Below are 109,269 nucleotides of genomic sequence, written 5' to 3' on the forward strand. Positions count from 1 at the left end.
TATGTTAACAATGTTGTCCTTGACTCTTTGTGATGATGGAATTTATCATTTTGCACAAAAGACCTCATTTTAGAAAATAAACTGCTTGGAGGAAAGCTACATAACGAGATATTTATCATAATTGGCGACCGCACGAATTCACCTTGATTACTTTATCTAATGCTGGTGAGCATCTCTTGCTTAATGGAGTGTTACTAAAAGAGTCCATATCCAATTAGTCAGAGGAAAGTAACTTTAATCTTTCATCTTTTGAAAGAAATATTTCTAAAACTGATTGTCAGTTGGCTGGGAGACTTGATTAGCAAGTAACCAATTCTATGACTCAACGCACATCACCACATTAACACGTAACATCATGCAATGATTAGGTATTATTGGAAAATACATAGTTTTAAACTGATTTTTTGGAAACTGGGGTACACTATTGGCACACACTTGTTTTGTGACAACATTAAAATCCCCAGTGATGCAATGTGCACCACGAAGTGGTTCTATTTGAGTTGTTTGGTGTGGGATACATTTAATATTTAACAATATGTGGAGGTGAAATAAGAACTTGGAATGAATGCATTTCAAATAGCATTTATTGTATCATGTTACTCCAAACTAGGGCAACTATTTATAGCTCTACCACTTATGCATAAAAGATCAGAGATAAAAAAAAAATATATATATATATATATAATAAAAAAGAATTTATCAAATTCTACTACTTGTGGGGATGCCAGAAATATTTGTCACACTGACAGTTAAGATTCTGTAAGCCTAAAAGATTTATATTTTGGAAACAGCACTCCTTTTTGTGGTGGTACAATGTAGGCTGCAGGCTACGTATATTACATTTTAGCTCTTTTTTCGGAGTTAAAATAGGCTATAATTTAATCTGCACTAGCTATGTGTTAGTTTTTAAATGAGGGGGAGTATATTGCTTTCCCGTCTACTGTAACAGATAGATTAAATATTAATTAACTAAAAGTATAGGCTAATATAAACCAACGGCTAAATGAATCGAAAAGTAGAGTAAAATCCCAGCGTTTACTATGGAAGGTGCAAGCCCTACATCGCTTGAAACCCGCACAAATACCGGCGTGGGAAACACACATTTCTCCGAGGCACTTATATTACTTTCGTTGTGTGTGTGAAATTGTGATAATTATCGACAGGGTATTAAATAAAGTCATTTCAGGCGTGTATCCGCGGTGTCGCGTTAAGGTCACTCTTTGGCTGCCTGAATTCCCCTCTTTGTGTTTACACATCCGGGTTTCCCTGTTTGCAGCCCATTCCCCATTTAGAAGCCATTTTGGACACAGATCAGTAACATGCATGTAAACCCCGACCGACCTCCCGACGCAGCGGTGCTACTGTTCAAGTGAATAACCTTAAAAAAAAGAGCGTTGAGCTTTCAACTTGGATGTTTTAACGGCTTCGCATTCGGTTTTTGGATCCACTTCCGATGCTAAATGCTGCACCTTTGATCGGACTAACAGCCTGGCAGTCAATTAATCGCTCGTATCTTTTCGTGCAACATTGTTGCAGCGTCGCGGCTATTGACACGCGTTGTGGTGGAGGAGGCGGAGGTGGTGGTGGTGGTGGTTAGGCTGCTGGAGGGACCGGAGGCCTGTGGTCGTTTTGATCCCGGACTGATGTTTTGGCCAACCTGAGTTTTAATGTTCGCGAGGGAACGAGGGGGGAATCTCTGTCCTGTATTCAAAACGGAACATGTCTTTTTCATGGCTGACTTGTTCACTTCTTCTGGGAACTTTATGTGCAGGTAAGCAGCTTGTGCTCTTTCCGAATTCGCAACAGTTTTGTCGACACATTTGTATTTCGTGAATGTGTGTGTGTGATTGATATTAGACCCGTGCACGAGCTCACGTTTGCTAGTAGTTTAAACTTTGCTGGCAGTCGATACCGTCGTTCAGCCGGGATTTAAATCTCCCAGCCATAATCCCCTTTTTGCCCCCTGTTCGGTAGCCACAGTCACTAATTTCTCTCTTGACAATTAGTTGGCCGTTTTCTACACCTTTTCCTCCCATTTCAATGTAGCCTAACAGTGAAGTGTTATCCGTGGGTGTGTTAAAATGTGTATCCAAATTTAAAACTGTTGCTCTCCTCGCCTTCCCTCAACAGTGGCAGGAATAGAAGGCAGCAGCTGCATCAACATCCTGAAACCTTATAGGCTACACCTCAGCTCTGCACTCTCGTTCGTGGTCGCAAAAGCCTGGTAAAATAACCGTAGAGAAAACCTGACTTCGTCGGGGAGGATTTTCCTAAATCCACGGCGTTAGATTAGAAGAGACAGCAGCTGAAAAGTGAGGTTCCTCGTTTCGAATTGAGGTTACTGTTACAAGCGGCTCGGTTTCCAAAATCTTGGCACCACGTGAAATTCAGCAGGAGGGTTGTTTTTCTTTTGTTTGGCGAGTTTTTTGTGGCCGTTTGAAAGTCAAATGAGAAGTATAATGCTTCCACAGACCCCGATACACTTCTTCCCCCAACCCGAACATTCTCTCATAAGCCTGGGCGAACATTTTCAAAACAATATCCACGTTAGTTTGTCGTCGAAATGTAATGAAATTTTCATCACGGCACAGCTGTCTCTTGTGTGTCAAATAGCGCTGCAGCTAATGCCTTTATGGTTTATAGATTAGGGCATGGAGGGCTCAGTAAGCTTCTTCACCAGAATTCATGTTGTTGTGGTGTAAAGGCTCAGGGGGTTGGGGGGGAATGGTCTTGTAGTAAAAGTCCTCGCGGATCATGTGACCACAAATATCAGAAATGCCATCTCGGCTCAATGGAGCATTGAACACCCCTGCTGTAGGAGTGTGTGTCGGTGTGTGTTTAATCCATACTACGCTTCTGTCGTCCATCCTTTCTAATGACCATGATGTTTGGTCATTTCATGCATCCCTGTATGACATAATGAAGTCCATTGTGTGTTGCTGGACAGCTAAATGTGTGAACGTGTGAGTGTTTGTGTAGCTTAGTGTGTGTGTATGTGTAATGGGTTAGTGGGGGTAATGCTGGGGGGATGGGCAGGTTCCTATAGGCAGGGATTTAAAGAGGCAGGCACTATTTTTTCTCCGAACAAAGATGAAGCATATATAAGCCCAAGATATGTTTCGAACGACATGTACAACATGTTATCTGCTTTTGTCTTCTCTGTGTGTGTAGTGTATGTCCAAAGCCAATGAGGGCAAAAAAAAAAAAACCTTAGACTGACGGCTATTGTTACATTTCAGCTTTGTTGGAGGAAGTATTTCCTTTAAAGACCCCTTGAAGAAAACAGCCTTATCTGTTTTTACAGATGTGAGTGAAGAAGGAACCCATATCAATATAAATAGCAGCCAGTATGTGTGTATGTCGTGCTTCTATGCCACAGCAGGCAGATCATTGTTTTGTAAGTAATTAAATTCTGTCATTTCTCCTTTCCATTTTGCTTTTTTTCTCTGTGAAAAGGCCTTTCAGTCAATGGGATTATGCTGAGACAGTATTCAGCAACAATTTCTTAGCCCAGAGGAACTCCCATTTCACTACAGAGAGCTCCCAAAGCTGGCTACGTGCCAGAGTGATGAGAGTCTCTGCTTCAAAATGTTTTTTTCATGGCACAGAGCAGCTCCTGTGCCATATGTCTGTGCTTCCGCTGTTGGGTTTCAATTCATTACAATTTGAGCTGACCGAGACCTTCTGTCCATATCAGGGTACAGTCTTGGCGAAGCCGAGACCCGGGAGTGTGTGTACTACAATGATAACTGGCGTACGGAGAGGACCAACCAGAGTGGCTTTGAGCGCTGCGAGGGGGAGAAGGACAAGCGACTGCACTGTTATGCCTCCTGGCTCAACTCCTCAGGGACCATCAAGCTGGTGAAGAAAGGCTGCTGGCTGGACGACTTCAACTGCTATGACAGGTCGGGTCACAGTGCATTTAGATTTATATTTAAGGTACCTGGCTCTCACTCAGAGAGACTGGTAGCAAGGGCAGCATACATGTCTTCATCAGAACACTCATGTGGTGTAACACATCTTATTTTTCCTCTCGTGATGTCATGATATAGATGAAAGATTTGATGGTGAAACATCGATCAGTGTTTGCTTGTTACCTCTATAATGTGAGAATGGGCCTTTATTCTCTTTCTTCAGCTCTGGAAATTGGCTGTCTTTACGGTTTGGTGTATTGATTAATCAACACAAACAAGTTAAAGATGTCACCTCATACTTCTGGAATCTTTAAGGGGCAAATCTGTTCCAAAACTGTCACATAACACAGGCGTGTCTAATGTACTGTATGGCTGTACATATTGTTTTTGATTACGGTATTGTAAGATTTTTAACCTCAACATGAGCCTCAGCACTCGTTAGATAATTGGCAAGCCTTCCATACACATTTCTGCTGAGACTCATTAGACTTGCTTGTGTTTAGGCCTTTTCACATATACCTTCCAAGCTGGGACTGATGCGACTTTGTTCCGCATTGATGTCATGTGTGAAAGTACGGAGGTGTCGTGGGTGGTCAAAGTTGATCTTTTGCTGATAAGCTTCTGAGCTGGCGAGGGCGATAGTCGCAGAGAGGAACGTGTGAAAGGGCAAGCCGGTCCCGTGGAACAGGTCACTCTAACCAACGATGTTGTTGATTCCCAGCTGATTTTGTTATGCTGGCTTGATATGTGTAAGCACGCGCTGATGAGGGGCTGATCTGATTAAGTCTGGTATGTGTAAATTACCAAAAAGAAAAGGTGGTGGGTTAACGAGGACATCTTTTTTTTCACCTATAAGGCACAACCAAAGCAAACTTCCAAAGCCAAGAATATATTCAGGCATGCGTATTTGGATTACTTATGTTGTCTGATCAGTGGTTAAAAACTTAAAGGTATTTGATTGAATAGGAGTAAGGGAGTAACAGATAATATCCAGTAGATATAAGGATGGTTGGCAAATGTTTAGTCTTTTCCAAAAGATGCTAGATTTGTAGCGCCTTATTTATTGTTCTTGCAAACGGCCTGCATCAACAGTGCAGAGAGCAACTCGGCGCCCACAGTCTGATGGTGGCACCTGGCCACTTGGGATTCTGTAAGTTGGGATAAGAATTTTAAAATATCGCCTATGTGCAACTGTAAGGAAGGAATAAGGAGTAATAAGATCAAATCTATTCTGTTTGTATGGTTCCACTCTTTCCACCCTTATATTCTTCTGTTGTGTTTTGTATTTCTTGTATGATTGTATGACATAATGATGCCAGTAAAAAGAAGAGTTTGTTTGCCCGTACATTGACACCCCTACCTGTAACCAAAGCCAAGTGACACATCAGTTAAATAGCTTAGACAATAAATTGAGCTCGTATTACTTTGTCCTCAGAGAGTTCAAGCAAAGGTGATATAGTACAGCAAAAGCCAGGCACACATCTACTTGGGTTTTCAAGTTCGATTCCAGATCATTAAATGCAAAAAAAAAAAAAGTGTTTATTTTTAAAGCTCTTCTTTGGTCTGGTGTTTTCATTTTGTCATTGGAAAATTACACAAGTATGTCATTTGCTGTTTTAGGCAAGAGTGCGTCTCCATGGAGGAAAACCCTCAGGTGTTCTTCTGCTGCTGCGAGGGTAACTACTGCAATGAGCGGTTCACCCACCTTCCTGACATGATTGGCAATGGCAACCGAGGTGGGTGGAAAATGCACCCTGCATACAGTGCAAGAAGGATGTAGATTTATTTATTTATTTTTGTCCCTCCTCTGATTTGAATGGAAGTCCCGAACATCATTTTTGGGCCTTAGAATCTTTGGTGAGAAATATCCCCAAAAGCCTCTCAGTTGGTGAGGCTATACTTTGTTAGAATGCATGCAGTGTTTGCATGTTGGCTGAGCTGTTTCAGTCGTTCAGGTCATTTGAAAAAACTCCCCTTAGTTTTATCATATTTTGACTTTTTTTTGCAAATTTTGAAGTGACTCCATACGACTGTATCGGGATGCTTGTTTTTTTTTTTTTTTTTTTTTTTCTAACTCTGGTAGTTAGTTGTAACTTTTCTAAGCATCATATGATCCCTCTGCTCAGTCCCCGTGTCAGTGCTGGTAACTTTAGAAGAGCGCTGTGACTCACCTATAGATTGAATGTCCTTGTCTAAGAATAACAAATGATAATTAATGTTTATGCATAATGAATTAGGTTGATTATTATTTTAAAGTTTAAAAAACAAATCATTCAAATACGATTAGAGGACTTGGAGCATATGAGTCAGCCCAGTTTATTAGTGATTGTGGATCTGGGTTGTTTAAGTGTAGATAAAAATCCTGATTATAATACTGTTGTGATCCCTTATGCATAGCCTATTCTTTGCTTCTTTTTTTTTTTTCTTTCTTGTTAGGCCTGATCTGTACAAAAGGCTTCTTTTCTTCTTTTTTAAAGGTCCTCCACATGGACCATGTTGTCCTAGCATTGTTGTCCTGCAAACGAACAAACTGTTGTATTTACATTGTGTGCATATTTGAATAAGTGCTATTGAATTTGGTAGATTTTGCAATTAGCTGTTTGCTTTATGTAAAAGTGCACTGACGATATTTGACTCATGGGAAATGTTGCATCACAGAGTATCACTTTGTGCATAGTCCAGCACTGATTATCAGTGAACCAGGACGTGACAAAAACCCAATGTTTTTAAAGCTTACTTACTGTGTGTTTTCAGCCTCACTGCGATGACTCATATGTCTTCTACGGATCAAGGCTGGAGAATCTCAATAAAATACCGTCTTATTTAAATTCAGAACTCGCAGTGTGTGAGGGACACTTGCAATGCTGCTTGTAGCCCGCCAAGTCATAAAGCTGACACACTGCAATTATTCTGTTCCTCCTCGACAGTGAAAATCCGGCCTCCACCCCGAGTGCCATCCCTGCTTAATGTGCTGGTGTACTCGCTGCTGCCACTCTGCGTGCTGTCCCTGGCCCTTGTTCTGGCCTTGTGGATGTACCGCCACCGGAAGCCTCCCTACGGCCACGTGGACCTGAGCGAGGTGAGGCAGGCCATTGTCAACTCTTACTTTCATCTAATCTGATTATACTGAGGAGAGTGTGTTGTCTGATTTACTAAAGTGCTTTTCACCTTTTTTACTTTTAAACAGCGGCTAATAAGAACGTAATCTGTTTGATGGATTTAGCAGTGGACTGAGAAGTTTTCTTTTTTTGTTTGTGCTTATTTAGGATCCAGGACCAGTTCCTCCATCCCCTTTGGTGGGTCTGAAACCTCTGCAGCTGCTGGAAGTCAAAGCTAGGGGGCGATTCGGTTGTGTATGGAAGGCCCAACTAATGAGCGAATACGTCGCTGTAAAGATTTTCCCTGTTCAGGTATGTCAGTAATATATATTCCTAGGACTTTGTCTTGTTGTTGGCTGTTTTGATTAACTAATGTCCAAATTTTCATAAGCTGAAAAAAATCCATCACGGTTTAAAGAACCTATAATGTTGCTAATTAACACTTCTGGGGATTTACCTCACTCTTACCGTGACATGTAAGGAATGACCCCATTTATATCACCAAGGCTTGAACATAAATCTTTGGTTTGTGTTCACAGGATAAGCAGTCGTGGCAAAATGAGCGGGATATATTCATGACCCCGGGGATGAGACATGAAAACATCTTGCGTTACATTGCTGCAGAGAAGCATGGAACCAACCTGGAATCAGAGCTGTGGCTTATCACAGAGTTTCACGAGAGGGTGAGGGCGCATCTACCCATTTACTGTATACATGCACTCTCACCATTTACCGTCAAAACAAGACTCACCGCTTTTAGATAAAGGATAATGTGTCTTGGACTCATACAGCTGTGTTTAATTTTCCAAGCATATCTTGTAAAAATGATTCTGTATGTATTTGATGTTGAATACTACAAGTGAATATTGTGTTTCCTATGTACGATGCTGTTTATTACTCGGGGGATTTACCGATACTTGTTACAGCTAATATGGCATTATGGTCCTTTCATGACCTGAAGGCTTTTTCTGTTTATTGTTGCCGGTAACACGAATGTTTTTAGTTACAGTTGTTTCCTTGCTGTCAGTGATTTCAATTTTTTATTGAATTTAAGAAATTCTGTTTGTTCGGTATGTTGTCGTATGAATTTAGCAAATCTTCCTGGTTACACTATATAACTTGCACATTGTAGTATAACCCATTTCTGTTCCTTTGTGGATCCAGTGACTGTTCGGATGTGAGGTTGAGGCTGCGGTTGGCAGATTTTTCTTGGATGCTGAAAAGCAGCAGAGCTTATTAGAAATGGATTAAAAATTCTTGCGCAGTTGTTAATCCTCGTTCTTTAACCTTTTGTGTGTTTGTGTGTGAGCAGGGCTCATTGACAGACCACCTGAAGGGTAACACTGTGACCTGGACTGAGCTGTGTCACATAGCAGAGACCATGTCCCGTGGTTTGGCCTACCTCCATGAAGACATTCCCAGCTACAAGGGAGAGGGCTCTAAACCCACCATTGCACACAGGTAAGAAAAGCAAAAAGTGTCCCAGGAATGTCCAAACTTTCCAAACTGCTGATACCACTCAAAAGATATGAACCAATACCTGTTTCTGTTTCAAAAACATATCTACTGATACCTAGCGGTACCCCACTTTCTTTGGTATTTTAGTGTCCATGTAATAACAAAACTACTATAAGAGTCAGGATGTAGTGAAAGATGTATTTCTACGAAGTACAACCATCAAAAACTGCAGTTTGAGCTTTTCAAAGCGATGTAGACGCACAACCAGTTTTTGTTTTTTAAATGGAGTTGTGACAACTGTGTTGCCTCGGTAGAGTTTGTGTGGTGAGGTTGCATGACAATAACTCAGAGGAGGGTGTTTGTGTGCAGCGTGGCGGTGTGGTGCACAGTGCAGTAGGGGGAACAGTGTGTGCTAGATGTGAGGCTGAGGTGCCCATCTCCAAAAATAGAAAGTCACTTTGATGTTGGCTAAGAGTATTGTGTGTGTGGGGGGTGGGGTCTGCAAAGATATGCTCCACACATGCTCTAAAGTTTTTGATCTTGTAAAATCAGTATGCCTGAATTTCCAATATAGCTGCCCTCATTCACTCTATTTGTCAGAATTTTCTGTTGGAAATCAGCCAACTTCGTCACCTCGCTGCCACTTAAAGCATTTTCAGGCTGCCGCGCTGCTTCAATAAAACCTTGATGTTATAACCACTGCATCATGTGACTAAAACGCCATCCAGTTAACTTAAAGGCAACATCTGCAGTGAATTCAGCTGCACTTCCAGGTATGATGATCTCTCACAGACAAAGTTAGAAGCAGCAGATTGTCTTGAAGGTTTTCTCACACATATTTTCCCTGTTGGACATACTTTAGTCAATAACTTCATTCCTCTCCCTTTGCATGTATACTGGGACAGGGATCCTGTCAAATGGCCAAATCGGGCTATAACTTTCCCTGTAACCTTGCTGTTTATCTAATGCACTGTACTTTCTATTCAAATGCATTCTCAAGCACCAATAATTTGCGCAGATTGATTTAGCTTGGATCAGCAGTCTGCGGTACTGTCGGTACTTAACCCCGTTATGAAAATCCTCTTTGTTTTTTTGAGCCTTTAGATCAGGCATTGCCCTCCTCTGGTTTTGTGAGACTGATGTGGCTCAACTCCTCCATTATAAAAGGGATTTTAATGACTACTGTGGAATTAATTTCCCAGGGACTTCAAGAGTAAGAATGTGATGATACGAGATGATTTGACTGCAATCATCGGAGACTTTGGACTCGCTGTACGATTTGAACCTGGAAAGCCTCCCGGAGATACTCATGGCCAGGTAGGAAGAACCTCCCATTAGGTGCTGCTGCTCTAAACGTATGGATATTTGTTGAAAGTAAGGTAACAAGCTTGTTTCAGAAAGACAAAACCACAGAATAGTTGCTGACGATGGGCTCTAGTTTCGACTTATTTTCATGCAGGTTTGACGGTAGTTTCACCAACTGAAGTCTTCTGTAATCTTGAATCCATTGTAGGTTGGTACGAGGCGTTATATGGCTCCAGAGGTGCTGGAGGGAGCCATTAACTTTCAGCGAGACTCCTTCCTGAGGATAGACATGTATGCTGTGGGCTTGGTGCTGTGGGAGCTGGTGTCCCGCTGCTCAGAGACAGACGGTAAGTCAAACAGTGCAAGAATGCCGCTTCACCCGCAGGTGAAAGGTCACTGCTTCAGGCCGGCCTAATAAACAAAGGTTTAGTTTTGTCCTTAGTTTTTTTTTTTCTGCAAAGTAATCTAATTCGAAGCAAAGTTGAAATGCGGATACAATTAGTTGTTTTATCTCGTACAGTTTTTATGTTTTTTCGCCAAACTCTTAAAATCAGCACTCATCTGTTGTGTTTTTTTTCCGCCTAACACTTTCCACTCTGTCGGCTTGCCTCTGGTACAGTTGGCGAGTACATGCTGCCGTTCGAGGATGAAATAGGTCAGCATCCTTCCCTGGAGGATCTGCAGGATGTGGTTGTGCACAAGAAGATGCGTCCAGTCATCAAGGACTGCTGGCTCAAACATCCTGTGAGTAATCGTGGAAGAATGGCTACTGCAATTTCAATGGCAATACCAGGATGTTCTGCATCCTTTTTTCCCAGCAAATACGTGTTGATTATTTCAGGTTACAGTTCTCTGAATATGTGAAGGTTGTGTTGAGTTTTGCCAGTAATGTCCAGAATTTGGAGTAAATGATGAAAGAAAAATCAGTGCCCTCCTATAACTTGTCTATGACTGTAGGGTCTGAGCCAGATGAGCGAGACCATCGAGGAATGCTGGGACCACGACGCAGAGGCACGACTGTCGGCCGGCTGCGTCGAGGAGCGCATCTGTCAGATCGCCCGAACGATAGGCAGCACTACCTCAGACAGCCCCGTCTCCATTGTGACGTCTCTCATCAACGAGGACCTACCTCCCAAAGAGTCCAGCACCTGAACGGGTGGCGCCATCCTTCCCCAGAGCTCCTGACTTTTTGTTTTTCAAACCCAAACTCAGCGGATCTCCGTGAATATTTAACAACATGAAAAAAAACAAAACAAACAAACTAGCAACTTAAATGCAGCTGCTATTTTATCCCGATACTGGTATTTTTTCTGTTTTTAATGTTTTTCTGTGTCCGAAGTCAGATCTTACTAACACCATCCATCTGCTGTAGTGGAAGTAGTAATAAGCTATGCGGTGGGCACATCTGGTAACACCCGTGCATCAAATCTTAAACGTTGTCACCTCATGCATTTATTTCACCTTTAGTCTCTTTTTATTACCTCATGAGTTCTCGTCTTTGTCGTGTTTTCCCATTGTGGTCATGAACGTCTGCGGCCAAACGAAATGAACCTTTTTGCTCCAAACCTCAGACGACGTGCTGCACACCTCGGAGGACCCCTTTTGAGACTGTTAGACAAAATATACTCATCTTCCTCAGGGGTTGAAGCTTCTCAATTTTTAGACTCGGAGTATGCTCCCTTATTTTAAACCTGTGAATTCCTCAGAATGAGTAAAAGGAGTTTTGAAGCACAGCTGTTTTATTGTAAGGGAGGGAGCTAGATGAGAGCTGAGCAGTTGTATCGAACGTTTTGGACTCTTTGAAGATTTGGGACAAGTGTCTTGTCCTCAGAACTACCTCTCAGGTATCCAGCAGGCTTCTTTGGAACATTTCTCTAAGTTAAGAGCCAAGCTATCCAGCTAGCTATCATGGACATATTCCTGGACTTTTTTTTTTTTCTTTCTTTTTTCTTTTTTTTTTTTTTTTTAATTCTTGAAATTCAGAGTTACTCCTTCGCCGGTGCCAGGGGCATTGGCGGATGCTGTCTGGTGTTGCAATGTTACACATTCTTAATTTCAGCTGTGCGTATGCGTGTGTGTGAGTGCAAGTGTGAAAGTTTGAAGATTAAATGGTGTGAGACGGATAGAGAGCGTATTTCTAAAGTAAGAACCTTGGACTGGTAATTTGGGGGTTTATCCTTGTATGGGCCATACTTGAGCAAGCAACATGTCTGTTTGTTTTTGTTTTTTTTTCTATTTCCAGTCTGGTTAGTAGACTCAGTCAGACACCGGTCCCCAGATACCTCAGTCACTGTATGTCATGCAAGGAGAGCTCAAATGGTTGCCTTTGTCTCAAATGCAATGCCATAGTTGTACCCTAACATGAATACCATACATTGAATGTCCGTAATGCTGCTGTGACTATTCCAGGATACTCAAGGATTTGTAGATGTACATGTATTCTTTGTTAATATAACACTAACATGTGATAACTATCCATGATATTATGTGAGGCTAATGTCTGTTTTTGTGTTTCCTTTCTTTTTGACTGGGTAAGCCCTCAGCTGCTTACTCCTCCAGACTGACCTCAGATATTCTGACAAGTACCTCAGGCTTTTTTCTACATGTATATCAAGTTGTGTTATAAATTTTATTGTGTTTTAGTAGTTGGAAAATTTTTATTACTGGTTGGGGCGTCTGTGGAATTTTTTTTCTTTTTTTTTTTTTCGTTATTTTTCTTTTTAATGGAGCCCGACCAGTTTTACAGTGTTGATGCTCTAAAAACCTAAAAGAAGACAGGCAGATTCTTGTAAATATGCGTGTACACACATAAGCCGAACACTGATTTGTTTTTTGTTTTTTTTAGTTTTTTCTTCTTCTTTCAACACAAAATCAGGGCATTGCTGTTCTTATTTCACAGTTAATGAAAGAGATTTCTCAGCTTCCCACCTACATATTTAAGTTATTTTGATAACTAGCCCTGAGATTTCTTTTTCTTTTTCCATTTATTTTTGAAGAAGTGTTACTGATGTTATTGAATAATGGTATTGACTCCTCTGGATTAGAAACTGTGAGGGTGGTGCTGACGATAGAAAATTTCTGTGCGTGTTTCGCTGAGAACAAACGAGAAAAACCCATTTGTTACGTTTGGTGCAGGCAGCTTCTGTGGTTGGCCACTTGTTTGAACAGTATTGCCTCAATATTAACCTGCTGATGTGATGTTCTGACCTGTTTAGTGATAGTTTAGCCACATTGGACTACACACGGGCTCATCTGTTGTGCTTTGATTAGTGGTGTGGAAAGATAGTGATTTTAACAGTGATCTGTAGCTCTTACTGACGTGCAGTTTTGGTAAAGGAAAAATAATCGCATCGATGCCGAAAAATGTTTTTAATGTTTGGAAACCATCATTGTGTTTGGATCCACATGACTGACTGATGCCACACCACCGCCAGGATTCATGTAAACAGCGGCATGTCCAACGATCCAGCAATATTTACTATACAGCAATAGTCATTTGAATATCATAGTTTTATGTCAATAAACTCAGCTGTGATTAAGAAGTTATCTTCTGCAGATCAACATGGTACATCTCATCACACCTGGAATCCTGCTCTGATGGTCTAAGTCTCTTGATGGGAGGGGGTGGGGAGGGATGCAGATGCAGATGCAGTGGGTTGAACTTTTGTGCGCACTCTGAACGTGGCCCAGGTGCTTTCACGAATTGTGCCAGAGAAGCAACGGTCACGTTTGCAAATCTGCCGTGATCAGTGTTTTCCTCCAAATGCTGTCTTACACCCAGCTCTTCTGAACCGAAAAAAACCTGTTACCTCATGCCGTACCTTGTTCAGTAACTCTAACGGAGTCAGTCTCATCTTCAACAAAAAAAAGAAAAAAAAAAAAAAAAAGACAAAATGATCAATTATTGTATATATATTTACTTGATAAATGTAAAGGGTTTCTTCCTTTTCATGTGTGAATCCTGTGAAAGCAAATTCTTTTTATTTTCTTCTTTTTTTTTTTTGACTTGCAGTCGGCATAATGTTTATTTCTCATAGTGTGAACAGATGTTTGACTTGAGTGACCTTCCCTGTTATGTGAACTGTGTGTGTGTGTGTGTGCTTGGTTGGTTTCACTAAATAAGTATGAATGGTAACTTTATCTGTGCATTGAAATGCTTAGAAATATAAACTAGATGAGAAAACATTCATCTTTTTGTATATGAAAATAAAGACAAATCCTGATTAACCATGTTTATTGAATTCTTTGGGTTTCTTTCCATCGTGCTTCCATAATCATAGAAAACGTAGAACACTATGATTCAAAGTGGGGAAAAATAGAAAACAAAGAGCAAGTAAAAACTGTATCAAATACAATGCCTTTACCTACACATAATATCCATTCTCTTGGCTGTAGGCTCTTTGGCTGCATATGAACACTAGATGGCAGCAGGAGTGTCAGTGGTTTTGTTTGGTCCATTTTTAGGCTTTTTGGCTCCACAGCTGAAGTGTACAGTACTTTATTGCGTGGTCGGAGAAATTAGATGATTGTATCGACTACGGGTGATAGTATCAGGATAACAGAAAACTAGTCTTGTGATCTAGAATGTTAAATATAAAGCTTTCATGTGTGTATATTATAACACAAACGTACAGTATAATCTTAGTTGTTAAAAAAATGTTGGAAAACCCGTATCGCAAATCTGGCGCATTCAGAGTGTATTCGTCCAATTCGTCTTCTGCCGACATGGTATTCAAACGCAATAGCTGTCCGTCTATATATTCAGTGTTTTAGCAAGTTAAAACTACTTTCCAATTTGTTGTCACTATCCGGTAACGATACTTTATGTTGTCTCAGAAAATTGACACTTGGGCTGTTACCATTTCTATTTGCGGGGTTTAATTACAAAACGTCCGTCTGTACTAGAAGGCATCATTGTGCTTTTTTCTACAATTGTATTCATCCAATGAAAATGCGGCAGATCCACCACGTGATAAACCGACTAGTAAATTACGATTGACTTGAGTGTTGCCGATAGTCAGCTACTTCTGGATGTACAGTGAGTCAATGCGAACAACTTTCTGGCTTTGTTGGAGTTGTGGACCTGGCGGCAATGTTTTTGTCTTTTTATTGCCTCTGATAAGAAACGTATTGTTGGGATACTTTTACCATTATGTCAGTAAACTGCCAAGCAGGTAAAGAAAGAAGCGTATATTTTGATTGTGCCAGCAAAGCATTTTATGACCTGGGTTGGCTTTTTTTTTTTTTACATCATTAACGGTCCGGAAAAAAAAAGAAAAGTTGAAAGAAATGTGGCGGAGTTTGCTTTGGAGCTAGAGTTGGATGAATATGTTAGTATATATGGTAGTTTACTTCGTCTTGTTTTTTTTGTGTTTATTGTGATTTAATGTATATACAGTGAACGTTATTTTATGAATGTAACGTTAGCTATGTTAGCTAACAACAAAACGTCAGATATTACCAAGTGAAAACTAAATGAAAGCTATTACGGCAAGATGGGCATTATTTACAGATTTCTATATTTGCATAATAGACCAACTTGACATTTCATTATGATAACTGTGTGTGTGCAATGTAAACCTTGTGGTAAGGCATAATTTCCATAGAAATACATGTGATGATAGACTCTGCTTTGCCGTATAACGGCTCTTTTAAACTGTGTTTACAGAGTATAATAATGAGTTTGGAGAGTAAAATCTTAACTTAAACACATGTATAGTCGCTCACACACATCGTGCCCTTTTCACTCATCATTCTCTGTCTTTCAGCCGTTCAGGGAGGGCAGCGTGGTGAGATCAGGGGCTAGCTGTCCTGCTTATACCACCTTTGAAAGGTGACAGCTGAATTGGCTGCTGGGATGCTCCGGAAGAGCAGCAGCAGCAGCAGCAGTGGTGGCAGTGGGACAAAGCACACTCAGGATCTGCCACGGCACCCCTCCAAACCCCATTCAGAATCTCTATCAGCCGGATCCACCAATACCTGGACTATGGGCCGCAGCACCAAGAACTCCAACCCTCTCAGTAGCATAGGACTTTCAGCCCGCTTGATGGGGGCCCCAGGAGTGGACCCAGACTATGTAATGCAGCTGGTGAATGATGTGCGGTGGTTTGCTGATGTGTTACTCAACCTCAAGGATGCTTTCCAGCCTAAAGGTAAGTTCAGGTGGAGGTGGAATGTGGAGGTTTTGTGCATGGGCCATGAAGGTCAGACAACCGTGAAATGACGGATGAAGAAAGACTGTAGCCTCAGCGAGTCTTTTCTACACACTTTGTCATTAATATTGAATGTTAAGTACGTACTTTGAGCGATTTTTGTGATAAAAGTGCCGTGTGTAAGTGGTTCTCTCTTTCAGCTTCTCCCTCTAAGTGCTTTCCTAGAAAAATATTCATCTTAACTGCTAGAGGATGATGTGAAATGTGTTGCATTCAAGTGATGGTGCAGAGGGTTGAAGTTTCCGTTTTAAACTGAGTGGGTCCTGTAGTTAAAATCAAGCAGCAGCTGCATTTTTCTTTTTTCGAAATATATAGCCTATCTTTTGTGGCGAACATAAAGTTTTTCTTCCCTAAGAGTTAAATAGTGCTTGCGCTGAATATTTGTGTCAAAGATAAAAACCTTGATTTCTTTTTTTTTTTCTCTTATCTGAGAGACTAAAATAAGATGTCTAACACTGATGTTATAGTTTGCTGAAATTCTCTTTTAGCAAAGTGAGACGACACGCCTGCGGCTTTCTAGAAATGAAGGAAATCAGGGTGTCTCTGCTTTGCCTTAATGCTTCCTGTTTAAAAAACAAACAAACATGGCGCTTTAAAGGCCTTTGAACAAAAAGCCAAGGAAGGCTTGTTTTCGTTCTTTTTTAAATTTTTTATTATACTGCCATTAAAAACTTGACAGCGAGCCAGGATCACTTGTAGCGTGCCAGTTTGTAGTTTGATAACGTCCAACATCAGCTGCACTCATCTGACACTGTTTCATATAGAGCACGAGTGGAACAGGCTCTAGATCAGAGACAGGTAACTTTGTGTTTTCACTCAGTTGGTTTGCTGGCGCAGCTTTTGTTTGCAGACTCAGACAAACATTCCACCCACACAAATGCACGTCTCTACACAGAAGTAAAAACACTTACTGGTAGTGAGTTGCTCTGTGCCACTGTATCGGTGCATTTTTACTACAATAAGCATTTTACATTCTCTGTGAATTTCCGCAACAGTGACTCTTTAAAATATGTGAGAATAACTTCCTCAATTCAAAAGTGACATGATGAAATGAAATCTCTTGTTTACCCAACACTCAGAAACTCAAAGGTTCTCAGTATATCTGTTTGGGGGGGGGGGGGGGGGGGCTTTAAGCACTGGTATTATGTGTTGCTGCTATGTACTTTGACTTTGTCTCTTGTGACTTCATTTAGCTTTTTGAACGTAATTTCCTCTTGTAAAATCGATACAGAATGTGCTGCCATTACATCTTTTGCTGCTATTACTAAAAGACTCTCAAAGACACGCATGCAGTTTCCAACTGTACGTTCTGCGGTGGGAGTGAGGTGTTTAGCCATTCCTCTGGCTGGAGGAGGGAGGCCTCCGTGAGAGAGCCTCGGCTTGTTTCGTGCTGAGTGTTGCTCTGAGCCATCACAAAAACATTTGGGGTATTTGCCTCCCCATTGACAAGGAACCCTATTCAGCATGTGGGATGAAATCATACCATATGACCCCATAATGTCATTTGGATTAGTATTTTATTTGTGTGGTTCTTTTCTGAGACACTGGTGCGGTTTCCTGTCCACTCAGAGTAAGCAGTTTTATTACTTATTGATACAGAATGTGAAAGATGGTCGCATAAAACCCAACGTCTTGGTAAATAGTTGTGGCTTTGAATATAAGTTATGTTTTTAGACTCATAGTTCATCAAATAAATACCCCTTTTTGTTTTAAACCACAAGCAGAAAAGTAACACTGACCAAAAATCTGTAATTTAAAGATTTGATCAGTCATTCCTAACTTTACTGTTATTGTTAGTATTGGTTCTTGCTTCTAATCGCTGCCAATAAAGCATTTCTGGCAGTCCTCTTCATCTCTTTAAGACAGGCATGTGATCACCTTTGAATGTTTTTTTTCTTCTGTAGTAGGGTGTCCGGATTCATGTGATCTTCCTGTTCAAACTCAAAGGTTGCAACACATGACATCACAAACCTGTGGAAAATCTACCAATAACCTTCGTGTTTATGTCATTGAGGCTTTGCTTAACTCATAGTAAACATGTTTTCAGTCTAAGGTGTCTAATGATGGGATTTGCTAATCTGAATTTGTCCACAGGATGTCAACATCTTGTGCATCTTCATGTGTTTTTGTCCGTGTGTTTTCATTCCAAACTGATTGGAGGACATGTGGTTTTTGTCCGACGGCGTCAGGGAGGGTTTACAGTCTGGACAAAGTAACAGTCAAAATTTGTTTTAAATTGATTTAAAGCCGGTCATGACTATATCTTGTAAGAGCACATTAGATGAACAAGAGAAAAGGTGAATAAGACTCGGACTTTGGTGTCTTTTACCATCTGTTGTATGTATTTTTCTAGATACATACATAGAAGACACATTTCTAATAATTTGATCGAATAGGCTACAGTAGGTCTTCACTCAGATGACCAATGACTCAACTGTTGTAAAGTTTGGCAAAGGTTGCATAGTGATGATGATGATTTTAATTTTCTCCAGTTGACTTGAACCATTGTTATTTTGCCCATGAAATTCATAAAAGTATTAATGCGAAAGTGCACTGCTGTTAGCATTTTGGCTTGGCTAAACTTAGTTACCGTATGGAATTACACCCCACTCTATCGCTGCCTACAGTGCTTTTGTTGTGTGATTAGCAGCACATCTTTTCTGTGTCTGTGTTTTGCTGGAAGAGACAAACAGCCTCACAGCAGCAGCCCCCTCTTTGCGGTTGAAGAACGCTGCAGGTAGTGAGCGAGGTGGAGAGAAGGTTACTGAAGCACATTTTAGCTCCTCTGTTATTATTTTCATACTTGGGAAGGTCTGTCGCTGCAGTCCTGTGTGAAACTGATGCAGTGTTTTGAGATCTCGGGAGTATTTTATTCCCGCTGCAGAGGGAGAGGTTTGAGTCGGTGTGCCTCTCACAGCTCTTTATACATTAGCTTGCGAGATGCTTATTTTACCAGTCAGAGCTCCTGCTTGTTTTAGCAGGAGGCAGCTGACGAACACAGCACGTTTGGTTGCTGGAAACCCACAGGGGAACTCTGTCAGTGATGGTAAGCCCGGGTTAACTAGACCCACCTCATTTACACCCACAGCTTTACGCCATTGGATGCTCTGTGATCAGATTGTGGTGTAGGTTTACACTTTCTCTTATGACTCTGCCCTTACTCACAGTGCTCTCAAGAGCCGTGGTTTAAAGCAGCCAAATGATTCAATCTAAGAAAAGTTTATAAGGCTGTTTTGACTGAGTAGGCAACTGCTAAACTTGGGCTCGTACTTTCCCAAATTCAACTATATTCACTTGAAGGGCATAACAGGCACATGCTGTTGATGAATGAACCGTACCCTCTTGTCTCTGTGCATCCAACGCCAAAAAACGATGACGGGAGTGAGATTGTCGAGCCATGATGTTTGAATTCGATTGGTTCAAATGATAAATAATTATTTGTTACTGTTGGGGAACATGTAGTTCAGCACAAACTCGTAAAGTGGAGACGCTACCACATCATGAGTGGAGTACACAGCTTGTATAACTTCTGGGGCAGACACAATCTTGATGAAGTTAAACGTAAAATCAAACAACACAGACACACAGAGCTTTAAATTCCCCTGAGGTTCAACTGTTAAATTGTAATAGTAAAAGAGTGGGACTTGCATAGTGCTGCAGGCCTAGTATTAAGAATGACATGCTGTAAAAGTTTCTTCACTCAGGAGTTGTATTTGAATCTGTATTCATTTGCGGGAGCCCTATTTGTTGATGGTTTTAATCGGCATTAAAAGAGGAGTCCTCTGCACAGAGCTGAAATGCTGTCCCCCTCCCATCCCCCCACTCTCCTGCATACTCTGCATTCCTTTAGAACAAATGTTCACTTGTAGCTATAGTGCCTTCAATGGACTAATGGTAGGTATGAGGCACATTGACTATAGAAACTCTTAAAAATAAATCCACTTGCTATTTGTGGTCATATCAGCAACTCACAAGACGCTGTGATGTCAAGGCTGTCTCGCATTTAGATACTTTGGGTTGTGAAAAGTGTAAAAAGATGTCCCTGTTTTTAAGGAGGCCAGAAACAGTGGAGAGGAACGACTGCAGTGCTTACAAGGGGCAGATGGGGTTTTATATTGTGATAAGTGTACAGGACTAAAGTGTTTCTTGGCAGAATCTTAATAAAATGAAACTGTTTCCACTGGCTCATGTGTTGAGCAGTAACTCCCATGAACATCTCACTTCTTTGTTTTGCTTTTATTTTGTAATCTTTAAGAACAAAAGTCCTGCACATGTTAGCCAAAATAACCCCTCCCCTCTCTCTCTTAAATGTGTAGAAATGTGGCGGTTTGCCTTGCGTTTTGCCAAAACATTTTAGGAATGTGTTTTTGAGAAATGTGCGGTATAAGTTCTTGGGCGCTCTTTAGGCCAAAAGATAGACCTGAACAGGGAGAAGTTCTAACTTCAAATTGCTCTTTTCATGCAAACAGATTTGAAGTAAATTTTGTTTAAAGGTCAAGAAAGTCCACCTTAGTTGGTTTATTATTTTTTTAGCCTCAAGTGTGTCACACCACTACTGACACAACTCCACTTGAGGGCTGAACAAAAATCTCACAGCATAGTTCCAAGTCATGAGGTTAAAGGCTTACAGTATTTACTCTGTGTATGGTGTTCATTGTACATTTAGTTTGACCACAGATCAACTCTGGAACGTCTCTTAAAAAAAGTTAAAGAATGCTCTTCACATAATTCCGCGCTGTGTAAGAGCATGCGTTTGAATGAGAAAAGATCATTTCGAGCTGACTCACAGGTCCTTGTTCTGTCCTGAAAAGTGTGACTCTTGTCAACTGTTTGTGCCATTACTCAGATAAGATCTGGCTGTGCTGCAGTTGAACTGTTGTGTGTCTCACAGTACCAGCCTGTAACTGCGTCGGTGTCTGACACAGCGGCAGATGAAGACAGTAATTAAAAAGTGTTTGCTTGTTCCCTGTGAGGACTTCGTTGTGGCTGTAAAAGTGTTGTTTATCTTTCTGCAAACTTGTTTTTCTGACTGCTTTTTAACCTCGTATTGTACAATGCAGTTACACTACAAAAGAAAAGACTTAATCTATTATGCCTATTAGAGCAAATGCTAGCATTTATATCCCTTCTATTATTCTACAATATAATTAAATTGATTTAGGACCTAATATACTGTAAAATAAATATACTGAGTTATAGTTTCCACACACGTCTCCTCCTCTCCACTAAGTGTCTCTGTGCCAAGTGGCCACTCGCAGGTGGCGCCTTCATTCGAGAAATTAAGCACATAATGGTTTATTGGTCCGCTGCTCTTAAGAGAAAGAAAGGAGAGATTTGTTGGGCAGTAACTTTTCACTGTGATGTTGAAGGATGTTTTTGTGCGAGCTTGTGGTTGGGTGTGTTTCCTGGGGTGGGATTTATGGTTATGGGCTCTGGATGTTTGTGTAGGACATTGGTCATGGTGAGCATTGGAGCCTCTGCTAGCATAGGATGTTACTGCTGCTGATTTGGTTGAACTGCTGTGATTTACGGCAGGTTTGTGGTAGTAAAAGGACGTGTGTCTCGATGTATAGTGAACTAGTTTTTATTTATTTTTTGTTCTTGTTTGTTTGTTGAATTCATTCAGATCCACAGAGCTTCATTCACTAAAACTTTTACTACAAACTTCTTGAGGTGAAGTCATCCTCCTGTGAGCATGCTCGGGCACTCCTGCCTTTCTTTATGCCTGGTAACATTACAACATCACCGTGTGAGACGAAACTACTTGATTGACAAGTCTGAATACTTTCATAAGCAAAAATGCCTTCTTTATTTGGCCTCAGCATTTAAAACATGGGTTGCTTTGAGCTTGACAGAATGAATTCTCTCATGATTATGAGTCGAGCTGTCTCATGAGGTAACCAAATTTCAGATTTTGGAGCAAAATCTGTGTGCAGTGTAAAGGCGCTAGCATGGTTGACGCGTCTCTCACGGCGGTGGCGGACTGTGACGTCAAAATGATGTATCAGGCCTGGCGCTTCCCTTGAAAAGACGGCGCAGCGCGGTGTCGTGCACCAGTCGATTTTTATAACTTGGCGGCGCCACCAACGAAAAACCGGATGGACCGTTGTGTGACCAGGCTCAGTCAGGAGGTGCGTTTGTACAGGCAGCTGTACGAAACTGCAGTGAAACAGCACAGGGAGCACGTAAACTCCCCAAACTGGTGAACAGAGATTGGCAGAACTTTGGGGAAAGAGGGAGAGTTCTGTAAGAATGTGTGGAAGAAGCTACGGGACAGATACGTGGAGGCAAAGAAGAGGGCAGAGACTCAAAGTGGTGATGCCGGGGGCTTCAGACCTTCACCTCTTTTAACTGAATTAAAAAATTAAAATGATCCGAATACTGCAGCAGTATCATTAATGACAGTGTTCCTGCTCTTCATTGTTTTCTTCTCCACTTTTGTGGTTGTAGAGTAGCGCTAACCTTCACGTAGCAGCGCCACCTCTGTGACGGAGAAAATTGCAACTACTGGCGCATCGATTTGCGCCACTATATATGGCGGGCACGAACCCGTGACGTCATCAACACCGCTCGCGCGAGCAGACGCAGGAACCATGCTAGAGCCTTCACTCTCAGTGACGGTGACGTACAAGGTCTTCATCCAAGGATCTCACGTAATGAAGTGTCAAACACTAAGCCTGTCTGTGAAGCCCAGACCTCACAGCGTGAGCCTCACTAATAGTCCAAAAACAGGTAGCTGTTAAGAGCCTGCTGTTTTTTGTCCGTGTGATTGACTACGGCTCACTCTGTCCCCAAATAAGGTGTGGGGTGGATGGAGAGGCACCCGGCAATACAGCGTTTGTTTGGACAGAGGGGGAAATTAGTGTTGGGAGATGGAATCCTGACCAAACAGTTCCACCTGTAGCATATCAGGTGTCAGCCCAGAAATGCCAGCTTTAATCTTGTAAGGTGATGTTTTCTAGCCTTGTGGATGGTGAGTGAACTAATCTGTAGATAATCTGAGTTTAGTTGATTCAGTTTATCCATTTGGAGGGAGCTTTTAGGGTAATGGATTTAGCTTCAACAGAGAGCGCTGGAATGTGGTAGACAGATACACTTTTTTTTTTTTTTAAAGAGGAAAAAACAACAAACTGAAATCATCCACTTACTCGGGTGTAAATGTGTCACCCTTCCTCCCTCTGGGAAAGAACAAGAGAAGGAGGAGGGATGCTGACAGGGAACTGTGGCCTCCTTGGTCTTTTAAGCAAAGCCCTGCGGCTGTTTCCCAAGCAGCGCCGTGTCACCAGAGCTGCCGAGGCTTGTTTTATGTTGAGCAGATCGCGTGTCCAGACGGGCCAGTTGATTGCCTGTTGTTATCTGTGACGGGAGCAGAGGCTATAAACCCCTGTCAGGCCACCTGAAGATTTGGATTAGATTGGTCTTTCTCTGCACCGGGCTCCAAACAAGCTTTGTCAGACACAGTGGGACCCCTGCACGCACACAGTCACAAGAAGCAACTTTTCTTCAAAAGGCAAATGTTTGAGATAATGCGTTGCGTTAGAGTCGGGTCACCGTCAAACTTACAACATGTGCAGATTTTGAGTGTTTGCAACATACTGCGCTTGTAGATTGGCAGCAGAGGAGATGATAAGTCTGAGTCAGTGGTTCAAGAAGTTTTATCAAAACTGTTATTTAGTGGACTGAATGTAACTAACACTTTGTGAAGCATCCACATTGAACATTTCTTTGACATTTGGTTTTAATCTTTATACATTCTGGCCTGCATTAAAAAGTGATTTAACACAGACGGGACGCGCTGTAAGGTGCCAGATTCCAATACTCGTTGATGGATGTATAATCATCGAACATCTTAAAACCATGAAAAAAGATTTACAAAGCCATGTTTGAACTATTGTTTTTCCAGTGATGCATTTCTATTTTCCTTTATAATCCGGGGACCAAATTTCACAGCTCTCTGACGTTTGCTGTGAAGTTTTTCTTTTGTAATGCCCGAGGCTCGGCTCTAATTAGTTTGGACACGGTCTTTGTTTGCCGAGGGTCGACAGCGATATGTTTGTCATTAATTGAAAATACCGGCTGCTATTTATTTGTTTGTGCCGCAGCGCTGCAGCGGTTAATTCAGCGAAGTGCTGTCTTTGTGACGAGTGGAAGTGGGTGACCGTAAACAAAGGGAAAAAAAAAAAAAAAAAAACCTTGGCTCAGGTCATTTGTCTTTGTTACCACAACATCGCAGCCATTGTTATTTGATTGCAAATTGTACCTCTTCTGCTCCTTTGAGGGATAGATTGGTCTAATTAAATTCTTTTCTTTTCTTGGGAAAAGGAAGTGGGTGATCCAAACTGACTTGACTGCTGTGATTCCATAGCAGCACTTATAGTCATGCTCCTCTTTGTGTCATGCTAAGTGATAATTCTCAGGTGTGCATCTAATTAGGACCGGCTCTTATATGCTAATAACCGACCCACACATAGCTTTGATGAGGGAATCTTCAAAAGCCAGGGAGCTAAGCACTAAAGCCCTGTTGACCACATCTGAGAGGGAGGATTTAAAGCAAGGGGAGGGCACTTAATGAAGATCCATTATCAGTGTCGATAGGTAGGCGGACTTCAAAGGGCATGTTAGAGTGTCAGAGACCTCTCATCTGGGAGCAAATGTACAAGTGAACCCACCTGCTGCAAAGGACGATTTTTCTTTGTGTGGAAGCTTGGGGCCGTTCCCCATCTGACTGGCAAGATGGACCGTGTGGGGTGGATAACAGTATGTTTTTAAATATTGTTGAACACATACTGTTCTTTTTTTTTTTTTTTTTGTAATCGTCAGTGTCACTTTCCACATTGTTTTTTTTTAGCTTTTTCTCTTAATGTCCATTTCTCCCGTTGTTCATGAACAGTAAGACACAGCTGGACATGGCACATGTCTCGGTGGCAGATTTAGTCCCTTTTTGAAGTTGTTACATCAGGCAGTCGAATTAGAGTTTACGTATGAATGAGAAAGAAGAACAAAGAGCAACAAAGACACACATCCATTTGGGCTCTCCTTTTAACTCCCTCTGCAACTCCTTTTAAAATCCCAATAAATTCTGGCTCTCGTCTCACGCTGCTGCTCGCAGGGTTAGTCTAGATGAAAAACAGATGACTTTTCTCTTTCCAGCCGGTGCCCCCGCTTATTCCGAAACAGTGAGTTAGACATGAAATCACCCATTGTCTGGTGCCAACTTGCAGGCTCTCTGCTGATTAGCCTGAATGGGAGCAGGAGATAAACCCTTCCTCTCCTCTTGGGTTTATGTTTATGGCGTCACATGTGTCGCTGTTTTTCATTCTGGCTTCAATTTTGCCCAGAGAGACTAGTTGTCTATCAATATAACTGGTGTTGTTGTTTTAAAATGAAAAACCATACAGAGAATAGCTCTGGTCCAGCAGGTAAGAGATGCCTTTCATAGCAGAGTGACTGACAGAGTAGGATATGGTTGAAAAAGGAGAAAGAGAAAAGTCATCTGAATGCATTTTCAACATTCTTTTCCTCCCGCTGTCTTCTTGTGTAACCTTCCTGGCGCTGAAGACATCTTCCGAGATCCTCATTTTGCTGCTCATACCGTCTTCTGGCTGTTGCAGGAAGCATATGCTTAGATAATTACTACCATCGGGTGCATCAGTTGATTTGAAAAATCTGCTGGCACCGAGAGACTTTTGATTTCTTGGTATTTTACTTGTTTTTTTAAAAAGTTTACAGCCTCATTTGCTCAAATGCGACTCCGTGTAGTCTATAAGAACTCCATATTTGTGGTTTGAAGAATTGCTTCATTTTTCTAACTGACGGAATTGACTCTTTTTCACTTGTGTCTACAAAAGCATGGCATCATTTCAGCATTCATGGCCTCCGTCAGTGTGTGAATGTAATGACCATGACTGTCACCTTTCCACCCGATTACTGTGCATACCTTTTCCGTTGTACATGTCACTCTGCCTGGAGGAAGCAGAGAACATGTTGCATAACTGTAGTTTTATGCAACCTGAGTTTGTCACCGTCTCTCAACCACAACCATCTCTGTCTGGAGGCACAATCTCTGACACAGAGAAAATACAATAGAACATCTATCATGTTATTTACCCTGAGAAGAGTTTGTGATTCCAAATGACAGAGATATTGTGAAATTGTATTGGCTATGACAAAAGGAATGCCAAGAACTAATTTGACGCTGGTGCACTGTGACTAATAGATAAAAATGTGTGATTGTATGGTAGTTGGGCTTAGGCTTTGATTATGTTTTGAAACTTGCATGACTCAGCCTGGCTTATGTGCTTTTGTTCAGAAAACCTGGAAGGTCTTCAGGAAGTGGTGCAGGAACGTCTGGCCGAGTTACTCCGTGTCCTCAAGGCCGTCATAGGCAAACACCAGACCTTAAACTCAGCAGACATCCTCGGAGCAGCTGGCACGGTCATTGCTAAAGTCAAAGGTGAGTCATTGCTCTCCTGCATGCACAGGTGCACACAGACGAGCTGGAGAACACACACACGGGTGCCCTAATGATTCTCAAATTACAAGGTATGAAATCTCACGGCTCCATCAGTAGTTCAAGATAAATAGATTGAGTGTACGTCAGTCTTCCAATTCGGTGTGAGAATTTCCCTGAAGGAACATTTCATTACTCTTGAGTGGTCTTGGAGGTTTTTTTTTTTTCCTCAGGCAGCGGATACACTCTGACATATCCTGAATGAACACAAACAAAGAAAATCTCAACTCACAAGCTTATCTTCTAGTAACATGAGCCACAGCAAGGGAATTTCTCACCTGACTTACATACAAGAACACTGCGACTGACGCATACCTGTGATTTGCATTCCATGTTTCAGCAGCAGCTTTGGAGGCCTCTCTTCAGTCAAGCACATCCATTTTTCTTTGTTGTAAGACGTCTGATAGTCTGCACAACTGTCCTGTCTCTGAGTTGTGACTTACTCCTTAAGAATACATATCTGCAAACGGCTGTCTGCTGAGTGGTGCCATGTTTAGAATGCAAAAAGAAAACTAAGTTAGTCAAAGGAACTATTGGCACGGTTGAGACTGAACTTTAAGACTTTAAGTATCTTGAGTCACAGGATAGAAGAATGACACTAAGCAAATAATTCACAATTTCTTACAATAAAGGTCTCATATAAACCTGGTGAAAGTCACATTATTAAACTTGAGGCATCTATAAATGTCATATTGTTTTGAAATGCCAAGGCTTACGAAGTTAAATTATATTATACACGAGATATTCAGTCTTGGTCGCTGGTTCGCCCTCACTTCACAAACCTGGAGATGCACACGCATCGCAGCAGCAACATTTTCAGGACATTTTCATTAATAAGTGTTAGAGCAAAGCTGACTATTTACAGTAAAGGCAGAAAGTATAACCTCTCAGATGGTCTGTGTGTTTCATGTTTCCCATTTCTTCAGAGGCTGAGAAAAAGAAGGCTTTAGTGGATATAAAGTTTTCCAGAAAATTCTCTGGTTTTAGAAGCCTTTTTTGAACGAACACAAACTTTGTAATGGGTTGAATAAAGAGAAAATACTCATGTCATATTCAGTCCCATTATTTAAGCTATTTTAGTTTGTGTATATTTGGAAAAACAGTCTGAGTTAAAGTGCTGTCAGTTGGTGCTGCAGTAGTTTGGCAACATCAAGTTTAGGGGTTTGCCTGACCACAAGGGGGTGCCTTTCATCAACCGACTCCCTGGATGGACTGTCCCTAATTGTGCCAGTAGGTAACACCATTCTGACTCGGACAGGGAACGGAGAGGCTACAAGAGATGAATCAGTGAGACATCAGAGAGGAAGACTCAAAGGTTTGGCTGATAACAGGCCTTGTGCGCCTCACTGTCTTCAGAGCGAGTCGTCGCCTCACTCGTGTTCCTCTTTGAAGCTCGGTCATGACACCTGGAGCATCTGTACAGCTGCCAAAATGACTGGCAGAAAGTCTCCTCCCTATCTAAACACATGGTTGCTTAACCAGTTTCAGATGACGTATTATTAAGCCGAGTTTTTCTCTAGTGTTTTTTCTTTTTACACTGTAAAACCTGAAGCTGAAAAAAAGCCCGTTGAAATCGACTTAACTGTGTAATGCACACGGTTTCATTCTGGAAAGAGGCAGCTGATGTTGCCATCTCCTCTGCTTTGGTTGTATGTCTTTCGGTCACTTTTCGAGGGAGCGTTCATTTTCTCCTCCCTCTACTGCAAAACTGCATGACATTGCAGTAAAAGTGTCAACTTCCTCAACTTATTGAAATGATTTCCTTGCTTTGTATTCCCCTCTGCTGAGTGAAAATGCCTACAGCTGACAGTGTGTTTGCTTTCTACAGTCTTGTTGATTTACATTCTATTGTTGATTACCATAGGTTGGATCCTATTTACTGACACGTTTAAGAGGATGTTGTTCAGTAACAATTAGGGTTATTTTCTGCATTTAGATAAAGCTGATTTTATAAAAAAAAAAAAAAAAAAGTTTCTCCTAAAAATAAAGCTGTGCTATTTAAAAAGCTGTTGAATTTTCTCACATCCCAGGGAGGTTGAGTGATATCCACACTTCAGTCATTTTTTCACATGCTAATTGTCCGTGATACACCTCAGCCATGAGAAAACAATGGGCCCTAACCCCGAGTGATGCAGTTTCCATATTTCAGTCATGACAAGGGGGGCAGAGCTCTGGAATCATTGTTAGAAGCCCACAGGATGTCCTGAGGAAGAAGTCAGTGCAGAGTTGTACGCTAGCATTCAGATCTAGGGAGGTGCACGGCAGGGAGGCTCGAACCGCGCCACCTCCTCTCTTTGGTGTCCTCAAGAGTCTCCCTGGAATGTGCTCGTCTCTCTAACCCAGAATGCCATGACCCTTCTGTGCTTCTTCATCGGTTGGGGATTTATAATTACCGACCCACCACTGACTTGGATTGAATTCACTCTCATAAAGAGAAAATGGAAGCACAAAAGCTACAAAGCGCTTTGGAAGCAAGAATAGTTTAGTCGCACCTATTCAGTGGCATTGTTGAAGTTTTCGGGAGCCATTTACAGCACAACAATGCCAGGTGGAGAACAGAATAGGTAAGTGTTGTCATGCTTGTCTTGGGTTTTACATGTCACAGAATTCAAGCTGTGTGAGTGTTTCCTGTTGCGGGACAGACAGGAAGCACTAAGTCAGATTTCACAGACTCTGTCTTTGGTTCCTCTGATTGCTTTCTGCAAATGTCCTCTTCCTGAGCAAAGGGTTCGCTGCAAAGAAAGCCTCTTGCACATGTTTTTTGCACAAGATTGTCAAGCTTGGATAGCTTTCTAAAATCAGCGGATGTTATGATGTAAAGTTTGTCTTCTCTGTGTACGATCAGTATGGATGAAGGCCCGAAGGATTATATCACTTTTGGGGAAAAAAGAAGGAAAACTTTGGGATTGTTTCTAAAAAGTCATTGAATACCCAATCATGAAGTTCTTTAAAGCGTTTCAAAAAGGATAATATCAGTTTGTAGGAAGATATAGCTTTGACTGCCTCTCCTCCAGTTCTGGCTTTTAAGCTGTCATCTCTGTTCATTTGTAACTGCGAAGGGGATTTGACTTTTTATGTTTCAAGACATTTTGCATTGAAACAAATGAGGCCCTTTAAGAGTAACTGACAACTTTCTACAAAGACCGACTGGTTCATATAAATGAGTCAAATTCATTTGTGTCATTTAATTTTTCGTTTGTTCATGTACGTGTTTTGAACTCTTTGTCTAACCACATACAGGCCTAATTGTTAAATGAGCGCACACAATGATTGGTTTGTGGTCTGTCTTTACTTTGGCTGAAGTACGTGTGCATTTTTATCACTCTCTACAGGCATTAACTTCAAGGAAGTGAACCAAGAAAACAAAACGGCTAAATTCAGCGAGATACACGCATCCGTTGACACTTTGGCATTCACATTTGGCAATGTGTGAGTACAATGCTTGTTTACCTTTCAACAGCACCATACTTTTTTTCTCAGCTACTTTTTTTGTGCTGAAGGAGTTGAGATGATTTTAGACCAGAAGACAAAAAAACTTGTTGGTCTCGTTAAACCTGTCATTACTTCTGTACCAAATCTGAACTTTGAAAAGTAATTTAGAGTCACTGTGTCAAAGAATAGATTGCATTCTTGACCATGTGCAACTCTTTCTGTCTCTCCCAAAACGGATTCTGTCACATATTTACATAAACCTATTTCTTACCCTCAGAGTTTCTGACTTCCTTATGGGAGATGTGGACAGCAGCTCAGGGTTGGGGATCCCCCAGACCAGGAGAAGCCGGGTGAGACGCCGTCTGTCTTTTCTCTGATTTTAGACCACATGTGCTATTCAAGGCTTTGTTTTGAAACATGGCATTCATCTTAAAGCCACACTTATTGCAGCAATTTTGCCACTTTAAAAAGGCTTTAAAAAACCTGCTTTCTGTACTTGATTGAGTGTTGAAAACCTAGCTGCTTCTGATGTGTGACTTTGATTGTATGTGTGCTTTTCCTTCCTTTTAATTTAAAATGTCCTCTTCGCAGTCTTATGACAACCTCTCTGTGGATCCTGAGCAATATGTTCCAGAAAAAAGTGATCCTGTGGGTAAGTGTGCCTCACAGCTTGTCATTTATCTCTGAGCTACATGTGGGTAATATGATACATTGATGGCTATTAATTGCTACTTCCCAAAGCATTTAATGGTTGCTTTGCAGCCCATAGCTGCCAGAAGTGTCAGCTTGGGAGTTAGCGAAGTGATTTAGGCTTCGGACTCTTGAATGTTTGAGGTGGACCCGCCTTAAACCTCTGCTTCAACCCCTGTTATTTCTGCTCCTTTTTTTCATGCTAGTTGCTTTTTTCCCTTCTCTGTCCACATATCTGACATTCCTTGCTTGTTGAAGAGTAGTTCTGTGCGAGATGGGGGACGCATGGGGTTTGTGTTGAATCAAATGGTGGGTGACTAGGAGAGGTTTCACAGTCTAACAGATAAAAGGAATATAACGCTTATAAACTATTTTAAAAGCTGCTTGGCAACTTCATATCCTCCCACACCGACTGCTTCACTGACCTCTTTCTATTTTTTTTTCTCCATTTTTTTTAATCTACCTCCCACACATGTCTGCTGAAATATTGGGACTAGATTTGTGAATCCAGCCTCAGGACATTGTGGTCATAGTACATATGTGATAAGCGTGCCTCTCCTGTCGACTTCACAGGCACAGAGGTCCCACTGTCTCGAGAGGAGGAAGTTGACTTGACCCTGCTGAAGAATGACAGTGGGGTGGAGTCTGCTCTGCTCTATGCTAAGGCCTGGTCCAAGTACATCAAAGACCTTTTGGCCTGGATGGAAAAACGTCTGGCCATTGGTGAGATATTCACAAATTCTGACCAAAGGTTACAGGATTTAAGCAAGAGTGATAGATATTTTAGAAAAAAATATATGATTTTTTATTTATTTATTTTTAACTGATGATATTATGATATGGACTTGAGGACTTATACAAAGAGTTGCCTGTACTATACAAGATTTTGCACAAAACCCCCCTGATTTTTGACTTTGATTAAGGTCTGAGTTCAGATGGGGAAGATGAGATCTTCAGTTCACTTCATTTAATTTGGGCATCATGTTTAAAAGAAGATGATTTAATACAACCAAAACATTTAACCAGTACATGGACCTAGGTCTGTTACTTTCCAGAATTTATTGATATCAGTTACAGAAACTTTGTCATTCATACCTTGCTGGGAAATTGCCACATCATTTATGGCCTTAAAGGTTAATCCTAGTTGAATTTATTATATATAGACAGCAAATGCATTTATTTTGGTCCTACGCATTCAGAAGGAGTTTTTATATATTTTGCTATAAATGATTTGCTTTTAGTTTTTTGTAATCTTCTGATATACTCTATAAACTACTTTTAAAGAAAATGGTTATCAAAGTTTTGATTGCAGACATAAATGATTCCTTATTGTTTTGCGCATTTGTTTCCTCCTGCAGATATTGAATATGCAAAAGGCTATGCTAAGATGGCTGAGTCTGCAAAGAACCTGGCCAGTCAACAGGTAATAAAATGACTCCACTTGTGATGTGTAACTCTTTTTGAATTGCTTTCCCATACAGTTGTGCGAAGAAAAAAATATGTGATCAGTTTCCTCTTGTTTGTTCAAAGGACTACATGCCATTCAGTGACATCTACATTTCCACATTCAAGAGCGACGTTGAATATAACCAGATGCTTATTCAAACTGCAGTTGCTCTACAAACCAATAAATTCATACAGGTAAGTGGTGACAAGAAGACGTAAACCGTTGTAGTCATGAGATTCTTTATTGTGCTCAAAACACAACCGTAAAGCATCTGATGCTCAGTGCATTTCACCAGTCTGTAAAAAACAGTTAGAGAAGACGTCTCTCTGAAAGCAGAAATGTTCTTTTTTAACTCCTTTGTCATTTCATAAAATCCAACGAGGTTCTGTTTGTTCCTTGAAAGCCTCCAGACACTGTCTGGTTGTTCATGTCCCTCTTTTATGTAAAGTTTTGAGTTTCTAAACTTTGTGTTAAAAGGTTGCTGTAATCGTTGACTTTCCATTTGTTCTCAGCCTCTTCTGACTCGCAAGAATGAACTGGACAAGCTGAGGAAAGAAATCAAGGAGCAGTGGCAAAGGGAGCTAAAGAAAATGGTGTGTAGAGTCTCTGTATATCCTCATTACATACTTATCATTAAACAAGTCAACCGTAACTTAATGAATGTGGCAGTTTCATCCATCAGCCAGGTAACTGTCAGATAAATAACAAATTAAGAATACAGTTGTCAGCATATTTGTAATAATGCCAAACAATCTTGCAAAAGCTCTAAACAAATTAATTTGTATGATCAAAGATACATTCTATAAGAAGCTACATGCCAGTTTTTAGTAGTGTTTGTGTTTAGTTCCAGACAAACTTCACTGTGCCACTTCACATGCAAGGTTGATCATTCAGAAAAGCATGTCTGATTGTACCCATGGTAACTGTTGCACACATTGTCACATTTAATTTTGTGCGCTATGTGGCCGATCTGTGTGGTTTTTGGCAGCAAGAGGCAGACACATCCTTGCGCAAGGCACGAGCATTGAAGGCCCAGAGGAGAGAAGAGTACCAGAAAGTGAATGCTGGCAGCAAGCAGTTGGAGAAGAAGAGGAGGATTCAGGAAGAGGCTCTGCAGAAGGTGGGCAGGAGACATAAAAGGAACTGGGGGGAAAAAGTGTATTACTGTTTGGTATGAACAACTTCCACATTCTTGCACTAAACTGTTCTCCGTTCATTGTTTTGGGCAGGCGGAGGAGGCCCAGGACCAGTATCAGAGCTGCATGGCTGACGCAGGTGTCAGAAAAACGGATCTTGACAATGCCAAGAGCACCATCCTTACACAGATCCGAGAGATGATCTTCCAGTGTGACCTCACTCTCAAAGCGGTGAGCAGCAGTATTTAATTTTTATTCGTCAGCTAAGAATCCAGTGCACTTGGAGTGGAAACTAGACTGCACAATAGCTTGTTTTCTAACCAATCCGAAAACATTTCAACCATCTGCCTAATGCTGTTTTCCCATTACATGGTACCTTACAGTTTGTCACAGCGTGGTACAGGTAGTAGACATTTTGTTCTCCACGACACCTCAATGTGTGTGTCGGTTACATGACTCAATGTAATGAATAAAATGCCATAATATTGTTTAGGTCCCCTTCGGACTTGTCAGGGCATGCACAAGAGACCTCTAGGGGCGCATTTATGGGGTCAGACACCAGGCAGCAGACCCTTTGAGTCCGCAGGGTTGCAGGTTGGGCGCCTCTTTGGAGTGATGCCTGAGATACCTGAGCGGGTTGAAGTAGTTTTAATCTTGTGGCTGATCTGATACACTTGTACCTGCTGCTGGTCTCAGTTTTCATTCATAGAACTTTTAACAGAATAGAACTACATTTGTGTTTTTAATATTCTTTGTGGTTTAACTGGTTCTACCTACCTCTTCGTGTATTTACAATCTCTATATGTCTTTATTTGCTTCTTCTTTCTTTCATTTACTCAGCCAGGCTGACCCTCTCCCTCATTTACTTTTTGTTTTAGGTGACAGTCAACTGGTTTCAGATGCAGCAGACACAAACCATGCCACTCCCTGTCCACTACCAAGCCCTGAGTGATAGTGCCAAGCTGTATGAACCGGGTGAATGCTATGCAGAGTTTGTGCGAAACCTGCCCAAAAATCTGCCAAAGGAGCACCTTCACTCAAACTCCCTCACTGACAGTTCCAGGTAACGAAGGACGTGGATTCCGGAAACGGTCACTGAATTTATTGCCAGCCTCAGGGAACTGAATGAAGGATTCGATTATGCTAAACAGGAAGTTCACATCTTTAAAGTTGTTGTTGTTATAGGGCAGGTTGTTGCGCAGGCTGCAGTGTGTCAACATAAAATGAGCACAGCTGATATGTGTCATTGTGTCTGAGCAGTGTTTTTGTCGTTTAAGATTATTTGGGATTTTTCTCGGTTGTAGAAGACGGTGTTTAGAAATGTGTTTAAGGCTATCCCACCCATTTTTAGCAAAGGTAACAGTCAGTCAGAATGGGAGGAAGAGAGGCAGAATCGAGGAGAGACAGAGCGCGTGTTGAATTTCTTGCCCTTCCTCAGGAAATATCTGTGGCGCAGGCTGAAAGCAGCAGGGAAGATTACGAGCGTGAGAGTTTTGCTCTGGTTTGAAGCTGCCCCTAACATTCAGATTGGTTTGTCAAAGCTGAGAATGGGCCTCCCACACACACTTGCTCCTTTTCACTATGTAAAGAAATAATAATTCATAACCTGCGTTTAATCGAACCGAGTTAATGGTAAGTTTAATGGCATTATTGCTTTTATAGCTCTGTTAGATACAGCTAGAAGTAAATTACCGGCGTTGACACTTCTTGAAAATGTCTTTCTTTTACTTGCATGTGCTTCCATTGTTGTGAGGACAGATTATTCAACTCTACGATAGAGCTTTACTTTACAAATGGAGCGTATTTCAGAGACTGTTTGTTCTCTGTTCTCCAAGTCTTTGTAGATACCATGGCACAGGTTATTGGGGAAAAAAAAAAGAATCCATGCTAATCACTCATAAGAAATCTCAAGATGGGTTTTGTGACTTTTATGCCATTTACCAACAGCTGAATTCTAAAAGCATCAGGAGGTCTCTAATGGACTGAAAGCACAATTGTTGCCCTCATCCAGTGCAATAATTGAGCAATTTCATTATTGCATATGCCATACTGCAGTGTCATAGAGAGGAAAAATGCCTGTTGTATAATGTGTATCCTAAAACTACCTGATATTTGTACAACAAGTTGGCAAAATGGATTCAGTAAAACTGTTACCGTTGAATTAATGGTTTACTCGCTACTGTTGAACAGTCTTGTTACATGCTCACCTGGATACACTGTGTAGTGTAATGATCATGTAGAACTTGAAGACTGCAATTTTACCTCTGAATTCATGACAAAAAGCCTTAAACTCTTTATTTCTCCAGGTTTGTGTTCAGCAAAAGGTCAGTGGGAAGCACTCATTCCTCCCATGGCAACCTGTCACAGGCATCGAACAACTCCTGTGACGTGTTGAGTGGAGATGAAGCTGAGAACCTCCTACATCGGCCTGTAAGGATCAGTGAGCGAAGGTCCAATAGCAGCACAGATATACCAGGTACTTATTCCAACATGTATTGGATGTGAGTTTCAGTTTGTCTTATTCTTGAAAGCATCCCAGGCTGATTGCTGCTGTTGCTGGAGTTTGGACGGCTCATGGTGATACGTAGGTTTGATCAGCCTCCAAAAATGCCTGTATCTTTATTAGGCCCCTCAGGGACTTGCCCTGTGTTTTGAGTCATTGGAATGTTTTTAGGACAAAACAGTTGTTGTGTGTTGCTGACTCATCAAAAGTCTGGAATATGTGTGTGACTGCTTGTTTCTGAAAATAACTTTGAATATCACTAAACAAAAGGATCATATAGCTGCATTTCTTTGTTTGTGACTGGTGGTCTGCATGTGTTTTTGCAGCACTAAAGAGCCTGGCCCCATTGAGAGCCTGGGCCTCCAGCAGTCAGGGAAGCCAGGGTGGGATGTGCAGTGACTCAGAGAGTGCGGGAGGCAGCAGTGAATCAAGGTCCATGGACTCCCCTACTGCCAGCCCAGGTATGAAGACTTTCCATTAAACATCGTAAATTCATCGGCGATTTTTACATATGAAATGATTTAAAATGAAGAATATTTGAGCTAAGGAAATGGAACATCGGTGCACAGGAGAGCAGTCATAAACATTCAAAAACATCTAATACAGCCAAAGAGATTATCGGAACAGAATTAGATTTATTTATTTTTTTGGTAACTTCCTGACTGTGTGATGGAAAGACACGCACATGTGAATTCCAAGTCCACTTCCCTCTTTAGCTGAAACTCCTTGCCACACTGCTACGTTATGATATATCCAAGATGAATTGTACACATGCTGAGCACACCATTTTTCCTTTCTGTTCCTCTCTAAGCGTCTCATGTGTTTTTATTCCCATCTATGATAACATCGTTCATTTTCATTTAGTCCCTGAACTTTATTAATTCAAGATTTATTTGTGCAGGTGACTTCAAGCGACGGCTGCCCAGAACTCCTTCCACTGGGACCATGTCTTCAGCCGATGATCTGGATGAGCGGGAGCCTTCCCCCTCAGACAACGGTGAGACACTTCTGCTTCTCTGTGTATGTTTTAATACTCAGGAAGATGTATGATTGTATGTTCAGGCTACTTTTTGCATCGTGTCGGCATTATTGAAGTCTTTAGTTTATTTTTTGTGACGGGTAAGCTGATGCGTGGAAGGAAAAATAAGGTTTTTGTTGTGTATAGCACGTAGCATTGTCGTATTGGGCCCAAATTGTTGGTAGATTTTCTGCGATCAAATGCTTTTAAACTCAATTAAGCAGTGCAGACTGGGTCTTGTTAGTTTTGGCGTATGGTTTCAGCTTACACTTCCTGTATCTGTGTTGATTTCTTTCATCTATTGTGTTTATTTTCTCAGTGAATTGAAATAGTTTAACATCCCTCTTTATCACCCTGTTTTTTTCTGTGAAATAACATTTAAAAAGGCTAGAATCCCTTCCATAAAAGGAAAAGAAAACTATTTCAAGCCATTTTTGTAGGGAAGTGAAATCAACAAAGTAACCTCGAGTAACTTCTCTAAAGGCCCACTTTAGTTTTTGCTGTTGTGAACATGTCATCTGTCCAGTTAGTTTCCTCATAAACTTTGCTGATTTTCAGGTCTTGCAGAAATGGTGACAGAGACGGCGAGTTCTCCCGGCCCGTTCCGAAATGCTCAGATGTCCAAAGCTTCTCAAACCCATAAGCTAAGAAAGCTACGAGCTCCATCTAAGTGCAGAGAATGTGACAGTCTGGTTGTTTTCCATGGAGCCGAGTGTGAAGAGGTACAGTATTAACTTCTATTCTATTCTAGCTGTAAAAATGTTGATGAAATTATAGTGCTACTGTGTATGCAGTAGAACACAAGTTCTAACAGTTCCGCCACGTTACATTTCTGTTTTCCTCTCAACGGCTGCTTTTGTTTGCCAGTGCTCTTTGGCCTGCCATAAGAAGTGTCTGGAAACGCTAGCTATCCAGTGTGGTCACAAGAAGCTGCAAGGCAGGCTTCAGCTGTTTGGTATCGACTTTGCCCAAGCATCAAAAAACAGCTCAGATGGTGTCCCCTTCATAATCAAAAAGTGCACTTCTGAGATTGAGAGTCGAGCCCTCAACATCAAGGTAAGTTTTTTTTTTTTTTTGGATGATGCATACTGTAGTGTTGTTTGTTATTACCATCTGATAGCTTGTTTGGAAATGATTGAACTGTGACTGTATTTTCTTTTTAATTTTGCTGGTTACAGGGCATTTATCGTGTAAATGGTGCCAAATCACGAGTTGAAAAGCTCTGTCAGGCATTTGAAAATGGGAAGGATTTGGTTGAGCTGTCCGAACTCTCACCTCACGACATCAGCAATGTCCTCAAACTCTACCTGAGACAGGTGCGCCTGGAATTCTTACTGACTGATCAGAAGATTGAGAATTATTGTGCAACTCATGCTGAAATATGTTTAGATCTTTTTCTATTTGGTCTTGCAGAAGTTATATAAGTACATGTTCAGTCTTTGATTTCTGTAATTACCTTTTTTTAAAATGAATCTTCTGCTGCTAAGAACACAAACACATAGTTGTTTTATTTCAACAGTTACCAGAGCCTCTGATCTTGTATCGCTTCTACAACGACTTCATTGGCTTGGCCAAAGAGTGCCAGAGGGTGATAGTGGAGGAAAAGGATAAACGTCATAGCACCCAGCCGGGAGAGAAAGGTGGGCCAAGCATCAAGCTGAACAGAGTCATTTTCAAGATAAGAGATCTACTTCGCCAGCTGCCAACAGCCAACTACAAGACTCTGCGCTACCTCATGGCACATCTAAACAGGTGAGGGCCCAGAGCTATCTCCTCATTCAAGGAGATATATTAAGCCCCTTTTTTACAAGCTGACGCAATCTCCCGAGCTCTTAATGAAATGTCTGTGACAGTACAGCAACTCCTATGGCTTCAAATCATTTCCACCTCTTTTCAAGCAGATAATTTTAAGGTGTTTAGCGCTCCACTCAACTCCACTCCACCCCTCTCTGTGGTACTTAATAACTCTTGGAGCACTTTATTGGGGTATGAGAGAGCATATAGTAAATGGCCTGGGAGCTTAGACCACACTCCAAACTGACATACTTAACATTCAAGTTTCGAATGTTATTCTCAAACACTGACATTTCCCTCATCTGCAGTTGGACCACGGACAGCTGGTGAGCTACTGAGCCCTCTCTTACTCCCCGTCTCCTCGGGAGTCATTTGTTGAATGGCCCAAGTTGTTAAAAACATGCACTGCAGAACACAACACTCGCCGACTGTGTTATAACACCACTGAGAACTCGTTATTCCCCCATCACATATCGGCTCCATAAACTCTGGACTTCTCTGTAGTTTTATTCCTCTGTGTTTTGTTCAGTTTTGAGTGCAAATGACAACAGAACATTTCCCAGCCAAACTGGAAATTCATCGGTCAAGCAGCTTGGATTGGAGCGGTCGAGGTTTAACAGAAGAGGTGGAGTGATATTGAGAAGTGGCATAAATTGAAAATGAAAATGAAATTGTTAAATGAGGAACTTTCAAAACAAAGGGGCTCTTTAAAAAAAAATCCAGGCTTGTGTTTCTGGGGAGTTTCTGACTTGCTGGTGAATTCAGATGCCCTAATATATGCTCCCAAGATGAGAAAAAAGTTATTTTTCCATAACATGTCCTCTTTAAACAAAGCACTGGTAGAGCATAATTAGCTCACTGATTTTAAAGTTAAGTGGATTGCATAAATAATGATGATATTTGATGTTAATAGCTAAAGAAATAGCAAGAGCACAAGAGTTTTAGCTTCCTACTTCAGAGGTGAAGGGAGGGAAACATGTTAAGTTGAATTTGGTCAGAGATGAGGGAAAACGGGCTGAATAACCTTGTAAAGTGTGTGTTTACCCTGTATATTTCTACAGCTCTTTGAATGAGGCAATATCAGCTTTAGAGGCCCATAACAAAATGGGTTGAGTTTATTCTGAGTTATTGAGTTGGTAGGGACAGCTAACATACTGTATTTGCCAGGATATTTACGTATTTTTAGACCATAACATGATTGAAAAATACCCTTGAATGTAGGTAGTAATTTTAGACTCTCTCCACAGAAAGTTGTTCAGTAAGTTTTGATGAGAAATCATGTCTCTGAAAAACACAACCTGAAAAGAAGGTCTTTTACTAAATAACTCATTGTCACTCTTTACCACCACAGAGTCACCGAACAAGCAGAGGAGAACAAAATGACCGCAAGTAACCTGGGCATCATCTTCGGCCCCACGTTGGTGAAGCCGCGGCAGATAGATGCAGAGGTGTCCCTGTCCTCCCTGGTGGACTATCCCTACCAGGCGCTGATGGTGGAGCTGCTGGTGAGACACTTCCAGACCGTCTTTGATGCACCCTCCCTGCCTGGTCCTGAAATCAACACCAGCCAGGCATCTCCCAGACTGACCCCGCAGGAGAAGATGCGGCAGCTGAGCAGACACTCCACCTCCCTAATGGACATCAAAGAGGTGCGAGGGGATTATACATGTGCATTTATATTCTGTGACCACTGGACTCGCGGGGAATTCAAAACCAGATGTTATCCTGTTCTCGCTCATCAAGCCTGCCCATTTTAAATGACATGTTAATATATTATAAGCTGATGCTGAGATTGTAATCCAAGTGTTCATTTTGTCCCATCAGAGTGCCAAAGTGTACAAAAGATACTCATCTCTAATCCCATCGTCACACATCCTGGATGAGGTGCAGGAGGTCCAGCCAGGAAAAGACAGAGCCGAGGCCTCAACCTCGGACAGACTCAACGGCATCCAGAGCTCCAGTGGGGGAGAGGTCCAGACCTCAGCCTTTGGCCATTCTACTTCCACCATCTCTTCAAATGTCCCCGTGGCACCAAAGGTCCAGCTACGCACCCAGCATATCAGACATGTGCCTCGGCCAATCAGCATGCCTCTGGAACGCCTTCCCACGCTGGCTCAGATCAGGGAGAGGAATAATCAAAACAATGCTGATAGCGTTGATGGAAGCTCTGAGCGGGACGCCATCGCTGAAACTATACAGGAGACGCCAGAGCCAGAGAAGGCTCGCCAAAGCAGCTCATCCAGAGTGAGCACCTATTACATCACTCCTTTTATAGACACGCAGACTATGCAGAGGAGGACATGGGACAGGAAGTACAAGCACTATGATGTTACTCCCAGGACTGCTATGATCGTTGCCAATCTACCACCTGCCAGTTCGGGATTGCAGCCCGTAAAGGCAACGGTGCCCATCCCTGTTGGACCGACTGCAACCACTGCCTCTGTGCTTCCTACGACAAGCACTGAGAGCACCGTATTCTCCAGCAGCTCCCACACCGTGTCAGTCAAGCCCGTCTGGACTTCTAAAAAAAGGGAAAAAGACACAGAAGGTTCAGTCAGTCAGCCTAGCAACTTCCCGCTAACACTCAGGGCACCAAGGACTCTTCAGCCACCTCCTGGAACATTCTACAACCCCCATGTTTCCTTTAACAGCAGAGCTAGGACGCTGCCAAACTGGACTACCACTGTAGCCACCATCACCACCACCACCACCGCTAGCACCTCGTCACTTGCCAACCCCGCCCAAGCACTCAACCCGTCCCCTGCCCTCGCAAGCCCCACACAGACACATCTCCAGGACTCAACAGACAGTGTCATTGACCCCGGGCTCTCGGCCTCCACAACCCTCTCTCCTCCCCAGTCTCCACCACCGAGCAGCCCCGACGACCTCAGCCCCAGCGAGACTAAACCCATCTACCAAAGACTGAGACCTCGGAGGGTGCCGGAGCTCGAACACAGAGAAGCTCATTTTGTCTGACACCAAAATAAAAGCATATTGTATCTGTATATAATAATCTTTCTGTGCATACAGTCTCATTGACAAGCAGAGGATGGGAGGAAAATGTGCGTGTGAAAATAAACCATGAAGTGTTAAAAAAATACTAATATATATTCTATTTTACATGTTACAGTCGGTGCCAACAGTGGTTGGTCGACGCATTCAAAACGAGAAAATACTTTAAAGTTTGAGTCCAGAATGAATGTTGGATGTCAGTTTTTTTTAAACAGTTTTATTGATAATTCGATTTTTATATGAAAGGAAATTTGCCAACAACAAAATTGATTTTTATCAGTTGAATTGTGAGGTTTTCTTGTTCGGTATCCGATTTGTTACAGAATGTTAAGCGATGCACTTAATGCATATTCAAATTCTAACGATCGCTTTCAAGTTAAAGTTGAGATGTTTGCTGTATTCCACCAGGGAAGATGGAGGTATTCTTAACACAACATTCTTGATCATAAAGAAGTGATCTTGTTAGTTTTTTTTTTTTTTTTTTTTTAACCGAAGTCTGTCCACTTTAGCCCGCGATTGGTACATTTTTCTCTGTATGTAAGCCTTACAGTATGTATCTGTTTACGTTTTTATATTTATTCGTACATACTCGATATTTGTCTCAATGTTTTTGGGCTCTTTGCAGAGTTGTGACGTTACAGAAGACAAATGACATGCCACAGTTCATGCTGCAAATTAAAAGTTCATGTAAACAGTTTTTTTTTTTTCTGTTCTGGTTTTTAAGAACTTGCTTTGTTTAACATGTTGAAATTTATGCAGCCTTATACCTGTAATTACCTTGAGTTGGAGGGTAAGCTGCCTGTGCTGCAGGCTCAGGTGGTTTTAATGTGCTACTATCAAGCCTTCAAATTCTCCTCACCTAATCACCCTCGTCACCTGTGCCACCTCGCTGAGCTGCTCAGAGGAGGGAGACTTTTCTGATAAACGCGACGCACAACCTGAAACGAACCCTCTTGTGTCTGAGTTCCTACATCTTCTAAGTTCAGGCTCAGAGTTCTTTTCTTTTTTGATTTTCCTTCGTCGGTGCTTAGCTGAGAGACTTTCCTCGCGGTGACTGTGCAGGTAAATCTCGCTCATGTATGTTTTGACAAGCACATTGACTGCTGCTGTGAAGCCCACCTCCAGTGCCCCTCTCCTCGAGGATTTCTCCTTTCTTCAGCGGCAGATATCCGCCTAATTCTGCCTCAAAATGGATGACTGTTGTCTTTTTTCTGCCTGCCCATGTTGAGCTGGGGAGATTAGAGCAATCAGATTAGGAGCGCTGCTGACCTGCAGACAAAGAGAGAGTGGTTAGCTGGAGTCATCTGAAGCTCTTCTTCACTGCTTAATGCTGTGAACCTGTTTCTCTAGATGCCGCTCGACTTTATTATCTTTAGATAAAAGGTAAGCAAGAGGATTAACTGCTATTCTTTTTATAACAACTTGACAGTAATGTGGTTGCTAATTGTCATATTTGGCACAGTGTCATGGCAGATCTTGCGAGGTGCATTTTAAAGGTTTTAACAGTTATTGCAATCTGTATAAGTTAGTTGTTTACCACAGCTTTCCCATGGTGTGACTTGTTCGCCACACAATTTCTACATTAGTTCGAAAAGGCTTGTGCAAGGAAATCATGTTCTGTGTAATTACTATTTGAGTAAGAAGGTGATTTCAGAGAAGTCAGACACATAATGATAGCCTTTACCCTGCTGTTTTAGTCCTACAGTTCCCCTTTTGTTTTTCTAGACAAGTGTTTGTGTGCCTGTATCCTCAGCCCGGCAGTGCGCAGTAATCTATTCGACATGTCTCCCTGAACAAATTACCCCCCCCCCTCATATCTCCAAAATGAATTTGTCTCTTGGAAGTAGGTTCAAATCGCTTTTGTCTGTCAGGTATACAGTGGCATGTGTGTACACATTTAAAAAGTCCGAATTGAATGTTCTTAATAAGTGTGTGAGGTAATACATTTAGTAGTTTTGATAATGTTCTAACACTATTTCTTATTGTTAGCAAACTGCGCTCATGCCCATAAAGTGGACCAGTAATAGTTCTGAGGTGTCTGCTCTACTAAGAGCTATTTAAAAGTCTTTCCAGCTCGGTCCAAAGTTGGAGTCAAGACGACTGAGAACAAACTCCAAGTTTACGATGAGACCTGATTAGGCCAAGTTTGAGGTCAGGTCAGGTTGAATCCAAAGGAAGCGCAATGTCAGTGCAAGACAATTAAACATTTCATTCTTATTCCCTTCTGCTGGGGAATTAATGGATTCAATGACTGTTTGCATAGACCAGATGAACTGCACTGACAGTTGTGTTGATATGTGGACTTTCTGTATGACTGTCCAAATACACAAGATGTTAACCCGGTATTTGGCTGGAGCATCATCTGTGGCAAATGTGTCAACTGATGCGACTTATTTAGATTTAGTGTTAAATGTAAAATCGCAGCCTGATTTATTTGGTAAAACACAAGCAGACAGTCAAATATAACACAGGATGTGGGTGAATTTCACTTAATCGGGATCTTCTTTAGGTTGCGCTAACCATCCTGTTTCCAATGCTTTCTATCAATCCAGCACTTAAACAGCACTGTTCCTGGTTCTCTTCGTTGTTATTTTTTTAAAAGGAAAAAAAAAAAGAAAGATGGAAAGAAGATTGTTTTGTTAAGCCTGAAAATCTGCACAGAGATTTACGGATTCTGTCACAACTGACGAGGGGGAGTCAACAGGTCGCTGTTCTGGTTGCTGTTATTACACCAAACTTTAAAGCGGCTTATTCTAATACAGATACAAAAACAATAACTTTGGTGTGGAGAGAAGGAAGATGAGGTTGAGAATGGTTGAAAGGACGGTGCCATCAAAATGATCACAATGAAGCAAGTTTTACTGTGACTACACTCTTAACACACGAATAAACCTCTGAACAATCCAATTCGTCACTCAGTCTGCGGTATTTCTATTTGTATGAGCTACCTGGTTGGTCCCGCTAAAACAAGTAAAGCACATTGTGTTTTGAGGATCTTGGTTATGATAGGATAGGTCCAGGATCAAACCTATTGTAGTCTATAATAAGGCGAGTCCAGATACCATTAGTGCTGGGTCTGTCTGATCAGCAGTCATGGACAGGTGAAGATCTCGGGTTAATGTCATGTGACCATGATTATGGTCACATATAAATTGAAGTGTAGCCTAAGATAAAACGCATTTAGTCCGATGTCATCCCTAATCGAGTTTTATACCTGCAGGTTTATTACAGTCTGATGACCCGTTCCAGGGGCCGTGCTGCGGAGCAATGAAGACAGGCTCTCAAATCTGCCTCTTACTGTGGAAGAACTGGACCCTTCGCAAAAGACAGAAGGTACAAAGTGTTTATGAGATGATACTATGCTACACCACAAACTACAGTTTCAGAAATCTACAGTTTAAACTGGATGCATTTATGTTTAAACCGAAAGCCTTCATTCTCTGGCAGATGTGATGCATTGTGCTCGTGTTGCTCTTCTTTTTCTTCACTGTATATGTCTGTTTCACATGGTTCTGTCTAGGTCCGCTTCCTGGTGGAGATCCTCTGGCCAGTATTGCTATTCATTGGTCTGGTGTGGCTGAGGAAGGCCAATCCACTATACCAACAACATGAGTGTAAGAAGAAATGCCTGACTGAGATCCCTCAGGTCATAAGCCCTCACTTGGACTCTAATACGACGTGTCTTTGTTCAGGTCACTTCCCCAACAAGGCTATGCCCTCAACAGGGATTCTCCCCTGGATCCAGGGCATCTTCTGTAACGCTAACAACCCCTGCTTCCGATACCAAACCCGGGGAGAGTCGCCAGGCGTCGTCTCCAACTATAACAACTCAGTGTAAGCATAATCACAGCACTCTCGAACCTGGGACACTTAGCTGTAGAATTCAAACCCTCCTTTTGAATATTTTTGTTTATTCCAGACTGGCACGGTTCTATGTGGATGCCCAGGAGCTTCTGATCAATGATCCAGAGGTCCAGCAGGTTGGCCGGCTTTGGCATGAACTGACGTCTTTCTCAAACTTTATGGATACTTTGCGTAGCAACCCTTTTGCAGTCTCAGGTAAAAGGCAACTGTGATAAATAGTTCAGTCTGTCATACCTGTCTTCTGAGTGAACTGGCTAATAGAAGCCATTTTTCATCGTTTTAATCTGGGCCGAAAAAAGATTGCTGAGACCAGGCCAGCTATGATCCGAGCTCTCAGGATGGATGTAAAACCAAAGGCGAAATTGATGCTTATCTGGTTTTCTGCTTGTTTATTTTGCCACTCATCCAAATAATGAAAAGCATATGACATAAACAGAGATAATCCAGGACAGTGTTGTATAAGCTTCCATTTCCTTGCTTTCGTGTTGTTTTCCTTCTGACTGCTGCACAGTGTTCGCATTGTTGTGGTCGTTGACATGCAAAGAATGTTTTAGGACCGAGCCTCAAGGCACATGTAAAAAAAACCAAAACGTTGTTCTGAGTATTCCTTCCAACAAAATTAACTTCAGCTTTTGGCAGGGATATTTGTGTAAACACTCAGTTCTTTCCTGCCAATCTGTTTCGCTGTGAATCATTTCCTCTGAGCACTCCAGTACCGGTCCGGTCCGGTCAATATTGTTCTGTGTGGCTCTGATCTTTCGCTATCGGTGTTTGTGATTTTCCGTCTAGGCCGCGGGCTGAAGATAGACGATATTCTGAAGGATGACGAGGTTCTCACGGCTTTCCTGTTAAGAGATGGCGGCTTTTCAGAGTCTATAGTTTATCAACTTGTCAATGCGCAAATACGACTGGAACAGGTGAAGTTGCAATCTAGCATGAGTCACCTTGGCTTCTGCACAGAGGTCAAGATGAGTTTTTGTGGTGTATCTGCCTCACAGAAGACTAAGAATCCTTTGTTTTTCTGATAATGGTATGAATCATACTCATATGAACACATTCTGGCCTGTCTTATCTTTTCATATTTTCTAGTTTGCATCTGGCATCCCAGACCTGCAGCTGAAGGACATAGCATGCAGCCAGGCCCTGCTGGAGCGCTTCATCATCTTCCCCAGTCGCATGGGACTCCACGGGGTCCGCAATGCCATGTGTGCTCTTAGCCAGCAAAGACTGCAGCGGATAGAGGATATCCTTTATGCTAATCTGGACTTTTTCAAGATCTTCAAACTGGTTAGTAGCTTTCTTTGGAAGTGCTTCACACACTTGCAAGCCCAGTCCTTACTGCCAGTTTAACATCCTCTTCCTGTTCTGCTCCCGTAAAAGCAAAAAAAGGGCAACCGGGGTGTTACAGCCCCTAATCTTACTGCACTTACTCTAGCACTAGTTATGCTCTTAGCTGTTTGGTTTTGGAAGGAAATGCACTTATAATTTCTTGTGACCTGAAGTTCTTTTGCCTACCGATGTGGAATACACTTATTGTAAGTCGCTTTGGATAAAAGCGTCTGCAAAATGACTGTAATGTAATCTACACAGTTCTTTTCTGGAAGTTCTCATAATAGGAACTGGATAACTGTTATGGTTTCTGTAATGATAACTGTATCAGCACCCCAGCGCGTAACGTGACTCAGGCTTGCAGGTGACTCATTTGTTCAGCTTGTTGCTGGCTTGTAGGTTTGGAATAAAGCACATTTACATTAAAAGCAAAGAACACAGAAAACAATTTTTTTTAAGTGACACCAGTGCTCAGCTATTGTCCTTTTAATGGCTTGGAAAAGCTTTTTTTGCTGATTTACTTGAAAATATCTCCAAATATATCCCTTGAAAGAAGAAAGATTTTCTAAGATTTTAAAGAAATACAAATACACTTTAGTCTTTAATCCCTTTTGGAAAACCTCAAGTTTCTATTCTATATGTATGTGATCAGGTTCAGGCTTGGTGAGTCAGCTGACTGGCTCAGGGAATTCATATGGCATTATCCGTCTTGGCCTGTTTCTCTAATGGGCTTAGCTGGGGTGTGCCGGCCGCCTGTGAGGTATTCTGGAAGAAAAGATACTGCGTCTCGCACAAACACTACACCAGCATGTGCTTAGGTCTGCATACTGCGGCTTCTGTAGGATTGAAAGATCGGGACCGTGATAGGGTTGCTATGCTCTTTTCAGAAGACAGAGAAATTTAAATAATACAGAAGAGGATATCTTAAATGAGGCCTACAAATAAAAGGCAGAATAAGATATATAGTCATAGAACTTTGAGAGGAAATATATATATAGACAAGAGCTTGCAGAATGAATTATTATTAGCTTGTTTTATTTATGTCCCCCTCTCATTTAGATGACTCATTTTGACAAACATCTCAACTACTACTAGAAGGATTATAATGTAATTTTGAACAGAATTTGTTATCAGAAGTCAAATCCTAATGATCGGAAATGTCTTAACAATTATGACATAGATGGCCATGATATATGATATACATTGTCATGTTGTCCTCCAGATTAATCACAATAAATCATCCATTCATTCTCTTTTCCTGCTTAATCCAATTCAGAGTTGTTTGGGTGCTTCTGACGTTTCAGGGAGGCTGGAATCTTCAGTCAGCTTGATTTAATCTTAACAAATCCTCCCAAAATGTATTTCTTTTTCATTCACTCTTATTAGAAGAGTGCAGTCTTCCAGTAAGAGTTTTTTCCAAGGACATCGTTTGTAGAGGCTGATGTTAAGCAGTGTCCTTTACACTATCTGAGCTGTCACAGAAACTCTGACTTCCACTGATAACCCCTGTACCGAGTCTGTCTGTTAGATGCAGAAGTAGCGCACATTTTGCTGCTCTGATCAGTGATACTGTAAACCGCAGCTTGTTCTGTTCTCCTTATTGACTGCTGCGTTTTGTGTTGTGTTTACTTGACTTATCACAGTTCATCACTGTGAGGAATCAGTTAAGCAATTCTCATTCCTGTGGCGCCATGGCAGCTACATCTAGATCATCATTGATCATAGATCCAAACTCAACATTTCTGGTTCTCACATGACATTTGATTATCTTATCCGTGCTCTCAGACAAGTCAGAAACAGTTTCTCTCAGTTTTGTTTAGACGACCACAGGGTGTCTTGTGTGTCGTGATCACAGCTGTAATCTCTTTTGCTGTGTGGAGTTTCTGTTTCGGGGGACTGTGTGACACAATATTGACTCTCTATTAGATTTTTTTAAACTGTTCATTAAAGAAAATGAAACTTTGAATCGATTGATAGACGTGATAAGATTTTTTGTCATTTGACATTGTCACAGGAAGGTACCACCTCTCTTTTATACAACGTATCATTTTTCATATAAACATGTGAGCATATGTTCTCATTGCAAAAACAGTCACATCTTAGTGGTGATCTCCATTTCAGCCATTTAAATCCAAGCCCATTACTACACTGACCTCTGCCACATCCAATTTTCTTCACCCATCAGCCTCTCGGTAGTCTCCCTTCCCATTCCCTTGCTTTCTCTCTTCCCCACTCATCATACTGCCTCCCTCCCTCCTTCATTCATTGAAATGCAGGCCCGAGGAATGCAAGAGGAAGCCCGTCACATGCCTGTGTTTGTCTTGGCACACAGGCTTTCCTTACCATCAGCACTTTGCCCTGACCAGGCATTTTCTAACACCTTCTGCTCCTGGTTTCCCAAAGAGATAAAGTCACAAAAGGACTTTTAGTGGAATAATGTTACTGTGTTTCATATCAAATATTTGATATGTGTCAAGTTCAAGAAAGAATCGTTTTTATAGCTACTTGTCGGATCCAAAGTGCATTTAAAAAAGGATTGGATATGTTTTTGTCCAGTTAGCTGCTGATTGTAATTCTTGTGAAGTCTGTGTTAGAACGTGGGCAAAAAAAAGGCTTCCTTCCTTCTTGTAACAAACTTCTTGGAAGTTTCCAGCTGTTAAAAGTTGTTTTTAACTGTGTTTTCTGTGCAAGCTAATCATGGGACACGACTTAAAAATAACACAGATGAGTTTGACACAGAGGAACAAAGGGCCATTTGTGTTTAAATCTCTCATTTTATCTAAATTCATCTAAATATATTCGAAATATTTTTCCCCAACGCATCATGTGACTTTGTTTCTCCAGATGCCCCAGGTTCTGGACAGGACATCCCAGGGGATTGACCTGCATGTCTGGGGTCGGGTTCTCAAGGCAACATCAGAGAGGATCCAAGTTGTAAGTGCTCCCAAAGCCATCAATCCCCTCCACTCCTGCTCCTACACTCGCCTCCTCGGTCCCGTAGGATCAGAAGCTGCAGTATTTTTAGTCCTCCAGGAAACTCGCCTTTTCCGCTGTTCACTTTTTTGGAGAATCGGTCACAGAGGAGGCTGAGCGATGGGCCCAACAATGTGGGGGTCACATACATGTGATACCACTCATCGTGTTGTCTGCAAGTGCTAATAAGTCAGGCTCAGGCAAGTGCTTGAGGACGTGCATTTGCGTGCATGTAAAGTATCTGCATATGTCTATGCGTGCATGTTTATCATTAAAGCATGCTGTGTACTACAAATACACAATTAGATAACATAACAATGGAATGCATCTGAAGACGATAGAGCAGATTTTGTGGAAAAAGATAAATGGCCATGCTTGGGAGTGGAATTAAAGGGACATTATAGAGAAATGTGAACTTGAAGAAGAGAATAGAATAAAATACATATCACATAGTTTCTATCATATTCTTATCAAAAATCTAAATCTAGACCCCAAAACAAGGAAACAGCAGAATATATAAGGTAAAACACAATCCTATTCATCAACAATTCATCGTGATACTTCACCACTGAGCAGAACTGAAGACAGGAAAATAAAAACAACCCTGTTAATCCAGCTCTCCCCTCTCTGTCATAAGCCCCTCCCATCAGAAGAACACAAGCATTTGCATACTGTATGTTTTTTCCCATGAAATTGAATTAGCTGCAGCCTGGAACCTTGGCAGAAAAACAACCTACACAACCTATTGTGATTTTAATTGCTAATCTACCCATAAAAAAAACTAGTAACAGTTACCACACATTTGGGCATTATGAATACAAGAAAAAGAAATGAGCTGCTCAGCAGTCAGAGAACAACAAACTTGGAACATAATGGCTGGCTGGCTTTTCTGAGGGGACTTATAGTTGGTCATCACAGGCTATATTTTCTAAAGCTCAGAAACACATAGAAGAGGAGTTTCCTTTCATTTAAAGTCCACTTAAATTCCAACACACTGAAAGATTATAAAGGAGCTTTTTACAAGAACTTCAAAGAATGATCAACCCCGGCTTTAACGTATTTGCGCGTTTATGAATTCTACTCTGTGGGACACACTCACACATTAAAAGCCTGTGATGAGATGTGTGCTTCAGCACGTTCGCGTTACGTCCCGGGGGGGAGTGTATCCCATCATCACCTTGGCCAGGGATAACGAATGGAAAGAGCGAGGTGGGAGGCAGACAGAGAGAGAAGGAAGAGGGGAGAGAGGGACATTCCTTTGAGGTGACACATCCTGTAGGTGGGACCCTTGTGTCACTGTGGTGACAGAGAGGCGAGCCAAATATTCTCATTACCCACCTCTGCTTCCTCTCTGCTCAGTGCGTGTCTGTGAGAAGTAATAAATAAGAAAAATAAAGGAAGAGGGAGTGAGTTAGGGATAAACTAAGGGTGTGTTGTAGCATGTTTGTGCACATTCACATGTAAAGTTTGCTTTGGGGAATGGGACATAGAACAACGAGTAGTATTTTTTGCTGAACAAAACTGGGTTAATTGTGAGTGTTGAACTTGGCTGATATTACAATTATTATTAAAAGAAGTCAACCCCACCTAATATTTCTCCCGATACGACGTGAACTAAATTCACCAAAAGTTAAATTTATGACTGTCCTGAAATATGTGGAACAACATATTTCTATTCCCGCCAGCAACAATTCTCTGGGCCCCTCCTTAATATTTCTTTATAGAGAAAACGATACGCATCAGGGAGAATTGCACTTGTATGAAGCTATTTTTGTCCTGTCAATAGGAGGATATTTAGTCCACCCTGCTACGATCCTCATTATGTGAGGAGAGGCGTCTGTCCAACATGTCTGCTTATCTTTAAACTATTGTTTTCATGTGATCGTTTACATTCTGAAATTCGCAGGGTATGAATGAATATAACAAACATAAATATCCCTGCCCTGTGTGTAATTACCAGAAGAAGGTCAAATAGCTCAAAACGAATTGCTTAGAGTCCCCAACGGTAAGATCTATGTTTCCTGTTGGAGCAACTGGAGGTGAGAGGACGACTTTACTGCATTTTAGGTCGTACTGAGTGAAAATATGTCGTTCAAAATGAACCTACGGATCACGTAAAGGTTGTCTGATACACAATGTGAATATTCATATGTTAGATACTTTTTAGGCTTGATTTTGGATAGATTTGAGACAGATGTCATCGGAGGTACTGTGGGGCACCACCAGTGGAGGAAGAAATAATGTATTATACCTCTTTTAATAGATACCTTTTGATCTCCTAGCAACCCTCACTCCTCTACTCACCAGCTCGAAATTGGATTTTGAACAAATACTTGAAAAACGTAGAATATTTCCAAATTTTTAACAATACTTTCTAATTGGACTAAGCTGTTTCTGCAAGCGTTTCCGGCAAAACATTGCACCACGTCCTCATACACTATGTGTTATGCATAAAAACCCCCACAAATGCCAAGAATTCGCTTTTTAAACAAAAAAAATCCCGGTGACACTTAGAAAACCTCAAGGTGGAAGCTGGTAACCCCCAGATGAATTTCATAGGCTCCTGTGGAGCATGAAATGATGTAGCTTATACTGGTCTGGAGCTTATGGAATAAACAGATTAATAGACAAGGCAATCACAGAGAACAACTTTCTTTGTCTTGTACAGCTGAGTGAGCGGGAGAGTTCTCAGGAGCTCCTGAAGGCAGTTTCCTCTCTGTTCCAAACTGGAGGTCCGTCCACTTTCACCCAGTTGATGTCCAGTGTGTCGAACCTCTTCTGTGGATATCCAGAGGGAGGGGGCTCCAGGGTCCTGTCCTTCAACTGGTACGAAGACAACAACTATAAGGTGTTCCTGGGAGTCAACGGCAGCAAGAGCCACAACTATGTCTACGATGACACTGCTAGTAAGCAAAGATGTGCCAATACCATTTCATGTACAGACTGACTGTATGCATGCTTTTAACAATTCATAGGGTAGCATTTTTGCAGCCTCTACACAGAATTGATGTATTTGTAAACTCTTACCTAACAGGAACCTGTACAGACATGTTTATCCAAGACAGAATTTGATTGTTTCAGGCTTTTGACGATAACAATTGCTAAAAGCTTATTTTATTGCTTAGTTTAGCCAACATGGCTAAGCAGGTGTATTCAGTCTTTAGATATGTTTTTCTCTGTCATGTGTCTGCACAACACATGACATTTGATTTACATTTGATTTTATTGCTACATATTTGTAAGTTTTAGATTCTACTCTTTTCTTCCCCCTTTAACCAATCTAATTTAATCAACAATATCTGAATGGTGGGCAAGTGTGGGATAATAAAATCCCTTCCTCTGATAACTTCTCTTTCTTCCTGCTTGTCTCTACGTTTTTTCTTTATTAAGTTTTTTTTTCTCCATATTTTCTCTTCCCTCAGCTCCCTTCTGCAACGCCCTGATGCAGACCCTGGAGTCCAACCCCATCACAAAAATTGTGTGGAATTCAGTCAAGCCCCTGCTGATGGGAAAGATCCTGTACACTCCCGACTCCCCTGCCGTCCGCAAGATATTAAAGAGTGTAAGGCAGTCTACCTCCAACCCGACCCTTCACCTCTCACTTTTTCTCTGCTCACCCTTTCTCTCTTTTTCTACTTCTTTCAACACACTCAGTATCTGTGCAAATGCAGCCAGCCCTCCACTCCACCCTTCTGTGGAATGAGCTGTCTGCGGAGGGATGGGGGGGTGTCAGTTGAGAGATGGGAAGCAGAGGAGAGAACTTAAGGCTAAATTGAATGAGTGGGTGCAGCACATTAAGAACAAAGGGATCTGTCATGTCTCTCTCATTATTCCTTTCACAATTTAAACATTTTTATTGAGCTAAGTCGGGTTTCGTGGCTTTAATCTATACTGTCCATGCAATAACAAGTTTTCATCTAAGGAGTTTTATGTCTAAAATCAGCTCATTTCTTTTTAATCTGGGACAAATTCGACACATTAAACAGTCCAGTTTGTACTGTGCCGTAGTTTTATTATTTAAACAAGTTGAACCTTTTATCTATTAATAATATGCTTAATTTGTAATGCAGCGCATCAAATTTACGAATGTAGACTGTACAAATAAAACTGACTAGGCCAGATTATCATTCTGATTAACTTTATAGTCTGTCTTGTACTTTTCATTCACAATGCTGATATAAGAACCATCTAAACACTCAGATTTCATGTAGAATCCATTAGTGCATCAACTATGTGTGTGTTTTTCACTAAACTTCGAAAACTTGCCTCCATTTATCTTGTTAATACTTGTGCCCTACCTGTCTTTTGAGCAGTCAGATTCCTCTAAATTCAGCATAATGTTCAGTGAGGGAACTATTTGCTGTTCAGAGGCTACAAAGGCATTTAATGAGGTTATTTTACTACACCTGCAGGGTGTGTTCTAAATTTCCTCCTTAATTTTTCTTCTTCAAATGACATTATGGGCAAATTCTGGGACTGATGATTTTACATTATGCTTGGAAACACACTGAAATTACCAAACTTTTCATCATCTATTTCTTGAGTTGTGCTTGGTTGTCTTCTTGAAAAATATCTCTTGGTTCCACACATTTGGCGGGATCATCCTGCTGCAGTTTTTCAGTCCCTGCTTGCATTTCTTTTCATTTTTACACTGCCCTTTTTTCTTTTTTCAAATCACAAAATGTATGGTCTCCACCACCTATGACACTGTTTTAAAGGGAACTTATTTCAGGTGGTAGCATCCATCCGGTTTGCAGTCCTGAAGCTTAGCAGTACCAGGTGTAGAAAAACAGTTAAACATTGATGGTTATGTGTGGCTTATATTTTTACAACGGGACACCAGCCAAATGGGAGTGCTCTTGAGCTCCTCTCGACCATTATTAGCACAGGCCACCAGCACTCCATGTTGAGCATGCTTCCTTTTTTCTATTGTACTTCTTTGGAAGTATTTATTCATTTTCGTTGTATGTGTGTGTGTGAATTTGTGTGTTTGTGTATCCAGGCCAACACAACATTTGAAGAGCTAGAAAGGCTCCAGAACATGGCCAAGGCCTGGGAAGAGGTGGGACCTCAGCTCTGGGCTTTCTTCCAGGACAGCGTCCAGATGAACATGATCAGGGTATGAATACTGCAAAATATTTTCACAATTTTCAGAGCAGTCAGACACTAATTCTGTCCACTATACAAGGCCTGCATTGAATGTTCTGGCAGATGGCAGAAATAATATCGGGGAAAAATAAAAGAATAGTCCATTTAAAAGATTATTTAGATATTACTTTACTGGAACAAGACACCGTGGAATGGAACTCATGAGTTTAGTGAAACCATTCTGGTTTAAAGTTCTCAAAATTCTGAGTTGCTGGTGTGTTTCAATGATTTCCTGGACTCAGACTCTGTGGTTATCAGAGGACGGATCCCAAACACCAAAGCTATCATAAAATTAATTTTCTACTATATTTAGGTTGATCACAGCTATCAAAGTTCTTTGTCACACACGAGAAAACATCTAAGTCCACAAACTCAAAGTACAAGAAAAGGAAATACAGGGGATGGACATACCCATTTGGGTCTGTTTTTGTTCTCTGTAAGTACTAAACACCGAAAGGGATCACTTGTAACCTTCGGTAAGGGCTAGAAGTCTTGAATGACTGCAACATGCTGTCACTGGGGCTTGCAGAGCATAATATTCCTGAGCGAGCGGTACTCCCAGCGTCCAATCATTTCTGCCCTGGCTGTGCTAATTTTCTGTGAGAATGATGGACAAGACTGTACACTGCTGATATTAGTCTGAAAATGACAGTGAAAGTTCATTTTTCACTCTCAGTGGGTAAACACGCTATTAGCCAGTGGGAAATGATTTCATTGATTTGTTTTAGTGGGTCTAATTTAAAAAAAGAAAGAAAAAAGAAGTGTAAACATGCCCACAACCCTGCATAAATGTCTAGCACTGACCAATTTGAAGTGATCGCAGGTGAAGCGCACTCTCTCCTTGCATATCTTTGTGTCTGTGATTAAAAAAAAAAAAAAGCCTTGGGGCGTTGAGTATCAGGTGCTTTTGATAGAAACAACTATATTACATTTTCGGGACGGAAATTTGAATGCGTAAATGAAGTATATCGTCACCACTTTTCGAGCCTTTTGCTGGAAGAGCTGACCAATAAACTTTGGAAGATGACTCAAACCTCCAAACGGGTTGACCCATAAAGGACTTTTTTCAGTATATTTCTTGTTGTTTTTTTTTATTTGAACACTGTATGTTTTAACAGTCTTGTCTCTGTTACTGCAGGACACCCTGAGGAACCCAACAGTGATGCACTTCATGGACGACAGTCTGGTGGAAACAGACCTCACTACTAAGGATATTCTAAACTTCTTGCACAATGGGCCAGACGAAGAGAGGGAGGAAGGAACGCAAAACTTTGACTGGAGAAACATTTTTAACATCACTGACCAGATCATACGCATGTCCAACCAATATGGAGAGGTAAGGAGGTCGCGTCTAATGCTGGGATTCACTCCAATAACTTCTACTTGCCAAATCTTTCACATTCCCAGGAGCTTTTTTTTTTAAACACACTCTTAATTCTACAGACAGGAGTATCAGTCTTCCTGGTCTGCTCCTTGCAGATTGCAGCCAGGCCTTTTGAGATAGAGCAAACCACTTAGCACAGCTTTACAGCCGCTCTCCTGTTCGTCAGACTGAAGGCTGGAGAGAACAAGAGTTCTGTCACCTCCTTCCCTTGCTTCCATTGTAGAGCCAGTGATAAAGTAGAGAGTAGGTGGGAATGAGTCACCCTCCTCATGAGCTCAGTGCTGTTTTAGTGTACGACGCTGCATTGGAACAGACCCCTGCACCTCCACATAAAAGAGGGCAAATTACTCCATCCATCCTTCGTGCCTTCCCTCTCTCCTCTCCCTTCTATTTTCAAGGGGGCCATGAGTTGTGATTTTGGAAAGAACCTTATCATTGCAGGAATCTCAAGCTGTCTTTTGTCTCCACCTTCAGTGCCGAGACGCTTCAGAGCCCCGTAAACAAACCCAGGCAATTTAGCCAATTAGATATAGCTGTCAGCTGGCATTGGGCTATTGGCTAGCTGCTGCGGGTCCTCCCACTCTGTCAGGGGTTATGTTTCTCACTCTAAAGTCCTATTGGAACATGTGTATCAGGGAGGTTCTTTCTCCTCAGCACATCTTTGAGGGAGCATTATTGTGCTGTGAATCTGTGTTCACATAAAGATGAATAGGAAGTGGTCTCTGGTCTTTCTTTGAGTGCCCTCTGGGTATTGTACAGTAATGTGAATGGAGACATTAGACACGGAGTATATGGGGGTGTGGGAAGCCGGGCAAATGTGCATAAAGATGAGATTTTTGCATGGCAATTATGCATGTTTTATAGTGTCTGTGTGAGAAAATGACACTGTGAGAGTTTTGCTCATGAGTGTTCAGATGCGTGTGTGTGTGTGTGTGTGTGTGTGTGTTTTGTTTGTGCACTTTGAATGTGAACAATGATTACAGTGGCTCAGATTTCCTCTGCAAATAACATTTCTGTTGAAAACCCTCATAATGCTGTCAGGAGAGCTGGGTATTTCTGTGGTTCCAAAGCAATGCTTGCATTTGGATGCAGACCGTTAATTATCCTTTTGTTATCTACCCAGCAGTTAGAGCAATATGAAACATTTTGCTGCAAAGTATTTCTTTCCCCTGTCAAATACAACAAAGATATGTGCAGCCAGAAAAGGGCTGTAGTCTAAATTTATTCATAGAGGTATGACTTAGTTCAGAATATAGTTGTTCTAAGTACTGTGTGAGTAAGTCATTACTATGTTCATTAGTTTCCTGTATTTGATGCTAAAGAGGACATTGTCGTCAGAGCTCACAAATGTTTTTTCTTCATACCATGCTCAGCGTAGACGTTTTATGCTTCAATGCTAATGAGTTGGAATTACAACCATTTTTTTTTACATAGTTGCTTCATTTTCACAGGCTGATAAGCAGTTTCATGGCCAATTGTATTATTGTTTTTTTTCATTTCCAGACAAATTACTGAGAAAAAAAGATTTATGGAGGTCACAATATAAGGTCAAAAACTTTTAAAGTGAGAAAGTTCATTATTAGATTTGAAAAACGAAACAGATCTATCAAAGAGAAAGCTGAAAGTTTGGGAGTGGCCGAATCAACAATTAGATTACATTTTTAAAGATGAATAATGCATGCGTGAAGCCCAGAACAGTTTCCTTAATGAGCTAAAACCTCTCCAAAACACCAAGGCATGGATATTTTTACAGAAGATTTACCTCAAAAACAGAAAGACTGGATTGGATTACACAACACAACTTTAAAAAATAACATTCTCAGTAGTGGAGCAAGATCCTTTGGAGAAATTAAACTGGGATTATCTTGTACCACAATGTTGGGAAGAGAAAAACATGGAGGAGGCATAGAGGGCTCAAGATTGGAAACATACAGCATCATCTGTCAGATGTGGCCGAGCTTTGACTGCCACTGAAACTGGGTCACTTGTGTTTACTGATGAGGTGACTGCTGAGAGAAGAAGCAGAATACATTTTGAAATGCGTGTGACTGTAGATGGTTATCAAAGGCTAAAGTCCATTCCTGATAGTGAAGATGCAGTTTATTCTTCTTCTATTTTTACATTTAAAATTATTATTTTTTTCTCTGAAAGTCGAAACTATGAAACTCACATCCCTCTTTTGTCTACATCTCTGTTTGTAGTGCATTAGTCTGGATAAATTTGTGGCCTATGCAGATGAGGCCCAGATGACCTATCATGCCTTGCACCTGCTAGAGGAAAACAAGTTTTGGGCTGGAGTGGTGTTCGTGGACATGTATCCCTGGACCACAAGTGTTCCCCCTCACGTCAAGTACAAGATTCGCATGGACATTGATGCAGTGGAACGGACCAACAAGATCAAAGACAGGTCAGTAAGACCTTTGTGGATGGATGCGGTTCTTGATAAACTTCTTGACCTGTAGGCGGTCACAGTTTAAGCTAAAAGGACTACTTTAGACTCCCTTCCAAAAATTGGACTGTATATACGTATATATAACTCTGATTTAATAATTCCTCCAGGTTTTTGCTTATGTATTGTTACATTCTGCATTCTCCAGTTAATTATGCTGTGATATATCTTACAAAACAGAAAAATCTTAATACACACAGATGTGCCCATGATTCATTGTACAAAAGTGCAAGGTATAAAAAAAGGATTAGGCTAGATCTAACCGCTAACATTTAAAGCCCTAAATAAGCTTGACACCCTCACTTTTCTGTGTTTTACCACCGCATTAACGAGGCAATTCCTATGGATTTGAAGTGGAAAATCCTCTCCAGCTGGCTTCATTGTGTCTTCCAAAGTTTATTGGTGGTTCCACATTAAGTCATTACCTGCCTTTAATCCTCCCATGTGCAGCACTTACATGCATTTTCCTTTCTCTTTGATCTCCCATTCATAAGCAGACAGTATGTCAATAGTCCCTGGTGTGCTCAAGCACTTTTAGCTGTTTACCGCACACCAACAGGTTGTAATGGACCAAGTGGGAATCCTGCCCAATACAACTGAATAATCAGATTGTAACAGAGCTCTGACTTATCCGCTTAAGTAAAGGCAATGTATGTGCGGCTTAACAGACTTTGGATTCAGGATATTTTATAGTTACAAAAAAATTAATGGAGCATGGTTGGGATTATTTCATACAACAAACAAAAAGCTTACAATATCTGACAGTACAACTGAAGGTACAACTATATAGTGATTGGTTTTGAAGCAACATCATCTCTAAAATTCCCTTTCTGTGTTCTCTCTCAGGTACTGGGATCCTGGTCCCAGGGCGGACGCCGTGGAGGACCAGAGGTACATCTGGGGCGGATTTGCTTACCTGCAGGACATGATTGAACACGGAATAATCAAGCTCCACACAGGGAACGACTGGCCACTCGGAGTCTACGTCCAGCAGATGCCATATCCCTGTTATGTTGATGACCTGTGAGTTGATTTGTGTTTGGAGAAAAATTCCCTTAATCTCTAATTCTGGCAATATTACATCTAAACTCTTTCTTGCAATGCCGCTTTGGTTCACTGAGGTTTGTAGCATTTGTTTCTGCACAGTTCCCTTAATGTCCCACCACCACTTCTTTTTCAGCCATTCTGTTGTAGATTTGCTGCTGTGTTTGGGATCATTTTGTGTGGCCTATCTTAAACCAAGTGTTAGCTGTCAGACAGATGGCTTTCACATTTGACTCGAGAACGCTTCTTTCCAAAGGACATCTTTCCAGAAGTCTTATGGTTTGTTCAGATGCTCCTTTAAGAAGAGGCTTTCTCCTGGCAACCATTTCTAACAAACCATGCTTATTCAGTCTTTTTCTAATTGTACTGTCATGAACTTGAACATTTACCATTCTAGCTAAGACCTGTAAAGTCTGATATGTAGCTCTTGGGTTTTTCTGCAAGGGCTGCAGGATGGTGTGGTGGTTAGCACTGTCGTCTGACTGCAAGAAGGTTCCCCATTTGATTCTCGACGGATCTGTCTTTGCGGAGTTTGCATGTTCTCTCTTAGTACTCTGGCTTTCTCCTACCATCCAAAAACCTGCATGCTAGGTTATTTGGTAATTCTAAATTGTCCCTGGGAGTGTGTGTGGTGTGCATGGTTGTTTGTCTCATTTGTCTCTGTGTGGGTGTGATCTGCCCCACAGTTACTCAGTAAAAGAACCCTGAAGTTGGTGGGTCAAGCTTGGGGCGCATAGCTCCCACCCACTTGAAGGTCTTTTTCTATTGTAATGTATTTATAACTTCCCTTATCTGTATAAAATATTTTCCATATGAATGTGCTCCAAAAACCTGTTAGAGTCTCAGCAGGTCTAATCATTTAGTGTCAGTGTGAGTTCACTGTCGCCCTCTCAGAATGAAAGACAAATGAAACGGTCTTCATGGAAGCTGTAAGGACGATGATGAAGGTTCATGCGTTGAATTCAAGACATTCTGGATTTCTATTTGATTGTAACAATCTTTGAACTTATTCAGCTGAATGAGACCTGAAAAGGTTCCAACTCGATGTATGTGTGCAGTGAAGGACCATGTAATCCCACGTCTCACTCTCCTTATCAATGCCCTCACCTCTTGTGCAGCTTTATGATCACCCTGAACCGCTGCTTCCCGATGTTCATGGTGCTGGCCTGGATCTACTCTGTGTCCATGACTGTGAAGAGCATCGTGCTGGAGAAGGAGCTGCGCCTCAAAGAGACCTTGAAAGCCATGGGGGTGGACAACGGTGTTATTTGGTACACATGGTTTATCGACAGCTTCATCATTATGGCGGCCAGCACGGCCCTGCTGACCGCCATTATCATGGTGAGCAAACTGAAAGAGATTTTGTTTAGTTTGGTGAAGAGGAGTCATGTTTTGTGGGATGTAATAGTTCCCTCTTGTGGACAACAAAAATGTAGATGCCAGGAGTTGCACTGTTTGAGTGTTTCTTAAAAGTTTCAATGTGTCTGTTTCAGTGTGCGAGTGAAAATCAGTCATCAAAAGCACTTCAGGGTTAACCACATTTTCTGTAAATCCTGTTTCCTTTCAGGGTGGGAGGGTGCTGAATTACAGCGACCCGATCCTCGTCTTCTTCTTCCTGCTGACTTTCACAGTGGCCACCATCATGCAGTGTTTCTTGATGAGTGTGTTCTTCAACAAAGCCAACTTGGCAGCAGCCTGCAGTGGCATCATCTACTTCACCCTCTACCTGCCTCACATCCTCTGTTTTGCCTGGCAGGACCGCATCACCAAGAACATGAAAATGGCTGCAGTATGTTTGTTAATTCATTTATTGAACTCTACAAATTGGAACACGCAGCTCTTATGCTGTGAGCTCTGCAAGTGTAGAAGTTATTTGAATCCATTTTCAAATTTCCAGGAGATCACACAAGCTAAAATTTGTCTTTTTCCCCGATATGGGTGCTATAACAGCACTGGTGTATAACTACAATTCCTCAAAAGTTTGCTGAGTAAAATAATACAATCAAAAGGCATATTGTGCACAAAAGAACATAGAAAATATTTCAAATATTGAAAATGACACATACTACTATTTCCTGAAAAATATTAGCTCATCGTCAATTTGATGGCATATTTCAACAAGATATCATCTAAAATCTAAAACATCTAAAACAACAGCATGTCTTTAGCGCATCAAAATACGACAACGAAGGCCCGAGACTGTTGGGCGGCTGGACTTATATATCAGACAAGAAAGGGACGACATTCATCTCCCAAAGGTCTCCTCAGTCTCCAGCTGTTTACAGACTGTTGTTAAAAGAAGAGGGGATGTTACACATTGGCAAACATGGTCCTGTTCTAGCTTTTTGAAATGAGTTGCTGACATCAAATTCAAGATGAGTTGATATTTTTCATAGAATTGATTAATTAAACTGGAATTTCAAGATAACCAAAGTGAGCATTCTTTGTGCCACAGAGCTTGCTGTCTCCGGTAGCTTTTGGCTTTGGGACTGAGTACCTGTCGCGGTATGAGGAGCAGGGTTTGGGTTTGCAGTGGAGCAACATCATGACCAGCCCTTTAGAGAAAGACACTTACTCGTTCCTCACTTCCATCGTCATGATGGTGTTCGATGCTGTCCTCTACGCTTTCCTGGCCTGGTATCTGGACAACGTGTTCCCAGGTCAGGCTGCTTGTAAATTCTATGTTTACAGTGCATGTTGTGTTTATTGGGCTGAATGTTAAAGGTAATTCTTCCTCTGCAGGACAGTATGGCATCAGTCGGCCCTTCTACTTCCCGCTCCAGTCCTCATACTGGCAGAGACATACACCCTCACACACAGAAATGTCTGATCAAGGTTAGTCAGTTGGGGAGCAGCTGTGTGACTGGAGGTTTGTCATTATAAAAGAGCCCTTTGTAATTGGGCGCTTTGAAATGCACTGGGAATAGTAACATATGATTGCTCTCGTCGTCCTTCGGAGGTCATAATAAATTAGGTTTAATCCCAACATGAGAGATTTTCTCGTTTGCCACTCCTGCACTTCTGAAGAGAAAACTGAATCAGTATTTGGTTAAAGAAGACAGATAAGTGGGCTCTGCACTTTAACTTTAACTTGAAGTTTAATCCAAAACAAAACCAACATGCAACACAAGACCTTTTACATCAATGAGCTTTTTATCACATCGACGTAGAATTTCACAGCAAGATCTACACGCACGCACACACACACACACACACACACACACACACACACACACACACACACACACACACACAAACCTGTAAGCAGGATGCATTTTATGTCCCCATTTAATTCTATTCAAGTTAAATAGATTTCACAGTGCTAATTTTAACAAGACACTTTACGCCAGAGGCGCATAATACAGATAAGCCCTTCCATTGAGTTTGACCTACAGCACCCTGAACTTAAACGCCTTTGGCTTTTTTCCCAGGAGTTAAAAGATTATTACAACCTGTGTGCAGTTGCATGATGTCTAAGGTTCAGAGCAGATCAGGCAAATTATGTCATGAACCGTGTTGCTTCACCCCGTCAGTGCTCACAGGAGTTTCTGAACTGCAATGTTAAAGGTTATGGTGAAACAAGGGCATTTCAGCTTCAAGAACTCAAAAAGTTAATGCAGTCAGCTGTATTAATCTGCCCATGTTAAACACTTTTATGGCATTTTGAGGGTTTTGTTTCTAAAACTAACATTTTATTACTCAACATCACATCTAGGTTAATCTGCTGACTTGGCTGTTAGCAGCAGAGGAAACGTTGCCCATCAGTTCAGATCAGCCTGCTGTCAAGGAAGTGCGCTTAAGCTACATGAACTTAAAATCTATTTGTGTTTCACGTTTCTGTCGGAATTTAGTTTTTCATTTGTGTCACAGCATTACCACTGTGAGAAGATCAAATATTGAGAAATTTTGCTGCTCTCAGGCCTTCTTTCACTCTGCGGTAGAAACATGTGCATTCGAAAGCTCAATTTACATAAAATATGTTACGTCACGCATTTCTGCAGGATTTTAGGTGTTTTTTATTTAAAGCTGTGAAACAATTAGAGACAAATGTTTCATTGCTCTGGTTTAATCTGAGTCTGTCTCCTCATTTATACTGGAGCTCACAAAATCAATTTTGAATGCTGTGTTGACAAACAGTTGAAAACATTTCGTCGGAACATCGTAAAATGAACAGGGGGCTGACATTTTACCCCCAGAGCTCTTTTGAGCCCCTGGTTCCTAGGTAGAAAAGCAGAGAGCTGTAGAAAGCATTGTGATGGCAAAGTTTGCCAAAAAGCCAGTCAGTTTCTTCATTAAGGTTTATTTGTCCCATCCAGACCTCGATAAATGTGAACCAGAGAACCAAGAGAAGGATGTTGAAGGCAGAGACACGCCAGAGACTTACACTTGTAATGGCTCAGCCAGCAAGAAAACCTGCAAACACCAAAGTAAGAGAGAACAATTGGAGAGAGAAAGGGAGCAGCAGAAAAGGCAAGAGGACAATCCAAACCAGGAGGAGGAGGAGCATCAGGACTCTGGGAAGGAAGGTGAGGACACAAATACAGAACTCAAGGAAGACTCTGAGGACATCTGGTGGACAGATAGAGAAGTACAACACTCAGCATTGTCACGACAGAGTAGCACATGTGGGAGACTGGGGAATGCTACTGGTTGGAGACATTGCGTATGACTGGAATATGAGTGGTTTTAATGTTTTAGGGATAGTCAGTGTCTATATTGTGAATATGGATATTCCTGGCCTGATTTTATGTAAATACACTGCCAAGCTATCTGAAATAACATGATGGCGCCTTTGTTTGGCTCAGTGTTCGAGATCTTTGTTAGGCAATGGAAATCGTAACATTCTCTTACCCACATGTTGCATCAGGTCCTATTTGGTAAAAAAAAATAAAATAAAAAATAATATTTCGTTAAAGATTTCACTCACAAAATATATCAAATGAAAAAAAAGACATATTGATATTCATGAAATTGCCCAACAATATGTGAGTATTAAAAGCTCCACCTTAAACAGATGCTAAGCTAAACCATAGTAATGGCTATACCTCTCTCACTCTTAGTCTCTGAGTGAAAAAATGAATGCTGCAATCCATAAAAAGTCATTTTTTTTAGCAAGGTATTTAAGAAATAAATGTTGGTACTTCTTCTACCTCTGTCAGTACCAATATACCAGTCGACAAAGCGGCAAAGAAAGCAAAACATGATTTGCCTGCAGGCACTGAATCACTAAAATCTGAAAGAGAACTTTTGAAAAAAAGATTGGATGTTGCTCTGACCATTATATTTGTGAACACACCTGCTTGTATATTTGTATATCAATTCACTTTATGGGCTCTAGGCTGTTAACATACATACCATGCCTTGTAGGAAAGATAAACTGTGATGCAGGAAGCAGAGCACGAGGCATTTCTTTACATGCATGTGATGCACTCTCTCTGGAGTAACTTTTTCCTTTGCATACAAAAGATTAGAGCATCGGCTTTATGTCGAAGAACCTCGGTTGTGAACATTTAGCTCCCTCCATCTGTGTGTTTGTAGTGTGTCTGTGTATGTGTGCTAAGATCGAATTACCATTCACCCTCATGTATATAGAGCTGACCCTGCCATTGAGGTCAACTGAAAAATGTTGTGGTTTTGTCCAAAGTCACTATGACTGAAAAGTGATACACATTACTCCATAAGTAATTCAAAGCAAAACATAAACTAGAACTGGTGTTTCCAGATTATTCAACATGATTTATCACAGTTAGCCTCTGACCTTTATATTAGTTCCATCAGTAGTACCATGCCTTAGTTGTGTTATTTACCGATTTGTGATATTCTTGTTAGGTGAAAAACCCATTTGATGGTAGGCTAAAGCATCTTTTACCTATCACGAGATAAAGTTTTCTCTCTGTCCTATTCAAATCCAGGCCAGTTGTTCTTTGAGCCCGACCCTGTGGACCTGACGCTGGGGGTGGAGATTCAAGACATGGTGAAGGTGTTTGATGGAAGCTTTCGTCCAGCTGTCAACTGCCTCAACATCAATTTCTACGCGGGACAGATCACATCCTTCTTAGGGCACAACGGGGCAGGAAAAACCACGACAATGTAAGCTCGGATGAGCGTTGAAAGGCTATGAATTAGTTATGTTTGTGAAGTGAAGCTTTGTGACAAATTTGAACAAAAATCCCAATGAAAGAGTGTAAAAGGTTTCAAAATCTTCTGAAATTAAGTTGGTATGAATTTGATGGCACCTTTTATGGCAGCCACTGGGCATTTCAAACTCCTGGCAAAAAAAATTCCACCTAAACATGGTATCAGGTGTTATAAATTCTTCATGAAGAGCCTATCTTTTAATCTCAGATTCAAACTGAATGGTTTGGCAAAAATCTTTGACAATGTGGCACTGATGCTGTCTCCGTTGTGTGTTTTTTAGGTCCATCCTGACGGGTCTCTATCCTCCCACATCTGGCACAGCCTACATCAATGGAAGAGACATCAGAACTGACATAGACATCATCCGCACTTCCATGGGGATGTGCCCTCAGCATAACATCCTCTTTAATCAGTGAGCTGCTTAAGTCTACTAAGTGATACTGAAAAATTGCCCGCAGATGCTTTGAAAATCAGCAAAAAAGAATAGTGCAGGAAGATCAATTTTGTAAAAAAAAAAGAGAAATTATACGTGCTGATTATAGTTTGATTGTTGATCATTCTTATCATGTATTTGCAATGCTGTCACTGTGATACAGTGAGAGATTGTTAGGAATCGCTGTGCTTCCCCCACAAATCACAATCGACAGCTTTTGAAAGAATGGAAATTGCATGTTTTCACTCTTCTCACATAGTCGTCTTGATTCCTGATATCCTGTTTGTGTTCTAGTCTCACAGTGGAGGAACACATCATGTTCTACTCACTGCTGAAGGGTCGCACCCAAGAGGAGGCAAAGAGGGAGGTCGAGGACATGCTGGTGGACCTGGGACTGCCTCATAAGAGAGATGATGAGGCTCAAAACCTCTCAGGTCGACCGCTCGTTTCTTTCTGTTTGTGAAAGACGGAGTGCAGGGTACTTTATTATTTTTTTCAACACATATCATATGCGCTTCACAGGTGGTATGCAGAGGAAGCTGTCAGTTGCCATGGCATTTGTTGGAGGGTCAAAGGTTGTCATTCTGGATGAGCCAACCTCTGGAGTGGACCCTTATTCCAGAAGATCCATATGGGATCTCCTCCTCAAATACAGAACTGGTAAAAATCACTGGTACAAAGCCACATTCAAAGCATTTGGGTCCACGCTTCCTCCCCTTGAGGTCTTTATTCAAAGATATATGCTCTAAGTTCTGTCTAAAATCCAGAATTTCCTGTTCTGTAACAGACAGTTGAGGATGAAACAAAAATCTGTGGCTCCTAAGGCACTTGAATTAAGTAGCGAAGTGATCAAATGGAAAAATGCAACTACACAGTTACCACAAAGGAGGGAAAAAAAGCAGCTATAAAACCAATATCATCTGTTGGTACTAGCACTTGGAAGCGGTGGTAACTTCTGCTACTCGCTGAAATTTTTGTCATTTTTGAGACAAGTGTGCTCTTTGTGCAGGCCGCACAGTCATTCTTTCCACTCATCACATGGACGAGGCTGACCTGCTGAGCGACCGCATCGCCATCATCTCCAAGGGACAACTGTACTGCAGCGGGTCCCCCCTTTTCCTTAAAAACTGTTTCGGAGTTGGTTTCTATCTGACACTCGTACGCCGCATGAAGGATCTCAAGAAGCGGGAGGTGAGCTTAAACTCGTTCTAAATCCACAAGCTGTTTCTGCAGTAGAAACTGAAATAGTTCCTGACATACAGACAAAAAATAAAGTATTTCCTCACTGAAAGGGGAGAAAATCAATATCCTGCATTGTTATTTCTGTATTTCTTTCAGAATGAATGCGACTGTGCCTCAGACTGCTCTTGTGCCTGCTCCATGTGTACCAGATACAAAGATCAGTCTCAGAATCAGATCCAGCAGCCAGACAGAGTTCTAGAAGGTGAGTGTATGCTTTATATATTTTCTTCTGCACACTCACAAGCAACTCCTACAGAGTTTGAGTTTTCTCTCGTATCTTCGGTCTTGACGAAGTTTGAAAGTGAGTTTACTAAAGATTAAAACATTGTGTCTCTTTATGATTTGTGTAACAATTAAGAAGTTGTTTTAAAATGTTCCAGGTCTTTATGTCTATTGTACAGACTTTGACAGAGTGGTCAATATACAAAGAAACAGAATGAAACGCTTGACACCTACTATGAAGGGTTGTTAACATGTGGGGGGTATTTTCCTAGTTTGATTAAACTTCACTTGTCACCTTAGAGGAAAGTATGTCTGCAAAGTAATATAAAGTCGTTCTGAGTGATCAGAAACATTATCATCCTGATGGCCGCAGTCTTGTCCAGGATGACAACCACCCCGTCTTTAGGGCAACAGGCGTTTGGCCTCATCAATCTTGAGGGACGTGCAATAATTGTTCAAGCTTTCTGAAAGTGTTTGCATGAGTTTTTCCTTTAATGTGACACCTGTCAGCTTATGCGTGTGTCTGCACCACAGTGTTAGCTTGTACTTGTTGGATTCACGTCACTGGCCCACTTTTCTAAACTGTAAAAGAGACTTAAAAAAAAACATGTTATTTTTCTAACATTAGTAATTTAGTGGTGATATTGACCCGCCGGGCTTTTCCCTCTGTTCTGCCTGAGGACACATTGTTTAAGATGTAGCACCACACACAGAGTTGTTCCAGCACGAATTTGCACGTGAATTTCAGTGCTCAATTAAGGCTGTTGGCTTTTTCATTTCTTTTGCATTTTGCATTGCACCAGTTTCTCCTTTTTCGATCCGGTTACTGATATCAGTTACTGATATTTCAGGAGTATTTTGCTCTTCAGTTGCTCCTCTATGTGTGACATTCCGTCTTCTTCCCAGGGGACGTAGACAACATCACGAGTCTCATCCACCACCACGTCCCCGATGCCAAGCTGATTGAGACGATTGGACAGGAGTTGACCTATCTGCTCCCCAACAAAGGGTTCAAACATCGGGCCTATGCTAGTCTGTTTAGGGAGCTGGAGGAAACACTTACTGATATGGGTCTGAGCAGCTTCGGCATCTCCGATACATCACTAGAGGAGGTAGGGACGTTGACAGTCGAGGTTTAATGACATTATCAATAACTTCTGTGGTATTAGATGCTGCTGCAAAATGCTGACATCATTGAAACTTAATGACAAACCACAATCTCTTTAGTTTTGTGAATCATTTTATGAACAAACACCTTTCGAATTTCTTTTCAGAAAATGTCTCAACAGTGTTTCGTATGATGTTTAACATGACCTGCCTTTAGAAATGAGAAGGTAAAGAGGCTCAGTGCAGAAATGAGGGCACCCCAAGAGTTTGTTCTCAGCAGAAAGGTCGGGAGATGGATATTTTCAAAGCTTTATAAATACTCTGGTCAGCAGCTATGGGCTCCTTACAAACATTTGTCTCCAACTAGAATTAAGATAATCGATGCCCACAAAGTAGAGAAAGAAAATAAAAAGGGAAAAAATAGTTCAGTTTAGTACAGTCAAATTAAATTTGACAAGGGCAGGAGAGGTCGGGATCACTAAGAAAACTATATTAGAGAATTGCTTGTGGTATTCCTCCAAGAACAAATTAAAGACGCTTTTTTTTAATTAAAAATTACCCTCAGGAAGATTTTTAGACACTGGATTGTGCTGTGAAAAACTGTATAAAGTACATCCAAGATGGGAAAATTATCAGAAGAAAACCACAAAAGTCAGCATCAGATGTTGAAAAGAAATATCTAAACAAGCCTGACGCATTTGCTTGGAAGCATGTCCAGTTGACTGATATGAATATAGAACTTTTTAGACACAATAAGACAGGCTAAAAAAAAGTGCAGAATTCATGAAAAGAATGCTTTCCAATTGTTCTGCTTAAGGTTGGATTGATCAAAGTTTGGGCTTTGCCAGTAGCACAGGAAACATTTCACTTGTAGAAGGAAGAATGGAGTTATTTAAATAGCATTCAAACTACCTTGGGGTGCCAGGTAGCTGAGATGGCTGAGTGGGTGCTCCATGTAGGGAGGCTGAAGCTCCTCAGTGCAGCTGTCCCAGGTTTTTGAAGAATGCTGGATGAAAATACAAAGATTGCTGAAGGTACAACAGGATAGTTTTCCTAAACACACTTAAAAATCCGCAATCAACTCGTTGGTGTGTTCTAAGGTGTCTTTCACAGCCTACGATCTAAAATGATCCAAAATCTGTGGACAGGCCCAATTTTGGGCACGGAATTGTGCAAAAAGAAATAGACCCTCAACACTGCAGGAATAACATAAACTAATAAGACTCTTCTACGGGCTGTTTTTAAGTGTTCATAAGCTAGATATTCACAGTAGTGGAAATATTGCGTGCCTCTGTTGTTCTGAAATGACAAACTTCTATTCTTTCAGAATTGATAGAAAGAACGTGTATTTTATGCACTAAAAGTTTTGAAAGTTGAAGGGGGATCTCTTTTCTTTCCAGATATTCATAAAGGTCACCGCAGATGGAGAGGCAGCGAATAATGCCACCACAGCTGGTAAATGCCACCACTGATGCTCTACTCGGCATTTTCCTGGAACTGAATTCCTGATCTGTTGTCTGTCTGTCTAACGTGTTGTTAATCCATTCGTCCCACATCTGTATTTATTATGCTGCGACTCTTTCTGAATCCCCTGGCTGAGTTATACCTGTGACTTGAACAGTAGTTGCAGCTATAAATTGTACTTGTGATGTGGTTTGTCTGTGTTTTCTCCCACCTCTAGAGCAGTGGATGTTACAAGGAAGAAAAAATGGCTCCAAAGTTGGTGTAGAAGGAGATGAAGGTCAACAGGCACTTGACAGAACTCTACCATAAAAACCTGGGTTGACTTAGAGAAATATTTGTCTGTCATCAGTTAGATTTCCACGTTCATGAGGGCATTTCATTTTAACTTTTAACATAGTTTATTTGAGTTTCAAGTGACCCAGCTCTAGGAGGTTCAGCAGGTAAAATAAAATAGAAAGCAGGCAGTATATAGCATTTATTACTGCTACTTACATGCCCTTTTTCAGCTTCATACATTTTCTCACATGCCTACTTGCGCAGTGCTCAGACAAGAAAGATGATGTAAATCTATGCGCCTTGGCTTGCAGGGGAACTCTGCTGTAGCGTTGATCCAAAGCCAATCAATAATTATTGCCTGGAAAATGTTTTTTCTTCCAAATACATCTCAAGTGTAGCGCTTACTGTATGTTTTCTTGTTGACCATAGAAAAGAATGATGTGAATGGCACTTACCATGCATCTGACAGCAGCGCAGGAAAGGGCTCGCGGCAGGTGAAAGGTAACACCCTGATCCTGAAGCAGTTCCATGCTCTGTTGGTCAAGAGATTCCATCACGCCATAAGAAGCCAGAAAGACTTCCTGGCACAGGTACTGGATTTGACTTGGCCCATGGTGTCACATGTGATCATTTTGACAAACAAGGAGAAGAAAATCCCTCATGATAAAAAAAAAAAGAAGCCCCCCCCCCCCCCCTTTTTTTTAGGAAAATTTGATTGAATGAATCTGCATATGTGAATGTTATATCAAAACATTTCACCTTTTTGTCCTTCTGACCTGCGACTATATGTTTTCAGATCGTCCTTCCTGCCAGTTTTGTCCTCATATCTCTGATCTTTACCATGGTTGTCCCCCCATTTGGAGAGTATCCCAGTCTGACTCTGACCCCCTGGATGTACGGACAGCAGTTCACCTTCATCAGGTCAGACCTCAATACCCATATTCTGAAACTATTTCTGAAACACCATCCATAGATGGACATAGAGCTAGGTGCCCTTTAAATTAAGTTCACATTCAGAAATAATCTTCAACAAAGCCCTTAGATAAATTCCCAGACACATTTAAGGGATTGATTTGGTGGATTCTGCTTATCTTTCTCCACTCAGTATCATGAAAATGATTTTGTTTATGTATTTCTTTCCACCACCTTAAGCAATGAGCGACCGTATGACCCCAAAATGAAACACTTCACTGAGCGCTTTTTGAACCCACCGGGCCTGGGAACAAGATGCATGCTGGGAGAACCGCTTGAGTGAGTATTAAGACAAGGCATGGAATAAAAGCTGTCTCACAATTGTTGCTTCCTAGAACATCCCAGGCTCATGTCTCACGTCTCATGGCATGCCGGGCAAAACACAAATAAAAGTAGAATTCAGAAATTGGCAGATTGTCTAAACATAACATATCAAACAAAAACCTTTATTGTTACAAGTTTATAAATATGTCATCTTCTCCTGAATGCTTTGCTCAACATCCACTCCTGTCCCATCAGGATGCCCTGCAATTACAGTGCCCCAGAGTGGGAGCAGCCTAACGTCTCCCCTGTGGTCATGAACATCTTAAAGAGTCCAGAGTGGAGCCAGCAAAACCCATCACCTACCTGCCAGTGCAGCACCAGTAAGAAACTGACTATGATGCCAATCTGCCCCGTTGGTGCAGGAGGCATTCCACCTCGCCAACGATTGGAGGCCACAGGAGACACCATGTTGGATCTGACAGACAGGAACATTTCTGACCACTTGGTCAAAACCTATCCCAGTCTCATCAGAACCAGGTAGGTCTGAATGGAGTCGACAGGAAGAAGTTAAAATGACTAAAGTTTGCAAAACTCTGGAGATGACGATGACACAAACAAAAGCACAACGTTTCTTTACGGTTAAAGAATATCTGAAGCATGCTCTGACTTTGTATACATTGAAATGATCTCTGAATTCTATTTTACAGTTTGAAGAGTAAATACTGGGTGAACGAACAAAGGTAATTTTATTTCCGCAAGCCTATGTTTTGTCTTAGTCTCTGGCTTTTTTCTGGCTTTGGGATACCGACTATAAATCTTTTCTATCATCAGATATGGAGGCCTCTCAGTAGGAGGACAACTTCCCATCCTGGATGTGAGCCCCAAAGACATCCAGGATGTTTTTCATCAACTCGGACGAACGCTCAACATAACCGGAGTAATTCTTAATCAGTTGTTTATTTCAGACAGAAGAGTAGATTGTAGAAACCATCAAGTCAGCTTATAATGTGCATTGTTGTTCACAGGGTCACTACTGCAGACTTGCACTAAGGGACATTGGTACATTTTTGAGATACATGGAGAGTGAATTCAATGTAAAGGTGAGATATTTGGTTGATTTACCAGATACACTTTCACTTAAAATAATAAAGCTTGCACTAAAGGAAGACCTGCTTTCATGCTCTGAATTATAAATCCTCAGTAATGATCAAATCTGGCAGTTTTGACATTTTTTTAATTAACTCCACTCTTCTGTTAGGTATGGTACAATAACAAAGGCTGGCATGCAATGGTAGCCTTCATGAATGTGGCCAATAATGCCATTCTGAGAGCCTTCCTTCCCCCTTCTGCCAAAGCTGTTGAGTTTGGCATCACCGCCATCAACCATCCATTGAACCTCACCAAAGAGCAGCTTTCAGAAGTCACCGTGTAAGTACTACCTTTAAATTCAGACAGTTATTTTTCATTTCAAACTTTTGTTTGTTCATGAAAATAAATAATAGGACATAAAACAGTTTATACTCACAAGAGTTGCTAATTGAATGCTAGAATTGTATTTTTTTTTTATTGTCACGGTAGTTTTGCTCTTTAAAATAAATACATAGAAATCAATCAAAGTCTTTTAGTGCATTTTACTCCCTTTGTGATATTAACTGTGCAAGATTACCATATTTAGCTTAATTATCTTCTGGGTAGGTTCATTTATTTTTCTATGCATATTGAGAAAACAGCATAGATGTAATTCATTGGACAAATTATGTGATTATTTTGAGGAACATTAAAGCTTCAAATCATTTTTACTTGCAATGATATAAAATCCGGCTTTCTGACAAAGCATGGATCCTTTTCTTTCCCCAGTTTGATTTAGCCTTATTTCTAAGAAAATTTCATGTCGGTGTGAGTTTGCAGGACAACATTTCTTAAAAAACAATGCTTTGTTTTGTCTTGTGGCATTAAAATACCCAGACCAGTATACAGAGTACTGACCTTGTCTGCTTCTCTCTCCCCCCCCCACTCTCAGGCTGACCACTTCTGTGGACGCTGTGGTGGCAATCTGTGTTATTTTCGCCATGTCCTTCATCCCTGCCAGCTTCGTCCTCTACCTCATTCAGGAGCGAGTAACCAAAGCCAAGCACCTGCAGTTTGTCAGTGGGGTCAGTCCTTTAGTCTACTGGGTGGCCAACTTCTCCTGGGACATGGTAAGTGAGGCCACGCCGTGTTTTATAAGTTGATATATGTCAATTCAACTTGGTATTTTTTATTTAGCCCTGAAGGGACTTGCTTTGTAGGACTTATATTTATATATTTCCTTGTTTTATGTAAGTTCTGTTCTCATTGTTCACTCTTAACGTTTGTTCCCTCAGATGAACTACTCACTCAGCACTGCAATGGTGGTTGGCATTTTCATTGCTTTTGACAAAAAGTGTTACACATCAAAAGCCAACCTGCCAGCACTGATAGCACTGCTTCTCCTATACGGGTAAGCTACCACCTTTTTTTATTCTTTATTTTTTTTAAACATATATTGGTTTTTCATGTTAATATAACAACATCCAACAATTTAAACATCCAAAACATATGGCAGTAAAGAAAATAATAATTAAATGATTAAAAAAGATACAATAAACCGCAGTAATTAGACAGCAAATTACTGTGCAATGAATATGAAATAATGAAAATAATAAAAATAAATAAGTAAATTAACACACACATAAATAAAAAATAATAATAATAATAATAAATAGAAAAAAAGAATTTAAAATGTAGGTTACAGCTTGCACTCCCAACAACAAATTAAATAATTTTCATCATCTCATTCTCCCTCCCTCAACAGTTCCAGAAATATCTTCCAAACATCATAAAATTCAGAAGCCTTCTTTCTAACAATATAGGTCAGTTTCTCAAGAGCCAAACTTGATGTTAAGTTATTTAACCAGAGGGTAAAAGAGGGGCAATAAACAAAGGTCAAGCTGCTATCTTTTTTGTTTTGATTTACATTTTGAAAAGTTGTTAATCAAAGTGTAATAATAATAATAACAAAGAATAAAAAGGATAAGGATACGATATTGAATGCAAATCGTGCCTTAATGGATGGTTTTAGCAGGATGTCTCACATCTAAGACAAATAAACATGTTATGAATGAGACTGTAAGTAAATAAGCATCCCACCACCAAGAGAATTTAGAAAGAAATGATAAAATCCATAGAAGTCACAAAAGGCAGGGAACTAAGTTAAGCATGCAGATTAATATGCTGGTGATTGAGTACATATTTATCCTTTTGTGTTCTGTCCTTCAGGTGGTCAGTGACGCCGATGATGTACCCCATGTCCTACATATTCAACATCCCAAGCACTGCATATGTGTCCCTGTCCTGCATCAACCTGTTTATCGGCATCAACACGAGCGCCATAACCTTCATTTTGGAACTTTTTGAAAACAATCGGGTAAGGACAATTAAATGCTTTCAAAAGGAAATAAATGACCAAGTCGACTGATCTCTGTTAAGTTCTGCTGTCTCAAAATGTTCCAGTCTTTAAAAATATAGGTCTATAATATATATCTATAAATGGCAATTATTTAAAATGCATTTAATTCATCCTAGTAAGAGACACCCTGTGCAAGTGAACAGTATTGTAAATCCTTACCACCGTTTCTCCACCATTTTGAATAAACCTTTCATCGTAAATATGAAACAATTCAGCTTGAGATCATTACAAATCAGTATTTTGTCACAGTGTGGCCGGATTAAAATGAAAAAATGTTGCTCCCATTTGGCTGCAAGTGTAAAAAAAATGCTATGTTTTCTGAATATTTAGCTGTGTTGAAGTTGTCCAAAAAAGGGAAAATGATTTCATGTCAGTGTGGTCTTCAGTCTGCTTTGGGTGCTACAGGGCAGACTAGTGTGTAATCAAGATGGGCCATGAGTTGGAGATAAAAATGAAGTAAGGTCTCAAGCTTTTGTTGTAGTGTGTGTAAAATTAGACAGTGCAGGTTTCTCGAAGCAGGAGTTGACTAGCCGGATAAGAACATTACCAAAAGACTTTGTGGTATGTCGGGATAGTGTGACAGTGAGTGCATGACACCTTGACCCTGACATTGAAGAATGTAGTGTAGCTGGATAAGCATGGAGTCTGGTCGGTGGTATGGTATAAGCAATGGAACATACTTGTGAAAAATAAGTTGTTCTGCATATGGAAGACAAAGATAACAACTGCTTAAAGTTTTTTTGTCAAGAGTAGAAAAAGAGGAGTTGGATAAAACTTGAGGGAAATGGCACAGATGCCGCTCTCATTGTGGCTTGCTCGGTCAAAGAACCGAGATGGTGCTCAAACCAAAACCAGGTGGTTCCCTTCACTGCACATCTGTTCTTTGCTTATCCCACAACAGATGAGTCATAAGATGCACCGTAGGTGGATTGAGCCATATTCCTGCTGTGTTTATATTCCCAAGGGTGTAAATAGGTTTGTCTGAGTGTTATCAACAAGTAAACATCATTCCACCTTGTTAAATACATGGCCACCGTTTAAAAAGGTTCAGTTTTTAGTTGTTTTTTTTCCTGTGTACACAAACAGAGACATCTCCCATTAAAATGTGTAATTAAAGTAAAAAAAAATACATTCACACCAGTGTTATATGAAGGAACTTGAGGTGTGGCTCAAAAAAATGTCATCTACCTAGGTTTAGCTTATATGACATATTCATGCCGAAATTCTAAATTTTAAATTGTGTTACTTAATATGATACATTAAGCACAATTTAGCCCAAGGTGTTTCTGACAAAACACCCATTATCAGATTAAGCCTGATATTCCTGAGCGTTTATGTGTCTTCTTTTTATCAGGGAAATGTAATTAGGATGTGCTTTTGTGTTCGCAGTCTTTGCTAATGTTCAATGAGTGGCTGAAGAAATGCCTGCTGGTGTTCCCTCACTTCTGCCTGGGGCGGGGACTGATCGACATGGCCATGAATCAGGCTGTTACCGATGTGTATGCCAGGTTCGGTGAGTGCTGTGCACCGTTTCCCAGTCTCACACGTTGAAGTTTCTGTGTTGCACACATTTTCCAGTGAAAAGGAACGAAAAAAATTTCACAAAAGCTTTTAGAAACAAATGACTTAGGTCAACTATAACCGCTCTTACTGTCAGGAAAAAATATGTTTTTACAGGAATTAAGTGCTTGAATAAAAGGTAATTGGACTTCTTGATGAAAGCTTGAAGGCTCTTTAAGAACCAAGAAAGAAAATGTCAAATTCCCTTTAATTGACGCACTTAGGGTTACCTAACCTGAATGACTGGGAATCTACACAGAGATGTGTTGAGAGCTTGCGAGTTATACTGTTTGACTTCTTTTTTTAGCCACTGAAAAACTGCTTGATTTTTAGCACACACCTTGTCTCTGTTTCTAGGTGAAGAGTACACAAAGGACCCTTTCCGGTGGGACTTTGTAGGAAAAAACATTGCCTTTATGACAGTGGAAGGCTTTGTGTACTTTATAATCAATCTTCTGATCCAGTACCGGTTCTTCTTGGACCACTGGTAAGGGCCTGGATAAGGACTAACTTAACTTTTACATAAACAGCAGTAATATAATCAAGAAAAGTACTTTCACACACGTTTAGAAAGCTGATTCCGGTTAAGGTGTATCTCTGTATATATTTTTCCGTTATTGCTCAGGTTATCAGACTATAAGCATACTCCAATAAAAGATGAGGACGATGATGTGGCAGCAGAGAGGAAGAGGATTTATGATGGAGGGAACAAGACAGACATCCTACACATCAGGGATCTCTCCAAGGTAAAAAAAAACAAAAAAAAAACATGCCTGTGACAGCATAATGATATGTACGTTTCATGTTATACTTTGAAAAATGTAACAGCGTATTCAATATACATTATTCAGCCACATCATTAAAACCCCAGACAGGTAAAGCGCAGAACACTGATCATCGCATTACAATGCAATGTTCTGCTGCGAACACTTGAGTCCTGGCATTTATGTGGATGTGGATGTGCTGAGGCTCACTGTCATGGCCACAGCACTCCGTTATGGCAGCAGCCTCCACCAGCAGGATGATGCACTCCACAAGATTATTCAGAAAACATTAGACATCCAAATCCTTGTTTTGAAAAACATTACAAAGAATCCTGCCCCACAAACTCCCCATATTCCAGTCTGATCCAGCACCTGTCGGATGCAGCAACAAACACAGACGTCCCTCGTCCCACATTCCACAGAAAACAAGCACATCACACAGATGCCCCAACTCGCAGCCCACAGGACCCAAATGGTCCACTGTTATTGTCCTAGTAACTGGCAGTATCCTCCTTGGAGGCAACACAATGTGGGCATACAGTTTTAGGCCGTTGGTCATGTTATGGCAGATCTGTGTACGCTTCTGGCGTTCCTCCAGGCCATTCTGCAATATAATTCAAGTCTTTGTGCATTTCAAATTCTGCTTGATTTTCAATAAACTTTTTCAACCAAATGAAATATTGAAAAAAGACTGCATAAGTGTCCACGGGTACATCCACACAACATCAGTGGGATAACTGCCAGATACAAAAGAGTAAACAAAAGATATACCATGATTTTAGAATATAGCAAAAAATGGACACATTGATACGCAGTAACAACAACAACAGACCTGTTTCAGTCCTGTCAAGCAGAAATTGAAGAAAATTAACTTGTTGAATATTCAGAATATCCTATGAAAAGAACATTGATTAAAAAAAACCTCATTTTCACTACAATAACTTTCATATAGTAACTAATATCTCATTAAAGATAATGACCATGAGTGGATATTGAGTGGATTCCTTTTAACGTATGATTTTATTTCAGAGGTATAAGTCCAGTAAATTGAGTTATTCTTGTTTCCCTGTCTTCTCTGCACAGACATATGTGGGCAGAAAGAGGGCAGCTGTGGACCGGGTTTGTGTGGGAGTCACTGCCGGAGAGGTAAAGTCACTGAGTTCATTTATACCGAGATCTACTTCTCTCTTTCTGTTTACCACAAGTTCTGTCTGTCTGGCTTTGTTCAAGTAAACATCTATACTGATTTAGCTTCCGGCATGAGTAACAGAGATGCTGTATGACGTGCAAATCTATATCTATCTCTGGTCTTGTTTTATCCAGGAGACCTAGTTGAATGTCTTTGTTTATAGTCCCATATCTCTTCTAATAATACATTCACAATAATGCAGGTTTTTAGTCATAATGTTTAGTTCATGACTAATTAGTTATTAGTTTAGTTTTTAGAGTTTCATAATGATATTAGTCCTTATTCTTTGAATAAGCATCAGTGTATCTTTTTCAGCTTTTGGTGTCCTTGTATTGACGGCATGATTATTCTTTTTCTTGTTAGTGCTTCGGTCTTCTGGGAGTTAATGGGGCTGGAAAGACGACAACCTTCAAAATGCTGACGGGTGACACCGATGTTAGCTCTGGAGAGGCCATTGTGGCTGGTTACAGGTATGTGGAGCTCAGTCCAAAAAAAGAAAGAGGAAACGAAAACTGTCTTTTTATGACAACACAACTTCAGCTGAGGACTGCAACCAATGATAGTAAAAAAGATGATCCTGGCTTATCCTGCGAGCTTTACCAACAGCTAAGTGAGTTAGGCAGTTTAAACACAGGAAGGTTGCTCTGACATAATCTGTGTTAATCTGGGCTGATATTAAACTAACAATGTGTCTCTAAACAGAAAAGGGAAGTTTACCAAATAAGGATTAAGAGACAATTTGTTATTAAAGTCCCATTTTGTTTTGGGGATTCTTTAATGGCAACAAACTTCAAATATAGAGGTTTTCCCTGAGAATGTCCCCAGAGAACCGCATTTAGAACTTCAGTTTCAAAGATTCATGTTTGGAAATGACTTTTGTATTATACAGTGGTAATTAACAGCATACTAATGTGTAACTAAAATTTAGATTAAACGCCATTTTTGTTTGTTTGATCACCTTGCTCACAGCTCTGAACAGATTGCTGAAATAATCACCATGTAGTTGTAATGCCATTCAGAAATGTTTGGTACTTTCTTTTCCCTGCCATACTAAATGCCCTGTCAAATCACTGCATTGAGTAGCATTTTGTATCTTATTTTGTAGCATCCTGACAGACATTCTTGATGTGCACCAGAACATGGGCTACTGCCCCCAGTTTGATGCCATCGATGAGCTTCTTACTGGCAGGGAGCATCTCTACCTTTATGCTCGTCTCCGAGGGGTACCTGAGTCGGAGATCCCCAGAGTGAGTAGGACTCCAGCTGCTTTACAAATTAAACTGTCAGAAGATGCTCTGCTACACAAATGACAAAGACATTTTTCTCTGTTGTTCATACTGTTTTTTTTTTTTTTTTTGCAAATTTCTCTGTTATCTAAAGCTTGTTTTGCTCCTTTCATTAAATTTCAACATATTCTTTCATGGAGGTTTCAGTTGACTGTGCGCTGAAGCGGCCACTAAACACAGCTCCTCTTCCTGCTGCAGGTGGCAGAGTGGGGCATCCAGAAGCTGGGCCTGACAGAATACGCAGAGTGCTTCGCTGGAACTTACAGTGGAGGCAACAAGCGCAAACTCTCCACAGCTATCGCAATGATTGGCTGCCCAGCACTGGTGCTGCTGGTGAGTTATCCAATGGCAACAAGCTCCTGAACCTATTGTTTGCTTTCAGGGTTTTATGCAGGGATTCATCAACGAAATGGTCTATGGATCCAGATGGGAGGCCATATGGGTTCAGTCAAGCCTGGGCTTGAATGCTTTATGCGTTGGCAAGAAACTGTGCAGTTCAGTTCAAATTGGCATAAATCTGTGATTTTTGCCATATGCTGATCGAGATAAGGACTCGGTCTTTACCCGTATGGAATTGTGTTCTCAGAGAGTCAGGTTTCTTGTTTGCTTTGTGGTTGTGTGTGTTTTTAGGATGAGCCCACAACAGGAATGGACCCTCACTCTCGGCGCTTCCTGTGGAACGCCATCATGAGTGTCATTCAGGACGGCAGGGCCGTGGTGCTCACATCCCACAGGTTCGACATTTGATAAAAACATTAATCCTCTGCATGCATTTCCCTGCTATAGCTGACCAAACACAGTTAACTGATCTGTCAACAACTGCTGATGAAATCATGAACAGATTATTACTTGCTTGATTTTATTAGATATCTGGGAAAGTATGATGTATTGCTCACAGAAAATAGCATGAAATAGCGGCAGTGAGCAATACATCATCCAACTAAAGATGAATTGTTGTTTTCTACCAGTATGGAGGAGTGTGAGGCTCTGTGCACTCGATTGGCCATCATGGTAAATGGGACCTTCAAGTGTCTGGGTACCATCCAGCATCTCAAATACAAGTAAGAGTTTTTGTTTAGCGGGCCTATACGCACATATTCACACTGTAGTTGCACATATGAACTGGTTCTTTTCTTGCATAATTCAACCCTAAAGTACAGGCTATTAATGGCATCATTATTTATGCTCCAAAAGAGGTAGATTTACAACTACATATATCTAGACTTTGAAAAAACGAACAATTTAAAGTTGCAAAATGTTTTGTAAGGCTTAAAATACATCTATGATGCTGTGGGTCAAATTTATGGTTGGTCAACAAAACAATTCCCAGTGCAGTAACCACTAAAACTACCCCATAAGGAAAAATACAAAATGTTTATGTGTTGCATTTCTTTGATCCAGATTTGGTGACGGCTATGTTGTGACCATGAAAGTCAAGGCAGCAAAAGCCGGCCTGTCCCCAGAGCTGGAGCCTGTAGAGAGCTTCATGGAGAGCTCCTTCCCTGGCTGTGTCCAGCGGGAAAAGCACTACAACACGCTGCAGTATGAGATTGCCTCATCCTCCCTAGCCAGGATATTCCAGCTGGTGGTGTCCAATAAAGACAGACTCAGCATCGAAGACTACTCTATTTCCCAAACAACACTGGACCAGGTGAGAATGAGATGCAACAATGACAACAAACACAATATCACTGTGTTTAAAAAACACAAGGATAACCTCCTGATCTACATTTACACAACATTTAATAAGAAAACACTGAGTCAAAAAAGTCAGAGCCATCTAATCTTAATTTATGAGTTATTAGTTGATAGACAGTTAATGTATGTAAAGACATTCATTGCAGCATGCAGAGAGATGTGATTCAAATCTTCATGGATGGTTGTTTGTAGCTTGGCAACAACTTAATTGATGACGTCACACACAGCATCTGCAGGTAACACAGGGGAACCCTCTTGGTAGACAACATGGACAGGAACACAGCCAACTGTTCAACATCTGGGTCACAAACAAGTTTTGGAATAATTTTCACTTATCTTTAAATAAATAAATCCAATAAAATTGCTGTAAAATGACCTGAAACTAACTGTCCACCAAAATCCCAGAGCTGAAGCTTTTCTGTTGAGAGGCTTGGGCTGAAATTCCTCCAACATCACATGCAAGACTGATCAACAGCCACAAGAAACATTTAGCTGCTAAGAGGTCAAACCGGGATCTGAAAGCAAAGTCTCGTATATTTTGCCTTTTTTTCCCCAAGAAATTAAAGACCAAATGTATTACTCACGCCTCGCCTGTTTAATTAAGTCCTATTAATCTACTTTCAGCGCTTTATGTCATATTTATGCAGAATTGAAATTGTACATAGCTCACAAACTTTAAAGATCTTTTACTGGATTCACCATGTGCTCTGCCCAGGTTTCCCTTATAATTCCTCATGGAAGCAGTGACGGTTGTTTACACACAAGCTGTTCAGAACTCCTTTTTAATCAGCTTTACATTTAAATCTGACTCTTATCATAAAGAAACCCCTTTATCTCACGCTGAATGCGTTTGTGTGTTGTTCAGGTGTTTGTCAACTTTGCTAAGCAACAGACAGCAGAGGACGAGGACGTCACGCTAAGCCGACGCGTACGAAAGGACATTAAGATCTCGCCAGTGAAGCGGAAAAAATTAAGTCCCCCGTAAATGTTCAGACACACATATGTCGAAGTGCTACTCTGTTTTCAACAATTCATCAGCCTCCTTTAATATTTTATAAGCCATGCTGCTTTTGAGATAGTGTTGTCAGTCACCAGTCACTGGTTACTGGTAGAAAGGTTCATTTTTACCGCCACAACCAAACTTGACAAGCCTTTGGGTGTAGATGGGGATTTTTTTCACATGATATAACAGTAACGCAAGCATGCCTGACTCATTACTTTAATTTTAAATAGTTTTTACTCCAACCTGCAGAGACTGATGTAAACACAGCAAGATATTTCATCTTAGACTGAATGGGTTGTATAAATATGTAAATACTGTATGAGTAATGAATACTAAAGCACCCTAGAGGCTGTACATGATTTATTTATCTATTTATTTATCCATTTATTTATTTATTTATTTATATGTTTTTATCTATATCAATGCACACATCTCAATTTTATCTGCTGTGTTTGAATGAAACATTTAATAATGGTTATCAGACTGAATGCAAAACATGTTTACTGTTGCATATTAAAGTATTTCTTTATCTCCTGGGCTTTATACATTGCATGTCGTGTCGTCTCCCAGCGTGAGCACAACATTGCAATACATACTCTCTCGTGTATTTTCAAGGAAAAAAAAACAACCATAGATATAGCTGTACATGAAGAAGAAATCTATTTTGTACAGTTGTTTTAAACACGGCATACATGTGCTGTGCAGTCCAGACATGCTGATTTAACGGTCGTAATTTCACATTGTGTTTGAAGTACTGCATTTGCTATTCAGTGCTACAGCCCTCCCTTGCTTTTCTTAAAAATACTCTGCTTTTGCAGAGAATAATGAAAGGCCTTTCACTCTGCTAAGCGACTGCAGACAGCTTTGCATTGGGGCGACTCTTCTCTGAGTAGCTTGTCACAACCTGGGTTTATCTGACACACAGTCCAATTACTCTTCCTCTGCCGAGAGTGCTGGTGTCATTGCCTAAGGCCGCCCACAAGCTTGAATTTCATTGGCCCCCTCGAATAAATAGAAGGACGTTGGCACTGTTCAATTCCAGGGCTGCTAATGAATTCTCTGGTGGGGATCTCATGCTGCTTTCTGCCCATATGGTCATCTCAATGAGGCTGATGGGAATGAATAGTGCCACTGTGGGGGAGCAAGTCATGCAATAACAGGATGTGCAATGTGTAGTGCTGACCACTCACAAACACCAATGTAAAATGCATTGTGACAAAAATGTATCTTTTTTTTTTGTATTAGAACCAAAAATCTGTTTGTATTCAGTCATCAGCCTTCACATTAAAATGATTAATCAGATTTAGCTTGCATGAGTAAACACCAGATTGAGATTCTAATCTTATGAAATAGGCTGAGGTGACTCATCCAGCCTCTTACTTATTTCTTCTTAGAGCACTTGTTGTTCATTTTTCATTAGCACCCTTACTTGCCAACTCTAAGTGTACTGTATGTAATCACTTCAGTTAAAGTTGGCTCCCTTCTCAAATGTAATGGTGGCTGTGGTTGCTGCATATTTTCTAAGCAACAAGCACATTTTTACCTTTAAATAACTGTTTATTTCAGAGTCTGAACTTACTGACAGGAGCGTTTGCCAATGGACCTGACTTAAGACCTGATTTTACTTTTTACATACCGTATTTTGGAGGGACGACATATGATCAAATCAAATCAAATTTATTTGTATAGCACATTTCATGTACAAACAATTCAAAGTGCTTTACATAAAATAAAAGCATTGCCTCAGGGAGTGTAAGAAGCATTAAAATACATAAAAGAATATAAAGAGAAACAAATAAAATCATTTAAATTAATTTAAAAACAAGCAACAGTGTAGATAAGTTAAAAGATATTTCATGCATAGACACATGAGAACAGAAATGTCTTTAACCTGGATTTAAAAATGTCTCCATTTGGTGAAAGTTTAATCTCCACTGGCAGTTTGTTCCACTTTTTTGCAGCATAACATCTAAATGCTGCTTCTCCATGTTTAGTCTGGACTCAGATCCAAGGACTCAGGTCAGCTGGTCCAGTTCAAAGAGCTCTGTTTATATTCTCTGAACATATCACAGATGTATTTTGGGCCTAAACCGTTCTGGGATTTGTAAACCATCAGCAGGCTTTTAAAATCTATTCTGTGACTGACTGGAAGCCAGTGTAAAGATTTTAAAACTGGTGTGATGTGTTCAGATCTCTTAGTCCGGGTTAAAACTCTAGCAGCAGCGTTCTGGATGAGCTGCAGATGTTTAATGCTCTTTTTGGGAAGTCCAGTTAAAAGAGCATTACAGTAATCGAGTCTACTGGAGATGAATGCATGGATGAGTTTCTCCTGGTCTTTTTGGGAGAGGAAACCTTTAATTCTGTTGATGTTTCTGAGATGGTAAAAAGCTGCCTTGGTGACAGCTTTGATGTGGCTGCTAAAAGTCAGATCTGAGTCTATCAACACTCCGAGGTTACGAACTTGGTCAGTGATTGTAAGGTCCCGAGTTTCAAGATATTTACCAACGCTGACCCTCTTCTCTTTGCTACCAAACAGAATGATCTCAGTTTTGTCTAAATTTAGTTGTAGAAAATTCTCTCTCATCCGGGCGGTTACTTCCTCCAGACACTGACACAGTATGTCTGCTGGGCTGCAGTCGTCCGGTGACAGAGACACATAAAGTTATGTATCGTCTGCATAACTGTGATAATTGATGTTAAAATTCTGCAATATCTGACCCAAAGGGAGCATATACAAGTTAAACAGAAGAGGTCCAAGAATTGACCCCTGGGGGACTCCACATGTCATGGCCACTCGCTCAGATTCATAGCTGCCAATTATGTAACAAAATAACTCTGTTCTCTAAGTAGGACCTGAACCAGTTAAGGACCGCTCCAGAAAGTCCAACCCAGTTTTCCATAATTTTCCATGATAACAAAAAAAAGGGGGGTAACTTTTAAGACATTTGTTTTTGACTGGTGGAATTTAGCCAACCAACTCACTTATATTAATCCTGGAGAATGCAATGAGTGCTAACTCCTCCTGACCATTCATGGCAAGTGAGTATGCATTTATCAGATGGTGCATCATACCATCTGACACTGACCTGCATTCTGTTTTACACAAACTACTCAGTATTGTGTAGATTTCCAAGTATATGTAGTATCGATCGAAACAAAAATAGTGATTACATATGGGCATTCAGCCCTATCTGCCATTCTTGAAATGCTGGAGACAAAACACAGATTTTGACAGCACAATTATTGCATCTCGTCCTGCTTCCTGGTGCAACTCAAAAGTTTTTTTTGCATCTCACAGGAGATATTATTGCTTAACAGTTGTGTTGAAATGAGCTGGAAAAATAATCTTGATTCTCAAGAAATTCTCTGCTGTTCACAAGTGGAAATGGAATCAATCCCACGTAATCTATAATACTACATAGCTGAGGGGAAATCACTGGCACTTGAAGGAAAGTTAGACTTGATAGAATGAAATCTACAACTGACAACAAACAACCAAAATCTACTAAAATCAATCAGTTAAAACGACCACCTTTTGATACCCTCCTTCTCTCCCTAAATGCTTCAATCCTATTGTAACTTGCTGTAGGTAATAGCTGATCGTTACAGATGGTACGATCGAAGTCGGTCTCAACTCTACTGTCATCAATGTCTGAGAAATTCATATCTCTGCAAGTGTCAGGGAACACCATGTACTTCAGTTTTCATTAAGAACCAGGTTTAAAAACAAAAAAATTAGGCTTGGATGCCAATTTTTGGATCTGGCCCTGTTGAACGCATGCAGCTGCATCAAAGGAGCATAACATAGCTGGTGAACTAACAGCAATGGAAGTGAAGTGAGGTGAATCTGATCTATGAATATTATGCATGCAAGTAACAGTACAGCATTCGATTTACAGATGCAGAACAGTATTACTGAACCCATACTGACCTTAAATGCAGAAACGGCCTATTTTGCATGAAATTAAAATTCAGAAACCTATATTCATTTTTCATTTAAACAAATCCAGATTGTTGTCCCAAATATGTGGCAAAAACCGCTAACATGCTGTAAAGAACACTTAATCCTTATCTGCGGAGACGCTATAAATCGACTACAGGAATATAATTTCAGATGAGATTTAAAGTCCAACTCACCTGTTGGTGATAGTGGATGATCGATGTGTCTGCAAACCCCCAGTGAAATACCAATTCCATACCAATGTGATAGATATTTAAATTATTAATTTGATAATATCAGACCTCTCAGGCCACAGGATATTTTGATTGTGTAATAATGTTGTGCAGTGTTGTATGCACAGCTGCAAACTAATGGCTTGTCTGTGACAAAGAAATAATGTGAAACACCCCGAGCTTCACTCCGTAGAGAATGTGCAGTTTATTTCCACTTACTCTTTGATGTTAGACAAACATATTATGAACAATTCACCATCATAAGGCTCTCCAAAGGAATGATTAAAACATGTAAAAGTGACAAATATTTCCAAGCATCACTCAACATGATGATGGATGAGAGGCACACTCACACCTACAATTTTACTGGACACAGGGAGCCTTACTCAGCCTGTTGTAAACAGTTGCATAACAACTGCTGTGGCTCTGCCTGAGCTTCATCACGATGCTCTATGCTCTGAGAAAGTTCAGTTAGAAGAGTACTCTCAGGACTAGCTTGCACAAATAGGCCTGTGTTACATTTTGGACGTGGACATTCAGCAGTCAGTAAGAGCCTAACAAATAGTGTCTGATTTATTTGTGATTAAATAAATAGGTTCAGATAACAGTTGGATGTCTTCCGCATTCATTTTGATTGTTCTTTTCAAACTTGCCTCCTAGAAATCGTACGAAAAATCTATGAAAGTGCAAAGCCCAAATCACTGCACTATCCATTCAAAATCTAAAGAGTGTTAATCATGTGATCGTGATATCATGGTAATCACATGCTCAGTCACTTGAAAAAAAAAATATAAAAAAAAAATCAATCAGTGGAGTATAGCTTTTAGCTGCGTTTTACTGTTCCCATGCAAGGTCTAAAAACCTTCCGAGGGTCAGAGGATGGCTTGTGACCTGGTTTCACATGAGGGACTGGTGGTGGGGGGTGGGGGTGTGTGTGAAGTAATGGTTGTGTGGACCACAGAGGAGCAACTGTAGCACAAACCCCCCCAAAAACGTCATACTGCCAATGATAGAAAGGTGTCAAAACGGAGAGTGCATTGCCGATCGCTTTGAAGCTGCAAATAAAATAAAAACATAATTCTTAGGTCCATAGAATTTGTTTTCCACTGCTCCATGGTTCAATTCCGAAACTCCGATGCCTGTTGACATTTTTTTGTGATTGACAGACGTCATCATGGGAACTCTGACTCTGTGTGTAAGCACACACTGCTGCAGCGCTAAACCTCCGTCTGGTTTGAGTGAATTACCAATGAAGAAGAGCAGCAGGTTAAGTAGGATGCTTTAGTTAGAATAAATTCAATAGCTGGAATATTGCTGTGCATGCAAATTCAGCCATTGTTGCAGAGCACATTCATCCATCAAATGCATCAGTATTCCCTATTGGTGGAGGCCTCTTTTAGCAGAATAATGCACCCGTCCACACTTCAAAAACTGAATGTTTTGAGGAACAGATTAAAGGAGTTCAAGGTGCTGACTTGGTCTACAAACTTCCCATATTTCAATGTGATCAAGCATCGGTGGGTTGAGCTGGAAAAACAAGTCTGATCCGAAGAAGCTGCACATCCCAACTCTGCGGAATTGATCTGCCAACGTTTTGATGCCTCATACCACAGGACGCCTTCAGAGCTCGTGTGGAGTCCATGCTTTGATGAGTCAGAGCTGTTTGGCGGCATGAGGACTTCTTTTCATGCAAAGAATGAAAACTCTTGCTCTTTTTACTTCAGGGGTTTTGTTTAGCGTATAAAACTTAGCTCAACTTGTTCAATTGAAGTAAAGATGTGTGGGTTTCTGGGTGGGAAATTATGATTCGTTTTTGAGTTAAAGGATTAAATACTAAATCCTTTTTTATTAGTGTGGGATCCAGAGCAGTGGATATTTTACGTTATAAGTTTAATTGAGGTTATAGTTGTAGAATGGAGTCAGAAAAGGCCGCAAGAATAAGCATGTTCAGGATGGAGAAAAAAAAAATATGAAAGGCAAAGGTTCCTTGCAAGACAAGAAAAATCCTTTTAGAGATGGTTAGCATTAACAAAAACTATGACAAATCTATTTTGTAAGAAAGTGAGGAGAGAGATGGATGGAGAAAGCTATTGTCATGAAGAGCTAATCTCTCTTTAAATACACATTCAGCATTCAATCACTGTCCTTTAATACAAACTGCCTCACAGATGATCGCAGCTTCATCAATTAGCTTTAGCAGCAAGAAGATCTGATGGACAGGAACTAAGTTGACACAAAAGAGATGAAAGGCATGAAAAGAAAGCCAGCATGCAAACCAGTCACAACACTGTACAACCTTATAAATTAGTTCCAGTTTATTCTCTTAGTTCCTCAAAATTTCTTCTTCTACTTTTATAGTCTCCCTTTATCATTCTGAGACGCAGAATTTTGAACAACTACGGCACAACTTAGCTCACCAAGCATAAACATGAATAAATGGACAGGTATTGCACTGTTGGATTTTACAGTATATAATTTATTAAACAGAAATTATGTTTCAGCTTCATTCATCCTTTACTTCACCACTGATATTTTCACGGCTCTTATATTTCTCTGCACACTACAACTAAACTCTCTGCACCAACTGACAGTTTCATCACATTCAAGACTTAATTTGATTATTTCGCGTGCTTCCAGTTCTCAAACTCCTGCAGAAACTCCAGCTACTTTCAAGTCAAGGTCTCGACTTCTCACCAAAACAAAACGCAAAATAATACAACTTCCGCTGCTCATACACATCTTTAGCTGAGTTGCCTGCTTGGGCTTTAGTCATCATTACAGCTTATTAACTGTCACTTCCAGCTCACCTGATCGTCAGCACTGACAGTTTAATCTTCTCTTGTTAATTAAATTTCAGCACCAACCTTACATACTTTCAGTTATTTCACTTCAACTATATTCATGGTTTTATCTGGCATCCGTTCACAACGAGCACTTCTATCAGCTATTACACTTTAACAATCATTTGATCTGCCTTACTCACTTCATCTAAAATGAAAGCAGCTACAATAGATGTTCTGTTGTGATATAGGATAATGAAAAAAAAAAGAACATGAAAGAGGTTGCTCAGAGTAACAAACTGACAGAATTGTCCCATTAACGTGCAGTTTAGCTCAGCTTCACAGAGACTCACAGATACAGCTCGTTGTTTAGCTGTCTGACTGTAAGCTTTGGATTCAATCTCAACATTATAGCCAGAGTGAAACCCACAGCACTAAGCAATTGACCATCACAGTCAGTAAGTGGTTTTAATTTCCCTGAGATGATAGAAGAAGAAGGAATATTTGACTTACATTCACCAAGTGACCAGAGTCAGCTCTTGATGGCTGACTGCTGTCAGTGTTACATTCAAACTCTACATTAAACTCTACATTCAAATCCAAATGTTTAATAATGACTAAAGACACGTTTTGTAGATTGCATTAAGTCTTTCGTCACCATGTGGTCGCCATCTGTGTTTATGATAAAGCTATTCAGCCACTATCAAACTACCATCTGTCCGAAAACACAAGATTTTTATCGATTATGTAATTAAACAAAAGCACAGAAGGAGCAAGCAGAAGTAGCAGTTTCACACATATTATCCAATTCTACTTGTATATTTATTAGACACTGTACAGACATGCGACAGATTAAAGGGGAAAAAGATGTTGTAAATCGTTGGACCATGCATCAATACATGGTGACACTGGTGATGTGAGTCTCTGGGACTTTACTGGAGGGATGGATCATGGTTTCTTTGAGACATTCCTCTCATTTAGTCTATGATGATTGGGATGAGCTCTATGTAGCATAGATGGTGATGGACCAGATCACAACATTATCATGAATGTCAAGGACATTTTTTGACCACATAATAATCTTGGAAGACATATGTTCCATCAGAATATAAATGATTAAACTGGTCACTCAGAAATTGAGCCAACTGGACCCAAACCATGTCAGCAAAATGCACATGACAAGAATTCAGTGCACACACGGAGAAACTAGTGCTTGACCTCACGACTGTTTACCAAATCTCTAATGTTTTGCACCATTGCCGTCTCACATGCACATTGATTGTTGTAGCATCCTTGTTACAGTTTATGCACTGTAGCGCTGCGACGGTGCTGCTCTCTGAGTAACCGTCGATGAACTCTTTTTTTCTGATGATCACAACCCACACTAACTTAGTCAGCCTAGGAAAAACCTCGAATTTCAAGCTCATTAACTGTGGTCATTCCATTTAATAGGAGATTTCACTTCAGTGACTATTCTGACTGAAACACTGGTTGGAAAGTCTTTGTGACCAAAGCTCCTGCCAATGAAACCTTTTTTTCCTTTTGCCATCTTGATTTTCTATCGAGATATAACATGACTCTATATAACAAAGCTGCTGAGCAAATTTTGCTCAGTATCTTACTTATAATGTAGGCTATCATTTATAGGACAGATAATGAAAACTCAGACAAATGAGGGAATGAAATGTCCGTCAATAAAGTCTGTGCCAAGCAAAAGCTCAGCTGTTCTCCAAATTAGCCTAATCATGCTGCCTTCCCTTAGAGAGCAGTAATCCTCAGTCATTTCTTGTTTATTGATTAGCAACTTTACAGGCTGAATCAAATGTGTAGATGGGGATTTAAAGCATTATTCAGCAGTTGATGAGTCATATGTCTGAAAACTCGACAACTGTTGTCAGAGTTGCTCGTTATTCTCAAAATGTTTGTTCTACCTGTGAACCAGAGTCAGCCACATGAGGGCAGCCGGTTTATGAAAGTATCTCATGTCTGGTGTCAAAGAGAAGCATCGGTGCTGAGATGTCTTTTATTGACTCAGTTCTGTGCCCTGAACCTTCAGGAGTTGTCTTTTGAAGTGTAAGGCATGTGTGGGCTTACAGAAGGAATTGCTGATCAAGTGCGCTTTTAAAGTGCATCAGAACTCCGCAGCCAGTCTGCACCTTCTCGTTTCCACAGAAGCTGTAGGGCCAGCCCTTGAGAAATGGAAAACAAATATGTCGCTCTCTTGTAAGCTCAAAAATGTACGAGTGAAACTCTAAAATACTTACAGCAGTGGCTCAAACATCAACACTCCCCCTTGCATCACTCGGTCCTTTACAATAATCATAAAAATAGCTGGGGATTTGTGAATATAACTAAATAATGAGTCTTAATGTTTGTCATCTTTTTTTCATCTCGTCGTGGGACAGATGGAAGTGGGTAAAGTTTTGCCAGTGGATTCAGTTTGTGAGACAAAAAACACGAGTGTATCACAACAAGCTACTAGAGATGGTATGAGGCATATGTGGCATCTCATATGTCTGATACCATCACCTTAGAAAAAGCTGATATTGCTGGTCAGGTTCAGTTCCTGTCTTGAGTTGATTCATCATTAGTTTGACATTCTTGCTCTTTAGTTGATGTAAATGCCAATTTGTATTCAGACCATGATATACACTGGCATGCTGTCATCATTGTCACTTGTTTGGCTCAGGAAAACAGTGTCATGAGTTTGATGTTCTCCCGAGGTGTCTCATCAGCACTGCTGGTTACGCAGAAACTCAAAATCCTGCAATAAAATGCAATTGCTTCTCCAGAGTCCTGATTACCACAAATCTGAAGCCAAGGTGTTGTGTTGCTACAGTGAGCCATTAGAGATATGACAAATTCATTAATTAGCCTCCTTGCAGTACCTCCGCTCCCAGCTGTTACTCCCCAGGGGAGAGTGTGAGTAACACCAACCTCAGGGGTTACAAAGGGAAAAGATGATTGAGTTGAGAGAGATGGATCATGGTCGCTCAGGTTCAATAAACGATGCCATTAAGAAAGAAGTCATGACATGGAATTGTTGTTTTCTCTCATCTGCAGGTCAGGATAATAAGGACAGATCAGATATGGGGGCTTATCTTGTGGAAATCTGAACAGTGTGTGCAGTTTGTCAGTATTTGCATGTGTGAAGCAGATTTTTAAATGATGAACTTTAGATACAAATAATCTCCTCTGTAATAGCCTGTGTGTACCACTGTGGTGGTTTAAAGGTGCTCTTCAATTTTGTATTTCTTTTTGAAGAAGCCTGAATGTCATCAGCCGTGATTCAGTCAGATCTAATGATCTGATGTGCCCAAATGGAAAAACTGAGGAATATAAAAAATAAAAAGGGGTTCGAGAATGAAGGGACTGCAGTTACTGTTCATCATCTTCCATCATTTTTCTTTCTTCTTCTTTTTTTTCTTGTCGTCCAACTTAAAATGTGAAATTGGATTGATTTGAACAAAAGTCGCAGTCACGGTTGATAGGCCAAACCCCTTAAATATACCATTGGTGGAAGGATCAGCTTGTCAGTCATTAAGCACTTGTTGAAGTCCTTTTTCCCCCTTTTCTTCCTGTTTGGAAAACTCAAACCAGATTCCAGAGTTTGTGAAGACAAATACTGAAGGCTCAAGGCTTCAAATGTGCTGCTAAAAACAGAAAAGAAAACAACAACAAAAATAAAAGAAAAAAGAAAGAAACACTGGTAACATCACAGTTGTTGAAGTCCTTTTTCTTTTATACAGTGTGTAGTCCATGGGGTTAGTTGTCTGATGCTCCCCTTTCAGGCTTTTTGGACTATTGGCCAATTTTTCAAAAGTGGGTTACAAAGACAACTAACTTTGTATTTAAAAAGACAGCTGACTCATTTAAATGTGCCATATCTGTGAAGCACAACAATAGCAAAGCACACAAACTGCAGGTTAGATGAACTGATAATTGTGCCGCATCTGTCGAAAGCAAGTTGAAGGGAAGAATCTACCAATCACTTTCCTTAGGTGACTGAAATCACTGTACGATTAAAAACAGCCTCCCACATTGTGAAGAAAGGTTGACATCCATGCAAAGTACTTGCAACCATTAGACAAAAGTTTGACACCCAGATACAAGAGTTTTTCCCTTCTGGGTCACGTTCAGTAAATACACTTCGGTCAGGGTAAAAAAACAGCCAAGATAAGAATAAAATGCAATCTCAGTGTGATGCCACTATCTCCTGAAAGGACATTTCACATGCACTTGCTGACATGACTGCTAGATGTTGTGTATTCTTTAAGTGTGATTACAGGTCTGCAAGAACCAATGTCCCAAATGAGTCATTTTTGTGAAGAAAATACAACTGGAACTTCAATTCTTTGAAAAAAATAAAAAAAATGTGTATGGATTATGGTTGTCATAATTTGTGTCACATCTACTGCTATATCATCCGGTTTTTGAATATTGCAGGACAGTAATTTGATTATTCTTGCAGACTGTGTTGTCAAATGACATGATATGAAATTTGTAAGCTCCATTAGATAATTTGGAAGGTGCAAAGTAGATTAGCTGAACCATGTAGACAATTGAGGGAAGTGATAAGACGAGGTCCCTTTTAAAAGGTCTTTCACGCCTCATTAACAGAACATAATTAGATAATTGGCCACAGGAAAACAGGAGTATCTCATGAATTTCTAAATGACTCGATTTTAGACCAACTTCTCATTAAAAGTTTACATGCCGACTATATGCATACATCCATAAGATGCCATCACAGCAGCCACAAATGTTGCATATATAATTGAACCCCACAATGTTTCTTAGGAAAATGTTTTACACATCGTTGCATATATCTGCTAGCATCAGTCACAAGTTAGCCCAGTTTACAGGTTGGATTTTGACACACAAACTGTACGTTAAGATTATCAAATATTTATATATTTTTCATGATATTCTCATAATTAATTAGAGGCAATGTGGTCATTGTTTAGTTCATTTGCAAATAAAATATTCAAAAACTTGCACAATTTAGGTTTTAAATGTGGAAATTTCCAACCCTTTCTTTTAGTAAGTTTGGCAATGTACAGTTATGACATGTTAGTTGGGCAAAGCAAGTAAATTGTGTTCAAATCAACTGAGCTGTTTCAGCTTGCTTCAGTGATTAATACGTTGGATGTTGCCTGCACATCAATAGCAATTCATAAAATATTGAGTTTACATTCAGTATGAGGCTGGAGCCAGAAGATTAAAATTCTGCAGTTAGTAAAAATAACATAAATTATTTGCAGCGGATCCATCCTGACTGCATTAAATGAATGTTGTTTGCCTATTGTTTGTTTATGGATTATACACGTTTTAATTAGTCCTGCTTTGGAATGCAAATAAGCAGATTTTGTTCTTTGGCTTCAGAGAGCCATCCTGCTGCCCCCTCCCTCAGTCTTTGCCGATCTACGCAATGCTAAACACTGCCAGCTCATTTCTTAAAGCACATTTCATTGAATGTTAAACCAGTCTTTTAACATTTACATTCATTTTAAAATTTACATAGAAAAGCAACTCTGAACAGTAGCACAGAGGTGCAGTTACGTTTAATTAATTCTACTGTACTGGACTTCTTTACCTGGAAAAGAGGCACTGACATCACAAGCAATACCTATGAATTAACCTTTAATTTTAGGTAAAAGATTAAAAAGTTTTGGTACGTGCGTCTGAGAAATTCTACCAGTTTCCATTAGATGTTTTTATGCAATTCTAAACTTAAAGATAGCGATTGGTTTAAAGGAATTCTGGATATGAAAGGGGATGTGTATGTATCTTTTAAATTCATAGTGTGGGGTTTCTATAGAATTATTAGGTCAGGGTATATGAATAGATATTTTTCAAAGACCACTAACTTATAATAAGCTAAAAAAAACAATAGGATGACCTTGACAGAAATGTGTGACTCCATATACAGTACTGTGTATGCAAGAGGGTGAGAAAACAGCCCACACACAGCTCTTGTAAGTGATTTAATAAAACTGCCATCTCCTTTTCTTTTCTTTTTTTATCACAATCTTTCTCCTACAATGCTGGGTGCCCTTGAAAGAGTAAATCCAATCTCTTTTTACAATCCCTACACCAAGGCATTGGTACAGATCAATATCTGAGGCTTGAGTGGCAGAAAGTTAATCTGGAAGAGGTGCTTGTTCGTCTTTGGCCCAACGTGTTCGGCTGCCGCTCAAAGTTCTCAGTGCACCTGTCCTGACTCCTGACAGATGTAAATGCTAACATCCTGAATGGCCCTCCAAGGACCCATCGAATGTCATCTTTTTATCACTTGTCAACCCCATTAAGAAATCCCTCTGACAAACTGAAAGATGACAAAGTACTGAAAGTGACTGCTAATGCAGTTGATTTTATTTTCATGTTTTGGAAATTTTGCTCGTACAGTAAGTCCTCAGAGCCCAACAGAACCTGTACACTACTAATCAAAAGTTTGGAGACATCCACTCATTGAAAATGTATGGAAAAGTGTCTCCAAACTTTTGAGGAGTACTGTTTTATCTGTCAAGCATGAATTCATACGTTCAAGCTATAGGAACTTTCTTTTTAGGAGGGCCTTTCCTAAACCACCTTTATTTCCAATGCACAGCCAGTGTACGGAAGAGTATCAGGGCTAGGCATAAGAAAAAATATTTATATTTTGCCTGTCGAGGATAAAGTCGAAATGTCGAGATTAAGACATTTCAACTTTATTCTCTTCCATAGCCAGTGACTAAAATAAGCTCAGAGGGAAATATTTCAGGAGGAAACAGCCCTAATAATAGAGTATTGCTTTTGAGATTACCTGAAATTGGTGAGTGTACCAAGCTTTTTATGTCTGCCTTTCTGTTTCAGTCATCTCACAGTCAATCAGCTCAAAACTTAAATATCTTTTTATCTTAGCTCAAAACATCTGTGAACTTTAAGATGGAACACAGGAATAGTTGTCCCTGTTTGTGCAAAACAACATTCAAACTTAGACTTCAATCAGGTGGTTTTTGTTAAAATGCATCTTTGTTTATCTGCTTTCTTTACTGCACCAGTCGCTAAAACTGAGCATATTAAACCTTTGAAGTTATCCTTCATTCATAAAAAGATGCGGCCTTAAGATGCTGCCATGGTTTAGTCTAGAGATAGTTTAGAGATGGACAAATTAGAAATATTTTGTTGCATTGCCACAGGAGGTTATACTGCCATACTGCAATAAATCTTCATACAAGAAAAAGGTTTAATCGGAACTGTCATTCAAAATAAATCATTGTACACTGCAAATAAACGCTTGGACACGTAGAGAAAAAAATATCCAAATGTTTGACATCTTATCAATCAATTTATCAACTACATTCTTTTGAGGTCCTAAAAAGAAACTGATCTAGCTGTGTCACTACAGATCAACAGAAAGTTTCCACATTTTTCTACACGTTTCATATTCAGTTCAGTTTTTCATCAACTCAAGTATTTAGCTCATTTTGCTTGCATTCAGACCCGATCTTTGTTAATTCAATTCAATTCAATTCAAAAATACTTTATTTATCCCAGAGGGAAATTAAATGTTGATGTAGCTCAATTAAATTATGGAGTTATTATAGATGCTGATGGCTGTGGGCAGGAAAGATTTCCTGTAGCGGTCCGTTTTACATGCAAACTGAAGAAGCCTTTGACTGAAGAGACTCTGTTTTCTGATAACAGTCTCATGGAGAGGATGTTCAGGGTTGTCCATAATTCTCTTGATTTTATGCAAAATCCTTCTTTGCATTATTGTCTCCAGAGGTTCCACAGTCGTCCCCAGAACAGAACCAGCCTTCCTTATCAGGTTGTTGAGTCTTTTTAGGTCCCTGGTTCTGATGCTGCTGCCCCAACAGATGACGCAAGAGGAAATGACGCTCTAAACAACAGACTTGTAGAAGATCTGCAACATCTTGTTGCAAACCTTGAAGGACCTTAGCTTCCTCAAGAAGTACAGTCTGCTCTGTCCTTTCTTGTAGATTGCTTCACTGTTGTGTCTCCAGTCCAGTCTGTTGTCCACATGAACACCAAAGTATTTATATTCCTCAACCACCTCCACTTCTTCTCCCATGATGGAAACAGGGTTTGATCTGACCCTGTTTCTCCTGAAATCTACAATCATCTCCTTTGTTTTGTTAACATTCAAGATGAGATGATTGTTCCCACACCATGCCACAAAGCGGTTCACCAGCTCTCTGTACTCAGCTTCTTGTCCATCTCTGATACACCCGACAACTGCAGAGTCATCTGAATATTTCTGTAGATGACAGGAGTCTGACTTGTACTGGAAGTCTGAAGTGTACAGAGTGAAAAGAAATGGTGAGAGTACAGTCCCCTGTGGTGCTCCTGTGCTGCTGATCACCTGGTTAGACACACAATTCTTCAGTCTGACAAACTGTGGTCTGTTTGTCAGGTAGTCATTAATCCAGGTGATTGTTGAGGCCTCCACCTGAGTCTTCTGGAGTTTCAGACGAAGCAGACCAGGCTGGATTGTGTTAAATGCACTGGAGAAATCAAAGAACATGATCCTCACAGTGCTGCCTGCTTTGTCCAGATGACAGTGGGTTTGTTGAAGCAGGTGTATGATAGCATCTTCAACTCCAACTCCATGGCGATAAGCAAACTGCAGGGGGTCCTGATATGTGCTGGTTTGCTTACACAGGTGGGTCAACAGGAGTCTCTCCAGGACCTTCATGATGTGGGATGTCAGGGCAACAGGTCTGTAGTCATTGATGACTGAAGGGTGAGTTTTCTTTGGTACCGGAACCAGACAGGATGTCTTCCACAACAGTGGTACCTTCTCTTGGGTCAAGCTAAGGTTGAAAAGGTGTTGCAGAATCCCACAGAGCTGCTCTGCACAGGCCTTCAGGACTCGGGGGCTGACACCATCTGGACCTGCAGCCTTGTTCCGGTTCAGTCTCTCCAACTGCCTCTTCACCTGACTTCTAGAAACAGAAAAGTGGGAGGGGGAGGCAAAGGGGACAGCAGTATCTCCTGATTGGGTTGAAGACAAACTAGTGGAAGCAGAAGAATCCATGACTGAGGTGGAGGTGGAGATGTTACAGGAAAGCTGTGGGTCAGAGGAGGATGGGATGTCTCTTTGGCTGGGAACAGGAGGGGAGGATGGTGAGCTTGTTCCTGAACTGAACCTGTCTATCTATCTATCTATCTATCTATCTATCTATCTATCTATCTATCTATCTATCTATTAAATGTATCTATCTATTATCTTTTAAAGCACTTTATGAAATAATAATAGCCTGAGGTATTTTGAAGAATGAGTTTGGCACTCTCTGTACTGCCAAATTAGTTTAAAAACAAACCTAAAAAAACCCAATTTAATGTTGCTATTGTCATTTTAGATGGGATTAAAGTGATTGTCAGTGCCTGATTCCTCCATCTTTGAATTACTTTTGAATTGAATCTATCTGAAAGATCTTCAATAGCAAGTGTTCTCCTCCAGCTGACAATGGTTGCATGAATGTCTCGTATGAGTGATTGAATAGGACTGAAATCTTTTAATGATCTGCTGGTTTCCTCAGTTATACTACTTTCTTATTATTAGGCATAAAGATAAAATCATACTTATTTGATTGAACTGGACTATAATTGACTGTAATTTAACAAGTTTACTTTGTTTCTAAAATGCATGTTCTCCTCGTGTATGCGTGGGTTCTCTCCGGGTACTCCGGCTTCCTCCCACTGTCCAAAAACATGCATGTTAGGTTAGGTTGGTTAATAGGTGTCTCTAAAAAATTGTCCCTAGAAGTGAGTGTGAGCGTGTGTGTGGTTGTTTGTCTCTGTGTGGCCCTGCGATGGACTGGCGGCCTGTCCAGGGTGTACCCTGCCTTTCGCCCAATGACCGCTGGGATAGGCTCCAGCCCCCCCGCGACCCGACTGACGGATTAAGCGGGTATAGAAAATGAATGGATGGATGTTTGTAAAATACCATGAGATGACTTGTTTTGGCACCACATAAACAGGATTGAACTAACATTTGGCAGGGCAGCCAAATCTAAGAAATCTTTAAGTAGTTGCAAGCTTCTTTCCTTTTAGAAAGACGGAGGCTTTTGGATGAATCCTTATGCAGATCAGTGCCTTGACACATTGTTTCATAGAGCTATATGTATTTCTCACAACTTCATGACTTGGCTTTAACTCTGACATATGCCGTCAACTGTGAGACCCTTGACAGGTGTGTTGCCTTTCTAATTGTGCTCAGTGAATTCAGGTTAACTTCAGAACAATGCTCAATATTCTGCTCCACTGCCCCCAGCTACGCAGACCCCATACCCATCCATTGACCCACAGCTTTCCTGTCAGACAGCTTCACCAGCACCTTCCTACATCGGGACATACAGAGACCTGCTTTGTGACCCCTATCTGTCCCTCTGTAAAGATCCAGTTGTGGAGACTGAAGAGGTAAGTTTGTGGATTTCGAAGGACCTGCACTTATATTACTTGTAATATAAATCAGCCTGCACTGTTATGTGAGAAGCTTCAGAAAATGCAGGTGAATGTCTGAACAGTCGCATGGATTACCTGACAAACAGACCATGGTTTGCCGGACTTCAGGGTAAAGGGTGGTCAGCAGTACAGTAACACCGCTGGTAATTGATGTCAATGCATCATCTTGACGTGAACTTGCTAAGGATATATAAGTAAAGGTGTACATGTGTATCTGCTGTGAGGACATAGATATTGTAACAGCAACCACTTATCCAAAGAAGTAAAATCATTCTATGTAAATTCAATAAAAAGTAAATACACAAATTATCCAGAATCTGTAGCTCACCTCTGTGAGGGGCTGACAAAACAATGGACGGATGATACTGATGTTCCACACATCTAATTAAACTCAATGCATTTAAAGTGTCCTTCTTACTTCTGTTATTTCTTTGCCTGCCTGAATCAACATGTTGAATTATGCACGAACTGGAGTAAATTCCTCTTTAGAAAATGATAGAAAAAAAGGACAGTAAACTGGATTATTGAGGACAATTAATTTGAGATAAATATGTTGATTATCATCTCGCCTGATGACCGCTGGGATAGGCTCCAGCCCCCCGGCAACCCGACCGACGGATTCAGCGGGTATAGAAAATGGATGGATGGATGTTGATTACCAGAAAATATATTTTAAAACATCATCTAATTTTAATTTTTTCCCCTCTCTTATTCAAATCAAGGTCACAGGGGCAGCAGTCTGAGCTTTGAAGCCAAGATCTCTCCCTCTCTGCTCATCATTTCTTCCAGGTGGACACCAGGTTTCCAAACTGAACTAGAACCTTGAGGAAGCTCATTTCTACAGTTTTTTTTAAATGTTACTAGTATTTCATCACTATGCTATGTAAAGATTTCTCACCGAAAACAACTTTACAGAACAGTGGTGCTCTGCTTCATTCCTTAATTTAACAATGTCTATAGTATCCCATTTATCAAAGAACAATTTCTGATTTTACTCAACTGGAAACAAACCTAATTATAATGCTTGGCATGCAAAGGGATGCCTTTGTTAGAGCCCTGCTTTAAATGTAAAATCTAGCCGTTAACTTTAATGATTTTTATCATCACAGTTGACTTGTTTGGAAGACACTAATCTGCAGCAACATCTTGAACTCACTGTTTTCTCCTGCCTCAAACGTGCCTCGAGCACTTAAGCAAACAACTGAAAAAAATCTGGCACAAGAGCTGAAGAACACCTTTTAAAGTGACCTCTTTCTAAAGAGTTAAAAGTTTTCAGCTTTTCTCTTCTCCATCTCCTGTAAATGGTCATATTTCGCTCAAATTGTACAGATCTGCATCGATGCTTTCCTTTTTTTGACATCATTCTATGTAGTTAAACACAGAGTGAATAAATAACACAGGGAGATCTCACCATCTTCTAGGAAGGTAAACTAAAGGGAACCTTATGCCTATATACAGCTAAACATGTCATGTGATTTACAACCTTATGTGTTCGTAAATGTTGACATTTAAAGGATAAGACCGGTTTTTTGACATTGGGGCCTTGATTTCACATTATAGCATGATGTTCTACTCACCCCTGCTTGTTGTTTGTCATTTGGAGCTGTTCCGAAGATATTCGCGAGGCGTCTGCCTGCTCTCTTGAGATATTCGGCCATGAAACGGTTTCCTATGGGCAAGCTCATACAGGCACAAACTATGCTGTTTATAATTTATTAATTACTCTACACTAGCACTGATAACGCGGAGGTGCGTCGCTTACTTAAAAAAATCCGGGTTATTGTAATTTTGATTTTTTTGTCGTAAAGTGGGTGTTACTGACGTCCTCCTCGTGCTACTGCCACAGACAGCCCACAGACCTGCTGCCTATTTATTCATTCGGCTAAAATTCAAAATTAGTAACCCGGATTTTTTTAAGTAAGCGACGCACCTCCACGTTATCAGTGCTGGTGTAGAGTAATTAATAAATTATAAACAGCATAGTTTGTACCTGTATAAGCTTGCCCATAGGAAACCGTTTCATGGCCGAATATCTCAAGAGAGCAGCCAGACGCCTCGCGAATATCTTCGGAACAGCTCCAAATGACCAACAACAAGCAGGGGTGAGTAGAACATCATATTATAATGTGAAATCAAGGGCCCAATGTCAAAAAACCGGTCTTATCCTTTAAAGTCATCCACAATGTTAGTCGGCAGATTTAGTGTTAATTTGTATTAAAGAAACAACAGTAATTAAGGTTTTTATTTGTGTGATGGGTAGTGGCACTAGACTAAAAGGATGCACTATGTGTTAATGAATTACCCGTTTAAACCAGAACCACCAACAATGCAGTACATCACTGAGTCCTGATATTTCTTCTCCATCCGACTCACCATCACTTATATCGTGCAGCATTGCCAAAACCTGACTGACAGTCATAGTGTTTCCTCTGATGCATTTTCTCCTAACTAACTAACTTACTAACTGAACAACTAATGAACTAACTGAGTAACTAGCAAACTGAAGAGGCTTGTGGCGATCAAACTTCCTTTTAGCAAATCTGGAGAACAATCGGATTCTGATTTCATCACAGTGACTGGGAGTTCAATTTGGTTTATCTATATACAGACACAATATTTGTAAAATAACGACAGGCATTGCTCGGCAACCGAGATGCAAAACGATTGGCTACCCCCTGCAATTATATTGAAGTGAACTTGAGCTAGTTTTACATCTTAGTTGCCTAGTGACACCCATTGTTATCTTTTGAATAGTGTTTGTGTGGAAGAATGGGGGAATGTCAGGCATTACTGTAAAGTGCTTTGAGTTGTGTGTCTGACTGGCTATATAATTTACATGGCTATCTAAATGCAGTCTATACATTTTTAGATTCGGAGTAATGGAGGTAAAAATGACTTCATGGCGTTCCTTCCTAGGTAAAAATACTCCTTTTTTCTCTCTTTTATTCCAGAATCCCCAAAGAGCATAAGATGATGTACTGTATTGAGAATGAGGAGTTGTGGTCATAGTACAGAGCCCCGCCCCTATCCGCCATGTTGGCAGAATGCTCGCGAGAAAACGCCATTCTCTCCGTTCGTTTACATTGTACGCGTCTGTTTTTAAATCAGTAAATTTAAACAGTGCGGAATTGCAAGAACATGCCTGGAAATCACTGCTGTGTGAAGAACTGTTCCAGTACCTCACATAATACGTTTGGGAAACATAGGAACAACGAAATACATTTTTTTTTCGGTTTCCTAAATGGATGCAGCATCAGTGAGAGCAGGCGTCTGACCTGACGAGGAGACGCCGGATTGCCTGGCTAGCTGGACCTTACTTTCGATTGCACCCCTCCGTCGATGAGAGTGTGTTCTCTACATTTTCACTCGGGTACGTTATCTAAAAATCTCTTTATGTTGTTGTCTCTTAAAGCTACGAAGTTACTTTATGTTATTGCAAACCCTGAAGTGCACCTGACGTTGCTGCCTAGCTAGCTAACTAGCGAACTGTTGGCTCTTCGAAAATGCTCAATTTGCAAACTGTTGCCTCTTCGAAAATTAATGTTAACTACCCCCTAATGTGGCTAATGTGTTAATGTGTACCCCCTCAGCCCTTTTGTCATACCATGAGCAGCGTTACCCTCTCAGTCTGTATCTTTATTTTGCATGTGTTCTGTGATGGGTTTGCCATTGATTGCATAGGTTTTTTTTTCATAAACTATTTATTCTGTTGTAGGTAAGCCATCATATGAGATGTTGGAGAACCACGCTGACTGGACAAATTCAGATTTTTACATTCAACTGTACCTGTGCACATGCTGCTCAAATGTGAGGGTGAAAACCTAATGCCTTTAGATAAGATTGTCACTGTTTGCTGTGCCTTAACGAACATGTGCAAAAGTGTTGTTTGAGTTCATTCCTCATTGTTCATTACTTTTTAATTTGTTTGAAATAAATGTTTGAGTGCCTTGTTCATTACCTTTTAATTAGTTTGAAATAAATGCTTGAAACAACTTGATATGGCTTAATGTTTATTAACAGAACAGGAAAAAAGAATAAGGGCGCAAGGTGCAGAATGCAATATACCTCTAGGAAAAGTTAACAGTGCAAAAGAACATGTGTGCATTCAGTATAAAAAGTATAAAAATTTCCAGCATGTAAACATTGACAACAAGCAACAATAAAATAATACTGTTAATAGTGCAAAAGAACAAAGAAACACTATTCAGCACAAGAAGAGCAAAACCATGGCGTGTCAGCGGAGGGTCTGTCCACAAGCCCCACACAACTGAAGTGATACCACTGGACTGGTAAGTGGAGGCTCAGAGTCTCCGTGAATGCAGGACCTGTAAAATAAATAAAGTTAAATAAACTAAACAATAAAAAGCACTTATTTCAAGTTACAGTCTACACTTTAGACACATTGATAATGGCTGTAATCTAACCAGGACATGTACACCTTGCATTCAAAATGTTAATGGCTTAAATCTAACCAGGAATGTACGCCTTGCAATCACACATAAGTACCCTAGCCAACCCAGAACTGGTTTGTTCACTTTGCAGCCCCCAACACCCAACACAATAACCTGCTACAGTATGTGTCGTTGGGCTAAAATCAAATGACAACTAAATACCTAAACATAAGCTTTAGCATACATCAAAACATTGGAAACGTTTGTGTACATTGAACATCTCGTTAATCTAGTGTTTACAAAACAAGTCTCAGTTAATTACGTTGTCATTTTGGTCAAGAACTGTCTAAATGCAATGTAATTACAACACACTAAAATGCATGACAAGAACCTTACCTTTGCCAGTACAAACTATGTCTATGAGTACAACGCTGTTATCATCACCAGGCAGAGTCCTGCACCCAGCCACAGCAGAAAGTCTCGTACGATTCTAAAGATTTGTGACTTTTAAACTCCTGCATAGTGTAGTAACTTACACCAAAGACAAGATAATTGACTATGTCCATATATGTGCACGGAGGTAACTGGTCCAGGTCTCTGTGCCATTCTGCTGTTATTCTATATTAGACTCTATTGGATTTTCTCAGAGTGTTCACGGACCGACTCACTGCCTTAATCACACCCTTGATCTTGTTCTGACTTATGGCATTGAGAGTGAACAGTTAACAGTGTTCCCTCATAACCCTGTCTTATCTGACCATTTTCTGATAACCTTTGAGTTTACATTACTTGACTATACAGTTTCTGAGAAGAAATTTACATATAGAAGGTGTCTATCAGAGGATGCTGTAACCAGATTTAAAGAATTAATTCCATCATCCTTTTCTTCACTGCCATGTGCAGATATGACAGAGGACGACTACATAAACTTTACTCCAGCAGCACTTGACTCTCTTGTTGACAGCACTATAGTTTCAATGCGTACAGCACTGGACAATGTTGCCCCTCTGAAAAGGAAGGTAATCAGTCAGAAGAGGTTGGCTCCTTGGTATAATTCACAGCTGCGTGCTTTAAAGCAGACTGCAAGAAAGCTGGAGAGACAGTGGCGTTCCTCTAATTTAGAAGAGTCTCAGTTAGTCTGGAAAGATAGTTTAACAATGTATAAGAAAGCCCTTCGTAAAGCTAGAACTGCTTATTATTCATCATTGATAGATGAGAATAAGAATAATCCCAGGTTTCTTTTCAGCACTGTAGCCAGTCTGACTAAGAGTCCGAGCTCTGCTGAGCCAGTTATTCCTTTAACTCTCAGCAGTGATGATTTCATGAGCTTCTTTATTAATAAAATTGTTTCTATCAGAGAGAAGATTGATGGAGTCCTTCCCACTATTATCAGTGATGTATCATCAAGTACAGCAGCTTTAGAAGTATCTTTAGAACCTGATTTGTATTTAGACGGCTTCTGCCCAGTTGATCTCTCTGAACTAACAACAGCAATAGTCTCTTCTAAACCATCAACTTGTGTTTTAGACCCAATCCCAACCAGACTGTTCAAGGAGGTTTTCCCATTAATTGACACTTCCATATTGGATTTGATCAATCTGTCTTTGTTGACAGGATATGTACCTCAGACTTTTAAGGTTGCTGTAATTAAACCTTTACTTAAAAAACCTACTCTTGATTCAGAAGTGTTGGCTCATTATAGACCTATATCCAATCTCCCTTTTATGTCTAAAGTTCTTGAAAAAATAGTTGCAGCTCAGCTTTGTGATCATTTACACAGAAATAATTTGTTTGAAGAGTTTCAGTCAGGATTCAGAGTGCATCATAGCACAGAAACAGCACTGCTGAAAGTTACCAATGATCTCCTCTTAGCCTCTGATAGCGGACTTGTGTCTGTGCTTGTCCTGTTGGATCTCAGTGCTGCATTTGATACGGTCGATCACAGTATCTTATTACACAGACTTGAACATGTTATTGGGATTAAAGGAACTGCATTAGGCTGGTTTAAATCATATTTATCTGATAGATTTCAGTTTGTTCTTGTAAATGAAGAATCTTCCTCACACACCAGAGTAAGTCATGGAGTTCCTCAGGGTTCTGTGCTTGGACCGATTCTTTTTACTTTATACATGCTTCCATTAGGTAACATTATTAGACAGCATGGCATAAATTTCCATTGCTATGCTGATGATACTCAGCTGTACTTATCTATAAAACCAGATGAAACCAATAGGTTGGTCAGACTACAAGCATGTCTTAAAGACATAAAGACCTGGATGACTCAGAACTGTCTGCTGCTAAATTCAGACAAAACTGAAGTCGTTATCTTTGGACCTGAGCGTTTCAGGGAGAAATTGTCTAGCTATATAGTTACTCTAGATGGTATTTCCTTGGCTTCTAGTTCTACAGTGAGGAACCTTGGAGTTATTTTTGACCAGAACTTATCATTTGACTCGCATATAAAACAGGTTTCTAGGACTGCCTTCTTTCACCTTCATAATATTGTTAAAATCAGGAACATCTTGTCTCAGAGTGATGCAGAAAAACTAATTCATGCATTTGTTACTTCAAGATTGGACTACTGTAATTCTTTATTATTGGGCTGTCCTACATATTCTCTGAAAAGCCTTCAGTTGATCCAAAATGCTGCAGCCAGAGTTCTGATGAGAACTAACAGGAGAGATCATATTTCTCCAGTTTTAGCTTCTCTTCATTGGCTCCCTGTTAAATTCAGAATAGAATTTAAGATTCTTCTCCTTACATATAAAACTCTTAATGACCGAGCTCCATCATATCTTAAAGATCTCATTGTAAGATATTTTCCTAACAGAGCACTTCGTTCCCAAACTGCAGGTTTACTTGAGGTTCCCAGAGTTTCTAAAAGTAGAATGGAAGGCAGAGCCTTCAGTTATCAGGCCCCTCAATTGTGGAATAAGCTGCCAGTAAATGTCCGGGAAGCAGACACCCTTTCCACTTTTAAGACCAGGCTTAAAACTTTCCTTTTTTATAAAGCTTATAGTTAGGTCTGTTGAATCTGATAGTGTGTCTGCTAGTGTGTCTTGTTCTGCCTCCACCTCTGGCACCCTCTATACTTTCATTACCCCCTACCCGAACCAGGGTTTGAATCCCATTCCCGCTTCTCTTACCTCTTTTATTTCTCCCCCTACCCGAACCAGGGTTTGCATCCCCACCCCGCTGTGACTGGTGTGCAGTTGGTGAGAGGCTGAGGTAGCTTGTGGCTATAAAAAGATGGTTGTTGTGGTGTGAGGAGCAGATCTATATAGGGAGTATAGGGAATTACTCACTGAGTCTGGTCCTTTACTTTATTTTATTATTTATTTTTTCGTTAGCACAAGTTTCTTGTGTTTACCTTGAATAGGGATGGCTCATGTGATCCTGAATCATCCCATAGTTAAGCTGCTATAGGCCTAGACTGCTGGGGGGCCTCATCTGACACACCTTTCCTCACTTTACTCTCTTTATGTATATGTGATATTATTGTGGTCATTAACTCGTGTTTCCCTGTTCCAACAGATATCCTTTGAATGGTGTTACAGTGCCGCCGTCGCGGTGGCCCCCTGCCCCCCTCCCCATCCCCCCCCCCCCCCTTCCCCCCCCCCCCTTTTTCTGTCTTCTCAAACCCCAGCTGGTCGAGGCGGATGGCCACCCTTCCTGAGTCTGGTTCTGCCAGAGGTTTCTTCCTGTTAAAAGGGAGTCGTTTCTCTCCACAGTCGCCTCAGGCACGCCGCTCAGGCCGGGAGATTGGACCGAAAAACAAAAAGTTTTCAGTGCAATCTGTTGGTTTTCTTAGCTAGGAAATTGTTTTTGAATTGGCTCTATATGAACGAATTGGATTATTTTATGAATTATGATTATTATTAATTAATTGAATTCCAATTGGCTTGAATTGGACTTACTATCTAAGTGCCTTGAGAGGACATTTGTTGTATTTGGCGCTATATAAATAAAAATGAATTGAATTGAATTGAATTGAATTGCTGCAGGGAGCTCGTAAGGATCAATATTTTGGATGCTGGACAGCTTCTCCAAATACCGCTGCTTTGCGCTTGTAATAAGCTTGTCCCTGTAAAGTCCCTTTTCTTTCGCCTTATCTCTCTCCATTGCTTTGCTTTCTTTCTTTCTTTTGTATTCGTCTCTGCCCTGCCGAAATGACAAATGCGGGAGGATATCCGTTAAGTTAATGGCGTTGCCCCTGGCAACCAATAAATTCTTCTGCCAACATGGCCGACCGGAGTCACATGACTCCTCATTCTCATCGACTGGGAGGTGAAGGATGTTCAAGTGAACATAGTTACATGCATTTTAATAGGAGAGGGAGGTCAAAATGACCACAACCTACAATACACAGATTTGATAAAATGCCTATTGTGTTTTCTTGTTTGATTTGAACTTGCATATTAAGTCACAGATTTCCTTATGGTGACCAAATCCAAACGGTAAATGTATTAAAGATCAATGATATGGTAGTAATTTCCTTATAACACCTGCAGATTTGTAATGGAGACCAACAATTATAAGGAAAAAGCTTGACTGTCGGAAGGTATCAAAATCCAAAAATCTTTCTTGTGAAGTTATTAGGGACCTAAAAAGACTCAACAACCTGATA

At 40.6% G+C, this 109,269-nt stretch overlaps 3 protein-coding genes across 5 annotated transcripts; all 3 read left to right on the forward strand.

Annotated features, from left to right (window-relative positions):
- Positions 1 to 1,544: 1,544 nt before the first annotated feature.
- LOC142398780 (activin receptor type-2B-like) lies at positions 1,545 to 13,999 on the forward strand. Its single transcript, XM_075482948.1, has 11 exons — positions 1,545 to 1,771; positions 3,698 to 3,905; positions 5,535 to 5,650; positions 6,842 to 6,993; positions 7,181 to 7,324; positions 7,552 to 7,695; positions 8,325 to 8,473; positions 9,673 to 9,787; positions 9,984 to 10,122; positions 10,395 to 10,519; positions 10,733 to 13,999. The coding sequence occupies exons 1-11, from the start codon at positions 1,720 to 1,722 to the stop codon at positions 10,925 to 10,927; spliced, it is 1,539 nt and encodes a 512-aa protein (XP_075339063.1). The 5' UTR covers positions 1,545 to 1,719; the 3' UTR covers positions 10,928 to 13,999.
- A 794-nt stretch (positions 14,000 to 14,793) lies between these two features.
- LOC142398782 (rho GTPase-activating protein 29-like) lies at positions 14,794 to 42,226 on the forward strand. Of its 2 annotated transcripts, XM_075482951.1 has the most exons (22): positions 14,794 to 14,949; positions 15,544 to 15,927; positions 26,297 to 26,440; positions 29,830 to 29,926; positions 30,207 to 30,279; positions 30,521 to 30,581; positions 31,193 to 31,342; positions 31,978 to 32,042; positions 32,150 to 32,260; positions 32,579 to 32,659; positions 33,055 to 33,186; positions 33,296 to 33,433; positions 34,081 to 34,265; positions 35,509 to 35,678; positions 36,032 to 36,166; positions 36,607 to 36,702; positions 37,282 to 37,445; positions 37,591 to 37,779; positions 37,902 to 38,039; positions 38,243 to 38,475; positions 39,869 to 40,166; positions 40,342 to 42,226. In XM_075482951.1, exons 2-22 carry the CDS (start codon positions 15,633 to 15,635, stop codon positions 41,491 to 41,493), a joined length of 4,107 nt encoding a protein of 1,368 aa, XP_075339066.1. In that variant the 5' UTR covers positions 14,794 to 14,949; positions 15,544 to 15,632; the 3' UTR covers positions 41,494 to 42,226. The 2 variants fall into 2 exon arrangements, with proteins under 2 accessions (XP_075339066.1, XP_075339067.1); XM_075482952.1 differs by lacking the exons at positions 14,794 to 14,949; positions 15,544 to 15,927; positions 26,297 to 26,440 and adding an exon at positions 28,294 to 29,061.
- Positions 42,227 to 42,311: 85 nt separating this feature from the next.
- LOC142398781 (retinal-specific phospholipid-transporting ATPase ABCA4-like) lies at positions 42,312 to 83,357 on the forward strand. Of its 2 annotated transcripts, XM_075482949.1 has the most exons (50): positions 42,312 to 42,912; positions 44,750 to 44,862; positions 45,050 to 45,143; positions 45,222 to 45,363; positions 45,449 to 45,588; positions 46,183 to 46,310; positions 46,483 to 46,680; positions 49,567 to 49,656; positions 52,364 to 52,601; positions 53,118 to 53,257; positions 54,698 to 54,814; positions 55,982 to 56,179; positions 58,429 to 58,634; positions 59,523 to 59,699; positions 60,839 to 61,061; positions 61,288 to 61,509; positions 62,176 to 62,380; positions 62,463 to 62,555; positions 64,037 to 64,246; positions 65,633 to 65,810; positions 66,139 to 66,270; positions 66,586 to 66,725; positions 66,814 to 66,951; positions 67,301 to 67,482; positions 67,630 to 67,735; positions 68,662 to 68,867; positions 70,263 to 70,317; positions 70,544 to 70,603; positions 71,032 to 71,192; positions 71,399 to 71,523; positions 71,755 to 71,853; positions 72,094 to 72,375; positions 72,546 to 72,578; positions 72,670 to 72,775; positions 72,864 to 72,938; positions 73,097 to 73,266; positions 73,859 to 74,036; positions 74,202 to 74,317; positions 75,136 to 75,283; positions 76,715 to 76,838; positions 77,243 to 77,372; positions 77,511 to 77,631; positions 78,733 to 78,795; positions 79,202 to 79,308; positions 79,944 to 80,085; positions 80,323 to 80,457; positions 80,755 to 80,858; positions 81,093 to 81,185; positions 81,526 to 81,775; positions 82,688 to 83,357. In XM_075482949.1, the coding sequence occupies exons 2-50, from the start codon at positions 44,797 to 44,799 to the stop codon at positions 82,805 to 82,807; spliced, it is 6,966 nt and encodes a 2,321-aa protein (XP_075339064.1). In that variant the 5' UTR covers positions 42,312 to 42,912; positions 44,750 to 44,796; the 3' UTR covers positions 82,808 to 83,357. The 2 variants fall into 2 exon arrangements, with proteins under 2 accessions (XP_075339064.1, XP_075339065.1); XM_075482950.1 differs by lacking the exons at positions 80,755 to 80,858; positions 81,093 to 81,185; positions 81,526 to 81,775; positions 82,688 to 83,357 and having other exon boundaries at positions 79,975 to 80,085; positions 80,323 to 80,444.
- The last annotated feature ends 25,912 nt before the right edge of the window (positions 83,358 to 109,269 follow it).

Source organism: Odontesthes bonariensis, chromosome 14 (genome assembly GCF_027942865.1).
Source record: "Odontesthes bonariensis isolate fOdoBon6 chromosome 14, fOdoBon6.hap1, whole genome shotgun sequence".
In the NCBI taxonomy this organism is placed as follows: Eukaryota; Metazoa; Chordata; class Actinopteri; order Atheriniformes; family Atherinopsidae; genus Odontesthes; species Odontesthes bonariensis.

Coding starts and splice junctions, on each gene's coding strand:
- LOC142398782 (XM_075482951.1), top strand. CDS start 15,633: ATGCTCCGGAAGAGCAGCAGCAGCAGCAGCAGTGGTGGCAGTGGGACA. Junction 32,261..32,578: donor AAACCAATAAATTCATACAG/GTAAGTGGTGAC, acceptor ATTTGTTCTCAG/CCTCTTCTGACTCGCAAGAA. Junction 40,167..40,341: donor CCCTAATGGACATCAAAGAG/GTGCGAGGGGAT, acceptor TTGTCCCATCAG/AGTGCCAAAGTGTACAAAAG.
- LOC142398780 (XM_075482948.1), top strand. CDS start 1,720: ATGTCTTTTTCATGGCTGACTTGTTCACTTCTTCTGGGAACTTTATGT. Junction 5,651..6,841: donor GATTGGCAATGGCAACCGAG/GTGGGTGGAAAA, acceptor CCTCCTCGACAG/TGAAAATCCGGCCTCCACCC. Junction 6,994..7,180: donor GCCACGTGGACCTGAGCGAG/GTGAGGCAGGCC, acceptor GTGCTTATTTAG/GATCCAGGACCAGTTCCTCC.
- LOC142398781 (XM_075482949.1), top strand. CDS start 44,797: ATGAAGACAGGCTCTCAAATCTGCCTCTTACTGTGGAAGAACTGGACC. Junction 45,144..45,221: donor ACTATACCAACAACATGAGT/GTAAGAAGAAAT, acceptor GTCTTTGTTCAG/GTCACTTCCCCAACAAGGCT. Junction 70,604..71,031: donor TGGTGTAGAAGGAGATGAAG/GTCAACAGGCAC, acceptor TGTTGACCATAG/AAAAGAATGATGTGAATGGC.